The sequence below is a fragment of the Oryza glaberrima genome, chromosome 3, assembly GCF_000147395.1.
Source record: "Oryza glaberrima chromosome 3, OglaRS2, whole genome shotgun sequence".
NCBI lineage: Eukaryota > Viridiplantae > Streptophyta > Magnoliopsida > Poales > Poaceae > Oryza > Oryza glaberrima.
Window position 1 is genome coordinate 5,253,559 of NC_068328.1, and position 121,896 is coordinate 5,375,454.

At 44.3% G+C, this 121,896-nt stretch overlaps 20 protein-coding genes, 2 long non-coding RNA genes and 1 pseudogene across 40 annotated transcripts; 10 read left to right on the plus strand and 13 right to left on the minus strand.

Moving 5' to 3' along the window:
- Positions 1–2,328: 2,328 nt before the first annotated feature.
- LOC127768344 (uncharacterized) lies at positions 2,329–3,791 on the minus strand. 2 transcript variants are annotated; one of them, XM_052293899.1, is made up of 3 exons: positions 3,571–3,791; positions 3,037–3,083; positions 2,329–2,849 (listed from the first exon to the last, which is right to left on the minus strand). In XM_052293899.1, the coding sequence occupies exons 1-3, from the start codon at positions 3,683–3,685 to the stop codon at positions 2,649–2,651; spliced, it is 363 nt and encodes a 120-aa protein (XP_052149859.1). In that variant the 5' UTR covers positions 3,686–3,791; the 3' UTR covers positions 2,329–2,648. The 2 variants fall into 2 exon arrangements, with proteins under 2 accessions (XP_052149859.1, XP_052149858.1); XM_052293898.1 differs by having other exon boundaries at positions 3,037–3,086.
- Positions 3,792–4,267: 476 nt separating this feature from the next.
- LOC127765582 (FAD-linked sulfhydryl oxidase ERV1) lies at positions 4,268–7,434 on the minus strand. Of its 3 annotated transcripts, XM_052290515.1 has the most exons (7): positions 7,050–7,434; positions 6,855–6,935; positions 6,570–6,617; positions 5,575–5,639; positions 4,913–4,990; positions 4,755–4,823; positions 4,495–4,628 (listed from the first exon to the last, which is right to left on the minus strand). In XM_052290515.1, the coding sequence occupies exons 1-6, from the start codon at positions 7,245–7,247 to the stop codon at positions 4,778–4,780; spliced, it is 516 nt and encodes a 171-aa protein (XP_052146475.1). In that variant the 5' UTR covers positions 7,248–7,434; the 3' UTR covers positions 4,495–4,628; positions 4,755–4,777. The 3 variants fall into 3 exon arrangements, with proteins under 3 accessions (XP_052146474.1, XP_052146473.1, XP_052146475.1); XM_052290514.1 differs by lacking the exon at positions 4,755–4,823 and having other exon boundaries at positions 4,268–4,628; positions 6,855–6,932; XM_052290513.1 differs by lacking the exon at positions 4,755–4,823 and having other exon boundaries at positions 4,268–4,628.
- A 5,643-nt stretch (positions 7,435–13,077) lies between these two features.
- On the minus strand, positions 13,078–13,747 carry LOC127765978 (uncharacterized). Its single transcript, XM_052290964.1, has 2 exons — positions 13,576–13,747; positions 13,078–13,471 (listed from the first exon to the last, which is right to left on the minus strand). Exons 1-2 carry the CDS (start codon positions 13,658–13,660, stop codon positions 13,281–13,283), a joined length of 276 nt encoding a protein of 91 aa, XP_052146924.1. The 5' UTR covers positions 13,661–13,747; the 3' UTR covers positions 13,078–13,280.
- A 3,211-nt stretch (positions 13,748–16,958) lies between these two features.
- On the plus strand, positions 16,959–19,839 carry LOC127767821 (CASP-like protein 5A1). The gene is made up of 3 exons (XM_052293272.1): positions 16,959–17,355; positions 18,732–18,864; positions 19,398–19,839. Exons 1-3 carry the CDS (start codon positions 17,135–17,137, stop codon positions 19,587–19,589), a joined length of 546 nt encoding a protein of 181 aa, XP_052149232.1. The 5' UTR covers positions 16,959–17,134; the 3' UTR covers positions 19,590–19,839.
- Positions 19,840–20,619: 780 nt separating this feature from the next.
- Positions 20,620–23,671, minus strand: LOC127767820 (BTB/POZ domain-containing protein SR1IP1). 2 transcript variants are annotated; one of them, XM_052293270.1, is made up of 5 exons: positions 23,420–23,671; positions 23,005–23,074; positions 22,275–22,901; positions 21,610–22,176; positions 20,620–21,516 (listed from the first exon to the last, which is right to left on the minus strand). In XM_052293270.1, the coding sequence occupies exons 1-5, from the start codon at positions 23,470–23,472 to the stop codon at positions 20,953–20,955; spliced, it is 1,881 nt and encodes a 626-aa protein (XP_052149230.1). In that variant the 5' UTR covers positions 23,473–23,671; the 3' UTR covers positions 20,620–20,952. The 2 variants fall into 2 exon arrangements, with proteins under 2 accessions (XP_052149230.1, XP_052149231.1); XM_052293271.1 differs by having other exon boundaries at positions 22,275–22,921; positions 23,420–23,467.
- Positions 23,672–25,007: 1,336 nt separating this feature from the next.
- On the plus strand, positions 25,008–27,114 carry LOC127767964 (probable E3 ubiquitin-protein ligase RHY1A). Its single transcript, XM_052293456.1, has 2 exons — positions 25,008–25,363; positions 26,256–27,114. Exons 1-2 carry the CDS (start codon positions 25,130–25,132, stop codon positions 26,838–26,840), a joined length of 819 nt encoding a protein of 272 aa, XP_052149416.1. The 5' UTR covers positions 25,008–25,129; the 3' UTR covers positions 26,841–27,114.
- A 245-nt stretch (positions 27,115–27,359) lies between these two features.
- LOC127767962 (disease resistance protein RPS5-like) lies at positions 27,360–34,515 on the minus strand. 4 transcript variants are annotated; one of them, XM_052293454.1, is made up of 4 exons: positions 34,248–34,515; positions 32,857–32,943; positions 32,251–32,322; positions 27,360–30,908 (listed from the first exon to the last, which is right to left on the minus strand). In XM_052293454.1, the coding sequence occupies exon 4, from the start codon at positions 30,802–30,804 to the stop codon at positions 27,838–27,840; it is 2,967 nt and encodes a 988-aa protein (XP_052149414.1). In that variant the 5' UTR covers positions 30,805–30,908; positions 32,251–32,322; positions 32,857–32,943; positions 34,248–34,515; the 3' UTR covers positions 27,360–27,837. The 4 variants fall into 4 exon arrangements, with proteins under 4 accessions (XP_052149414.1, XP_052149415.1, XP_052149413.1 ...); XM_052293455.1 differs by lacking the exon at positions 32,251–32,322; XM_052293453.1 differs by having other exon boundaries at positions 32,251–32,943.
- Positions 34,516–37,872: 3,357 nt separating this feature from the next.
- LOC127765160 (disease resistance protein RPS2-like) lies at positions 37,873–40,979 on the plus strand. Its single transcript, XM_052290002.1, has one exon. The coding sequence runs from the start codon at positions 38,097–38,099 to the stop codon at positions 40,821–40,823; it is 2,727 nt and encodes a 908-aa protein (XP_052145962.1). The 5' UTR covers positions 37,873–38,096; the 3' UTR covers positions 40,824–40,979.
- Positions 40,980–41,258: 279 nt separating this feature from the next.
- LOC127765161 (uncharacterized) lies at positions 41,259–43,982 on the minus strand. Of its 2 annotated transcripts, none has more exons than XM_052290004.1 (5): positions 43,691–43,982; positions 43,429–43,588; positions 42,295–42,938; positions 42,008–42,191; positions 41,259–41,502 (listed from the first exon to the last, which is right to left on the minus strand). In XM_052290004.1, exons 2-5 carry the CDS (start codon positions 43,565–43,567, stop codon positions 41,474–41,476), a joined length of 996 nt encoding a protein of 331 aa, XP_052145964.1. In that variant the 5' UTR covers positions 43,568–43,588; positions 43,691–43,982; the 3' UTR covers positions 41,259–41,473. The 2 variants fall into 2 exon arrangements, with proteins under 2 accessions (XP_052145964.1, XP_052145963.1); XM_052290003.1 differs by having other exon boundaries at positions 42,295–42,942; positions 43,691–43,980.
- Positions 43,983–44,458: 476 nt separating this feature from the next.
- Positions 44,459–46,553, minus strand: LOC127765659 (54S ribosomal protein L51, mitochondrial). Of its 2 annotated transcripts, XM_052290599.1 has the most exons (4): positions 46,435–46,553; positions 46,220–46,357; positions 45,532–45,638; positions 44,459–44,835 (listed from the first exon to the last, which is right to left on the minus strand). In XM_052290599.1, the coding sequence occupies exons 2-4, from the start codon at positions 46,297–46,299 to the stop codon at positions 44,663–44,665; spliced, it is 360 nt and encodes a 119-aa protein (XP_052146559.1). In that variant the 5' UTR covers positions 46,300–46,357; positions 46,435–46,553; the 3' UTR covers positions 44,459–44,662. The 2 variants fall into 2 exon arrangements, with proteins under 2 accessions (XP_052146559.1, XP_052146558.1); XM_052290598.1 differs by having other exon boundaries at positions 46,220–46,551.
- A 540-nt stretch (positions 46,554–47,093) lies between these two features.
- Positions 47,094–51,759, minus strand: LOC127768195 (casein kinase II subunit alpha-2-like). Its single transcript, XM_052293733.1, has 10 exons — positions 51,441–51,759; positions 50,460–50,589; positions 49,793–49,987; positions 48,809–48,966; positions 48,287–48,377; positions 48,099–48,164; positions 47,881–47,963; positions 47,713–47,776; positions 47,544–47,612; positions 47,094–47,410 (listed from the first exon to the last, which is right to left on the minus strand). The coding sequence occupies exons 1-10, from the start codon at positions 51,524–51,526 to the stop codon at positions 47,354–47,356; spliced, it is 999 nt and encodes a 332-aa protein (XP_052149693.1). The 5' UTR covers positions 51,527–51,759; the 3' UTR covers positions 47,094–47,353.
- A 4,941-nt stretch (positions 51,760–56,700) lies between these two features.
- Positions 56,701–59,162, plus strand: LOC127767387 (probable protein phosphatase 2C 29). The gene is made up of 3 exons (XM_052292712.1): positions 56,701–57,156; positions 57,257–57,648; positions 57,839–59,162. The coding sequence occupies exons 1-3, from the start codon at positions 56,874–56,876 to the stop codon at positions 58,337–58,339; spliced, it is 1,176 nt and encodes a 391-aa protein (XP_052148672.1). The 5' UTR covers positions 56,701–56,873; the 3' UTR covers positions 58,340–59,162.
- An 84-nt stretch (positions 59,163–59,246) lies between these two features.
- LOC127767388 (uncharacterized) lies at positions 59,247–62,683 on the minus strand. Of its 7 annotated transcripts, none has more exons than XR_008016378.1 (6): positions 62,298–62,683; positions 62,046–62,126; positions 61,315–61,903; positions 60,888–60,963; positions 60,678–60,795; positions 59,247–59,577 (listed from the first exon to the last, which is right to left on the minus strand). It is a non-coding gene; the product is annotated as an uncharacterized LOC127767388 (long non-coding RNA). The 7 variants fall into 7 exon arrangements; XR_008016377.1 differs by having other exon boundaries at positions 59,247–60,187; XR_008016379.1 differs by having other exon boundaries at positions 59,247–60,795; positions 61,315–61,465; positions 61,634–61,903; positions 62,298–62,681.
- Positions 62,684–63,715: 1,032 nt separating this feature from the next.
- On the plus strand, positions 63,716–66,712 carry LOC127765979 (uncharacterized). 3 transcript variants are annotated; one of them, XR_008016191.1, is made up of 5 exons: positions 63,716–64,757; positions 64,884–65,072; positions 65,170–65,247; positions 65,770–65,866; positions 66,396–66,712. It is a non-coding gene; the product is annotated as an uncharacterized LOC127765979 (long non-coding RNA). The 3 variants fall into 3 exon arrangements; XR_008016190.1 differs by having other exon boundaries at positions 63,716–64,087; positions 64,654–65,072; XR_008016189.1 differs by having other exon boundaries at positions 63,716–65,072.
- Positions 66,713–69,119: 2,407 nt separating this feature from the next.
- Positions 69,120–71,910, plus strand: LOC127768057 (uncharacterized). Of its 2 annotated transcripts, none has more exons than XM_052293567.1 (2): positions 69,120–71,330; positions 71,474–71,910. In XM_052293567.1, exons 1-2 carry the CDS (start codon positions 69,305–69,307, stop codon positions 71,569–71,571), a joined length of 2,124 nt encoding a protein of 707 aa, XP_052149527.1. In that variant the 5' UTR covers positions 69,120–69,304; the 3' UTR covers positions 71,572–71,910. The 2 variants fall into 2 exon arrangements, with proteins under 2 accessions (XP_052149527.1, XP_052149529.1); XM_052293569.1 differs by having other exon boundaries at positions 69,120–71,325; positions 71,474–71,552.
- A 2,342-nt stretch (positions 71,911–74,252) lies between these two features.
- LOC127768415 (protein RBL) lies at positions 74,253–78,079 on the minus strand. The gene is made up of 5 exons (XM_052293996.1): positions 77,784–78,079; positions 77,087–77,185; positions 75,499–76,592; positions 75,138–75,411; positions 74,253–74,646 (listed from the first exon to the last, which is right to left on the minus strand). The coding sequence occupies exons 1-5, from the start codon at positions 77,800–77,802 to the stop codon at positions 74,420–74,422; spliced, it is 1,713 nt and encodes a 570-aa protein (XP_052149956.1). The 5' UTR covers positions 77,803–78,079; the 3' UTR covers positions 74,253–74,419.
- A 4,849-nt stretch (positions 78,080–82,928) lies between these two features.
- Positions 82,929–87,414, minus strand: LOC127767686 (metal transporter Nramp2). Its single transcript, XM_052293099.1, has 4 exons — positions 86,741–87,414; positions 85,222–85,358; positions 84,474–85,126; positions 82,929–83,574 (listed from the first exon to the last, which is right to left on the minus strand). Exons 1-4 carry the CDS (start codon positions 87,310–87,312, stop codon positions 83,368–83,370), a joined length of 1,569 nt encoding a protein of 522 aa, XP_052149059.1. The 5' UTR covers positions 87,313–87,414; the 3' UTR covers positions 82,929–83,367.
- An 8,451-nt stretch (positions 87,415–95,865) lies between these two features.
- On the plus strand, positions 95,866–98,248 carry LOC127765665 (putative pentatricopeptide repeat-containing protein At1g02420). Its single transcript, XM_052290607.1, has 2 exons — positions 95,866–97,561; positions 97,655–98,248. Exon 1 carries the CDS (start codon positions 95,883–95,885, stop codon positions 97,482–97,484), a length of 1,602 nt encoding a protein of 533 aa, XP_052146567.1. The 5' UTR covers positions 95,866–95,882; the 3' UTR covers positions 97,485–97,561; positions 97,655–98,248.
- Positions 98,249–98,755: 507 nt separating this feature from the next.
- Positions 98,756–102,118, plus strand: LOC127765670 (putative cyclin-F3-1). Its single transcript, XM_052290611.1, has 8 exons — positions 98,756–99,421; positions 100,012–100,247; positions 100,844–100,919; positions 101,002–101,078; positions 101,224–101,254; positions 101,350–101,502; positions 101,579–101,713; positions 101,811–102,118. The coding sequence occupies exons 1-8, from the start codon at positions 99,011–99,013 to the stop codon at positions 101,889–101,891; spliced, it is 1,200 nt and encodes a 399-aa protein (XP_052146571.1). The 5' UTR covers positions 98,756–99,010; the 3' UTR covers positions 101,892–102,118.
- Positions 102,119–103,626: 1,508 nt separating this feature from the next.
- Positions 103,627–106,220, plus strand: LOC127765669 (putative cyclin-F3-2). The gene is made up of 8 exons (XM_052290610.1): positions 103,627–104,254; positions 104,797–105,018; positions 105,113–105,196; positions 105,277–105,353; positions 105,532–105,562; positions 105,630–105,782; positions 105,860–105,994; positions 106,099–106,220. The coding sequence occupies exons 1-8, from the start codon at positions 103,862–103,864 to the stop codon at positions 106,177–106,179; spliced, it is 1,176 nt and encodes a 391-aa protein (XP_052146570.1). The 5' UTR covers positions 103,627–103,861; the 3' UTR covers positions 106,180–106,220.
- A 589-nt stretch (positions 106,221–106,809) lies between these two features.
- On the minus strand, positions 106,810–111,482 carry LOC127765666 (uncharacterized). The gene is made up of 15 exons (XM_052290608.1): positions 111,170–111,482; positions 110,958–111,055; positions 110,763–110,863; positions 110,551–110,629; positions 110,297–110,357; positions 110,143–110,189; positions 109,959–110,051; positions 109,717–109,807; positions 109,244–109,292; positions 108,225–108,341; positions 108,000–108,147; positions 107,746–107,838; positions 107,604–107,672; positions 107,244–107,286; positions 106,810–107,130 (listed from the first exon to the last, which is right to left on the minus strand). Exons 1-15 carry the CDS (start codon positions 111,225–111,227, stop codon positions 107,030–107,032), a joined length of 1,248 nt encoding a protein of 415 aa, XP_052146568.1. The 5' UTR covers positions 111,228–111,482; the 3' UTR covers positions 106,810–107,029.
- Positions 111,483–112,583: 1,101 nt separating this feature from the next.
- LOC127765668 (MFP1 attachment factor 1-like) lies at positions 112,584–113,665 on the plus strand. Its single transcript, XM_052290609.1, has one exon. The coding sequence runs from the start codon at positions 112,915–112,917 to the stop codon at positions 113,395–113,397; it is 483 nt and encodes a 160-aa protein (XP_052146569.1). The 5' UTR covers positions 112,584–112,914; the 3' UTR covers positions 113,398–113,665.
- Positions 113,666–119,876: 6,211 nt separating this feature from the next.
- On the minus strand, positions 119,877–121,649 carry LOC127769046 (uncharacterized; annotated as a pseudogene).
- Positions 121,650–121,896: the final 247 nt, after the last annotated feature.

Below are 121,896 nucleotides of genomic sequence, written 5' to 3' on the forward strand. Positions count from 1 at the left end.
AGAAATGAGAAAGTGAAAACATAACGGGCTGCTTTGACAGAAGCCGATTTTGACTTCAGTTACAGAACAGCGTTAATTAAAAGCCCGTATCAGAATGTTCAGAGGGTGCTACCCTGATGTTTACAGCAAGTCAATAACCAAGAAAACCTTCCTCTAATTAACTTTAAAAAATGAAAGGAGGGTCTTTTTCAGATCTGATAAGCAGATTATTCAAGAATTCTGTCGAAGGGTAGCAGGTGATAGATCATATATGAGCAGCTGTTTTTTTTTCCCCAAAAGATAAGGGCAAAACACTATGCAAACAGCTTCTGAAGTCTGAACAATCTGTGTACCGCTGAAAGAAACACCACCACCGGTTTTCAGTCTTTCTAATGAAGCTTCAGCATTAGCTAAGGTGTCAGCTGATTGCTGAGTCTTAATTACACCGGCATTAGTCCATCATCACTGACTCAATTGTCTACTAATGATGCTTGTTAGTTTGTAGTAATAGGCCCATCTCTGAAAGCCTGAAAGCAAGTGTCACCTACAGAGCATAATATGGCCACTGAAGGCTTACCTTCAGTTCTTTAATTAATTCAGATGGAGGTTGTCACTGGAGAGGTAATTAAACCTCACTGCCTAGTAGATGAATAAAGGATTAGAAATTAGTGGCAGATTTCTCTGCATAATTGTAAGCATGATGCTTACAAAGATTTGTGTAGAAGTGGGTGCATGTTGTGGTGTGGATTTCTCAGTAGAATGCTGATGGCCTTATTATGGCTTGAGACAGAAGGAACATACATGCCATGGCTCATCATACTGGTAATCAAAGTTGTTGCCAGTGATGCTTGGTGATTAGGTCTCATGTCAATCAAGCTTATCCAAGTTGATGATAATATTTTTATTCTTTTGTATGTAATGTGAATCAAAACGGGGTGTTTTCTAAGATCAGGATTTGCACTAGCGGCCTAGCTAGCAGATGTTCAGAATGTTTCGTTCTGCTTGCTTTTAGTTTAGGATGTTCCCCAGCCTAACAGAGACATGCTTTTGACAAACAAAGTTCGTTTCAAAACAAGTCGTGGTCTCATTAATTTGCTCTTGACAAATTTTAGTACTGAGACGAAACAGTGACATACATATCTCCTAACTAATATTGTTTGTCGTGTGTCGTGTTAATGTCAGCGCGACTAAAGCTTGAAAGGAAATTGTTAGCAAGGGAAACCATCACTATTAGTTTGTTCTGCCTGTCCGAGCTTAAGTTAAAAGCAATATGAAAATCCTAACTAACAGCTCTAAGAAATTGAAACATTACATCAGGTAGGTATAAGCTAACACTTGTTTCTAAACAATATTTCAAGTGATAATCTGGATACACGATTATTTAAGAAAGAAGCTAACCGTGCTTTATTTCTTCCTTTATTCAATGTCGTCAGAATACTACTCAAGTTCGTCAATGGAATTAGAATATATGGAGTCAAATCAAAACTTGACTTGACAAACTAAGTTTTGTTGCAGTTACATCAAATATTGAAATGCAGCTTGAACGTATTGTATTGTCACATGCAACAATTTTCCAAGTAGTTCTCAATGAAAACACCAAAAGACGGTAGAAAGGCACACTTTCTTTTCTGATTAAATCATCGTTCGTAGTGTCTAAGCCAAACAATGAATATAAGAATCGACATGTGATAAATACGATGTCATAAAATACGTAAGGGTATGGTAGATTGGTAGGTTGTCGTGCAAAATTTAATCAGCACGTGTCTGTATAGCGGAACAAAGACAGACATCGTTTCACTTATGTTGATTATAAGCCATAACAGTTATTAGCAACCAAAAAAATGATTTGTGCATGAAACTTTTATATACATGTTGTTAGCAATTTAAAAGAAAACAGTGAAAAAAAATTACGATGAAAAAAATTCCTAAAATTAACTCTAAAATTAATAAAATTTAAATTTAAATGCGGCTTATAAGCTGAAGGGTAAAGTGGCTTTTGTTCAGACAAATCTACAGTAGTCATACTTCTAATCATACTGACCGAAATTTTAACTCTCCTAAAGTCCTAATCTTACCATGAAAAATAACTTAATATTATGCTACGTATTGAAATATCCAGGAACTTTCCATTAACCAATAAAATTTCAGTATTATCTGTTCAGTGACTGGATAGGAGAGCAGAATGATGCGCATGTTTGCACAACCACCTACAATAGTCGTCGCCTAAGGAAGGACCTCTCTACCTTCTGGTGATGACGCACATCAGAAATTGAGGCGTACAAACACAAGTTCAAAGTTCAGAAAAATGGACATCTGCGCTCACTAGGACACAAAAGTTCAGTCCCGGTTGTGAGTTGTGACAACAACATGACGATGTCAGTTACACCTAAAAGTTCACTAAACATATATCCTCAAGGTTTGAGCAAATGAGCAGTTACCTAATCCATCACTAGCAAAGTAAAATAGAAGAGTGAAACATTGCTTCTTATCATGAAATTGATACACAGCACAAAGCATGCAGTACTCAAATGCTCATGGAAACAAAGTTTAAGGCATATGGCACTTTAGCAAATCTGAACAAAATAGCAGAACAAAACATCAGATTCTGGCCATATATATAGTGGTTCTAGAGATACTATCCAGTGCATTGTGAGAATTTCAGTTTTCACCTAGGTGGCAGGAGATTGGGCAGGATGATCAGGAGGCGGCTTCGGTCGCGGCACGTAAGGAAGGAGAGGAGTGCCATGCTCAATTGGACCTGCCCCGATAGTCGCCTTGGAGCTTGGACTTGGATCAACAGGTCGGTAGTCATCGATCCTGACATTTTCCAAGGCCCTTGTCTTTCGGTTAGTAGAAGAAAGTCTTCTTTCCTGAGAAAGATAGATGAAGGAACACGAGTTATGTAGAAGTACAAGTACTGGATTGCCATTATGGAACTGGAGAAAACTTTCCAACTAACTTTAGTATTTCTTATAATAAGAAAATAAAATCAACATCAAGGGAAATATATACAGCTAGTATGTTTTCCATTTTCTGCCAGAAACTGAAAGTGCACACCTGTAATCTCCTGCCGTTTAGCTCAATGCTTCCATAGGTTTGATGATCTGCTATGAATGTAGCAAAAATGTCATCCATTGTCAGTACATTGTTCATTGCCACCACATAATCTAAACAAACAAATGCTAAAACGATGAGCCTACATACAAAGGACTGAAGAAACCAGAACCAGAGGCAGCCAACGAACAGAAGTGGGTACAGCAAAAAACCAAGTACAACTGATGGAAATCCAAACATTCATTCGAAGTGCAGAATGAATCTTACCTACGCCTACGGTACCTAAGAACGTTGGAATGTCAATAGCATCACATCTCATTCACAATCTTTTCAGAGATCCAACATCAAACATGAACCAAGAACGAATGGCAGATATAACCGCTAAAGCTAAAGGTACAGTAGCTATCACTTTTCACTCTAAACCAATCAAGACAAAGTAAAAGAGGACAGGAACCACACGAACCAAGTGAGTGACAGGAGAAAAACACAAAGAGGGCAAGAGACAGAGCAGAGAGAGCCATCGTTTTCTTTGTGTACCTGAGGATGTCGTAGTGCTTCTTCTTGCATCCAAAGCGATCCCTAGCAACATGTTTCCTCCTCCAAGAAATGCAAAGAGTAGCAAAACCAACAGAGGAAGACGCTTCATCTTCATCTCCCCTGCAACACCGTAACTTCAGATGCTTTTGCACCTTCCTCCTCTCGCTGCTTCCTCTTTCAAAAGATAACGAAAGGTCCATGCGTGATGTGATTTCATTTGCATTGATCGTAAGGTGTCAGTACATGATTAAAAAAATTGATGTGATAAGACGGCAGAATTTATGGTCTCGCCAACACCGAGGAGCAGCAGCAGAAAAAATGGCCACCATGCATTCCTCTGTTGCCAGCACCTCGCATTAATTGCCAACCGTGCAACATGTACAGTAGCGCAGGAGTATCATATGTCCAGGTTTTTTGATGCTCAGGGCTTGTTTAGCACAGCTCCAGCTCCATCCCTCCTGGAGCTAGAGCTCAGCCAAACAGAGCCAGCTCCACCAAAACTGAAAATGAAGCTGAATAGAGCTCTCTCACAAAATGAACTAGAGTTGTGGAGCTGGGTTTATGCAACTCCACAACTCCACTCCAGACTCAACTCCTGTAGTTAAATTTAGGAGTTGGAGCTGTACCAAATAGGCCCTCAGAAACTTCAGATACAGGGGACACAGAAATCTGACTGCAAGATTGACAGTACAGGGAGTTGAATCAAAGCATCAGAACGAAGTATATACATCCACAAAAGTGACAACCTCGGCAAAAATCTTCAGAGCTGAAGCTTGTAAATAACAAAATGAAATCACATTTGATACACTAGTATTACAAGGGTATAGGAAGAATGCCGGCACGGCGTTATAATTCTTTTCCCATATGCTCTTCATGCTGCCCATCCAGTGATGGTTTAAACTTTGTCACTGTTCCAGAATTTCTAAACGATCCCTATCTAATGTCATCTATTCGGGATGATGTCGTTGGAGCCTTCTAGGTCACAAGAGCGTTCAGGACAATCCAGCTTACCCCACCGTGCATTTACTCTCTGGCAAGGAAATATAGGTTTTCCAAGGCTGCAAAAGACAACCACAAAACGCTCAGATATTGTGAATAATCTCATCATGGGAGGGCAGGAGGCCATGAGATTCAGCAAAATCATGATGTTGTGAATGAAAACATCTATACTTCAAAACACATACCCCCTTTATGGTAAAAGGGTGCCTTAATTTTCCTCTTTTTGGCTTTGAGACCTTATTTTTGCAGCAACTCTATACGAACAAATTAACAATGCAATACCTTAAGAAAGTTCCTTTCGGAATGGCAAGTCAACAGTTCAAACTTGACAATATGGACTTACCTTCGATTGACCACATTGTGCACGTAGCATAACCACTGAGAGAATTCAGCCTGAGATCCTGCCTGCACAGGATTTGCTCTAAGCAAAAAGAACATAAAGAAGTCAGTTCAATATTGTGCTGAGACAGTTTATTGTTGCTACATTGAGCACAAACATGAAAATTTAAGGGCAGCACAAGAAAAAAACAGAACAACAGCAATTGGCAGCTGGATATAACTGGAACATAATAAACTATGACAGCAAAAACGACATTATAACCATAAAAGTAAATGAAAAATAGCTATAAGAGAAATGAGCTTATAAATGGATTGTTACATCCAATTCCCACATCCCATTATCACCATAGCTTCTGTAAATCATATTCCCAAAAGGTACAGATGGTGTAAATAACTAAAAAGTTTTTAAACGAGTTTGTGGATGCATAGCTTTAGAATATAAAAGATCCAGAAGTACAGTTTCATAATGCAAAAGTACAAAGAATTTATAGTTCCTACATGATGTTATATCTCGCCCTAAAACAATGAATGGATAAAGGTTGATAATGTATTACATACCAACATTTCAACAAAACATAGTCCTGTCACACAGAAACACATCTCGAGGAATCAAACTATCAAAATGGATACTATAATTTATGCTAGTGGTTGGAGAGCATTTCTTACTTTAAAACTTCTTTGAAGTGTTCCGCACATTCTTTGCAAGGATAGAGTCTAGATATTATAGCCATCTGAACATAAAAAGCAGCAGAAATGTGACCTTGCATGAACCAAGTAACCAAGCAAAAGGAATAATGAGATGCAGAAAAATGTAATTCTTCAGGAAATAATAAAATAATTCCTCTTCGTTAAAGCGAGTAAAAAAACAGTGAACGAACTTCCCATTATTCATCATGGATTGAGGCTCAATTTGCAGTTGTTGTGCTGGCCTATGCTTATTTTTTAAGTTTTCATGGAACAATTTGTAAAACTCAGTTATCCAATTTGGTAGACTCATCCATCAAATTTCAACTCAGATGTTTTATATGATGATAATGCATCTGTATGCACCATGATTGAGAAAAAAAAAAAACAGCTAGCCAAACACCCATATATCTAAATGAGGTTCAATCAAATGAGATAGTCGATTCCAAACGAAACCTTAGCAGTAGTCGTAACATACTGCCACCCATTTTCAACGATGCAGAGTACAACATTTATTTGTCAAGCAATGTAGTGGTAATTCATAACTGTGCTAGACCAAAAGCACAAAACACTTTCTAAAAATGTCTAAGCTCAAAGTTAGCGGGGAATGAACCAGGAGAACACCTAGAACAAAGCCTGCATCCTGTAGCAACAAAATCACGAGATTACCATGCTGGAACTTTACTGTGCAGTCTTAAAGTAATCTTGAATATTTCAAGGCACATAAAGAATAAATTAAATACAAGCTATATCTTAAACAGGATCCATTGCAGGAGAATACAAGGCCCCCAAGATAAACATCAAGAAAGTGCCTTTTCTAAGATTCAACAATCCTGTAGTTAGCCGTGACAAATTACGAGTGGGTAGCGACAGCAAGGTCCTCATGTTTCCCCCAAAATCAAAACAAGGGACTTTACCATACTTCCACCCAAACTCTAGGGAGATATCACTAACTGTCTGTCCTGCTTAATGCTTACCAGCTCTCTCGCATCGCGTCTTTGTTGCCTGGTTGGTTCGTCAGGAAACTGAAAGACAATTCACAAATACAAACACGAGTTAACCGTAGTCAATACCAGACTGCGTACTTTCAACAACTTGCAGCCTATTCACAAGTATGTCAATCAATCTAACAAATGAGTCACGGTTCGTTGATGTGCTCTAAATTCACCCCTGATGCTACAGAACTTACTAGTGCGAGGTAAGTACATAAAAAGCTTTCATATGCTCTGTTGTGCTACTCACAGAGGCAAAAGATCGAGCACCTGCGCTGCGATGGTGTGGAGCAGCATCCACGTGGCCCTGCCGACCTCCTCCTTGGTCAGGGGCGCCGCCTTCGAATCCTTCTGCCGCGCATTTCACCCCCACAACAACACAAGTTCAGAAACCCCCTCCGCCACAATACAGCAACGGAGAGATGACGCAATGAAGGCAAAAAAAAAAAAAAACGGAGGGATTACCTTGAGGACCTCCGGTGGCGGCGGCGGCGGCGACGGCGGGGTGGGCGGAGGGGAGAGGGAGAGGGAGAGGAGGGGGCGGAGGCGTGCTTCGTCGGGCGCGGCGTCGGGGGCAATGAGGAGGCGGCGGGAGAAGGCCGCGACGGTGTGGACGACGGGCTCCAGCGGGTTGGAGCCCCACCCCCACGCTGGAGGCGGCATCGCGGCTCGCGTGGAAATCGTACGACGACGGCGACGGCGGCGGCTGCGGATGGGTGAAGCCGTAAGCGAGGTCGACGTCGACAAGGAGGAGAAACTCGAGGGCGTGCGGTGCGGAGGGCGTGACCGCGTGAGAGGGGGGAGACAGCTAGGAAGGGAGGAGGGAGGGGAAGGCGAAAACGGCAAAACCGGTGCGTTTCCAGGAGGAACCAGTTGATGGATTTGGACGGTGGTGTTCCCGTTTCACGTTGGTCCGTGGGCCGCCCGCGGGCCTCGTTTGTGCATGCCGTGTTGCGTCGAAAACGTGCGGTGCGGTTTGGCGGCGATTCCGGCCCCGATAGAAAGTTTCGGTGCGGCCCGGTTTCGACACTTCGGCACAAAACTTCAAAACTACGATATATGAAAGTTAGATGAAATATATCTACTACGAATCTGGATATGCTAAAATATATCTCATACAATCAAAACTTCTTGTACTTTGAAACAAAGAGAGTATTGTAGAGCAGAAATATTATTTGCTAAAATGTGGTCTGGTAGATATTAGCTGACATAGTTTCTCCTCTTTCCAACTTTTACTCCCTAATTTTTTGCGTGCACGTTTTCGGATCTATACTACCTCCGTTTCAAAATATAGCTACGTCTACCATGCATAGTCTCAAGATGAAGTTATTTCTTCACCTATCATCTCCTCTCAATCAATCATAACCATTCTCCAATTGATTTTTTTTTTCACTTTTCTCTTCTCAATCAATCACAACCTTTCTCATTTACACATATTTCAATACCCATACACAACTCAGAATCTTACATTTTAGTATGGATGAAATATTATTTTGCAAAAAAAATCTATATGAAAATTACTTGAATAAAATCATATGAATCTAATTTTCAAGTTTTCTTAGCTAATACTTAATTAATCATGCTTTAACGAGTCACTCTATTTTTTGCACGGGAAAAATAAGTTCTCAACCTCGGCTAACAAACACAGCCTAATTCCACATAACCGTCATTTTTGCTCATTAAGTGCTCGTAGGGTCAAAAGTACAGCCCTGGTACTACACTTCCCTGCGATCAGCTGGACAAGAACCTCTTCGTTGGGGCAACGACAATAATTCTGGGGGACGGGAAAACAACCAGCTTCTAGGACTCGCACTGGCTCGAGAATAAGAGACCCGAGGATATCGCTCCAGCTATCTTGGCGGCCTCCAAACACATAACCAGGACTGTGCACGAGGCTCTTGCCCTTAACACCTGGATTCGGGATATTGACCTACTGCGTACTATAGATGCAGACCATCTATGCTAGTACGTTTGTCTATGAACCATGACACAATGCGTTGGCCCTCTAACCGACCTAAAGGACTTCGTCGTATGGAAGCTGACGGCAATGGAATCTACTCTTCCAGCACGGTGTAGAGGCTACAACTCCTTGGAGCGGCGGGACGATTTACAACCAGACCATTTGGAAGTGTTGAGCTCCACCTAAATGTAAGTTCTTCTTCTGGCTCATTATTTAAAACAGAGTCTAGACGGCGGATAGGCTAAAAGAGGTGGTGGGCCAATCAACATATTTGCCCCCTTTGTCGCAAAGTGCCGGATCTGTCCAGAAGAATCTGGACTGAAATGTTGATTGGCCCACCCTCCCTCGATTGCATGTGTAAAGTTCCAATTGCAAACTGTCCAGAAGAATCTGGGCTGAAATATAACGGTGGACAGGAGCAGATCTCCGATTGCAAGAGTCGGACGGATGTGCGACAGTTGAATAATGGTAGTACAAAATCTCACGCAGGATGAGCTGCTGGTAATTATGGTGCGAACGAAATGCCAAGATTTTTAGGCATGTTGCCTCCACTCCCACCACCATCATTGCCAAAATCAAAGAGGAGGCGCATACTTGGATCACAGTGGGAGCGACAAAAATCACAGAGCTAATCCCTACAGGAGAGTAGTGCCTTATTGTTTAATTTTGCGTGCCCGTTTGTTTTTGTCCCACTCTCTGTAAATACTTTACCATTTTATTCCTGCTCTATCAGTATAAAGGCTTGGTTTAGTTCCCAAAAATGTAACATCAAATATTTGGACACATACATTGAGCATTAAATATAGATAAAAATAAAAACTAATTGCACAGTTTGCATGGGAATCGCGAGACGAATCTTTTAAGCCTAACTAATCCATGATTAGCCATAAAATGCTATAGTAACCCACATGTGCTAATGATAGCTTAATTAGGCTCAAAAGATTCGTCTCGTGGTTTGCAGGCGAGTTATGAAATTAATTTTTTCATTCATTTCCGAGAACCCCTTCCGACATCCGGTCAAACATTCGATGTGACACTTAATTTTTTTTCGCAAACTAAACAGGACCAAAGTGGCGAAACTTTTGCCCTTCATTCAGAAAAAAGTACAGCCCATAGCCGTCGGTCCATGTCTTTTTCACGACTAAGTGAGGAGCACGATGCATCGATCGAGCGGGACATGGTCTGAGATGTTGTCTCTGTAACACGCCACGCATGACGAATGGGTACAATATTGACAATTAATTAGGCCCGACGGTAACGTTCACGCAGGACCAGAAAAAAAAAAACCCCTCCAAAAAATAGCCCGTCCGACGGCCATTACGTGACCGGAACCAGGGGCGCAAAACCGAAAGCGACGCCGCGGCCCCGTCCGTCCACCATCCAACCAACCAACGGCGGATCCGTCGAATCGCCGACGCGCGCGAGACCGCGAACCGCGAGACACCGATACCCAGCAGCAGTGGCACCTGCACGGCTGCACAGCAGCGCAGGCACAGGCGTGCGTATGCATAAGCCGTACGCCCAGGCAACGCGCCAATGGACGAGAGAGACGGTGGCTGTGACTTGCTGTTGGGGCCTCAACATCAGCGATGCATTTCATTCAGTACCAGTCAGGAGGCAGCAGCTGCCGGCCTCGTGACGGCGCCCAGTGCGTACTACGTGACAGGGCCCGGCAGAGGCAGGTCGAGGTTGACGGTGATGAACAGATATTTCGGATGCATGCATGGGTGCAGCCATGCGTTTAAGCCTGCTAATGGGTTGGGTTGAGGTGGGTAAAATGAATTGGTTTTAAGTTTGAGTTGTCTTTGGTTCGATGGAAATGGGCTGAGGAGGCTAATGGGTTGGAGTGGATTGGTCCACATGTGAAAGTGGATTGGATTGGTTTGGTTTTGGGTATAAATTTTTGGGTTCAGATTGGATTCGATCCATGAATTCTAGAATGGGTTCGATCCAGTCTGTATGTTGCGGGCGGGCGGCGGCATTGGCGCAGTCAACGCAGTATCGAAGAAACATACAGACTGGATCGAATCCATCCTAGAATTCATGGATCGAATCCAATCTGAACCCGAAAATTTATACCCAAAACCAATCCAATCCATTTCCACATGTGGACCAATCCGCTCCAACCCATTAGCCTCCTCAGCCCATTTCCATCCAACCAAAGACAACTCAAACTTAAAACCAATCCATTTTACCCACTTCAACCCAATCCATTAGCAGGCTTATCCTCAACTACCTCCAACTTCTAACTTTCCATCACATCACATTCAAAACTTTTCTACACATATAAACTTCTAACTTTTATTTTAAACTTCTAACTTTTTTTCAGGAACTAAACGCAACCGTAGTAAACGTTACACCTTCAGAGAGCTAACAGTGAACACATACCTTCTGTAATAAGCTGCCGACACAGACGAGCATACTCACATATACGCGACATTGGATACCCAACACACACGCAGAGACTTTTGACAACGTATCTGGCCGTTGTCACGTCTCTGTCAACCACGGCAGGACGCAACTCATAGATGCCAATGGTATCACCGAATTTGCACCTCTAATGTTTTGGAATGTTCGAATTGTTTGCGCGCGTCAAAGAACAATTAACAAACCAAGAATCTCAGCTGCTTATGCCCCGAACACACACACACACACACACACGAGGAGAGGACGGTCTTAACGCATCCGGGAATTCAGAATCGACATGGCCTCTCTTTCAAGCTGGTCAGCTAATACCAACCGTCCGAATTAACAAACTCCCACGCAATTGGTAATCAAAGGGGCTTGGTTAAGCTAACTGGCTTTTGTAAACACTTACGCTTACTTTACTGTATTCTCCAGACAAAAGCTTGGCAGACTTTGCTTTACTGTTTTTTTTTCTCATACGAGATGGCTGCAGCAGGAGCAGCCATCCATAGTACTCTAGTATAGTGGTCTCCTATCAATTATTATAGCCTTCAAAAACAAATAAAGCAGATCTAATCATGACGCCGTTTTATTGGAAAAAGGAACGTCTGACAAATGTGCCTAATTAGGCCGCTTAAACGATCATATGGATGAGCTATTGACAACTAGAAGATGAAACCATGGGTGTTGCTACGGAAAATAAATAAACAAAGCAAAATCAATACTAATTGGGTAAATACCTACAGTTTGATAGGCAAGAATAAACATAAACTGTATAAATTAGATTGATTGGTTGAGTTTTCTTATAACGTGGCCTAACATTATACTCCCTCTGTATCAAAATATAAAGGATTTTAGAGGGATGAGATACTTTTTAGTACTGTCTAGATCTTATATTTTGGAGGGATGAGATACTTTTTAGTACGGTCTAGATTTGTGGTACTAGAAAGTACTACGTCACTCAAAAACCTCTTGTATTATAGGACGGATGGAGTAAGAGTAAATGTTATCAATGTGTTGTATTTATATAGAAAGAAAGAACGCCTAAAGTACAACATGCCGCCTTTCATCACAAATTAACTGTAGTTTAACTTGCCACATTTTCAGAATTGAATTTTTAACCCTGATTTGTTTTCCCAAAATTTAGTGTGATTACGAAAGTGCTGTTCAATAATACATAATAGAGTATCAGTTTGACAGCAACTCTTGTGGCTGACAATTTTGAGCCGGGGCAGGGACAACAGTATCCTAGGCTCTAATAGCAGAATCACAGAGCCATCGGAACCTGTCGTTGCCAATGGCCGGATAGGTTTAGTTTTTAGCATTAAAAACCACTGGAGTAGCTAGGAGTGACATCGACTTTTATCAAGAGGAGCTAAAGGCGAAAAGCCAGTCCAACGACCGAAAGCTCAGAGGATTTCTTTTTCTTTTTTAAAAGATGAATACTTACGGCTTAAGTTACTGATTTTAGACGTTAACAAGATATCAGCAGTGATCAGTGCAATTAGTTGAAGTGTGATTCAATCATTCAAGGGAGATATATACTCGTAGGAGAAAAAGGAGGCAATTATTGATGTGTATCTGACAGTATGAAGCATCGCGATTGGAGTGTCCTCAGCAAGCACCGAAAACTACAGAACAAAACACTGTGCTTACATTTACAATAAGGCGATGTTTTTTCTTAAAAAAAAAAAGAGGCGTCAAAACCATTGTAAATCATTGTGTGAGTGGTACTCAGAGAACATAATTTGATTTTCTAGGACAGTATTAAGTGGCTAGCTTTGGTCGGCAGTCAGTTAATAGCCTAATAGTATAACTTGGCATAATCAATTTTAAAGTAGCAACTAGCAAGTGTCCATACGAGATCTTTTAATCCCCAACTCACTTGTTCCAATCTTGATAATCTTTTTCTGAACTGTTGAGTGGCGCCTCTGCAGACTGGAGTCTGAACAAGCACGTTTCAGGATTGAGGTTTAACTGAGTTTCGATCAAATCTTCTTCTTCTCTTTCTTTTAGCAAAAGGAACTAAATTTTAATCCTAACCCAAATGTTTACGGATCAGAGCACCATCAAAAACTAAAACTAGATAGGAAATTCAAGATGAAATTGCAAACAAGAAAGTAGTAATAATCTGAAACAGCTCTGTTCATTCACATACCCCAAGTATCATCTAGGCGGATCGATACAAGAGGAGGAATCGATTACTACATCTCAGAGCCCAGTAGTGAGACGGAGAAAAGAAAAAAAAAGGAAGAAAAAAAAATCAAAGAGAAGTCGCGAAGAGAAGAGGACGAGCTAAGCCACAGCCACAAGCCCACAAGGGAGACCTTCTAGAAGCCCGCGCAGAGGCAGATGCTCTCGGTCCACGGCCGCGGCTGCCGGAACCGGCTGTGCCTCCTCGCCGGCGGCGCCGCCCGCCCCGCCCCCGCCCCCGCCGTGCTGGTGCGGCTCAGCATCTCCCACATCACGCGCACGTCCTCGTACTCGCACGTGCTCACCTCCTGCCTCAGCCTCCACAGCCCTGCGACCGAACAAACCCAAAAAAACATCGCCGGAGTTAGCCCCCACGTACGCCGCCTCCGCCTCCACCGCCCAACCAAAAACCACCCCGTCTCGCCGCCTTACCTGTCTGCCGAACCCCGAATCGGGCGGCGACGCCGAGCCACGCCCTCCTCACCGGAAGCACGACGCGGTCCCACCAGTACCCCATCGCCGGCGATCGATATCCTCCTCCTCCTCCTCGTCGTCGGCGACCACCGCACAGCCTCGCCTCCCCTCGATTGGGGCCTGGTCGTCTCGGCGTCCCGAATTTGTACACGCGGGTTGGGGGGAGAAAAAAAAACCAACCCACTGTAACCACATCCTCACTCACACACTGACGACGCGGGCCCACCCTCGGAAAGCTTCTGCGGGCCCGGGGTGTCAGTGGCAGAGGTAGGTACGGTGGTTGTGGGGAGTTTGTTACGGGGGTGGGCGGCGTGCACGTGCCCGAATGCGGTAGGCGATGGCGCACACGTAGGCGCGGGGATGGGGGTTGCTTGCTGATAAAGTGGGGCCCAGGTGGATTCATGCGCAGTCGTAACTGCTGGGTATGTGGCAGTTGAGTGGTGGTTACGGCGGCGTGGCAGTAGACAGTAGTAGTAGCGTGGAAGTGGACGGAGTTAGGTCACCCGCGCTGGGTTGGGGTGACGCTGCGAAGCTACTGCACCCTGCCATCATGATCTATCCAGGTTTAGTATCCGTGCGGTTATCACAGATATCGTATGCGGTAATCTTTTTAGTTTTTAAAATCATACTATATCTTACGATAATCATCAAAAGAGTGACGGTAACTTCACTCAAAACGGTTTGGTAAACTTAGATCCATCTCTACTGGTTCTAAAGTACAAAACACGGTAATCTTCCCAGTTTTTAAAATTATAGTATATCTTAAGATAATCATCAAACCGTGAGAGTGACGGTAACTTCACCAAAAACGGTTTGGATCCATCTCCATCGGTTCAAAAGTACAAAGCATTTTTTAAAATTTTAAGTACTTATAATAGCAGTGAGCCGTGATTTTTTAATGATGATTCTGAGTTTCTGACTACTCATATTATTCTTGCCGGGTCAGAAATATTTCATCTCTTGTAAAATACAAGCATTATGAAAACTTTAGTACAAATAAATATTAAGATAAGTATTGGTTTAAATGAAAAGTAAGTAGACAAATTAAATGGGAAAGATGACCATCGGTTGAAATGAGAAAACTGATGCTTGTATTATAGTATAAATTATAAATTCTAAAAATATTTATATTCTGTAACAAAGTGGGTAGCAATCAGCCAATCACTACGGCACTAGTCACCTCTCTTGCCGTCTTCTATTTCGCTTTGAGATTCGTGCACAAAGTTCACGTCGCATTTTTAATTATCTGGTGTTAACTCGTAATCAACTGGTGATACGCAAACATCAAGCTGATCGTTGAGCTGAGCAGAGGCAGGGAAACATTTGGTTAAGGCCCGGAAATTCTTGACGTGCGACGAGATGAACGGGGCGGCGCTTGTTGCAGGTGAGCAGTCGCATGCACGGCCATACCTTTATTGCTAAAATGACAACTTGTGCAAATTGCGACTCCCGGATCAGTGTATATAATTCTGAAGAAAAAGCCTACAAATCGTCACGCTGCTTAGGCAAAAAGAAAATAAGAAAAGGAACAGATATCTCGTTAAGCCATATATATAAATCGATGGGACATTTTATACAGGTTGATCTAGACATGATAACAATTACTCCTAACAAACAAGAACGTGAACGTGTTAACGTGAGAGTTGAGAATCGCGTGCGGAACAGTTTTGGTCGTTGAGCTGAAAGGAAGATCGATATATCAATCACGCATTGGAAGAAAACTCCAAACTCAATGGAGGGAACTTGGAAAGGAACAATAAGATTGACCGTATAGAAATGCAAGGGCTAGTTGGTCTATTCTGTCTACTGGCTCCCGTTCCATCCACATGTTTATTTTTTTTTTTCTAGAACTCCATCCACATGCTGGAAACGAAGTTTTCTACGTACTCCTACTTCAAAAAGGGAAAACACATATCCCATATGAGTGGCTAAAGCAGTAGTCAGATCTACCAACAAGTCTCGGAACGTGAGATTAGACTGACTTTACCCGTTGAGTTCGTTAATTAGATGGTTTTATGGGTACTGGTTAGTTGGTGCAGTTCACCAAGCCTATATCTGCATGTGTTTAGTTGCAGAGTACTAGTAATACCAGAACATCACCCCATATACATGTGTGGTTCCTGGAGCCTCAGAGAAAGCAAGCCGAAGATGCAAGTTGGACCTTTCAGATTTCGTGCTGGTCTCTCCAGACCGGGCACATTTCTTACTGTCAAGTTGGCTCTACAAACAAAACAGTGCCATATGGCCAATTGTAACCGGACACCCCTGCCCTCTTGTATTCTATTTTTATACATATAAGGTCATGTTCTTTTCTCCAACAAACGTTGGATTAAGATTAAGATTTTTATGGCACGCTTTTTAAACTGCTAAACAATGTGTTTTATGCGAAAACTTTCTATATGAAAGTTGCTCTAAAATATCATATTAATCTATTTTTTAAGTTTGTGATAATTAAAACTCAATCAATCATAAGTTAATACCACCTTGTTTTACGTAAAAAACTTTATCTTGATCTCCATCTTTATCTTCAGCAGATTCAAACATTACCTAAGTCCGCTACCACATACAAACAGTATGTATGACCGTAATAGTATGAGTCTTAAAAAACATAGACCGGTTGGACTCACTGTAGGCCTGTAGCCTGACCATCGGTCACGCGCGCTCGTGACCACCGTGAGGCCAACCGCCGCCCCCTGGCTGGACCACTCCACCGCACCCACTCGCGATTCATCGGGGTATATTTAAATATTCATCACTTTTAGACGTTTTAACTATGGTCAAAGTTAAAATACTTTAAATTTAACTATTTATATAAAAAATAGTAATATTTACAACACCAGTATAGTTTCATTAAATCTATAATTGAACAAATTTTTATAATATATTTATATTAGGTTAAAAATATTATTATTATTTTCTATAAAATCAGTCAGTAGCTTGATTTTGACTAAAGTCAAAACATCTTATAACCTTGAATGGAGAGAGTAACATTTAATAAAATATGTCTATGTTACGTGAGTTTTGGCAAATTGTTAAACAACGCATCTAAAAAATTCACCACTCCATTACTACTCATTTCTATGCCATGAACGGTAAACAGTGCATTAACCAGGGCAAACCTGCGCGGGTACGTTTTTGCAGTAGCGGTACGACGAGGGGAAAATCCCACTGACAGGTGGGTCCAGGCGAATCAGAAAGCGCTGCCCGGTCGGTGGAGGCGAGCTGGGCCCACGCCGCAGTGGCGGCGTGGCTCCCCCGAAACTACCGCTCCGCTTTTTGCCCGGCCAAAAGGAGAGCAATAAAATAAAATAAAAAAGGAAAAGAAAAAGAAAAAAAAAACACGCTCTCTCTCCCTCGAGGGCCGCGGCCTCGATCGCACGCACGCACTAGCCGCACGCGTTTGGCTGCTTGCTGCGGTTGCTCGCACTCCTCCACCTCCAAGGCTCCAACAAGAACAAGAACAAATCCAAGTGAGGCCCTCGCCCACCCACCGACTCCGCGGCCAAATTCCGGCGAGATGTTCGCGAGCAGGCCGGCGGTGCACCCGGTGGAGGCGCCGCCGCCGCCGCCGCCGGCGGATCCGGCGGAGCAGCCGAGGGGGGTGCTGATGAAGGACCTGCCCGGGATGCCCGGGACGGCGGGGGGGCTGGGGCTCCGCCTCGCGCAGTTCGCCTTCGCCGCCGTCGCCCTCGCCGTCATGGCGTCCACCAACGACTTCCCTTCCGTCACATCGTTCTGGTGCGTGCCGCGCGTGCCCCCCTCTCCCCTCCCCCGTCTCTGTTTCTCTTTCCGCTTTATCCGCTCCACGTCAGTATTGAGGTTTCCTCTTTTAGGATTTGAGGTTTTGAATTGTTGCTTTAGAAAGGGGGGATATAGTTGTATGTGGTGGTGTGTGAAGGCCACACGTTTTTGCCTTATTGATGATATCTGAATGAACAGAGACAAATATTTCTGAAACTGGATATTGTAGATTATTAGCTCAGCGATGAGATACTAAATGGCTTGGCTGACTGTGGTGCCCTGTGCAAACCTGTGCTATATAATCGTCCAATTTTCTTTCTGTTGTATGGAGTAGTTCACTAGTTTATGCTTGTTTGCTTAACTCCAATGTAAAGATGGTCATTATCTTTAGAGTGCAAACTTTTGAACTTGAATATATATGCATCATTTGCCGATGATGAAGCATATACGTGATGCTAAAAAAATGTGCTATATTATCACCAAGTCAGCCGCCATCAATTGTTTGAAGGTTTGTTAATACATAAGCACGGGCTCTTATCATCACAAATTTGTTTTTAGCTAATTAGATGTGCAACCATACTATCCCATTTCAAATACTCCCTTCCTTTGTATACCACATTTATATTTTGTACTTTCTGAAATTTGGATAGGGGTACAATAGCTCATACCATTATCAGAAAGAATGACACATATATCCCAAGAACAATATCGTTTTCATCCATAGTTCTGAGCTCTTCTTTAGCAAGTTGCAACACAAAAATTCAATTTGGCAAACACTTGGGGACAAGCAGCCTCACTTAGCATCTTCCTCGGTAGAATAAAAATAGTATTGTTGTGCTGCATTACCTCATATCTTCAGAGATATCCTGCTTCAAATTTGGTGGCCATCTTTATAATGTGCTAGTATTGTGTGTGTCTACTATTAGTACTGGTTTTGAGCCTACATGTAAACCTGTCATCAATTCAAGAGACACACGCATATGCTAATAAACAACAAGGACAGAGACAAGATGCTGATTCGAAGAGACTGTTGATTAGTAGGAACAGTGTATTCTGTGCAACTATAGTAATTAAAAGAGCCATATATATTGTGTTCAGTATGACTATTAATTAAAGCCTATTAATGGCTGCGTAGGGTATACATACTTTCTGATATTCCCTAATTTAATACCTAAACCTTCTTCTTGTTATGTAGGTTTATCCACTCATATTACTCCTATGTTAATTATATGACCATGTTTGCCCTTGTTTCTTTGGGTGGTGGGGGCATATGCTCTTTACAAATGTTTGGTCTTTCTTTTAGTCAACCTCAGTTCTATTATACTCAGTTTAATTGCATGAATAACAGACTAATGAATTACCGTTTTGGCCAGCTTTCTTGTTGCGGCAGCCATTTTGCAATGTCTCTGGAGCTTTTCACTAGCAATTGTGGACATATATGCACTGCTTGTTAAGCGTTGCTTACGAAATCGCCGGGCTGTTTGTCTATTTGCAATTGGAGATGGGGTGAGTGCAAGCTGTCTGTTATCCTCTTTCTACTGCTTGTGAAATCCATTCAGTCAGTATACCTTCATTTATTTTCTGTAAGTAATGGATATGTGTTGTTGATAAATTCATTACAAGTCCTTCTAGCAGTCAACTTGTTCATGATAACACTAGCATACTATACTCCCTTTGGTCACTAGAAAAGAGTGCCCTTTGCGGCTGATTCCAAAAGTTCAAGAATACAAGTCGTTTTGGTTAAACGAGTCTCCTACCTGCTATACCTTCAATTAAAGTCCTACATGCATGCACATGCGCTTTTACTACAAACCAAGAGAAGTTGAGAGGCAACAACGGAAAAAAACATGGAGAGAGAATGATGCATAAACGGGTTGATGGACCTTAATAGGGGTACAGGCACCTGAAATTTCTCTCCTTGGTTCTGTGCATAGTGCTGAAAACTACTTTTATTCTTGACTGGAGAGAGTACTTTACTGTGACTATTCATTCTTCTGCAACTATAGGGTGCATTGTCATTGACTTTGGTTTTTTTGCAGATCACAGCAGCACTGACCTTCAGTGCCGCATGTGCGTCATCCGGCATCACCGTGTTGATTGATAATGATCTAGACCTATGCTCGGAAAATCACTGCGCAAGTTTTGAAAGTGCGACAGCAATGGCGTTTCTTAGCTGGTTTGCTCTTTCGCCATCCTTTCTATTGAATTTCTGGTCAATGGCTTCTGGATGAATGAAAACCAAAGAGGAGGTTAGAGCTTGATTTTTGAATGTATCATGTGCCCAATTCACCAATTGTGGTTAGTGAGAATTGGATAGCGTGACGCAGCTAATTGTATTAGAGTTGAAAGCTGATGTGCGGTCTTGGGATCATATGTTTCTAGTATAACTCTGTAAAAAAAGAATAGGGGATGGCCTGTTTTGCAAGTGTTCAATGTGGAACTCAGTAAAAGTCTCTTAAGCAAGGTGCTTTCCGTATAAGACTTCCAGCTGGTTGAGTTTTTGTGTGCCATCATTTATGCATACAACGTGTTGATTGTGCTGATGAATCATACAGCCACAGCACCACTACATAACAAGGGTTGTGCCTAATTTCCATGGTACATTTCAGTTGAAAGTCGTTCTGAAAGAACCACTGAAATTGGTGGAGAACCTTCTATCGTCGGCTGACATTCTTGTGTGCAATACCCATCCATGGCTACTGGCCAAGAGTTCTGCACTCACCAGGGCCAACTGTGGTGCCGTAATCTACCACACTGACCCATCCGTAGATGGCACTCTTCTTTTTTCCCATTGAATGTTCTTTCGTAGTAGTACCTTTCAATTGTTCCCTCGGTTTCTTAGTTGTTTTTTTCCTTAATATGTTTGTACTATATGCAATGGACAAAAGCCATGTCAGATAAGTTCTAGATGTCAGTTATCACTTGTTAGGAGCTGGAGATGAGATGCACTCCTAGCCATGAAAACATCATCGTTATCGTCCGGGGAGAGACAGGATAATACCGAGATTTCATTCGCGTCGTTACCTGGACTTGGCTGGCACATCTCATCTTCTTAGAATGTAAAAATAAAACTTTTTTTTTTGGAATTTGTAATACTGTTTATGAGATTCACTTTGGTCCATCCAAAAGTACCTCGAGATACCGGTACCTCACAGTACCAAATTGTTTTTATCATTAGATCTAGCTGGGCAGGAAAGACATTATTAGATCTAATGATCGAAAACGATTTGATATCTCGAGGTACCGGTACATCGAGATAGATTGGAGCAAATCTCACTGTTTATACTTCAGTGACATATACTTTACACTGAGAACGACTTCGATCAAATCAATTACTCATCTGTAGACTACACCAGCTTTGTACTAGGACTATACCAAAACCTTACATTGAAATGAGTTCAAAATTTGTGTTGTAAGTTGTAACACAAATGATACATTTACAAGGTTACATACTAAAATACTACACACCTGAAATAGTACTACCTCCATACTATCATACTTATTTATGTTCATTGCTACATAGCGATCATGAAAAATCAAAAGCACCATGAAGACACCAGTCATGCATGATCACTTTGATCAAGGTCTGGTTGGTCAAGAAATGGAGTGCCTCCGATCCTTGGGCGGCTTCGTCCGCACCCTGCCGCCGCCGAGCACGTCCGATCGCAAGAACGGGTTGAGCCTCCCGAGCTTCTTGGACATGCTGTTCATGAATCCGCCGCTGCTTCCGCCGCCGCCGCCGCCCGGCTTCTTCGGCAGCGGCGGCCTACCGGACGGCGGGACTCCTCCTGCGGAGAACGCCACGGATGGGTCTCTCAGGCGCATCTTCATCCGGAGCAGCTCCATCCTGAGCTCGTCGTTCTCGCGCTGCAGCCGGGACACCTCGTCGGGAACGCCCGGCCGGTGCCGGCCGTTGAAGCTCGGCGTCGGCCTGTACGACAGCGCCGGCGACTCGCCGCCGGCGTACGACGGCGCGGCGCTCGGCGGCTGCGATGGCGCGCGGAGGCGCCGCTGCTCGTGGTACAGCACCTGCACCACCGTCTGCACCGGCAGGCGGTCGTTCTGCGCCGCGTGCGCGCACGCCTCGCGCGACAGCTTCTGGCAGTCCATCGCCCTGCACACCTTCTTCCTCTCGCCCTCGGCCAGACTCGGATGCGCCTATCGAATCAATCCACATAAGCATTTAGTGGAGCGATTAACGAAGGATTCAACCATTTTTTTTAGTGATCGATGTTAATGGTAGCTTCTAACCTTCAAGTAGATGTCAATGGCGCGGTACATGCCGTCCTCGTTGAACCTGGCGCGCTCCGGGATGAGCTCGGCGAGGGCGGTGAACTTGTCAACGGACAGGTTCTCGTCGGAGGCGATCTCGGCGAGGTAGCTCTCCATGAGCCTGCCGACCTGGGCGACGTCGCTGTGCGGCGGCGACGCCGCCGAGCTGAAGTCGTCGTCGGTGGTGTAGTCCAGCCGTGGCGGCGGATCCGTGGTGTAGTCCAGGTCGAGGTAGCCGGCCAGGATCCTCTGCACGGCGTCGATGTCGTAGGCCGTTGTGGCGGCGGCGGCGTCGGGCGAGGAGGACGGGATGAGGAGGTCGTCGAGCACGGCCTGGCCGAGCTGCGCCGCCATCCGCTTCTCGAGGTCGAGCCGGCACGCCAGCGTCGTGTCGAGGTGGATCGCGGCGCGGAGCAGCATCGACAGGAAGCTCACCGACATGGTGTTCCTCTCCCTCGGCAGCAGGCTCACGATCGTCTCGAGCACCACCCGCTTCTCGTGCTCCTGCCTCGCGCCCATCTTCTTCCTGTCCCTCCCGTGCATGTCCTGCACCACGAACCACGCGCCATGGTCAGATGATGATCCAAGAAACGAAACGACCGATCGCGACCATTGCCGAAGACGCGCAGAGCTCAGAAACTAACCAGCCGTCGAAGAGATTTCTGGGCGTAGAGCATGATGAGTGTCCCCATGGCGATGCCCTTGAAGCCCCTCGCCTTCATCGCGATCATGACGCGCTGGAACGTGTCGATCCGCAGCGCCGTCAGCTCGTCGGCGCACCAGTCGTCGACCTCCCTCGACGCCGCGGCGCCCACGCCATTGTAGCCGCCGCCGCCGCCGCCGCCGGGGGTGCCCAGCGACATGCTGAACTGGCCGTCGCCGCCGCAGACGATGGACGCGACGGCGTCGATGCACCTGGCGACGAGCCGCGCCTTCTCCTCCGACGCCGGGAGGAGCTCCTCGGCCTTGCGGAGCACGGCGACCGCGCCCTCGAGGCTCGCCAGCGCCACCTCCTCCAGGTAGGCCTCCGTCCTGCCGACCAGGTTGCCCGGCCTGCACTCCTCGGTCATCTCGAGGTGCTCGCCGGCGCAACGCAGCATGGCGACGTTGTCCACGGTGATCTCGAAGTTGGCGCCGTAGCAGAACTTGACGACGAGCTCGAACGACTTGGAGCCGCCGGGCATGCCGGCGATCTCCAGGTGCGTCGCCTTGTTGCCGCCGACTCCTGACACGTGCTTCTTGATGTAGCCGCACCTGGATGCCAATGGAAGCTGCAGTAACAATTAAACACCTGTCAAAAACTCAGTTTTTCTTTGCTAGAACACGCAGTGAAAACTGAAAAAAAAAAAACAAATTTGGGTTGATGAAAATCACCTTGTGCAGGTTGAAGGCGGCATCGTCGACTTTGATGGTAATATCGCTTGGGAGTTCTTGCGAAAGTATCCTGTAGCAATGAAGTGAAATTTTTGTTCAGACCTGTGTTCTTGCATAGTTCGGTTACAGTGTTGTGATTTGTGACTCCGAACTAAAAGCAGGATGCTACCAAGCTGTACTGTGTGTTGATTTAGGGAAGTTTTTGTGCTGCTCACTTTGAAGCAGCACTATCACTTCTAATTGAAAAACAAAACAGTCTCCAACTAAATGAAGAGCAATTGAAACTTTTTTTTGACAAAATTACAGTTCATATCAGATAGAAACACCATGCAAATTAAACATGCAACAACCACAAGAGGAACAGATGAACTCGTAGCAGGAAGGTGAGGAGGAGGACGAAGGGCGGCAAACGTACCAGTCGCTGGTTCGCTTCATCGCAGGCGAGACGAACCGAGCCTCAGCCTGCATCCCTGACCTTCTCTCTCTCTCTCTCTCCTCCTCTCGCACGCAGAAGTCACAATTTTCACACAAAATATTCTCTTTATCTTGGCCCAAACGCGCGTCGCCGTCGGAGGAAATCACGGGGAGTGCAGTGAGTGACGCAGGTGCGGCACCCTCCGGGTTGAGCCGCGGTTGCCATTGGACCCGCGTGGTGGCTGGACGCCACACAATGGCAATTCGTACGGCGGCTTGTGGATGGAATCGGTCCCGAATGGCTTGTGCTTGCTGCTGCCCCACTTGCCCTTTTTCCGCTGTTCTTTTCTCTGTCAGACTCAAAATTGTCTTCGGGGAGAGGGAGACGGGCGGGCGGGCGCGCGCTGCGCCTTGGAGCCATGGGCCTGGACGAGGTGGGCCGCGTCTTAGGAGATAAGGGGTGCGGCCCACTGGGAGATCGGTTTCCTGATGGAATAAGTTCACTTTGAGACCCTTAACTAGTGACCGAATCTGATTCTTATCCTCGAACCGCAATACCGGATATCTCGATCCCCTCGGTGCAATCTGATTCGTATCTCGCCGCATCAACTGAGGTGGAAGCGGAGATATCCAGTATTACGGTTCGAGGAAACAAATCAGATTCGGTCCTAGTTAAGAGAGTCAAAATGAATTTATTCCTTTCCTACCGGGTGAAATTTCCGGTGACCTACTGACCTCCGGTCCGGTCCGGTCACGGTTGCTGAGTTGCCGGTTACGGCGCCGTTGGGTTGAAGTAAACCTTCCCGGTTTGTTTGATTTGTTCCGTGGAGAAGCTGGCTGATTGTCGTGGTTTGTAATAATTGAATTAAGATTGTTGAATCGTAATATTTTCCTGATAACTAAAAAGTCATCTTTTTACAAGGAGCAAGGAGCCAAGGAAACACACACAAAAAAAAAGTAATAAATAAAACATATATTTTGATCATGTACTCTAATTCTTATTTTGAAAATAGTTGTCTCTTAAGACCTGTTCACTTTAATGCTATTTTCAGCCATATCATTTTTTTTGGCAAAATTGCTAAAAAAATATCTATGTTTAGTTTGTTGCCAAAATTGATAAATACATAAAAATCATACTAAAATTTTGACAATATCGCTATCTTGCCATGCTAAAATTTTAGCATTGCCAAAACTTAGTAAGGTTTATTTTGACTACAATCTGAATAGGTCCTTAAAAATGCTAATAATGGCATGTCCACCTGTGTACAATGATAAAAGAAAATAATAGGAGAAAAATATTGTGTTTGTTCATTTCTTTCTTATATTCAGGAGCATACGACAGGATTGTGTTTTCTACTCAGGCCTTAATTAATCTGCGTGTCCTAAATAACCAGAGTATATGAATGGATAATGTCCCTAATATTTTTTTTACTAGCACTTGCAATATGTGCTGATAAAAAAAAATAGAACGTGTCAATCATAGTATTAGCATACTGTACATGGCTGCCTGTCATTTTGACGTAGGTCCAATACAGGAGCATAAAATAGAAAGAAAACAATTAAATTAAGCGCGAAAAAGGAAGGGACGAAGAAAAAGGGGAGGAAGAAGAGCAAAGCGGAGACGACCAACCAAATCCTTGTCCCGTCCGTTCGGTCGCCGCGTCGAGGAGGCAGGGAGCTCGCGGCCTCGCACCACTGCCGCCACCCCGCCATGACGAGCGCCTCCGAGCTCTTCACCGCCCGCCGCGCCCGCGCCGCCCGCCTCTCCGACCCCGATCCGGACCCGGATCCGCCCGTGGACGCGCTCCGTGACCCGCACGGCCTCGCCGATCGCCGCGGCCGGCGCCGGGGCTGCCGCCCGCGCCGCCAGCTCGACGCCGCCGGGGACGTCCGCCAGCACCTGCACACCGGGGCCCCGCCCTCCCGCCGCCGCGCTTCGTACACCGTGAGAAGCACATCCCCCCGCCTCATCCTCTCTAGATCTTTTTTGTTCATTTTTTTTATTATTTTTGTGTGGATGTGATTAGATCGAAATGATTTAGCTCATACTGATAAAAATTTGGGAGGATTAGGGCTCCGAATTTGGCTTGCGCAATCCCGATTGGGGTTTGGATGCTTTAGATTAGGTTATCCTCGCCTAGTTTATGGTGAAATGGGGACAATTGTTAGTGTGGCTAGCCTATTCTCTTCCATTTTTTTTTCTGTTACTGCATCAATTGTCACGTTGAGTACTAATCAATATCGTCCTGGCAAGTACTAGTACTTGCACAAAAGACTGAAACCAAACCCGATCATGCTGTTGGTCTGTTCAACTGAGGTGTTCTTCTGCTATGCACTTGTAGATCATTACGGTCCCCAAAGGGGCAGTGATAATATCGTGCAGTGTATCTCGAGATTTCGTTGCATCCTGTAAAGGCTTGATTTTTGTTATAAACATTAAGTTGAAGGAGACCCTTATCTTCATTTCCATAGAAAATATAACATATCAAAATGGTGTGATGGTGCCTCATCTTTCTTCACTCACTCCTGAAAATTGAAATGGCTAGGATGTATGTTTAGAATATTAGCTACGCTTATTAGAATGTCAATACTCAGACCTGTGCATTTAGTATTCCATTGCCTTTTCTTCTTCTTCTTTTTGTTCCAGTTCCACTTGAAATTCTTATTATGAATTGTTATGGATGAACATTAAATTATGACCTAGGATGCATAGTGGAATTTATAACTGTACAGCATTCTGATCTATTTATTTCAACTAAGAAAACGTAAATTTAGATTGATGTTTGTTGTTTCTGGTGAATCAAATGAGGATATTCGGTCTCTTCTGTTGTCTACAGGATCGTGTCTTATCATACATAGACAATAGCAACATTGGGGACTCTGGAACTAGGAGGAACCGACTGGATAGGCTGATGTTCAGAACAAATGAGCGGCTTCCTGGTGCTGTACTGCAAGCACAAGCACGTGTTCTAGAGAGACTGAGAGGCATTTCTATTGGTTCATCTGTGTCAAGGCCATCTATCACATTGGATGAATTTTCAGCTACTGATGTGTTTAGAATCATTGACTTCGGGAACAGGGATGCTCCATATGAAGCAAATAGGTCCAGCTCATCATTGGCCCATCCAAGTAGCGAGTCAGATGAAGAAAGGTCACCCATTGACACCAGTTCCTTAAAAAGATCACGTGGGCTGAGCAAGGCGGCCTTCCTTCGGCTACAGATAGAGATTTTTGAGGCAAGCAAAGATGACAACAGGGAGGCATCACCAGAATGCTCGATTTGCCTTGATGGATTCTATGACGGAGATGAGCTCATAAAGCTACGTTGTGGGCACAGGTTTCACTCGAATTGCCTGGAGCCATGGGTACGGAAATGTGCTGATTGCCCATATTGTCGAACAAACATACAGTCACGATCCTGACTACCTTAGTTCTGCATTGGCAGTTTGGCACTCTCATTAGAACTGTAATTAACAGTAAGATGTATTGTTGTAATTCAGTGTTATGTGCATGCCTGTTACCCGGAGTTGGTATGACATCACTCTATTGAATTTCATTGTTGCCACTGGAGTTGTGCTGCAAAAGGATTGAGAATTGTGTGCAATGACTGATAGTATATGGTAGTACATTTTTTTTTTCCTTTTTGTAAATCCGATGAGAAACTGACATACATAACCAATGTTGTTTCGGTTGATATGAGTATGGCGTAGGTATGAACTGCTGAGATGCTTCGAAATCCTTGAATAGTCTGGTGTGGATTGTGTCGTCAAGGCAGTATCATGATCTTTATATATGGGAAATTTTCATCTATACCATCATCAGGATTGCAGGTAACAGCAAAACATGCATCAGTGTAGCGAGTTCTCAATGGTCTTTGGGAGTTGGGAGGTAGAGGTATTTATGTTATTTGAAGGTATTATACTTTTACACACCTTCTGATTAACACTACAAGTTATATATACATCCTCATATTTTCCTTTTTCTTTGATATTTTCCTTTTTCTTTGTGAAGAACAATAATCTAGTTATTCTTCTTCTTGTAGTTTTCTTTTCTTTTCTTTTCTTAGAATATTAGTCTAGATTTTGTGTGAATTCTTTTGTGAAGCGTAACGTTCTTAGGTATTTTTCTTCTTGTAGTTTTCTTTCCTTTCCTTGAGTATTGGTGTTCAATTTTGTGTGAATGCTTGCAGCTGTTCTGCTATGGCACCATTCTTTCCCATTGGATTTCTGCTACCTAATTCTTTTTTTGTGCTGCTATTCCCCAGGATACCGACTTGTTTAATGTTTATGAATCGAGAATACTCCTACGTCTTTTAGAGTTTTGACATCCATTGCGATCCATTGTGTAATTTGTACATCATCTGTAAATATACTGTACTCCAGTCAATACCATGTTCTTTGGATGGCAATATTTCTTTTGTCAGGAATGGTTCTTGAAGTAAGGGAAGAGTGCATCCTTGATGCCATCCTCCTCCCACTCCAGCTGCTGCCACCACTCGTCGCTGCCCTGGATCTCCCGTAGCTTCAGCGGCCGCACGCCGTCGAGCCGCCGGAGAGCGTAACATTGGCCGACCTCGAGGATCTCCAGGGCCGGGAAGCTGATCGCCGGGACGCCCCGGCACAAGCACGCAAGGCTCCGCATCCCGTGCACCGCCAGAGTCTTCAGGCAAGGGAACGTCGTTGGCGTCCTCCGGTCCTCCGCCGCGGTGTCGCCGCCGCCGTCGACGATCGCCTCCATGTCGTGGCAGTAGTGTAGCTCCAGATGCTCCAGCGCCGGGAGGTGCAACACCCAGTTGGCGTTCTTGAGCTGGAAGCAGTTGAGGATGTTGATCCGCCGGAGCGCCGGGAGGACATGGGCGGCCGCCGTCGTGTGCCGGAATCGGATCGTCTCGAGGTGACGGACGCTCAGGAGACGGAGCCTGTCCAGCTTCGGTAGGCGGAAAGATCGACGCAGCTCGTCGTCGGAGTCGCTGCCGCTGCCGCTGCCGGCGTCGATGACAATGTCCTTGACGCCGGTGCAGCTCCGGATGGCGAGGTGCTGCAGTCTTTCCAGCATGTCAAGGCCTCCTAGCGTGTCCGATAGCGTGGAAGGGAGCAGGGTGAGCGACGCCGGCCCGGCCATGTCCTTCAGGCACAGCCGCCTCGTTGAGACGTTGGTGAAGCCGGAGAGCTTCCGGAGTGCGGCGACGCTGCTGACATTGATGCCGAGGAACTTGATGGACGCGTTCCTCGCTTCAAGCTCATCGAGGCTCGCCTCGTATGCGGTGGCGGCATCGTCGTCGTCGTCACCGTCGTCGGCGTTCAGCCTCCACCGGGTGTACCTGCTGGCGAAGACGTCGAGGATCTTCAGCTTCTGGAGGCCCAGGATGACGTTCCTTGGTATGCTGTCGAGCATGTTCGTGTCGCTCAGGAGCAGGTGTTCGAGCTGCGTGAGGTGCAGCAGCTCAGGCGGCAGAGCGCCGATGAAGGTGCCGGACACGTTGAGGTATCTGAGGCCGACGAGCGAGCCGATCTCGCCGGGCAGCGCCATGACGATGGTGTCGGAGAGATCCAGGTACGTGAGCGCCGGCACGCACCGGAGGAAGCTCCCGGGTATGGCGCGCAGCGACGTGTTCATCTGCAGCATCAGCGCCCTGACGCCGCGGCGGGCGGGGAGCCGCGCCGGGAGCTCCTCGATGAGGTTTCTCATCAGCGAGACGCGCTCCGTCGACGCGCCCGCCGCCGCCGGCGAGGTGCGCCACTGCTCGTTCAGCTTCGACGCGGTCTTGATGCCGACGCCGGCGCGCACCAGCCACCTGTTCCTCGTGGCGCCGCAGTCGGAGGCGATCCAGATGGCCATGTCGCGTATCATGTCGTGCATCCTGACGCCCCGCGTGTCGCCGACGACGTCGCCGCCGGACTCCAGAAGGCGGACGTCCTTCAGAGCGGCGATGATCCGCGCGCCCGTCTCGACGTCGTCGTCGATGCTGCCGGAGCCGGCGATGAGGCCGAGCCCGAGCCAGCACTCGACGAGCTTCTCCCTCTCGATCGAGTAATCCTCAGGCCAGAGGCAGCACGTCAGGAAGCACTCCTGCATCGTGGTGGTCGGGAGGTAGTCGTAGCTGACCTTGAGCACGCGCAGCATGCCGGCGTTCTCCTCCTCCATGCCGGTGATCTCGTGCAGGTGCGCGTCCCTCAGCTTGTCAATGGCGTGTCGCCACAGCTCCGGGTCGGTCTTGGTGGACAGAGCCTTGCCGATGGTGATGAGCGCGAGCGGCAGGCCGCGGCACTCGCCGGCAACCTCCCTGGCGAGCCCGGCGATCGCCGGGTGGGACGTGACGGCCGCGGCCGTGGCGTTCATCTCGAAGAGCGTCCACGCGTCGTCCGGCTTCAGGCACTCCACGTTGAGAACCCGATCGGCCTTCATGTTGCCGCAGACGATCTCCGACCTCGTCGTCAGCACGACCTTCCGCGGCAGCTCGTCGCCGGCGCCGCCGTCTGGATAAGGAACGCCGATGAGCTTCAGATCGAAGCATTCCCACAGGTCGTCTAGTAGCATCAAGAAGCTTGTGTTCTTGAGGTGCTCGGCGATCGGCAGAGCACGTTGCTCCAAGTCGGCGTCCGAGTGTTCGTCGGGGAGGCTCGCCAATGGCAAGCCAAGTTTCTTCGCGACGTCGTCCTGGAGCCGATCGATTCTGCATTCCTTCGAGGCTACTGCCCAGACGACGTGGTCGAACACCTTGCTGCTCGCCGGCGGCTGCCGCGCGGTGGGAAGGAAGCTGTTGTTGATGGCGCGGAGGAGGGTGGTCTTCCCCACCCCTCCCATGCCGCAGACGCCGATGACTCCCACGGCGTCGTCGGCGATGTAGCCGAGCGCCTCCTTGAGGTAATCCTCCGTCCCGACGGCGGCCGCCGCGGGCGTCGGCGCCGACTGGTGCGTCGTGGCGGCGAAGCTGCCGACCCCGCGCCGCGCGGCGCAGATCGCGCCACGCTCCTGCACGAGCTGCTGCGCCTGCCGGAGCGCGCGCGACGCGCGCTTGCCGATGCGGTAGCGCGCGACGAGGCGGAGGCGTGGCATGGACAGCGCGGCGTAGTCCGCCGCGACGGCGTTCCCTTGCTTCTCGGCGACGCGGGCGCGCCCCAGCCAGTTCGCCGCCTCCTCGGTGCACCCCAGGCGGCGCAGCCGGTCGGCGGCGCCACCGTCTTCGCCGTCGTCGACGCCCACGACGCGGGCGTCCACGATAGCGCCGTGCAAGCTGCTACGCTGCGCGGCGAGCTGGCCGACGGTCTCCTCCAGGCGGCGGACGTTCCTCGCCACGTCGAGCATGTCGTCGAGTTCGCTCCACAGGTGGATCGCGCAGCAGGTGGACGTGCTGTCGGCGACTTGTTGGTCGGCCGGAGCGTCCATGTCGCTGTCGCCGCCGGCAATGGCGTCTGATCGTGGCCGAGTAGTCAGGTGAGCGGCGATGGCAGTGTCGAATGCTTCCGTGGACGGACTAGATCAAATTTGTGCTAGACATATATAATGGATATATGAATTATGTTCGTATAAAGATAAACTTTGTGAATTTGAGAGGATATTGAACACGTGCTAGCAGTTGGATTGACCCAGTCACCCAGCTACTCCCTCCGTTTTTTAATAGATGATGCCGTTGACTTTTTCTCACATGTTTGACCATTCGTCTTATTCAAAAAATTTACGTAATTATAATTTATTTTGTTATGAGTTGTTTTATTACTAATAGTACTTTAAGTGTGATTTATATCTTATACATTTGCATAAATTTTTTAAATAAGACGAATAGTCAAACATGTGAGAAAAAGTCAACAGCACCATCTATTAAAAAACGGAGGTAGTAGTATTTATAGCAAATCCAAAGAAAAAGGGCAAAGACGAACTCACCTACAGAACAGTGTATGCAACTAAGCATGGCGTGTGAGTTGTGACAGTGACTGACAGGAACAGCTTAATGGTAATGTGCCTTTGACTAATCAGGTACGACCTGAATAAACAAAGTCAACCATATTCACTGTGTGACGCGCCGATTTATAGGTGCATTATGAAAGCTGACCATATGTTATATATAGTAGGAAAAAGATGAATACCATATCTTCACTAAAATATGCTATGTAGCTTCCAGCTTCTTTTAGCAAGGAAGATGGGGTGTTGGGGATTTGATTGGTTAGTCAAAGTCATTTTCATAGCCTTAAGTCGTATGCTTATTCACAATTTTTTTTCTGGATTTATATATAAAGTTTGGACTTCAAATTTTATCCGATACTTTATGCATACTGTATCAATGTTGTCAAATGTTGGACAACATTGCTGACATACTGTTTGATAAGTGGAGATGTCCATAGTATAATGTCGTGAAACATGTAACTTCTCCTTTACCTTGATGACGGCAAAAAAAAAAAAAGTGGAGATGTCCAACTGAGCAAGGGCCTAAGTGCCGAACTGACACAAATCAGAGGAGGTGTTCAACAGTGATCAGAACTTTAGAAGAGGGTTGTATGATGTCAAAATGACAAACTTGCCGTCTAAAGAATCAAAAGATGGGACAAAGCTTGGCTGTTGGCTCTACCCTGGACAGTTGGCTGAACTGTTTACTGTTCTCCATTGTATGTTAATGGTCTGGCTATGAATTCTAAACTAATTCATCAGAAGACATGAAACATTTTCAGGCCATTTTCTATTCTTTTTGCGATTGAGTTAGCTTCAGTAGTCCACATTTTTTACTCAGTAAAATCAGCAGTCAATACTAAGGGTGGTAGTGCACTACAGCACTAGAACTACAGAAAGTAAAATGAAGTAGATACGGCTGTGTACTGAGAACAGAAGGGAAATACATACCGGCCAGTTTCTTCTAAAGACAGTGCCAGAACACATTTTTCTGAAGACAGCACCAGAACATATTCCGGATCCCTAAGGAACAACAACCTTGTCAACTGCTTTTGCCCACTTCGGTACACAAAGCACAACCTAACACTGAGTCTTAGACTTGTTCTTGTTGATTACATCGCTTCTGCTATGGAAAAGGACAAAAAAAACAGTAGGGAGAGATAAAAATAAGACATGAAGAAAATGGCCTTGTGCTGCTTGTTTGTTGGATGGTTTGGAAGGAAAGAAATGTGCTTGTGTTTCAGAACCAGCGGCGCTCAGCCGGTTTCCTGTTTGGTTCAATCAAAGAGGAAGTGGCGATTTGGAAGGAAGCCGGGGTTTTCAGAAATATAGGAGAGTAGTCCCTCAGTGTAATCTTTTCTTTTGGGAGGTTGCTCCTGTGAAAACTTCCATTACTTCGACAACTTCTTGTTGAAGTTAAAACTTTGTATATTTGTACATATTCTTCAATCTTAAGTAAATTTAGTTGGCCTATCTTGGTCGGCCCGGCAAAAAATAGGGCATGAAGATCAATATGTTGAGCATATGGTACTGAACAAAAAAGTCCTAAGCCCCTACCTCAAGGAATCTTCTGAAACACTGAAATCGAACTTCTCTTGAACTTGGCTGCTGGATGCTTCTGTTCACTCTTCAAGTCCAGTCATTCTGGAAAAAAAATAAAAGGATTGATCAATGAATTATTCAAAGTGTGCTATATTACATATGGGTGTGAACATGGGATCTATCTATTACTTGACTCTAAAGAAGATATATGAGCAAACTGGGTTCCCATTATGACTGCTGACTTAACCTGGACTTTTCAAGTGAAGCTTCTCCATCTTTTACTAGATTTAATCTATCAAGAATAAATAAAATAGGTCCTAGAATCAATTTAACATAAGAATACATGAATTAGAACTTCTCAAAGTGCGAGAAACGGATCCTTGGAGTTTCTTTACTATCCTTAGGAGTTAGGAGGCATTCAAAGGTAAGGTGTATTTTAGTGTTAATCATGAGGTATAAAAAATTAACTCTAGGGTGAATCTCTACCTCTTGATAACTCCCAAGGACCATTGAAGAAATCATTATGCGAACGTTAAGGTTAGATCAGAAAATGATCCTAACTGTTGTGAAACTAGAGAGCCCTACTGCTTTATGAACAACTTTTTGAATCCTTGCATAATGATAAAGCTACCTTTGTTCATACATGTGATCTTCATAGCGTTAAGCAATTATCATGGATGATGAAGCAAAAATATGTACTACATGAAACTACATTTTGGACTCGCAAACATTGTATTATAGCATTATTAGTTAAAAAGCACCGGTGCTCACTGCTGATTTTGATTTTGAGACATGTTGTTGCCAGTACTCGCACAAAGAAGCTGGTTAATTATGCAAGGCAAGCAGTACTCCATGTCCATGGCATGTTAAGTACGATTTGGCACTAGATAATTGAGAAAATCTAAGGAAAGATACCAGCATAGGCACTAGCTCTTGCTGATAATCTCTTGTCACCAAGTTAATCAGCTAAGCACCAACAAAAACCAAAAGAAAATGTCTCATCTATAATTACTGCAGTATGAACTCTCTAAACATGGAATTCTTAAGATACAGTGTGTGAACTGAGAAGCACAGATATCTCCAAGCAACAAAGCAACATGTTCAAATCCAAGCTCATGTTCTGGCACTATAGTAGAATGGAAAGTACTTGCAAATTACTGAGGTCAAAGAGCCCATTTTTGGTGCAACTTTGAATTGACCACCTCCAACTATAATAACTCTATGTGAATAATGTGACTAGTTTTTTTTCCGTCCTCATCTCCACCGGAACAGCTAAAATCCGTTTTAAAGGTACAGAAAACATAGAACGTGATACCTAAAAAATACTGTAGATGACGAGCGGCATCACCATGACTACCCCTGCAACGAAATGCAGCCATCTAAGAAGGGGAAGAGGGAGGATTTACCGTCGGTGACGCCTGCGCCCCGGGAGGTAGATAAGATGCCGAAGCCCTAGCGGCTGCAGACGCGGATCGTACGGCCGCGGAGGTCGGTGCCTTCGCCCATGGAGTGCAGGAGACGGGGGGTTAGGGTTCGGAGGGGATTTGAGTTGAAGGAGAAGTTCGTCTGGAGCCATTGGAGGAAGGATCCGAGCTCGCCGGCGCCGGAGATGACGGCGGCAGCCACGGTGTTCGACGAAATGCGCGGCTGATGTTGAGGGAGCTTGAGATTTTTGCAATAAGACCCCTGATCGTCGATCAGGACCGCTACCAATGGTAATAACGGTCGTTGCTTTTCAGATCGACGTTTTAAGAACTATTTTTTTCCAAAAAACTTTAGGGATTAGGGTTAGTAAAAACTGTTGAATTTTGAGTTTCTGACAGAAGACGAAATGGGATTGGATCTATAAACTAGAATAATCATCGTAATATTCTTTGTGCAATTTATAAAATTCGGTTCAAAATAAAAATGACAATAATTATATATGGCATTAAGTGAAAAGATGAGTCTAGCTCTAGTTTAATATGAAACTTTGATAAATACAGACGGTCCAAAGTGAAGTTTCTCATGATTTTATTACTTGTGGCATTAGAGGAAGTTTAATAGTATAGCCAACTACTAGCTCCAAATCATATATAGCCAATGTAATCATACAATAGTTGCTTATTATACTATTAATACCTGGTCCCATCTGTCATACACATATTACGTTTTGGAGTCCGTACTGCAACTGGCTACAAATTTATAGCCCGCTGCTCCTCTCTCTCTCCATTTATCTCTTTAAAATATGTTTATAGCTGGCTTATATTGTACATGCTCTTACTTGCTCCCTTGGTGCTGTATATGTGGATACTTTTGTCATGAAACTGCATCAGCTCACACTATATGAGCTTCTCTTTATCAACTTCTGTATTATGATTGGGTACAAAATAATTTGCCTGTCTCCATACTTGTTGAATTGCACAAAATATGAATAGCTAAAACATTTTCAATGTGAATGATCTATCAGGCTCTACATTTTGTGAGCCAACAGGTGACTGAAATGCTACAATTCATTACCATGATTGCCAATAAATGCTTGATTTTTTTTTTAATTTGATAGCCTTTACTCTCCTTATGATCAATTTTTTACATTTCGGGTTACTCTAACTGTTAACCCATACCTTAATTTGCCTAATAAATTAAGTATTGTACATGGCTTCGTTTTCCTTCTCAAGTTGTTGTTTTGCTACAATTTGGATTGTAAATTAAGCTGAAATTATGAGAACCTAATCTACAAAGTTTGCAAGTACCCAGGTAATTAAACGAACAGTTCACCAAGCTGTAGTTCAGATAATATGCAGTTCGAATAATATGCATTGAAATAAAGTATCAGTTTCTTGTTAAAGGTATAAAATGTTGAGAATATAGGCATATAATGATTTAATATATTCCATAAATAAATCATAACATTACAGATGTATACTAGCATTAACGCATCATTAGATCTACACATGTAAACTAAGCAGTAAAACATGAACATATTAAATATACGCAACATGTCGAACACGTACCGAGGTGGCGGAAAGACCGGTTACTCGGCAGAAACTACTCGCGGTTGCGAGCGTCGACGAATGCGTGCAGCACGCGAGCGGAGAGGAAGGCGAGCCGTTGCGGACGAACAGGGAGCAGTCGCGCGAAGCGCTTCCCAAAAACCTTATTGCCGCCTTCACCCGGTGCAGGACGTCGAAGGCAGAGGTTCCGGAGACCTGCTCTCCCGATCGCTGGTGCACGCTAGCGAGCGGGATGGAGTAGTCTACGAGCGACGGCACAACACAGAGGAGGAGGCAAACCCTAGATTGATTTCGCGTGTGTTGCGTGAAGGCGGCGGCACGGTTTAAATAGAGATAGGTCGCTTGATCAGGGCGCCCGCACGATCTCCACTCTGCGTAACCGAGTCGGATAAGTCGCGCGTAACTTATCCGGACTCCACGGGCGCCCGCACGATCTCCACTCTGCGTAACCGAGCCGCTTGATCAGGGCGTCCGCACAATCTCCACTCTGCGTAACCGAGCCGGATAAGTCGCGCGTAACTTATCCGGACTCCACGGGCGCCCGCACGATCTCCACTCTACGTAATCGAGCCGGATAAGTCGCGCGTAACTTATCCGGACTCCACACCGTTTTCACGCACCGGATTTTTCGGAATGTTTCCAACAACAAAACAAATCCGAATTTTCCTGCAGCAAAACAAAATTGCAAAAGGAGACTGCATATGCGCAAGGGTGAGGAGCCAATTTTGCGGGCGGACCATTCAACGCGTACGTCGTGCACGCGCGCCGCCTGCCCTGCTAGACCAGGCCAACGAGCGCACGCGTGTGGTCCCCCTCTTCTCTCCACCACACATGCTTAAAGTGGCTAGGAGGGCATCCTCCCTTTTAAGGAGGCCCCTCTCCTAGAATAAGCAAGGTGGTACTAAACTCTATATGCATGCCATCTCATGAGGTGAGCTTTTGTGATTTTCCAAAGAATTAATCTTCGAATGGGCCTTAGCCCATCTATTAATTCTAACATAAAATATACGGAAGAATCTCCTCTGACATAAAGTTAGATGGACATGTAAAGTTAAAAAGATTTGGGTCCGGGGCCCAAACATTTGTTAAGAAGAAATTGTGAGTGTTAGGGATTGAATATTGGACCATCAAGTGCACATTGAAACCATACACCATTTGCACTGCACTATCAAGTGCATCTCCACATATCATTATATTACAAAGCAAACCATTTATCTTTTGTAGTTCTATTTTTTTTGTGAAGTATATTATTGTCGATGGAATTTTGGGTGCATAACTCATGTTTCCCTGTGTGCATGCATAGGTGATTTACAGTTTTTGCTTACATTCTTACGTAACTATTTACATGGAATTGCCTGTTCGGGCCCATGTTAGAAAAAACACAGTAATGCATGTAATGCATATGCCAAGCTTAGGATTGTGAAATGCATGAGCAACACAAGAATTTGGCCTTGGATTGGATGAAAACCCAGAAATGTTTTAAATGTTATATTTGTATGACAGAGAAAGATTGACATTACCCTGAATCCTGGATCTTTGGAACGAAATTTCCTACAAAAATATATAAATTCGTAGCAATTTTTCAAAGGAATGGGTAAGGTGAATCCAACAGTCCAGTTCCTCTGCAATTCCCCGGTTCTTCTTTTGGTTCATTAGAAAAATGTTGGCCCGGTTCATTAGAAAAATGACAATCACTATCCTCCAATACAGTACAGATAGGAACTTTTTTTAAAAAAAAGAAGGAAATTCCAAGGTAAGAACAGGCCTGACTTGAGTACTCAGTTTTCCACGCTAGTAAACAGTAAACTGTAAACTATAGTTTTCCACCCAGATAGTAGCTACTAAGAGAAGGAAAACCAAAACCAACCACCGCCTGCACTATAATATGATGTTGACCCACTGATGGTGATGCTCGTTTACCTGCTAATTTGTTTCTTTTAAGTTAGTGATTGTCATTCTATAACACTCATCTCTATTATACTATCTGCTAATCTGCTATATCCAAAGTCTCCGTTGTCCTCAAGTCCACCCTCGGCGGGCTTCATGCAAGCTGCAAGCATTGGCATCTCAATTTCACCCAAAAAAAGAAAAAAAAAAGGAAAAAAAGCAGAGAAGTTAGCCTGGCAAGTGACAAGCTGGAAAAAGAGCAATCAATTTCAGTTGAATTCCGTTACCGAAGTGTTTAAACTTGCTGAAAGTTTAGCTTGCATGGTCAGTAGTTGGTCGCTGGACTGGAGCAACTAGACCAAAATAAGCTAAGCCATGGCGGAGCTGGTGCCGCAGGTCGTCGGCGCCGTGAGCCGCAGCATCGCCGGCCGCCTGCTCGCCGACATCGACCTCGCCAGCAGCGTCGGCACGAACGTCGAGGACGTCACCGACGCGCTCACACGGCTGACGTCGATACGGGCCGACCTCGAGGCCTCCATGGGGAGGCTGCCGCAGCGGCGGCGGCCGGAGGAGGTCACGGACTGGCTGTCGCGGGTGGACGGCGCCGAGAAGCGGGTGGCCAAGCTCCGGCGAGAGTACCAGCGCCGGTGTTGCTCCTGCGGCGGCGGCGGCGCCTTCTCGCTCAACCTGTTCGCGAGCTACGCCATTAGCCGGCGCGCGTGCCACGAGCGCCACCGTCTCGCCGCGCTGCTCGGGGAGTGCGACAGGGTGAGGAGCCTCGCCGCCGGGGCGCCCCGGCCGTCGTCCGGCGCCATGGTCGTGCCGTCCACGGTGGTCGGCATGGAGGGCTACCTCGAGGAGGCCCTGGCGTGCCTCGACGACCGCGACGCCGGTGTCGTGGCCATCTGCGGCATGGCCGGCGTCGGCAAGAGCACGCTGCTGCGACGCATCAACAACGTGTTCGTCCAGGACCCCGACAGGAGGCACGAGTTCGACTACGTCATATGGCTCGACGCGCCGGGCGACTGCGCCGCCGTGGGCAAGATGCAGGACGCCATGGCTCACCGGCTCGGCCTGTGCGCACTCCCGGACGGCGGCGCGCCAGACCACCGTGCGCGTCCGATCTTTGAAGTCCTCAGGGACTCGAGCTTCTTGCTGCTGCTCGACGGCGTAACCAAGCCTGTCGACTTGGTGGACATCGGCGTCCCGCACCTCGTGCACGACGATCGCCGGAGGCAGAAGGTCGCCATGACCACCCGAACAAGGGGAGTCTGCGGCAGGATGAGCTCGTCGCGAAGGATTGACATGCAATGCTTGGACAGTGACCATTCATGGCGTCTGTTCAGAGAGATCGCCCGCGACGAGACGATCAACGCCGACCCGAGGATACCGGACTTGGCGAAGGAGGTCGCCGGGAGGTGCGGCGGCTTGCCGCTTGCGCTCACCGCCATCGGCGGCGCCATGAGGTGCAGGAGGCAGCCAGAGGAGTGGGTGAGCACGGTGACCGCGCTCAGGAACTTGGAGCTCGCCAAGATCCCCGGGATGGACGCCGGCGAGAAGCCAGGCGCCATGCTGCGATCGCTGCAAGAGAGCTACGGCGACCTGCGCCATCCCGTGCTCCAGAAGTGCTTCCTCGCCACGTCCCTGTGGCCCGAGGGCCACGCCATTGACAAGGGCGAGCTCGTCGAGTGCTGGATCGGCCTCGGGCTGGTGGGCGAGTCGCTGCCGATGGACGAGGCCGTGCGCACGGGGCTCGCCGTCGTCAACGAGCTCGAGGAGGCCAACCTGCTGCTGCCCGGCGACGCCACGGGCGAGGTGAAGCTGCACGGCGTCGTGAGGGGCGCGGCGCTGTGGATCGCCCGTGACCTCGGCAAGGCGCCGAACAGGTGGGTGGTGTGCACCGGCGGCGTCTCCCTCCGGTCGAGGCAGAAGCTAGTGGAGTTCTTCGAGCGCGCGCGCGACGCGGAGCGGGTGTCCGCCATGCGCAGCTCGGTCGAGCGGCTGCGGGCAATGCCGCCGCCGTCGTCCCCGTGCCGGAGCCTCTCCGTCCTCATGCTGCAGCACAACGCGGCGCTGCGTGACATCCCCGGCGGCTTCCTGCTCGGCGTGCCGGCGCTCGCGTACCTGGACGCCTCCTTCACCGGCGTCCGCGAGGTCGCCCCGGAGATCGGCACGCTCGCGTCGCTGCGTTACCTGAACCTGTCGTCGACGCCGCTGGAGTCCGTGCCGCCGGAGCTGGGGAGGCTGCGGCAGCTCAGGCACCTGCTGCTGCGGCACACGGCGCGCCTCTCGGCGTTCCCCGCCGGCGTGCTGCGTGGGCTGCCGAGCCTGGACGTCCTCGACGTGTGCCCGAGCAGGTACACCGAGTGGTGCGGCGCGGGAGGAGGAGGAGGAGGAGCGAGCCTGGACGAGCTGAGGTCGAGCTCGGCGTTCGTCCGGTCCCTCGGGATCGCCGTCGCGACGCTCGCCGGCCTACGCGCGCTGCGCGGCCTCGACAACGTGCGCACACGGCGGCTGACCGTGACGCGGGTGGCGGCGACCGCGCCGTCCGTCGCGCTGCGCCCCTCCATGCTGGGCCTGCTCGAGGCCCTGCACGAGCTCACCGTCGCCAAGTGCTCCGGCCTGCAGGAGCTGGAGGTTGTCGCCGGCGAGGAGGACAACGCATGGTGGCGCCTTCCGGAGCTCAGGAAGCTCGAGATCGATGAGCTGCACGAGCTGGTGGCCGTGCGGTGGACGCGGACGGACGTCGGGGCGTTCTTGCCGGCGCTCCGGTGGGTGAAGATCTCACACTGCAACAGGCTAAGGAACGTGAGCTGGGCGGTGCAGCTGCCATGCCTGGAGCAGCTGGAGCTTCGCCATTGCTCGGAGATGGTTCACGTCGTAGACATTGACGGCGACGACGAGGAGCAGCGGCGAGAGCACCCGGAGACGCGCACGTTCCGCTGCCTCAGGAGGCTGCTGCTGGTGGAGCTTCCGTCGATGGGCAGCATTGGTGGTGGTGCAGCGCTGAGCTTCCCTCGGTTGGAGACCCTGGAGATCGCCGGCTGCGACAGCCTCGGAGAGCTACCTGTTGAGCTGCAAAAAAAGTTGAAGGAGATTTGAGATTATGTTAGCCAAGCTGTGAATCTGAACATTGTTCCTAGCATCTTAAAGCTTAAGAAAGAAAGATTCACTCAAGAAGATTAGTTTTTCATATAACACGCGAACAGTGCAGAAGTTTCAAACATCGCAATACATTTAGCTACCCCTTATATCTCCTTTAATTAATAGCCTAACAAACGTAATGCCAGAGGCATCAAAATTCTAATTCTAGAGCCCAAACAAAAAGGATAGCCCGGGCTAGCTTCTGATTGTGTGGCAATTGTTCTAGCATCTTACACATTTCACTTCAGAACCTATTCTCATGGAACCAGCTATGAATGAGGGGTTCAGAAGATATATTTCACAAAGGAAATTCCACCACTCTTCCAACTTTCCAAAGCGGGCCCTACACGGTGTTGCATATGTCAACAGGCCATGGTGAGGATCAAGATCTTGAGGTGCATCATGCAGGCAGCACACTGCATTTCCGATGACATCCTGATGCAGCACACTTCTGTACAGTCAATGCGATAAGCTGCTCCAGTCTGATCATTCTTCATGCCTCAGGTGCCTGTTCAACACCAGTTATATGAGCTATGCAGGCAAAAATGGTAGAACCTCGCAAGCTGCTGTGGTGAGGCTTCTATGGAAATCATGAGCCCATCAAAAGGTCACCAAATTTTCTTGAATACACACATGACTGCAAGGTAGAGTAAACCGTAAGGTATAATAGCAAATGAAAAACTGTAGAAGGCTGTAACAGAAAACTGAGAAAATCGGCTAGTCAAGAGACTCCAGGATTGTTAGTGCCAATTAAAAGTTACAACGGTGTGTACACTAAAAAAACAAAATGTTAGACCTAACATGCCAGTATAGGACAGTTGCACCAACCGGCGAATGCATGAGCAACAGAAAAATATAAAAAGAAAACAATATGGCAGCATTGTATCATAATTTATTCAGGCAACATTTTGGATGAGTGCAATAAGACTATCACAACATTAAATATATTTAGTAAACCATGCTTTAAATATTGAATAATAAACCAATCCATAGTACCTCAGTGGTTCAGTAACTAGAACAAGATGTCAATTGACAGGCTAACTGGTCATTCAAAGACCACAACTGGCAATACTAGGCTTTGTTTTCTGTTTGCTCGTCCAATGAAAATGAAATAACAAACATGTAACAATTAACAAACTTACATATTAAGAGGGCAGCAACCGCTAACACAATTAATTGAACAGGACGCCCATATCGAATTCGATATCGCGACCTCTGCAGTCGTCTATGCAGGGCTCCAAGACAACCATAAAGTTTCTTATTGTATGTACTCTCATCACAAGTACTTACACAACTCTTGCTTCTTTCAAAGCATCTATCCGATCCCTACAGAAGGAAAGGCCCTACAGCATTAGAGAACTAGAATGTATTCAAATGAAAGCATTGTTGGACAATGAATATTTGCACTCCTCAAGGATGCCATCTGTACCTGACCCATCTGAGAACTGAGAGGGATTGTCTCTTCCACATCTTGTTGATCAACAGCGGCCCATTTCACAGATCCACCTTTTTTCTTCGTTCTAGGCTTAGATTGCAAGGCACTCGTCAGTGCACATGTTTTCACTATCTTCAGCAAAGGTTCTTGGTGCTTGTCATCATATGGTAGGTCAGCAGAACTCTCGCTCTCATTTGGACATAACATAGTCCATGACCCGATATCAGCATGGGCACTAGCAGCCCTTCTGTGCCCACGATGCGTTTCTTCCTTTACTCTTGCTGAACTCAACTCAGCGGAGCCAGAATCCTTGGAGCTGTCAGCATACATATCCTTTTTAACCATTGCTGCATTGTTGCCCACATCAATATCACCAACAGATGGAATTGTAACTACTTTGTCTCGCTGTTGAAAAGAGCTTGCAGATAGGAAGGTAGCAAGATCATTCCGTTCATCCTCATCCAAATCAATCCAGCTTAGGGCACCCCTTCCCTCTGCAACATTGGATTCTTTCAAATTGTTCTCAACCTCAAGTATGCGACAACCGATTGCCGCAACAAAGTCATCATGCCGTGCTTTTGTGTCCTTTCCAGCTGAGAAAACCTTGTCGTTTGATCTAATTGCCCGCTCCAATTCATCTAGCTAGAAACAAAACACAACTATTAGACTCTTTTGCCATCAATTTTCAATATAAAATCCCTGAAATTGAAATTAACACATATGGGACAAATTGGCTTCTCATATTCACATAGATCAGATAGGAGGGGAACTACATTCCACTTAGGGCTCAAAGCACCTTAAATGACATGATCTACATAAATGCAGGTTTTGTATAATAAAAAAAAATGTTCTCATTTACCACAATTCGTAATTGGTAAAAACCATGATTTTCAAGAAGCAAACATCAGTGGCTCATAACAACAAACAAATCATACCACGTTACGTGTCTTCCTGCTCTAAGCAATGAACTATGTTTCTAGGTATCCTAATAATTTAGAAAATTAGGGGCAAAAGGCATTCGTCAACCACAGATCACCACGATACAGAAGAGCAATTACCGCCGATCGTGCCATGGCTAGACGCTAGTATACAGCAGAGAAATGGATGTCGAGAGAGCAACCAATTCACCTGCCACTTGGCGGTGCCGAGCGCAGTGTGCAGCTCGCGGCGGAGCTCGCCGGCAGGGAGCCCTCCTCCACCCACGGCAGCAGCAGCCGCCGCCGCCGCCGCCGCCTCCGAATCGCCCCCACTCCTGTCCTGCACCCATATCCTGTACACCGACTCCATGCTACAGAGACACACCGAGAATCACCATCAGATCCATACGAACGCGACGAACCCCCAAACCGAAAAAAAAAAAAACAAAACGGGGGAGGAGACGGCAACGCACCGGTCGGCGGATCCCTGCACCTCCTCGGCGGCGGGGAAGAAGGGGTCCTTCTCCCAGCGGTCGAACGACGTCGCCATTGCGAGCGAGAAGGGGGAGACGAGGGCAACGGAAAGTCGGAAATGGCCGAGACGAGACTCCCTCGCGTTTTTTCTCGTGGTGGCCAGGGCGCGGGACGCTGCCTATTATTAACTGGCGAACTGGCAAAGAAGAGGGGATTTCACTGCCGGTTTCTCTGAAAACGGCAAAACGCTTACGCTTTTTCCTCTGAAAAACGGCGAAGCAGCAAATCCCACCAGGAATTGATCTGCGCGTTACTACACGGGAAAGCTCCTCGTTTCGTTGAATTTTATTGGCAACATTTAGGCAAAGGTGCGTGGTTGGAGACTGCTGTTGCCTTGTTGGCTTATTGCTTAGTGCTCGCCGTGTCGTTTTATCTCGTGCTGTAGCATTTATCCGTTATTTATTAAGCAAGGGCTGTGTTTTTTTTTTGCTTAGCTTGTCATACAGCAGGTCAGCAATTGCTGATCCATGGATATCTTCCAAGTTCGACATTTGCATCACGATGAGCATATGCTGTCTCTGTATTGTGTAGATTTGTAGCTGATGACAGCTTAGGGCTATCTATGGTTTTCCCTGGTAAACCAACAGATTGAAGATAATTTGATTGTTACAAGGCAGTGCCTTCTATATCAAACGAATTGCTGGTTCGGATGAGTGAAGGCATTAGATGGAAGACAGATTCCCTGACTAGGATTTGACAGGCGGACGACAACAAGGAACACCCAAGTTTGCATGTTATTATCAGATACCGGACGAAACAAAAAGACAAAGTTGAACTGTAATCACTAAAAAAAGGTGAGTCGAATAGCTGCACTGACTAATTCTTGACACGCATATGAAAACAGTTCTGCAATCACGACATCAAAGAACATCAGCAGCTTGTCTGAGAACCCAACTGGTCAACTCACATGATCACATCTTCAGTTCTGTCGTCCATGTTCCCTGAACACTGGGGCGCTTTGTTACGTGTCTGGTTCTCAGCTTCACCACTTTCCTGCCCAGAGAATTCCTTAGCCTGGTAGCTTGCAATAGTATGTCCTCGGGCGCTAAATTTCGGACACAAACAACTCGCTCATTATGATTTTCTGCACAAGAAGAATGTTGATTAGAAAACTGAATGTCATAAGCTTCGTTTTTCTCAAAAACGAATTTGTTGTAGCCATGTAAACACAACCATGAAGAAACATTAATAATGGAACAAGAAAAACAGTATGGCTGTTTGGTTCAAAGAATACCCTCATTCCTAGAGTCTTATCAGATCCTACATGATCCTGTTTGGTTATTAGAACGGGAACATGTGACCAATAAAAATTTGTTTGGTTATTGCAATGGGATTAACCTCATTCTTTGGATTGAAACAATCCAAAGGTGGATGAGATTATGAAAACTCATGGAATGCAGTCATCCACAAGGGCACCCATTCATCCAAGATGGGTGTGCTAATTGTGGTCAAAATGCATTCCTCAAATTACAGGCCTCTTAACAAGGTTCCTTCGGAGAAAAATCACATAGTACAACCATAATAATGTGTTTAAACCAATGACCCAATGTCCGGTCATCAATTCACAGATAAGACAGCGGCCTACTGATGTTTTGCATCTTGTCAAACAGGCAAGACTTTGGATAGACAACTACTCCTATAGTATGGCATTTTACTCAGAATGGACTCAAAGATGTAATTCAGTACCAGAAAGTGATATCCTTATCAGTAACAGCAATAAGGCTCCTATAGAGTTCCTGGTAATTTTACAATGGTTGGAAAACAAGGGAGAAGATCTTACTGTAAATGCCCTTCAGGTTAGGATGCTGTCCACGGACTAACTCTGTCACCACCTCTAAGTGGGGGTTCTTTTCCTTAAAAGCTGGAAGATGTGCCTCCATAAAAGCCCTGCAATTCCAAAAATCATTTTCATGAAGGAGCAACCAAATTAAAATATCTAATTGTTCAGACATCAACTTCCAACAACACAAGTATTGGCAAAATGACAACTTCCAAATGTGTAAGCTGGGAAATCATACAAGTAATACTTGAATTATAGCATATTGATATACACAAAGAGAGGATATAATGTGAAAATTACTGTCCAGAAAAAAACAAGTTCTCGAATGTCGGCCATGATCCTAATGTGGCAACGAGCAGCTTATAATTGGCTCTAATTGTGACCAAACTGCCTAATGTCTAGCTCTGATTTCTCTCATGTCTCGGTATGATAAATGCACATCAATTTAACTTGCAACAATTGAACATTTTCCCACCAGGGCAATATGTATGTATAGCCCTTCGTTATGCTTTATCCACAAAGAATTGAACGAAAGTGCAAACCTATCTCCGACGCACAGCAAAGACTACTCGGGGTAATCGAAGACAAAAAGAACAGTTCCCGGATCTAAATCAATTCCCGGCAACAAAGGAAACCCGGACCAGATCATCTAGGAGGCCCGTAGTATCATCACGGATGAGAGCTATACCTGATCCCCCTGCTGCTCCCTCCCCAATCGCAGTAGTTCACCACGAGCTTCTGCAGCTGCCAAACGCCCCTCAGCGCCATCCCTGCCGCCGCCGCCGGGGTCGATCCAAACCGGGAGCTACACGGGGACTCCGCTTCGCTGCACGCGGAAATTCGGAGACCCCGGACGAGGAAGACGAGGATGCAAGCGGACGAAGCCAATCGATCAGTCCTTACCTTGCTCGCCGCCGGCGCGCGAGTTGGGGGAGGAGACGGCGAACGGAGGAGGAGACGACGGTAGGAGGGGATACGCTTCGTTGCTAGGGTTTAGCCCAGCGGGAGATGCAAAGAGTGGAGCTGGGCCTCGGTAGGCCGGGCTAAGACCAGGCCCATTTTATCCACTAGCCTAGGGCTTTGGGCTTTGGGCCATGGGCTGTACAGATATAATGTATCCTAACGATTCTGTACAATTATTTAGAGAAAATCCAAAAAAATCATTGACAAGCACTTGTTCCAAGGAATGTCACCAACGAGTACGAGTTCTATGAAATAGTAGTAGTATCATTTTAGAAGTGACTTTGTCCAAAAAAAAAATATCATCATCAATAGAGTTCCGTTAGTAGTTCTCCCTTAGATGCTATAGATTATAGAATAAATAGTGTATTTAACGATGCGGGATGGAAAGAACCTTAACGGTGATGTCATTTCTGAGACAAAATTGCTTATATGATGGCATATTATGAAACTTGCATTTGTCAATGACATTTCTTAGATTTTGGTGTTTATTATCAATAGTATTTCTTGGATTTTCCCTGTTTTTAAGTGGACGATTCCGTGCTGTCGCTTGAAGTTTTCCCGAAATGAACTGGCTGGTACTGTGCATACCAGTCATGAGCGCATGGAATGATGCAAATAAACATTATCTCTGAATCTTTTTTGAAAAGAGATTATCTCTGATAATCTGATTTATAGACTCGGCACTTTATGCTGTGTTTCAAAATTTAAGGATGTTAGGCACCGCTCAGCAGCAAGCGGACCTAAGGCGCAACATGCTACAACTTTTGCGTTGCCTCAGTAGAATAGAATAAAACAAAGGAGCAAATCTGCAACAGATTTCCAGTGCAATCCAACAGCAGCAGATGGCGTTCCGTTCATGTTACGTTCTCATTCTGCAGTCTTCTGCTGCCCTCACTTGTTCAAAGTAGGGATGCGCCTGCAGGGGAGACAAAAAGCAGCATATGTTACAGACTTGCGATCCAGGGTCCAGGCCAACAAACTGTTTGCAATACATATGCTCGACCAACAGCAAGTTAAGCCTGTGAATGAATAGCTTGACAGGAACCAACCATAGCTTCACGAGCTGTCAGCCTGTCATGGTGGTCGAAGCGAAGAAGTTTATCAAGAAAATCAATAGCCTGCACAAAGATTGGTGCGACGTTTAGTCCTGTACTCCTGATAGAGGGAAATGGGATATGGAAAAGAAAAATCATAGGACGAGAAGGAAATGCATATAACCTCTGGAGAGACAAGATGCCTATTTTCTGGATTTATAAACTTAGACCAAGGTTTCCTGGTATGCCTGTGTGTAGAGCAACAACAAATGTATCAAGTAATTTTTTTTTTACTAATCCAAAATGTGATATGAAGTGAAAGCATCAGAACAAATATTCTACGAGGTAATACCTCCCAATCAGAGCCTCAAGCTGGGGATCAAGTGCAATCCTGTATTTATTCAGGTAAGCATTAAGCTGGTCTGTACCTAGAACCTGCTCAGGTATAGCTCATCAATATGCTAATGCCTGCAATATTTTCAGGCAGAAAGCAGAGCAGACATATACAGATACAAGTGCAAATGCTCAGCATAAACACATGCGCATGCGTCTATGTGAACTGTAGCAAACCTTGGCTATTTTGACAAGCTGGTCATGGTTATCGTGGCCATAGAAGAATGGTTCCTTGCGAAATATCTGCATCAAAAACAGTAAATAAAGCATAACAGTTGCTATCTTTCTATACGCAAGTAATTTACAGAAGTAAGGCCATGGCAATTTTGATAGGTTATTTTATAATCATAGGAGGGCAAACACACCATTCCAGCAAACATACAGCCAAGGCTCCACATGTCTAAAGAGTAGTCATAACTTTGGAAGTCAACCAGCAATTCAGGCCCTTTGAAGTATCTGGATAAAGAAAATAAGTTTGCAGATAAAACTATCCACATTTTCAAATATAAGAAAACTTATAGTCTTCTAAAACCAATAAATTTGCTATAACACTGGTAACAGAGGATGGATTCTGCTTATCCATAAAATTAGCAAATTCAAAATAATTATTTTGCTAACAAATATTATGCAGAATCAAGGTAACAAGCGATGGCATAAGGCTATGTCACTTCAGATATTTTTTATTGAAATAACAAACGATAATCCATAAATATGAATATGAAACTAATAGGAAGCTAAACTAGTCCCAAGCACTCTATAAATAATGTTCTATAATGGAAATTTAGATATCTTCTTGAGGTTAATAGGATGGGGTAAACATTTAAATAAACAGAACACCATCAATTGACGGAGCTACAGAATCATGAAGGCATATTTTATGAACTTGCCTTGAGGCAACCCGAACATTGTACTCTTTCTCTGGAAAATAAAACTCAGCAAGTCCCCAATCAATTAAGCGAAGCTTGCGGAGTTCATGGTCAATCATAACATTGTGAGGCTTGACATCGCGGTGCATAATTCCTTGAGAATGACAGTAATCCAATGCCTGGAAGGTAAGCAGGACAGCATTTAGAAAAAAGATAACAGGAGATTAGAAATAAGTCCTGGCTACTAAATCGACGAACACCGAACAAGCCCAACTGAATAACGGAAGCCATAGAAGGGAGATTATTGAAACTAGTAACTAAATAAGAATATAATAGAATGTTCTGTAATTACCACATATCCTTTTTGTTATCAGTACATTCACATAAACAATTAGGTAGACTTTCTATGTTACCGTCTGACATGAAAGAAACAAACTTTATAAGTGGACCATATATGCAAGACTAATCAAGCAGAACATAAAGTTGCAACATTTGTTTCAGCCTCTAATTCAAACTACTGTAGGCCATAGCATTAATACTAAGTATGCTGGAGAGTCAAGTTAATCAATTTATAGATTAATGCATACAGTTCTATAAGACATTCAACATTGCAATAAACAACGATTGCATCATAGTCACTATCTACCAGGCATAGCCTTTCCATAATGCCATCGTGAAATATGTTAAGCTAATGCCACTTGGAACAACCACAACCCACAACTCCACAAGCACAATTCAAGAGCTTGTTATTAAGTCCATATATAGCCAATGGTCACCATCTGAAGGGGTATGTACATACAGATATTTCAAACTATCATTGTTAGACTAAAGCACAAAAACTGATTTGTAAGCGTGAACTTATTGTAGCACAATGGATTTGGGCAAAGTTTAGCTTAATATGGTGTGATAGGAACAATCAGACCCAAGTATTGACAACTATATTCATCACAAGAGCTGAAATTTCCAACACTTCTACTAATGACTAAATTAAAACAGAAGCGCTACCTTAAGAAGTTCATAAATGTAGAATCGAATATCATAGTCTGTCAATGTTGGATACAGAACTTTGAAATCTGTGCTGTTTACATATTCAAATATCAAACTTGGAGTTTTTGATTGTTGATCTCTGACAATATTGTGAAGTTTGACAATATTTGGACCACCACAGAGGTTCTGAAGAATTTTTATTTCCCTCTTTATCTGCAAAAGAATTAAACTGCTCATATATAATAGCACAGAGAATTCTAATAAGCACATGAGCAAACAGAGAACAGTTCGGAAGAAAAGATATGAGGTTAAATATCCAACAAATGAGCAAAAGTGAGATCGCTCATTGTAGTGGAAAGGAGCACAAAGACTAAATAATAAAAACTGCAGTTAATAATAATCTAACTTCTTAAGTACCACCATCCATACAATCTAGTAACTGGATTCAATGAAGTAACTGAATTCAAAAGTACCAACAGCCATAAAATCTGAAAATGGCACAAATGGACTTGAACAGAATTAGGATGTTAAAATTTAGCTGATTTAACCAAGGAACAAGTCAGCGTTTAGAGAAGTAGGCAATGCAGGTTTGATCCATCAAACTGTTCCAAGTATTGAGTGTGTCGCGAGGAATAATTTAAGCAGAACATCCATATATGTTAATTTTCAAAGAAAACAAGGATACCTTCTTTTTCTTAACAGGCTTGAGAATTTTAATGATGCAGCGCTCATCATTTGTCACATTAATTCCTTCGAAGACTTCACTGTATTTCCCTCTGCCTACCTTTCGCACAACCTCGTAATCATCCTGCTCACTGAATGGAGAAGAACAATCCATTGGTAACAGAGCATAACTAAAAGAAAATAAATAGTTTGATTTTTTTTTACTTCACATTCCCCCAAGTTGTCAATTAAAACAGTCAAATAGATATTAGCAAGGTAGAAGAACATTTTTTAATCATGATAACAATATATGGTCATGTAAATGCTGTCTATTATCCAGTTAGGCATATTGGTTGGTGCAAATCTAGTTTATTTCACCAAAACCTCCTCTGGCCATACATTGAGATAAAATGGTTTCCCTCAATGAATATATTTGTGAGTGATTTTAGTAGTGTAGAATGTAGTTCCCTCAATGCATACACAGCTCACATGATAAATCTAGTCAGATGACCCACCAAAAAAAAAGGCCATCAATAGTATTGAAGAACAGTGCCCATTTGTCCAACTAATATATATATACCTCCCCAACTACAATTAGGAAAACTTTAGCAACTAATCCTTCCTGTCAAACTTCAAACTATCACCGAGATGAAAGGAATTGTATGATCATAGCTTGGTAACAAAGGTTTCGAAATATACAGTATCAAAAACAGAAGGTCCAACTCTAAATTGGCAACACGATGATGACCAGACCCAATAGCCACATCGAGCGATACCACTGCCGAACAACACACCGATCGACAACAGCTAGTTCGCAGCTCGCACAGTCTCCGCAGTTCAATCGTACGATCTATCCCCAACCCTCCAGCAACACACACACACAGTCACAGATGCAATCATCTCGCATCGCTACGTTATTCTAGGCGACGACGACACGAGTGGGGGGGGGGGTCAATCACACGGTAGCACGGCGAGGCGTAGGGGGGAAGGAATCAGTTCTTACCCCCATTCGACGGCGAGGGCCTCGTAGTCCCAGTACTCCCTGGGGCGGTGCACGTTCACGTCGGCGTAGACGCGGGCCGTCGACATGGCCGCCGCCGCCGCTACCGACGCCACCGAGCGGGCGCGGGGGAGGGACCCCGCGTGCGCCCCCGCCGCCGCGAGCGCCGCGACGGCGCCTGTGGCGAGGGAGCCGACGGTGGCGAGGAGGGAGGGGAGTATGGCGCTCGTGGTGGCGGTGGCGGTGGCCGGCGCGCGCGGCGAGGCCCGATCGGATTTTTTTTTTCCTTCTTCTGGGTGGGGTCGGGTGCTCTGGTCGGGTCGGAACGCGACGGGGTCGCTATATCATATCAGGTCACGGCGAGGGGGGCGGGTTGTTTTGGCGGCTTCCCGCTGAAAAAGGGGGTGTGCGCCATCGCGCAGCACGCCGGTTTCTGAACAAGAGATGCGTGCACAGCTCCTGCAGCAGCGAGTTGTCTGTTTTTTTTTCCGGAACACGTAAAAGGATTGTAGGTTATTTCTGATTGCAGTAATTGGAACCAGGTTTTAGCTAACCGGTTGAAAACTACGAAACTTCAAGGTTTCGAGATTGGATGAAAGTAGATTCCGGGTAGACTTTGAATGGTGTTGAAGAATTTAAATTTAAATTTTAACGAAAGATGTCGTATAGCTAAGATCGGAATCCAGCACTTATGACGCTTCTCTCTTGTGGCCCGATATTCTAGTAATGGGATAACTCTCGCTTTGATCAAGTGCAACGTTTGCGACGTGGCTACCAACCAGAACAAGTCCAGAACGCCGTGCAATCGCTACACCACAAATGATGTCGTACCAACCGTAACGTGCGGTTGATGATCCCTACAATGCAAACGAGAGAACACTACAGGAACAAAATAAAATGCAATCTAAATATTGCGAATAGGGGATAACTCTCACTTTGATCGAGTGCAACGTTTGCGACGTGGCTATCAACCAGAACAAGTCCAGAACGCTGTGAAATCGCTACACCATAAATGATGTCGTACCAACTGTAACGTGCGGTTGATGATCCCTACAATGCAAACGAGAAAACACTGTAAGAACAAAATAAGATGCAATCTAAATATTGCGAATAGGGGATTAAACACAAAGGAATAGTTACGATTGAAGTGGTAGATCTAATCGACCCGGAAAATCAACACACCAATTATTGGGGGCTCTAAATTTATAGTCGCCGACTAATCAAGCGAGGACAAGAGACAAGTGAATGACACTTGGCAAAATTCAACTTAACAAAACTCAATTGTTCTAGAGGGTGTACATAGACATTTATAGAAGAAAATAGATCAAAGGTTTAGTGCTAATTCGTGGAGGTGGGCCTAGTGTATTACAAGGTCCAAGTACCAAGTTCGGTTTCAGCAACAACACTGCTTTGTTTTGACAATTCCCGTTTACTCGGAATGAATTTGTATATGAAACCGGATGCGTTTGAAAGGTGACGAGCTTTCCATCAAGTCTAACATCACCCGAATCGGAGTTGGCATAAAGACACTAGGTCCATTTGAAGTCAATGCTGTCTCTGGAGGTCAAACTGGATTCCAAAACTCATTGGAGATGTATATTGTAGATCCTCCATTCATCCGATGTATTCTTGGGCAATGTTTTATATTTCTCATGTTTGGTTGTATACATATACTTGATCTCAACCTATTGGCAAAATCCTTTAGGTGTGTTTAGATAATAGAAAATGAAGGGTAGGATTGGGATTGAGAAATTGATGAAGGGTTATAATTAAATAGAAGAAGGAGAATGAATGGTTAGGATTTAAAGATGTATTTTGGTGGGTGGGAAATTACTTTATTATCCCATTAGCCAAACACTACCTTATACTTTAGACCGGAGGTAGTATTCAAAAGTTGTTTATGGTAATTGGCTGCAACTCTTTTATATACTCTTTATAAAACAAAAGCATCTTTGAATTTGCCGTTACCAAAATCTTCATCATTTTTTTTGAACGGAAAAATCTTCATCATTGAATCCTCAATGTATTGCTACTGAACAATGTAACGCATTTTCATTTTGCCAACAAAATGGAAAGATAATGAGTCTGTGTACCGTCACGTCATTAATTGTGGGCCTCCATCAGTTTTTGGGCTTAAGGCCTTAACACCTGGACCACTCGACGCAACCCAGCTGGAGGCCCAGTACAGTGCCAGCGCCGAAAAGGAAAAAGTATACTTCCATGCCCTCGACTATCGTCCGAGTACGATTCATATCCTCTAACCATAAAACCGGCTATATCGACTCCTTAACTATCAAAACTGGTGCAAACAATATCTCTCAGTGATTTTGGAGGTTATTTTGGCTGATGTGGCGCCTACGTGGTGGTCTTGACCAAGTCTTTGTCGTACGTGACGCTTACGTGGCATTAGAATAAAATAAAAACAAAAATAAAACAAATATATGGGACCCATATGTCATTCGCAAGGAAAAAAAGGTATTGTGGGACCCACATATCATCCTCTCTCTCCTTCTCTTCTTCCTCCCCCTCTCTCTCCCTCCGGCCTCTCTTCTCGGGACGACGACGGTAGGGAGCGGCGGCGGCGGTGGTGTCAGTGGGGACGGTGGCGGCTCCTCCCCGAAGCATGAAGCACGCCGTCCTCCTCCTCCTCCTCCTCCTCTCCTCCCCATCACCACAGCCACCGCTCCCCACCGCCACCACCGCTGCCACTCCGCACCGCCGCCTCCGTCGCTCCCCACCGCCGCCGTCGCCGCTCCCCACCGCCTCTTCCCCCACCGTCACCGCTGCTGCTTCTAACCGCCGCCACTCCCCACCACCACAACCGTCGCTCCCCACCGCCACAGCCGCCGCCGCCGCTCCCCACCGCCACAGCCGCCGCCGCCTCTCCCCATCGCCGTCGTCCCGAGAAGAGAGAGGCCGGAGGGAGAGAGAGGGGGAGGGAGGATGACATGTGGGTCCCACAATTTTTTTTTGCGAATGACATATGGGTCCCACATATTTTTTTATTTTTATTCTAATGCCACTTGAGTGTCACGTAGGACAAAGACTTGGTTAAGACCGCCACGTAGGCGTCACGTCAGCCAAAACCACCGAGAAATATTGTTTGCATGGTTTTGACAGTTGGAGGAGTCGATATACTCGGTGTTATGGTTGGAGGACACGAATCATACTCGGGCGATAATTGAGAGAGTCAAAGTATACTTTTTCCCGCCGAAAAACACCTTACGTGAGTTTGGATTTCCTTTCTCGGCTGGGCCAAATTCTCTTGGGCCTGAGGATTGGACCAGACTCTAGAGGGCCTAACAGAAATGGCCGTACACTAATAGTCTAATTCCAACACTGGTAAAAACTCTCTAATGGTCAAAACCGATCCAGCAACTGTCCTATCCCTCTCAAAGAAACAGCAATTATAGCATATATATAATCGCGTAAGAGCAAGGATAATAGTAGAAGCTCACTATCTATTATTAGCCTATTTTATAGCCAACACATATAATAGATTAGCTATAAGGTTGGCTATAATTTTCTTCTCCTATCTCTATCTCTCACTTATACATTTATTATTTTTATTTTGGAGCTTGTGTTAAGCTAGCTCTTGCATAAGAGCCAACACCTTTAATTTTTTTGTTACCTCTCTCCTGCACATAAGCTTATAGTAAGCTTATAGCTCACTATTATACTTGCTGTAATAAAGGTTTGTTTCCAAAAATCGTTCATACCGCGGCATCCCTCTTTTTGCTCGTTTTCACAACATGCGCACACTGCAAACTGCGAAAGCAAAGGAAAACGCGTGATCGTAAGCAAATCGTTCTCCCGTTCCGTGCTACTCGTACTAGAGTCTAGTCTAGATACGTTGGTCAACCAGGTCCAGATATGCCCTTCCCGATACCAACCCCAGCTGATCCCGTACAAGTCGCACGTTCACTCGGATCTGCTTCCGCCGGTTCAGAGTTCGCCCTCTCCCCTTCGCGCTCCCGCGGAAGAAAACGGCGGTATCATCTTTTCGAAAATGGATCGGTCATAAACTGATCATAGTTACTTCCTCCATTTTATATTATAAGATTTTTTAGTATTGTCCATATTTATATATATATATATATATATGTTAATGAATCTAGATATATATGTGTGCCTAGGTTCGTTAACATCCATATGAATGTGGACAATGATAGAAAGTCTTATAACCTAAAACGGAGGTAGTACATATTATAAGTCATTTTAATTTTTTAGAGCAATTCTACGGTTGAGGAGATACCATAAGATATAAAAATTTAGTGTAAAATTTGGTACCTCATAGTATAAAAGAAAAGGTGGTACCTCGTGTAGCTCCTTAAGGACCGTAAAATTGTTTTTTTAAGGTTGTAATAAGTTTATAGAAATATATAGCAATATTTTCAATACAAAACAAAGAAACTATCAACATATATTCAATATGTTAGATTTAATGGAATCAATTTAGTGTTATAAATATTACTATATTTTTCTATAAATTTGGTTAAACTTTTTGAAGTTCAACTCTAAAAAATTCAAAACGATTTATAATGTAAACAAATGAAATAATGTATTTTTTCAATATCAATAGCAATATAGTTGCGAAGTGAGCGTAACTCAACTGGTTAGTTTCCTCGTGGTGGAACCAAGATATACTGGCGGCTCAGTTTTTTGAAGGTGCTTATAGGGTCCCGGGTAAGATATGTGTATGTGTTTATATGGGTGAGTGCACACGCATTATAAATGTCTGTGTTTGTATTGTATTTCTCAATAAAAAATTAGCAATATACTCCCTCTGTTTCAAAATATTTGACACCGTTGACTTTTTAATATATGTTTGACCGTTCGTCTTATTAAAAAAATTATGAAATATGTAAAACTTTATGTGTACATGAAAGTATATTTAACAATGAATCAAATGATATGAAAAGAATAAATAATTACTTAATTTCTTTTTGAATAAGACGAATGGTCAAACACGTATTAAAAAATCAACGGTGTCAAATATTTTAAAATGGAGGGAGTAGTAATGTGAAAGGACTTCAATTTATGCAGGTCCAGAATTATATAAACGGCAGAAAAATGATTTCAACCTATATTCCATTTCCACCTATACGGCGCTCCTAGCTTTGGGTAGCTAACAAACGCGTCTCCCCTACCGTTAGTCCCGCGTCTCCTCCCCCGCGCCCCCGCGTCGTGCCGTGCTCCCGCGGCTAACCTTTAGGCTTTAGCCTAGCCCGACCGACCGGTAAACACGCGCCCCACCACATCGCCCCTCGCCCCGCCTATACACACGCCACCACCACCACGCGCGACGGACACGCTCCCCCTCACTTTCACTCCACCACACACACTTCGCGGTTCGCACGACGAACAAACGGGCAGAAAAACCCTGCCACGACGACCCACGACTGAGCCGAGCGTACGCACGCACCCACGTACGCCATGGGGGCGCTGCGGCGGTGGCTGCCGTGCTGCTGCTGCTGTCACGGCGGCGGAGGAGGTGGTGGTGGTGGGAGCGTGGGGGATGGGCTGGTGTGGGACGTGGCCCTGAAGGCGCACGCGTCGGGGGACTACTCCGTGGCCGTGGCGCAGGCGAACGAGGCGCTGGAAGACCAGGCGCAGGTGTTCGTCTCCCCGGCGGCGACGCTCGTCGGCGTGTACGACGGCCACGGCGGCCCCGAGGCGGCGCGGTTCGTCAACAAGCGCCTCTTCTCCCTCATCCAAGGTCTCGATCACTGATTCACTTCCTCATCCATCCTGATCAAACGCGCAGTACGAGTAAATTAGCAATAAAGAGAGATGTATCGATCGATTTCGTCGTGCAGAGTTCGCGGCGCAGAGCGGCGGCATCTCGGCGGAGGTGCTCGAGAAGGCGTTCGGCGAGACGGAGGAGGAGTTCGTGGTGTCGGTGCAGAGGTCGTGGCCGTCGCAGCCGAGGATCCTGTCCGTCGGCTCGTGCTGCCTCGTCGGCGCCATCGAGGACGGCACGCTCTACGTCGCCAACCTCGGCGACTCCCGCGCCGTGCTCGGCCGCCGCGCTGCCGCCGGCGCCGCCCACGGCCGCAAGGGCAAGAACAGGGTGGTTCCCGAGCGCCTCTCCAGGGACCACAACGTCGCCGACGAGGACGTCCGCCGCGAGCTCAAAGAGCTACACCCCGACGACTCCCACATCGTCCTCAACACCCATGGCGTCTGGCGCATCAAAGGAATCATCCAGGTAATATAATCAACCAAACATTTTTTTTTAACGATTCGCACATGACGGTGCGAAATTCTATTGATATAGCAGAAGAAAAATTACGAGATTATAACCCAGAAAGATCATAACCACTGATCAACCAAACATCGAATCATCGATTCTTTCTTTCTTTCTCGCAAGATCAAGCTGCTGATCGATGCATATGCAGGTGTCGAGGTCGATCGGCGACGTGTACCTGAAGAAGCCGGAGATATGCAAGAGCAATCCGATGCTGCAGCAGACGATCTGCCCGTTCCCGCTGCGGCGGCCGGTGATGAGCGCGGTGCCGACGATCAAGACGAGGAAGCTGAGGCCAGGGGACCAGTTCGTGATCTTCGCGTCGGACGGGCTGTGGGAGCAGCTCACCGACGAGGCGGCGGTGGCGATCGTGGCCGGGAGCCCGAGACGGGGCGTGGCGATGAGGCTGGTCAGGGCGGCGCAGCTGGAGGCGGCGAGGAAGAAGGACGTGAAGTACGAGAGGATCAGGACGATCGAGAAGGGGCAGAGGAGGCACTTCCACGACGACATCACCGTCGTCGTGCTCTTCCTCGACAAGTGCCGCGGCAAGGCCGGCCGCGGCGACGAGATCGACGGCACCGACGGCCCCGTCGACGTCTTCTCCCTCAGCCCCGACGACCGGGAGGACCCGACCAGGCCAGTGCTCCGTTGATCGACGGCGGCCGGAGCTTCAATTCCAGCCGCCGCCGGTGGTGTGTGTACGTACATACGACTGTCCTTGGTTCTTTAATTTGCTCCCCAAATCGAGGTTTGCATTTGGCGCGAAATTGGCCGTTTCAGCCAGAAAGGTTTGGTTTTTTAAGTTGCCAGTTGCCACGCAGGTCTGGTGTTCATCACCCTCAAATCGTTTTCTGGTTCAAAGCTTCAAAATTCAATTTGTTTTGGTTGGTTTTCTAGAAATAATGCTGCAACCACTTCATCCGAGAGAACTACGTGTAATTTAGTTGTGAAGAGTAGACAGTAGTAGTACTGTAGTAGTGTCGTGTCTTGTAAATTCTAAACAGAACAAGTTGCTCAAGCTTCTCCATTGGAGAGAGGCATCCAAATTTGTTACTCCATCTGTTCTGTTAGTGTTCTTGAATGCAGCCAAGCCAACCAAAGCAGACATTGGGTCTCACAATTCACAAAATTCAGATCGAGAAGCTCAACGAAGTCCACTGTGCATGCATGCATCACCATCATCACTCATCAGCGGCAAAACATGAGTCATATAGTCTTGCTGAAATTTTGCATGAAATTTTGAGGATAAGAGGGCAGCCACAATCTTGGATCGGTTCAACCAACACTTGTGAGCTGTGACTTCACCGGTCAACATGGGTGCTGTCCTCTCTTCCAAACTGCATTTATTTGTAGAGATGAAAAAGATATTTGTCAAGCAAGTGCTTTGAAGATTTCTTGGTAGTGGGTTGGATAGTTTCCAAGTTAGCTGAGCCGTGAAAGCGAAAGCAAATTTCCAGTTCTGCAATTGCGGTTGCTGATCCATTCAACGAAGAACCATAGTCTACCGGGTTCAAACGCAAGTCAAAAGTACACTAGTGCTATAACGCGTAGGACTGTCCAAATGGCATTTTTTTCTTTTTAATCTGAATAGGAATGGAATCCTTATTATACAAAAAACAGTGAACACGAATGATTCGGGAATTCCTACTGCTTTTCAATCCTGAAGTTTCTGAAGAATCTGATACAGAGGTGGTGGCGTAGTTTTTAGCTGTAGCTTGACCAAATGACCATGTGTTTTGAGTCCTGAGTCCAGGTCTCTCATTCTGGTTTTTGGCTCTTGACTTCTGAATCACTTCATTGCAGGTCATCGCAGGTGGTTAGAAACTTTACTACTAGCATAATTGCATTTGCTTATGATCAGCTTGACTTTGACTCCAGCTACAAGGCGACCTGACAAAACCAATGGGGCGTGTCAGTTTGTTGTTTCCATGTGACTTGTTCTTGCAAGTCATTTTTTTTCCCTCTCGACAACAGTTACCGGGAGACAATCATGCATTAAATTGCTAGTTGTTGGTACCGGTTTACGCCAAAATCGCACCATCACGAGTTTAGCCTGAAAATATCAGAATAACTAGCCGGTACCCCCGCGCTTCGCTGCGGTGAGCTAGGAAGATTGCGCATGTTCCAGTAATAAGACTATAATTAAAATCTTGATATAATCAGGTCTTGTTGAATGGCATGTATTAAAGAATGATAAAAATATATAGTGAACGGTTAATATTTACACGGATAAATGAGCTAGTGTGTCGGTTGGACATCACATAGCACTATTGCTTATATTGGCAGCACTGCAATAAACATACTACATGAGGTAGATATGGATAAAACAATGGTTATTGTTTGGATGGTTGTGTAGCATTTCCTTCCCCAAGTTACATGATGTAAACAACTACCTGCTTGAAGAGCTTTCTTCTTTCAGGACAAATGGAAGGCATAAATTTTTCCAAGCTTTATCCCTATCTAGAGCGAACTGCTTTCATCCTGTCGCAAAGTTGAACGTCTATTAATTGAAATTGTAGAAGTCATTGTGGTTGCCTTTCTTCGAAGAGTTTCAACCTGAATATATGTTGATCGCTTTGCTACATGGGTGCTATATGCACTAATGCATCATAAAAATAAACTGATAACCACCAATTTAATACTTTGATTCCCCCATGAATCAATGGAAACAAATGTTATCTGTCCATGTGACCAGCACTAAGAAAAAACACAAACTCTATAGTTACCTGCTGGTGCCATTTAATTTCCATGGTACATTGGGAAATAATTTGTTCAATAAGTTTGACATTATTTGATTTAACATAAACACTAAAAGCCTAGCACAAGAACACTATCATCCATCACCAGCACTAAGATAAAATCAAAACATTTACTGATGCTGAAGACCTCTAAAATCATGCACTTAATTTGGAACTGAAATGCTGCTTAAACAGGTATTTTACAATTGTTTTTATGAGCAGGTATAATTAAAGAAATAAAAAATGGCATACCATGCATTACTCTCTATTAATGCTCTGATCAGGGTGCACAAAGCCACAAAAAGCTGGGGTTTCCACCAACTATATTTGGCAAGTGCAATACCAGGATATGAAGATAATAACGTTTAGCCTGAAAAAGATATTAGAACATATCCCTTGTTTAAGAACATATACTAATTATCAATCTGATAAGAAAGCAATGAGAAGAACATTTAGTTTTACCTGTCCTCTATTTACGAATTACTCAATTATTCTATGCTTGTCTTTGGTAATGATTATTGATGGATTATAAACCAACCTGCCAAAAGTGGAAATAGGAAAGGAAACAAACCATCTTGAGTGAGTATACAAAAAGCAAGAGCAGCAGAATGAGGCTATAGAAACTGTTAAGATATAAAGGCTACAGTTTTGCTATCCAAGATTCTAATTAGGACATGCTTCCAAAAGGTTTCCCTAAAAAAAGTGCTCCCAAAAGCTTCACCGTTTAACTTGAAATTGGTCAGAACACCTGCGCTCAAAGTTTCTACTTTTAATGCAGATGAAGCCCATAGCAGGGAAGAGATCCCCATTTAAAAAAAGGATATGAAAGAGAAAGAGGAGCAGACAGCAAATTGTAACTGAAAGAAGCTCATCACAGCAACTGAATTACCTCCAAAGACCTCCAATAAGTAAGGAGTAGGAGTTCGGCATTCAAATTAGCATACCAAGATGGCATCTTTAATACAAATTGGCATGGAAATCCGCTTGTCTAACTGCAAGAACAATGGATGAACATATAGGAAACACGCCAAGCTGAGATCCTGCCAGATTACAGTACCACATTGTTTAACCAAGCTACCATTGCAAATCCCTTCTCAGCAGCAAACAAATAGACAGAGAGAACTGCAGCAAAAGAAGTACATGCAGAACATAATTTTAATAGTATAAGCTGTGAATTTGCTGATTTGCAATAACTACAAAGAATCAACCTGCTCCTGGCAATGCACCTCAACAGCTACCCACCGTCGAACAGAGCACCGCTTTTGCTCCCTCTGAGCTTCAGTGAAAAAACAAATTTGCAGATCATAAAATTGTGTGGTATTGGCCTATTGAGGGCTTCCTATCGTTCCCAACATCATTGAGTGGCTCCATCTTACGTACTCTCACCAACAAAACAGAACCACCACCACCAGTAAATGCATGAAAGCATGAGACAGTGGGCCATGGCCAGGGAGACAACGTGGGCACATCAAGATCAGCTGGTCATGGTTAGCATTGAACAAAATTAGAGAACATAATCTCCCAACCATGGTAGGACACAGGGAATGCGGTGGAAACAAATGTTGTATAACAACACAATGAACGAATAATTACTTTACTGAAGGAAAAGTAAAAGCATACCTAGCCTGGTGGAGAAGGAAATCAAAGCGGCTAGCCGGACCATAGTGTGGCAGCGGATTGAGAAATGTCACACATCTCATCCTGCCATTTCGTCAAGCATAACAAAATTATACTTAAATTTAACATCCCTGAAATACATAAAAGCTTAGGTCCTTAAAAGCAATGCAAGGAACAGGGAATCGAACCAAAAGCTAAGCACAAAAGGCACAGAAGAGGAAAGAGGGAAAATAAGAGGTGCAGACGTCGTCGTACCTGCGGAAGAGGAGGCAACGATTGGGGATCCACTGAGCCGATAGGAGGCGAGGTCACCGCTGGCGCTGAAGATGGAAGGGTTCGCGAGAGGGCGAGAGAGGGTACCGCCGGGAAGCAACCCATCGACGGGGAGGCCACTCGCCGTCGGCTCGAAAAAGAGGAGCGGGAAGAAAGAAAGGAAGACCACAACGACGGCGGAGGCGGCGGCGGCGGCGCGTGCCCGTGTACGGGACGAAGGAATCACTCCGCAAGAAGGCGGCAGCGGCGGCGACGGCCAGGCCTCACTCCGCAAGATTTGGGGATTTTGGGGAGGGAGGAGCCGAGGATGTCGAGATGGTGCCAGCCGCGTCAATTGGTTCGCCTAGGGAAGCGAGGATGGAGGGGATCGGGGAAGCCATGTGGGACGGAGCGATGCGCGTGCGAGGTGTGGATGGTTGGATCAAACCAACGCGCGGACATCAGACGGTGCATGCATGGCAAGGGACTGTAGTTCTGTAGCACATTTTCCTAGACTGTGGTTCATCGAATCACTGCTGGTAGTGGGGTCAAAAAACAAAGGATTTAATATGATATGATAGGGGGAACACCATCTAAATAGTTACGAAAATTTTTCAATAATTTTGACAACATTCTTACTACATACTACTCTAAACTTAACTCACACATTAAGAAATAAAAAAGACAAACCCATGTACGAGAAACACCCAAGGGTCTTCGGCTAGCTCCAAAGTTGGTGGACTAGATGACCTAAGTTTGAAACCTCATCATTTCTAATTATTTGATATTAGGTTATTCCCTAATATTCACGTCTTTTTTTTCAAACTCAATGTATAAATAGATATTATTTGGTATTAAGTTATTCCCTAATATTCACGTCCTTTTTTTTTAAACTCAATGTATAAATAGATATTACATTACTATTTGTATCTGATTTTTTTCTTCTCAAAGTGTAGATGGAGAGGGATTAGAATCCATTCCCAATAATATGTATAAATCGTGACATCCATTTTAAGAGATATTTTGCAAACAGAGAACTCCAAACTCTGGAAAACTAGAACTTCCGAACATCAGAACCTCAAATTACAACTTCAAACTGCAAGAACTTTTGACTGAGTTTTTTAAATCTAACAGAGAGCTAAATATTTTTGAAAAATCGGACATTCCGATGCTCTTAGAACTTCCGATCTAAGTTGGTTAGTTTACGGTAGATTTGAAAGTGAATTTTGAGTGAATTGTAAATACCAGTTAATATTTAGCAGAGTGAATTGCAGTTTGAGCCACCTTTTCTATCCTATAATTCACCAACTCACTTTTACACCTATGTTACCCATTCATCAAATCCAACGCTCTGTATTTATCGAATCCAACGGCTCCGATCGCCCCACGCACACTCACGCAGACGCCGCCGATGCCCCAGTGGCCCCACCCTGCGCAGATCGTTGCCGCGCCGCCCTCCGCCGTCATCGCCTCTCTCACTCACCGCACCTTCGTCGTCGTCGCATCGCTCCCGCGCCGCCCCTCTGTGATTCCTCCCCTCCGCGCGGCCCTCTCCCGCTCTCCGCGTCACCCCTCCCCGCTCGAGCCCATACCGCCGCCAGTTCATCGTCGCACGCCGCATCACTCGGATCAATGTCGCCGTCGCACGCCTTCATCTGCACATCGCCCAGATCGGCACTCGCCCTCACCGCATACGCTCGTCCTCGGACAGATGGGCACCACCGCCGTCGCCGTCGCGCTCATTCCTCCCCGTCCAACCCGCGGGCCTCGCCACAGCCAACCCCGCCCACGAGGTAAAACAGCAATGCTTACCCTTGGTACTTTCTTTGATCAGTTTTGCACTCCATCAATATTCCTGTATCATATAGTCTTTATTGTACCTAGAATCAGCAATGCTTACCCTTTCCACTTTCTTTGTCCAATGTAATCTCCTTTGGCAAGTTTTTGATGTAAGGTATTGTCCTGCATTTTGTTTCATTTTTTCAGTTCTCTGACAGGCTATGTTGGGTTTGGTTTTGAAACTCTATACAGTCACTCGCTTTAACTAAATAGAGAAATTACTGATGCCTAAATCAATTGAGAGTTTCTGGAGTTGTTAAGGAGTACATCCAGGAGAAGAAATTGGAGATCAGTGATTCTTAATTATGCAATTCAATTCCATTGATTAATGAAAAGACTAAAGTGAAACACTCCATCTAAGCACAGGTTGATGGGTGCAAATGCACTTAACTGTTAGTAATTTAGGACATTATCTCATTCCTTTTTTGAGACATTGCACAAATCTGAAAAACTGTAACTATATCTTGGTGTTAAACTTGTTAATATCATCTGGGACTTTGAAATGTGTGGGATATGCTAGAGCATCATACTTTGTTTCTAAGGGAACAATAATGAGTGAACTGAAACAATGAGTGAAGGATGCCTCAAGCATTCAAAGTCCCAGACGGTGCAAAGAAAGTGCTGGTATACTCTCTAATCTTCTCTTGTAAATTTCACTCTTGCTTTCTCTGTGCACTGAGCATCCCTCTTGAATTTCATTTTTTTCTGAGGTTCCCAATAATTTTGTTGATTTGCCTGTTTCATTATCAGATTGAAAACTAACAAACCGATACTAGATTGTGATGATTGTTGGACGGTAGACTGTTATGAGCACTACAAACTGATATGATTGTTGCAACTGCCGCTGAGAGGGGCTGATTCAAGAGATAACTTGAGCTCTGATGAAACAGCTTGGAAGCTGGAATATGCACATGAATATTGGATCATGTTAACCAGGAGGTATATAGTGACGTTATAATTTTCATCATTGTAGGTGACATATCTATGTTTAGCTATAAGATTTCTTAGTTAAAGGTCATCAAAATAAATGGTGCAGATCCTGCCACTAAACAATGGTTAGAGGTTGCTGGTGAACTTGCATGCCATTCTTCAGTGATGCGGTTGAAGTTACTTGGTGAGTTAAATTCTGAACCATTCTTATGGTTGACAACCATGCACATTTAAGAATTCAGTCACTAGGTGCGTGTGATAATCCTTTGTGTCATCTAGGGGGGGGGGGGGTACTATTTCCCTGTATTAAATATGTAACATGAGGACTTAATATTCATCTCTTTGTTTGCCTTGTGCCTTAATCCGATTCATCATAATTGTATTTTGTTTTGATAGGGGAAGTATTTCTTCCACTGTTTTGCACATATATACCACATATTGCAGGTCCTTCTGTTTTGGAATCAGGGAAGTAGGAGGGTGGAGCAAATCTTTTTTGAAGCAATGTTGTATCAACACCTTGTTATTTTGTTTGCTTTATGCTCATATGAGATTTCTTAAGCCAATCGGCATGCTCCTTCCGAACATACTTTGAATATGACATTGTTCAACTGTTTCACAAATTGATGGAAATGAACTAAATTGTTTTCTAATTCTTAAATTTTACAGTAAGCTGTTACCTATTGACAATATTCCCCTATGCTTTTAGGAATATGAGCAATTGGTTAGCGGTTAAGAACTACTTATTCATAGTCAGAAGATAATGTCCTACATAAGATGATCAGAAGATGTGCCTTTTTTGAAGTGTAAGAGAATGTTCTGCTCTGCAGTCCCTTTCACTCTTTATAGCTTCTGTTTTGTTAAATACTAACATTCAAATTTACTTTAAATTTGAGTCCCTGGTTTAGCTGCAACCATATATTGTAAGACCATACTGCCAAGGTTAGCAATTGCTTGTATTTTTCTTCTGCAAATAACTTGAAATATCAGCAAGTAATTGACCCATTACATACCCAAACCTGATGATAGTTCCGGATGAAGTAGTAATAGCTATACCAAATAAATTATTATTGTTTATTCTATTTATGTCATGGCTTCTGTATTCCGTCCATGTACTTTTGTATTTTGTAAAACATGCAGCCAATCACTCATGATAATTTGATATAGGCAATAATTTCATCTTGCCATTCATATAATTCTGCCCGACTAGAGTGTCTGTAGCTCCCCCCCCCCCCCTCCCTTTCTTTTTGCTTCTTTTGCAGAGGCTATTGTGGTAGTAATTATGTTAATTGCTTGATTGAGTAAAGATGACACTTTTCATGGTTTCTTATTCAGCACAGTTAGTCGTACACTCTTATTGGCTTAAGAGGGAATGGCAATGGACAGAAATTGCAGGAAGGAGTCCAGCTAGAGTATAGGAAAGATGTGGAGGAAGCAACAAAACAAATTGTCTAGCTGAAAGAATCAACATTAAGTATGCCTCTGTAGATTACAAGCCTGTGGTCCTTATTGACCATTGCATACAGTTGAATTAACGGACTGCATTATATGCCGCGTCTGGTAACTATATTGATGACAGACAATTATTGCGATTATATCGACATATATAATTCTGTATTTATCTGTCATTCCTTTTTTGACGTGAAATTTAAATCTACCTTATTCTATATTTGATTGCCAAAACGTACATTATATTTTGTATTGGTTGTTTAATTTGCATTGCAAAAATATTGCCATAACGTTAGCACATGTATATTTGCCACTGAAAGAAGATGTCCGCATGCATCGAGAGTATGGAGAGTATGAGTAATGGATAGGATTTGAAGCAAAACTGACTGGTGCTTGGATCTCCCAAATCTGAAAACTTAATTATCCACTTTTGCTTGTAAATATATATCCTATCTTATATTGATTGGATTGTCCAGATATCTAGCCCAATCTGCTAGGTTGGTACCTATCCGCAATATTAGATTATGAAAAATATATGTCACAATGTTGTTTTAAAGTTGTATTTGAATTTATTATAAGTAAATTATTAGAGTCTTTGGAACGAAGGTCAACAAATTGGGTGTAAGGCCAACATATAAATATCCCTGATAAATCTGTGCCTGAATAAAGTTGAGTGAGTTATGAATAAGGTCTTCGAGTTGTTTGACTCCAAACTTTATACAATTTAATAAATTTATGAGTATATGAAATTATTTTTAAGCCAAATATACACAAATCATTTATCATGCTCACAAATACATGCATATCTTTGTTTGGATATTCGGTTTTTAAAATATTTTAAATTTATATTGTAAAAATATATATCTTGTTTTGGTTGTTTGATTTGCATTAATAACGAAATTTAGCCGTTGCGTTAGCACGGACATATTACTAGTATTGATCAAGTTTTACTTGAACTATTATTTGCCCAACCTTTACACTTTTCATTAGCTAATTTTGTCTTTATTATAATTTGGATCACCCCATACCACTTCTTCAGCACATCAATTATCTCGAGCACAACAACTCCGGTACGCCCGCGAACTCCACCTATGTGTAGGCAGCATGCTATACCTTTGCCTGAAGAGAGACTAGACATGGTTAGAGGAGAAAGTTAGGTTGGTTTAAAGTGTAATAAACGTGAAGTTAACTAGTCCAAAGCATATATATATATATATATATATAAAGTGTAATTTAAAGTGAAACTTTAACAATAAAAACGAGAAACTGCAATTCACTCTGTGTCAGGCGCTCTTATTACGCCCTATCTTAACTGCAAACCGTGCATGCATGTGCGAATTGCAATCGATTTGCCGGCTTAATTTGAGATCCCCAAGATCATCCTTCTTCTCGGCAGGTGGTGTATAAGCTGTGTGTGTGTCACGGCCACATGGGAACTCACAATATAGTATCCATGGCGGCTCTTGCCATTGGCCTCCTAAGCAGTTTGTTCTGCTCGAGTAACTTGCCCACAGGATAGTTTAATCAGCTTGCCATGTACTATCTGAATTCCTGCTAGTACAGTAGCTTGGGCCTAAAGTTCATCTTTTTTGGGGCCTCTTTTTCGAATTTCTTTCCCCTTTTTTTTCCTCCGTAGGGCAGCCTGCAACATGGATGCAGGATGCAGAATTAAAACATTTAAACTGTACTCCTCACTTGAAGGACCACAAATTGCTTTTGCTAATTGCAATGTATCACTCTTCACTTTGTGAGTGGGAATGGCACTTTCAGAAAGACAGAGAAAAAGATTGGTTTGCAGAAACATAAATCAGAGTTTCAGACTTCAGCAGGTTAATTCAGAAAATAAAAAGGATTAGTCTTGACTGCTGGATAATTTTCAGTTTAACATTTTAGCATCATAGAGTCGAAAATTCGTGTGAGCTACTTACTATAATGCAGGGACTTCGTTGAAAGCTGAAGCTAGCAATGGTAGCTAGCTTCTAAGCTAATTAATTAGCCAAAACTAGTTTAATTAGCAGAGTGAAATCTGACGGATAGGTTTGTTTAGTGTTTTGCCGGGTAGAAAGGCTTCAGGTTGGATTAAATTAGGCTGTTTGTTGGGGGATTAACACTTAACAGCCGCAACTTTAGACCTTAGACACGCCACCCGGCGAATTATCAGCGCTAATGACATGCCATTAGCGTTTGCAGAGCGTGGTTAAGTGCATGCATGGACACAATTATCCAGCGAAAGCAACTGATGCCAAATCTTTGTCGACGCACGCCTAGCCCTAGTTCATGCCACTGATAATCAACCTTCTGTCAATTAAGTTACACAATATTGTATAAGAACCAGACAAGCAGAGGAAGCAGGTAGTACTGATTACTGAATCCTGAACTGATGACAGAGTGACTTGTCTGATTCAGAGAGATTCTGCTGTTAATTAGGATCTCTGACACTGTTGCCATCTGCTGAAACATTCCCAAAAATTTTAGCTACCTTGTACTGAATGAACTGGAGTATGTGTTTCTGTAATTCTGTCTTTACATGCAGGTTATAAGTACAGTTTCAGGTTAACTTCGAGCATCAGTAACGGGAAGAGAAGAGAAAAGCAAATTTGTTCAGGCTGCTGAACATATATAAAAGGACACTCTAGCTCTGCACTTTCATGAAAAGAAGTTAAGAACATCATATATATAATCCTTTGCCTAATTGACTAATTATATATCAGCATAACACCTGTCCCACTACTTGTACAAAACCCTACTCTTCTCTTCTACCTCTTGCACAAGCACAAGAACACAAGAACTCGGAAATGGAGCTGAACACCAGAAGCTTGCAGCAATCTGGTAGCAGCAAGAGCAAGGGCAAGATCATGGCGAAGATCGTCGAGGAGGATGAAGAGGGGGAGGAGGAGGAGGAAGAAGAAGAAGATAGCCTTAGCTCAGGTTGTCACTGCTTCTTGTGCGCCATCAAGGAGCCTGATGCTCGCCTCCGCCGCGCCAGCCTCGCCGCGTTCTTCCGGGAGTTGCCGTACTGTGAGGATGACGATGCCGGCGCCGGCGCCGGCGCCGGCGTTGATGGCGGACGGTCATGTGGTGAGGTGGTCGGCGCGGTGTGGAGGGCGGCCATGGCGGCGCCCGACGACCCGGAGCTCCCGTCGCTCGGCGCGATCCGGTGCATGTCGCTGCTCCTCGCTCGCGCGCTCGCCGACGTGGAGTGGCGCCGCCGTGGCCGGAACGTGTACGTGCCGTACTACGCCGCACACGTCATTGGCTCGTACACCATCCGCTCCTCCGCGCACGCCGAGCTGGCCGTCGCGGCCGGCGCCGTGCGGCCGCTGCTTGCCTTCCTCGGCGGCGCCATGACGTGGGTCGAGCAGCGCGCGGCGGCGCGTGCCCTGGGCCACCTCGCCAGCTACGACGCCACGTTCCCGACCGTGGCACGGCACGCCACCGAGGCGGTGCCGCTCGCCGTGCGCGCCGCGTCCACCTGCGTCGGCAACGTCTACGCGAGCTTCGTCGCGCTGGCGCCGAGCAAGCGGCCGAAGTACCAGCGCGATCTCTTGACGCGCGGGCTCGACGGCGGCGGCGGCGGCGTGGTCGCCGACGGCGAGGAACGGAAGGCGGAGGAGTGGGCGAGCCAGCTCCAGTGCTGGTCACTCTACTTCCTGAGCTGCCTCGCCTCCAGGGACGTGTCATCTCATGCCACGATATGCCATGACCCCGTCTTCTTGCGCGAGCTCTGCCAGATGTGGGGCGGCCTCGCCAACGGCGACTCGCCGGCCGGCGTCGGGCTGCTCCGCCTTCTCTGCAGGAGCGCAGCCGGACGCGCCGCCATCGCCGCATGCCGCGACGCGCTCTCCGGCCTCTGCGACCTCGCGCGGTCGTCCGACGACTGGCAGTACATGGCCATCGACTGCTTGCTCCTCCTCCTCGACGACCGTGAGACACGGCACGCAGTCGCCGACGCCACGGCGGCGCGCCTCGTCGACCTGGCCGAGCTCCGGCACCTCGGCCCAAGGCGACGGCTCGGCAATGCAATAACAGCTGCACTGCTTCTTGACGACGGCGACGACGACGGCGACATTGTCCATGGCCGTGAGCTCGGCATGGAAGCAAAGGAGGCGATCGCCAGATTGAGAGAAGTGCAGGTAGAGAGGAAAGGGAGAGAAGACGCCATGTCTAGGGATGAGCTGCTCAAGAGAAGGATCATGGCGAAGGAGAAGAAGAGGCAAGGCAACGACATGTTCTGGCACGGCGAGGTGGAGAAGGCGATCGAGCTGTACACCGAGGCGCTGGAGCTGTGCCCGCTGAGCAGGCGGCGTGAGCGGCTGGTGCTGCACAGCAACCGCGCCCAGTGCCGGCTCGCGCGGCGCGACGCCGACGCGGCGGTGGGCGACGCGACGCGCGCGCTGTCGCTCGCGCGGCCCGCAGCGAACGCGCACGCCAGGAGCCTGTGGCGCCGCGCGCAGGCGTACGACATGAAGGGCATGGCCAGGGAGAGCCTCCTGGACTGCCTGGCCTTCGCCGGCGCGTGGCTCAACCGGAAGGACGGGACGGCGGCGGCCGCGGCGGCGGCGTCGCGCGGCGGGAACCCGAAGCTGCCGTACTGCGTCGCGCGGATGATCAGTAAGCAGATGGGCTTGACAGGTCTCTTCTCCGCCGTGGCGACGAACAGTAGCACCACCAAGGTAGATAGAGATGATCGCATGCTGCATTACAGCGACGGCGACGGCGACGGCGGCGACAGCGACGACGAGGAAGACGACGACGACGACGATCGTGATGAAAGCGAGGAGGAGGAATTTGCTGAGAAAGGAATGAAGCTTTGTAGGTCAGGTAGTAGTAATTAATTAACCTCTCGAGCTTAATTTACCTATGCAACTACTGCATGTACATGTGTTATGCACGGTTAATCTTGATTCTGATCCAAATTGGTTAATTATCACCGATGATCAAAGTGGCTAATCTTGTTTGACCAGGTAAGGGTTTACCAATCATCACGGACGAGGCTTGGAGGAGATTAGCACGGGGGAAGAAGGCAACGAACCGAGTGTTGTCTCATGATCATCGATTCTAGCTTGATCCATTGAAGAAAGACAAGTAGACAGAGACAGATAGCTACAGTTCATTGATCATTGGTCGGGATGAATGATCATGATTCAGCAATTCGATCAGGGCTTAATCGCAGACTTGTTGTCATTAGCTAGAGCTGATGTGATGGGGGTAGTGGTTTAATTTGATGTTGACGCTGGCTTAGCTATACTTTCCAGCTAGCCTTGCATTTGTAGTTTCACTCACGTGACCAAATGATGTTCCCATTGATAATACTTCCGTAGCTGTGCTAGATCTCTGTTATTTCTTGCAAGTTAGAAGTTGTCAATGTGAGAATGGCCGATCGCCCTATCGAATTGGTGAAAGCAGCTAAGCTACTTGATTCATAGAAATATCCTATTATTAGGTTTTTCATAACTTGAGGAAATGTTTCAGTTGAGAATTTCTGAAGAAATTATTAGCTTCCTGCCAAATTAATTAATCTGATCAATGTCAGCATTAATAAAACAATAATTAATTATAGGAAAAACATCGGTAGTGTGGTTATATGATTTCATTCATCAAATTTTAAGCATAGTGTTAATGAATATTACGCACACGTTAATGCGCTAGCTCTCAATAGAACTTTTGTGAGCCTAAGGATTTACCAATGATCTTTTTTTTAGTGTGTGTTAGTGGCTAAGGATTTGCCAATTATCTTTGCATTTTTAGCGTGTTTGGAGGGTGTACTCGTAGACAGCATTGTATGTACGCATCCGTCTTTTATGTAATCGGAAAAAAAACAACAACTCATTGAAATACTAGGGTATCATTTTTGTCCTCTTAACCCGTTTGAACTTTTACTTAAACATCTAAAAGAGACCAAACCTCAATTCCAATAAATTATATCTTCTAGCAAGACATTCACCGAGGATTAATCTTAACCAGAGAACCTGCTTAAAATTGGCAAATGAAACAACCACTAACACATTGAACTGTTGAACTCTAACAAAGTTCAACAGTTTGTTAAAAGCACATCTACATATGTGTAATATTTATGAGTAAGATTTAAATCTTAGTGGCTGGAGCCATATTCCATCCTTAGATGCCTCCTCCATCATACTACCTCCGTCCCAAAATAATTGTATTTCTAGGATTCAAAATTCATCCCAAAATAATTGTAATTCTAGAATACTAATTGCCCCATCAATCATCTCTCATTTAAATTTCTCCCTATTTTACCCTCAACCATCTTCCTACTCTCACATAAACACCATTTAATGAGGAGCACAATAGTCTTTCTTCTCAAACCTTAATATATGCTAAACAACATAGAATTACAATTATTTTGGAACGAAGGTAGTAAAACATTTCTTTTGCGATCACATGGCAGATGTGCACGTATACGTACTACTATACATGCAACACCACACTCACACACCCACGAATATGCACCCTAACATATACTCAAAGAGACGAAAATCAACGAACATTCCTAATCTCAATAAATTCCTGTTGAAAGCACAATTACACATGCGCAATATTTGTGGGCACTTCATTTGTAAAGTACTTCACTCATGAGTCATAAGTACTCACTCCCTCCCGGTATTCAAAATTTATCCAAAAAGCTTGTTAGTTTAGAGTATATTTTGTCACATCAATCACCTCCAATTTATAATTTTCTCTATTCTACTCTCAACTATCAACTATATACACACCATTTGATGGAGGATATTATAGTCATTTTTTCTAAACTTTAATTTTTGCTAAATAACCTAGAACGATAACTCTATTGGAACGGAGGGAGTAAGCATTAAGGTCTATTCTGACTCTGATTTATTTTTCACATTCCTACGAAATTTGAACTCCTATCTGAAAATCCAGTGAAGTTCCAGACGTGGGCATGAACAGAAGGATCGGATGGGATGAGATGAACAGTACATCATGATTAGAGGATTGAGGGAGTGGCGCGACGTACAGAAGGCGACAAGGACGCATGATTAGCCAAGTGCCGAGCATGTCCTGACCCAATAATCGACTGAAGAATGTGGCGGCCGTACAGGCAAATTGAGCGTATCGCCAAATATAAATCCCGTGCAAAAGCTGAGCCGTGATGATTTGATTCGATCGGCAGGTGGTTACTGGGTACTAAGCCAGGACTAAAAGCGGTTAGTGCATACTAAGACGGTACTACTAAAAGTGATTATTTTTGTACTAAAAAGTGCTTTAAGCGCGCACATGACGAGCAAATGCTAGTGGCCCGTGGCCGCTTTCCGGATATAGCAACCTGGGAGCCCAACTTTTCAGTACAGAATTTACATTTCTTAGCTTAGCCTCCTGTAGAACAGTAGAAGCATGCGAATAGATTATAGTGAAAAATTCTGGAAATAATTGGTCGGTATCACCTTTTTATCATTGGTTCTTTTGTAAAATTGTATTTGCAGCTTTGATACTAATAATTCATCAATACATCAACGTAAGTCATTGATCCTCCAATAACATAAGCGCCGGCACCTGGCAACAGTGATGACAGCAACAGGCATAGGAAAAAATAAAATATCTGTAAAGTCATGTACATAACCACAAGACGCATGTGCGCAGTGATCTTGAAACTTCACTGTAACAACGATCTACTGTTATCTGAAACCTTATCGATCAGAACAATCTAAAGGGTGAAAGGAAAGTGAAGAAATAAACAGGCCTAAATATTAAATGCAACACAGATGATTAATCTCAACATAGATCCACCCACTTCCATTTAACGATTTCATTTTGCCTCAGCGCACCACATAGTTCCTCAATCGTTTCTAATGCATACTACACAGAGATATTCCCTCTGTTCTCAACAGGGGCTCCACGAACTAAAGTAGTTAAAATTATCAATGATGGACAGGTCAGATCTCATCGTCTTCGGTGGCTTCATCATCAACAGCAGAGCTGTTCCCGTTAGCAGGCTCCAATTGCTTGCCATTGGACCCTGGGGACTTGCCGTTGGACTTATTCTTTGTTGTTGGTTTTTTGCCCTTCTCGGCTTGCTGCAGCTCGAGGCCCTTAGCCGACAGCCTCCGCCTCCTCTTTGAGTTCGCGGCTTCAGCTGGTTCTTCAGCAGTAGAATTATCCACTGCCAGAGAAATAAAACTAAGAATGATGCCCATGTTTCAGAGAAAATAGCAGTATAATTGACGGTGGAATTATCTTGAATGAATACTTGAAACAAGATCCTCTTTCTGCCTAGAAATACATTGTCATTTATTGCCAATACTTTCAACTTATTCTAGTTTGCAACTTTGCATATGATGACCTGTAGTTTTCTTTGAATAACATGGTTTCCCAACTGTGCATTTATATTATACATATATATGAAATGAGTAAACTGCTACAATTTTGTTCAATTAAACTAAGGACCAGGTTCAATTTATATCTCACCATAATGACTGCACTACAGTGTTCCCTTGTGTGAAGAAATTGTGCAATTCTTTAGATCAATACAAAATGTACCACACTGCTAGTAGATTTCAATTGAAAAACAAATAAAAGTGATACTATCATACTACATATTATTGCATAATAATAAGAACTGAAATGAAATACTACCGTAGTCTAGCACTTTACCTTCCATTGGACTAGATGCTGGAGGAATCGCTTGTCCATTCTGTACAGCATCCAATGAGGATGGGGAATCAGAATGATTGCTGTCCTCCAACTTCGATGAACTTCCAAGGCATTTGTCGGGCTGCTCATCGGGAGTGTCTGGGATAGGAATAGCTGCCAAGTAGATGAGCTCCATCGTTGTGCTACTGCTATCATCCAAATCACTGAACGTTGAGTTTTTATCATATGTCTCAATATCGACATACTCATCCTCGTTTACCAGTTGTTCTTCAGCCTATACAGAAAGATTTAGATAAAACACATTTTTATGGCACGAGTAACAGCTAAAAGTCTTAAAGACAGGTAAAGAATTGTCATTCACCTTTTCTACATATGCATTTAAGTCAAACTCATCCTCTCGTTCAACATACTCTTCGTTTTCTTCTAATTCTACAAAATCAGGAGCAAATGCACTCCAATTCTCTACATGTTCCTTGGCCCAAATGTATGCTAAGCCTGCTACAGACACTGAAACAATTGTAGGATCTACTGGATGCCAAGCAATATCAATAAGAGCTTCCTTTGGACCTTCAAGGATTTTTACAAGACGTCCTGATCGGTTCCATATGCACAATCTGTGCTCTCCTTTGCTTGCTGAAGCACCAACAATCCACTCACTATCACCACTAAAGCATGGTGCCTTCCACGGTATCTTTGCGATAGCATCCAAAAGTTCACAAGAAATAGCTAGGCAGCTTGCACCATTTGCTTTTAGCTTCTCGTAGTGACTCTCATAGCTAATGTTGTTACTGCTTATTTTTTCTATCTCCTCTCCAGAACCTTTAACAGGCAGAAGATTATCATAGACTCTAATCACCCGATCATTAGAGTTTGTGAGTAGATATCGGCCATCCCTGCTGAAAACAATATCCTTAACTACTGTTCCACCTGGGATGGGAATCACAGCATGTACCTTGATGCTTTTTGAATCTATAATTAATATCTCTCCCTTGGAATTGCCCACATATATCAGATCCCCATACTTGTCAAATGTTGCAGCAGTTGGTGTAAAAGGTGGAGAACCATCAGAAAATTTATTGCGAGTATTAGGAGCAGGGAGGTTACCATTATCAGACAGAAAAGCTGGGAGAACTGTAGTACTTCCAGTGTTTAAATCAACAAGAATAGGTGCAGACGAGAGAGGGCATGCCAAACAAATAGATGGGGTAGATGGACCACCAGGATGAAGACGGACACTTAACGGAGTCTGCTGAAGAGTAATGCGGGCAATTTTTTTCTCATTTACCACATGCCAAAGTGTCAATGACTTGTCAGTAGCAGAGGCGAGCAAATGGTGACCATATTTAGACCAGGCCACACTTGTTATAGGTGCAGTACAATCTTTATCATGCAGTTCTCTTGCAATCCCCCTTGTTTCAAAGTCCCAGATAACACAGGTACCATTTGCACATCCAGCTGAAAAAAAAAATCAACTGACATAAATTGTTGGATAAATTTGCTTTCAGGGTTCAAGTACAAAGCAGCAGTCCACCAAAATTTATGGCACTCCACATGAATGATGTTTTTACATCTGTGTATAGATATATCACAAGGCCTTACAGGTGTGCACAGGTTAGTCTTAGAAAAGAACAAAAGGATGCATTAAAGTAAACAGATCCCTTATCATATCATCATGTTATACTTATATGTGGCAATGCCAAGATAAATAGAGATGCGGTGACAACACAAAAGAAGAAAAGGAACTACTTCAGGCTACAAGAAATGGCTTTGGTTACTGTTAAGTGTTAACAGCTAAAGAAACTTCAAACAGATTAAAACTAACATTAATCGTGCAGGCATGCTTCACAAGCGCACAGTGTAAAATAAACAGTCTGTGTGAAATAAGAAGATAATTACATATGAGCACAATTTAAGTGTACTGTTACAGGAATATAAAATGGGATAATTACCAGCAAGGAGAGTTCCTCTGCGGTTGAATGCTATGCATTTCATACTCCCATACTGCAAGAACTCCTCAATCGTCTCAGGGAAATCCCCCTGCAAAGGATCTAAACCAACATAACATAGCAGAGGTCAGTATATTGCTGCAAAATTCACTGTAGTTTTATCATAAAAAAACACAAGACAATGCTCATTGACTCTTAGCACAACATCCGTAATTGCAAAAGAACCAGTTATCTGAACAGAAAATTTCAGAATTTGATGCACGTAGAAAATGCAGCGCCACTAGTAAAGGCACCAGTGCATTCCCAAATTTAACCAATAGGCCAATACTGCAAATCTTCTCAAATCCTACTCCTAGATAAGCAAAACAATCGAAAATCTGAGCCTAAATCTTGAATACCACTTCATTTCAATGCATCCAGGAGACAGAAACCAGCAAAAGCGTTCACTATAGCACAAATACACGCTAATGTTACCCACAAGTCCCAAAATCACCAAAAGAGGGGGGAAACTAGGGCCAAACAGCGCAGCCCTAATTCGCGCAAATCCGCCCTAAAAACCTAAAATCCCACCCAAATCGGCGGAAGTACCGCACAAATCCCCCAAACTCTCGACCTACCCACCCCCGAATCGCTCCAATCACCGCGTCCCCGACCCATCCCGCCGCCCCCACGCAGAATGCGAGAGAGAGACGAAACTCACCGACTATAGGGACGTTCATCGCGGCGGCGCCACCCCCTCAGCCTCGCCTCGCCGCGCCGCTGTCCCCAGGCGGAGGCAACCGGCGAACCGCCCCCAAGAAAACACCAGGTGGCGAGAGCGCGCGCCGCGCCGGACGGACCAGGGCGAGGGCTAGGGCGGAGGAGGCCGCCCCGCTGCTGCTCCGCTACACAAAGCCCTAGGAAGGGAAAAACCTCTCTCTCTCTCTCGGCGGAAGAGTGAGGAGGGGAAGGAGGGGATATGCGTTTGGAGCACGAGTCCGAAACCGGCGCGCGCTGGGCCGAGGCGAGGCGCGCGCGGGGCAGGGGAAGGGAGGAATTCGCCCTGTTCTATTCTGATTCTGATTATTCAGATTTTATTTCGATATTGGTTACGGTGTAACATCCCGGCCCAGGGCTTAATAAAATTAATATAATACTCATATTAACAAGTTGTAACTTTTTTTTCCGAAAGCTGATGTCTAAAGAACTCCAGGGTTAAGCGTGCTTGGCCTAGAGCATATGTAGGCGGACCGAACGTTGTGTCTGTGGCCAAGAGGGGCACCTGAGGACAAGGGATGGGTGACCGACCGGTTTCACGGGCAGAGCAATTTGGGACGGGTGACCGACTGAGAAATTCTTCCCGGGTGGGTGCACACGAGTGAGGACAAGTGATGGGTGACCGACTAGGAATTCAAGCAATTTGGGATGGGTGACCGATCGAAAACTCCAGGGTTAAGCGTGCTTGGCCTGGAGCAATTTGGGACGGGTGACCAACCGAGAAATTCTTCCCGGGTGGGTGCACACGAGTGAGTGTAAGTTCAAGTGCCTTAATTTGGTTTCGGTGATTAATGACAAATCTAATTATATGAGACTAACGTTTTTATGAGTCTTTTTTTGACTAGTCTTATTTGGATATGAAAGTAAAAATGATGGGAGGTATGTATTAAACTTCACATATTCTAACTTGGTCTCTCTTGTGGATCCAAAATATAGTGTGAGCTCCCTCATTGATCTTGATTGATTATGTGTATATACATTCCTTCATATCCATATGTATGCACATCTTGAGGGGGAGCTTATTCTATATTTTGTTCATTATAAGATCTCTACCTTGATTTGGAATTATCTTTCATCTCATCTCTTTGTATTGTTTATATCGGATTATTATCTATCACAAAAGAGAGAAAAGATTGAAAGATCTTGGATTAAACAATTTATGTAATTGTTACTTTGGTGATAGATGATAAACCGATGTTTATGGGATTAACCTCTCTTTTCTATAAGTTTTCAACAAGGTTATTTCCCGACAATGAGATGTGGTAGATATGCATTCTTTGGTGATGGACCTTAATCATGACAAGGATGAAATTCATGGAGATAAAGCGATATGTATCACTTCTTATCTCCTACTTTTTGATAGGTTCATATATATGATTTCCATGTTATTGTTATATAAGTGTGAGATTAATGTTTACTTAGTCTCCTTTACATTGAGAACATGGAGATCATGAAGGTATGTGTTTTTTTTTATCTTCATCATTACTACATATGCCTTCTCTATGTGTATAGGATAAACCCCCATTGGTTCTTCTTTACTTATGCATACACTTGTCTCTCTTGTATATTTCTTTGTATGCATATACTTAGGGGGAGCAAATCCTATACATTTATTGTGCATGTTTTAGATCCATGTTGTTCACCTATTATTTATATCGGATCTTTACACTTGAGCTTGCATACGAGTATATGACACTTGTGATGTTAATGAATACTCAACAAACATATACATATCTTTCATATGTAACCGGTTGGTCATCAAGTGAAGGATGACAACCGATTTGTTGAGACTAATGTTCTCCTTTGAGATGTGAAAAGAAATAGGTCCCACTATGATGAGGCTAATGGATGACACCATGGGTTAATGGTCACCAAGCCAAGGACATCGCCATGTTGGCAAGAATGAAATCAAGCTTGTGATGAGAAGAAAGTCTTGACAAATGATGGTAAATACCTTGGTATAAACATGGTTGAATCAAATGGTCACAAGTGTTGATCTCGACTCAAGCTTGACCCCAAGATGGATAGCGCAAGGCAAAGGTATAATGTAGCTAATAATGTTTTCTTAGTCTTTTCCCAGTCTTGGTGTTTAGTGTAGACCGGATTTGCTAGATAGGCGCCGTACTATCAAGAGGGGTCTATGAAGCGAGCTTGTGGATGATCTTTTGCCATATTAGTTCATATGCATGTATGTGTATTTGGTGGGCTTGTCTAGCCAAGTGTGGTGAGTTTTCTCAAGTCCTAAACAAAGAGAGATGTGGGCAAATCCTATAGGTTTGGGTAGCCTCATGTGGTTATGTCCGGTGGAGTATCCTTTGGAGTGTGAGCCCTTTCTCCCTGAGAAAAGTTATGTTTCTTGGATGGATTGTTCATGGGTTGGATAGCCCTTTGAATAAGCTTTCCATAAAGTACAAGAACGCCAAATTCCGAGACCCGAGTCAAGAGATATCGTCGTTTTACTAACGGTCGGTTGAGCTGAAAAGTGACTTGCGGTCTGACCGTGGGCCTTAGGCCGGTCGGACCGGGCCTGTTAGCCGGTCTGACCGGCGTGGTAAGGCCGGTCTGACCGGCCCCACTGGTCTGTTGCACTGGTTTCGTTTTTGGTGGCGATACAGAGCCGCCAGAGCCATCAGTCAGACCGAGCCGATAGCGGTCTGACCGAGCCGTGGACGGTCTGACTGGCCACTATACTGCGGTCAAACCGGCCAGGTTGAGTGGGCTCAATGATTGCCCTGTAACGGCTAGTTTTCCAGCCGTTACAAAGTAGTCCGGTCTGACCGGCCTCACAACGGCGGTCTGACCGGTAGAGCACAAAGTTGGGGATTTCGGTTCCAACGGCTAGTTTTGGTGGTTGGGGGTATATATACCCACTCCCCAGCAGTAAGGGTAAGGTTTTGGCACTCCATTGCATTATCTTGAACCCTTGCAAGAGCTCTCACACCCTTGTGCACTTAGTTTATATAGTGAGGTGTTAGAGAGTGAGTTAAGCCAATCCAAGTGCATTGCTTCATTGTTATAGCTAGTATGGCACTTGATCATCCTCGGCAAGCATCCTAGACTTGTTACTCTTGAAGGTTGCCGTCTCCTAGACGGCTTGTGTAGGTGTTGCCCGGTGACCTCTCCGAGGAGATTGTGGAGGAGGTTAAGCGTGCTTGGCCTGGAGCAATTTGTGATGGGTGACCCTGATGTCCAAAGAACTTCAGGGTTAAGCGTGCTTTGTCCGTGGCCAAGAGGGGGACCTGATGTCCAAAGAACTCCAGGGTTAAGCGTGCTTGGCCTGGAGCAATTTGGGATGAGTGACTGACCGGGAAATTCTTCCCGGGTGCACACGAGTGAGGACAAAGTGTGCACTGGAGCAATTTGGGATGGGTCCAGGGTTAAGCGTGCTTGGCCTGGAGCAATTTGGGATGGGTGACCCTGATGTCCAAAGTACTCCAGGGTTAAGCGTGCTTTGTCCGTGGCCAAGAGGGGGACCTAATGTCCAAAGAACTCCAGAGTTAAGTGTGCTTGGCCTGGAGCAATTTGGGATGGTGACCAACCGAAAAATTCTTCCCGGGTGTACACGAGTGAGGACAAAGTGTGCACTGGAGCAATCTGGGATGGGTGACCAACCGAAAAATTCTTCCCGGGTGCACACGAGTGAGGACAAAGTGTGCACTAGTGAAGACAAAGTGTGCACTGGAGCAATTTGGGATGGGTGACCGACCAGGAAATTCTTCCTGGGTGCACACGAGTGAGGACAAAGTGTGCACTGGAGCAATTTGGGATGGGTGACCGACCAGGAAATTCTTCCTGGGTGCACACGAGTGAGGACAAAGTGTGCACTGGAGCAATTTGGGATGGGTGACCAACCAGGAAATTCTTCCCGGGTGCACACGAGTGAGGACAAAGTGTGCACTGGAGCAATTTGGGATGGGTGACCGACCGGGAAATTCTTCCTGGGTGCACATGAGTGAGGACAAAATGTGCAGAAAAGACTTGTGTTGCCCTGTGAGGGCAGTCTATGACCTATGAAAGCTGTCATATGTAAGCGGGCCCACCCTGGGAGAGGCGGGACATTATTATCATGTTTTTTAAACTACTAATTCCTCTGTTTCAGATTATAAGTACACTAGTATTTTCATTTACACTTCAAATCATCAGATTAAAAAAAAATAAAAACTACTAGTTGGCTCCTATTGTTCAAGTGTAAGATGTGGCCAAGATTCATGGTCGAATGCTTTCTTAATGAAGACTGCCATCCTCATTCTTGTTTGATGGGGGTTTATCCCCGAGAGGGAGAGTGAGGGTTTATTCCCGAGAGGGAGAGTGACCACTACGTAGGTTTTTATTCATCAAGAATTGGAATCCCTCCTTGACTACTTCCTCCGTTTTATAATGTAAGTCTTTCTAACATTACACATATTTATATAAATGTTAATGAATTTAAACACATGAAACAAAACAGAGGGAGTATGTTATTTCACCGTCTTTACCGACCACCAATAAGACCTTTATTTTATATAAAAAAGTTCATTATTCAAAATTAATTACTTTGGAGGGATCCAAAGTACAATATTTTAAACGAAAAGACTAGAAATTTTTTTCACCTAGTACCCCTGTTTAATTTAGATTTATGTTAAACCCGGCACGGTCCTATCCTGGATAAATAGTGACCGTTAGATCATGATGAGCGGCCCAGATCGAAGAGGATAATCTACGGCAGCATTTTTACATAAAAGACCCTTTGTTATCATCTACTCCTCGATTAGGTCGGACGGGAGAGAGAAAGAAAAGAGTCAAAGACCCTAGCGAGGAGCCGGAGCTCCGGCGATTGACAGCGGTTGCGCCGTCGTCGCCATGGCCGCAGAGTTCCCGAAGGATGTGAGGCGAGGCGGCACGCCGGCAGCGGTAACGAGAGGACGGGTGGAGCCTGACGGCAGGGCTGCCTCTGCATCTGGCTGCCTAATGAGACGATCTGAAGGAAGACGACGGCCATGGCGACATCTCCTGAAGATAACCTCGGTGGGACGACAGGGTCATTTGCCTAGTTCAAAAGGATACTGATACTGAACCAATCAACCAATGATCATGACAAACCAGGAAGAAATTCAGCAAGTGCAACAAGGATTCCTGACTGTTCAGAAGTTCCAAGTGTCAACAGCAATTCTGCAGATCATCATCATCCAAAAAATGAGAGAGGTAACAAAGCTATCTACTGCTGCTTATAACCTCAAACACATGAATGCCACTGGTTTATCCCAACCCTAAGTGGAGAAGCCCAACCAATTCGCTAATGCACTTATACAACAGCAGAGGAATATACAGTGTAGTTCATCGGTAGGCTTCTTCCTGGAGCTAATAGAAATAGACTTTTTTACTATGCTTCTTCCTGGAGCTAATACAAGCAGGCAGTAGTACAAGTTTTTACATGGGGGAGCATCTTTCTTCTAATATGATCTGCTTCACCATGGTAGAAACTAACAGTTCTGAAGGCCGATAAGGGAATTGTCCTGCCCTTTTTTTGTTCAAAAAACTTCTGAAGGCGCTCATGTGCTCTTTGTCATTGCTGAGCGGAGGCGAGAATACAGTGAGGTATTTCGCACGATAAGATAGACGATGAATGCAAGGTAAACTGCCAATACAGCGCACAAGCTTGACCGAACCAATGCTCCCCGGACTTCAGTGGCATAGAAGGACAGTATAAGATACCCATTGATGAGCATCAAGAATACTGTAACAATCCAGCTAATCACCTAAGTATAAGCAAAGATAAAGTTAACAGCCTACCCTTGCAAAAACATATATATTCAGGTTTTCTTTTCTCGTCTGAATACAGATATGCTGTTAAACAACCAAAGCCGACCAAATAAATCTACAGTTGATTAAGAGGTTGGTGAATGGTGAACTATATACTGAAAAAAAGTTTATATAGATGTAAGAAGGTAGGATAGCATAGACAAACATATATGAGATGGATTTCAGCTTCAAGGCTAACAGCTTAATGGAATAAAACATTGAAGAATCATGTTCATGCATATCAATTTAATCACCTACAGAAACAATGATCTGAAACTAAGGAACTGTTGTCGATGATTATGAAAAGAGTAAATTTTACAAAACTACATGTTTTGTGGTCCAAGTTGCAGAAAACCACACGCACTATGACACTTGACACTTGAGTACATATATTTTGGTTGTGTAGTTTCATAAAACTACACTATCGATGTATAGATTCTCCCGCGAGATGATGTGACTGTTTCACTTAGGACGAGGACATGGCATCCTATTACCAGCCATCGCACGAAATTAATATGATGCCACGTCCTCATACTAGATGAAACAACCACGTCATATCACGGGTGAATCCATTCATCGATAGTGTGGTTTTGTGAAACTAAACTACCAAAATATATGTACTTAAGTGCCAAGTGTCAAAATGTGTGTGGTTTTCTGCAACTTGAACCATAAAACATGTAGTTTTGTGAAATTTACTCTTATGAAAATGAAAACCTTTTATTCGTTCAGTTTCATCAGATGACAAAAACTTAATAATAAGATCACATGACCTAAAACAGCAAATGGAGTTCAATACTAGTTAAATTATCTGCCAACATGAGACATATGATAAAGAAATATCAAAGGGAAAACTTACTTTTGTGATAGGACCAACCACAAATGATCCCATGACTTGCTCCTTTGAGACGAGTGTGATGAGAGGAATCAGTGCAAATGGTATCTGTATGGATTGAAGAACATTGAGTGCCTCATTCAGAATGTCCATTGTAGGATCCTCCGTGTCAAAAAATAAAGCCACAATCATAGTTGGAATAATTGCAAAGCTTCGAGTAATCATTGCTCTTAACCACTTCTTCAACCGAAGATTAAGGAAGCCTCCCATAACAAATTGGCCTGCATATGTGCCAGTAATAGTGCTACTCTGTCCAGATGCTAACAGCCCAATAGCCCAGATATACAGTATAGGAAAGAATGCAGTCCCATATTTCTGCTGTAAGTACTGTCCAGCATTCTCAAGACCTATGCCATCAGCTTGTTCAGATCCATAAAATCCTTTCGCAAAAACTGTTGTGACACAGATGTTAATAAAGAACGAGACAATGAGGGCAAGAATGGACTCAATGTTGTAATAGAACACTGCTTCTTGAACACGGGATTTCTTGTTTGTGTCAATCTTCCTTGACTGCACTAGTGCTGAGTGCAAGAAGACATTGTGGGGCATGATTATGCAGCCCACAATTCCAACTGCTTGTTTGATTGTCCTTGAACTCAACTTTGGAACCACCAAACCTAGATAAAGAAAAGAAAAGAGAGAGAATAAACTCTTCGACTTCTCAAGGCTGCAAGATAAGCAAAAGTATTTGCAAACAAGTCAGCTTGAATACCAATCAGAAGCTCCTTGCCACTTGGCTTTGTTTCACCAAACATAATTGCAAATGATACTGCCATGACTGCAATCAGGACTCCGAAAAATGCTTCCAATTTTCTCACTCCATAGTTCTCCAGGAATAAAAAGATGAAGCTGGCATCAATAACACGTCATGTAAGCCAAACAAATGTCAATTTTATTGGACAGTTCCCAATCATATAACAAAACAGACAATTTGTCAGCACATAAACAAAGTAAAGGCTAAGTCAAAATAGAGAATCATTGAATAACACTACAGCAGAAACAGACAGGAAAATGTTGTCTCTTTATTAGTCATCCCGATTTTTAATATGATTTGTTCCTTTCATCGTTACTAGCTTCATACCCAAACATCCCTATCTAGTAGTCAATAAAATTCAAAACTAGGGGCCTAACCAGGGAAGACGATAAGCACTAAGTAGAAGTGTATGGACAATACATAAGGACATGCCCTTAGATTAATCAACAATCCCAGGTCTCTTAACTGAATATAAATTAGAAGTATTAAACCAAACAATAAACGTGCATTATCGTCTGACCGAGCGACTCCCAGGACATCTGGGACCATTACAGTTTATAAGCATTCTGCGACCACCAAACATGGCTTTGATGACAAAACCAACAGAAAAACGTCTCCAAGAAAAGAGCAAGCGGCAACAAAAATAATTACTACAACGCAACATAATACCGTCAGCAAGTAGCACGGAATTGATCGAAAAGAAGCAGAGGAAAAACTGGAGTTTCGTCTAAATTTTAGCTCCCAAGAAGGAATTCTGAAGATGAATGCAAAGGTAGCCATCATCACACTAACCAAAATAATAATAATAACTGGGGGAACAAACAATGGAAGTGAATAGTCCCACTCAAAATGGATTCGCCACAAGGGCACCTCACCAAAAAGACACGAACTTTATTTACTCACCTAACGATTGGCGGGACCAAAGAAAGGAAGGGAAGCGATCGAAGGACAGGAGGAGGAAAGGGAAAGAATGGAAGCGAGGTTTCTGCTCTCTCCTGAGATGCCATCGGGAAGAGTCCAACACGAGAACGAACAAACAATACTCGCTGTGTCAATCGAGAGACCAACAGGATCGACGAAAACACATCGAATTACAGTCTTTTAGTTCAAAAACGGGAAAAGAACAAGGGCAGCGATGAAGAGCAAACAGAGCGTCCAATTTAACCAATAAGAAAGCAACGAACTCTCCTATCCAAGAAAGGAACTCCTTGCCAGTCAAGAAAAAAAAACCGACGAACTTACTCGCAAATTCTACTCGCCGCAGGTAAGAAAGGAAATCCTAATCAGTTAAACGATATCGATGTCATACTCGCAAATTCTACTCGCCGCGGCTCCAAACCAAAACATGAACCAAGCAAACTCGGGGCTGTATACTATGATCAGCAATAAACTGAAAAAGGAAATCTAGGAATTTTCTGTGAACAAGACCAACGGGGTAAGGACAAAAAGGAAAGCCTCGTTCGTTCCCAACACCCACCAATCGAACGCGGTGATGACGACGCCGCCCCAGAGCGGGACGGTGCCAGCGGAGAGGATCTTGATGGCAATCGCGCTGCCAATCACCTCCTGGATGTCCGCGCCGACGAGCGCGAGCTCGGTCATGGCCCAGAGCGCGCGCGTGGCCCAGGGCGGGTACTCCTCCCTGCAGAGCTCGGCGAGGTGCTTCCCCGTGGCGACCCCGAGCCGCGCGGAGAGCAGCTGCACCAGGGCGCCCATGACCGTCGCCCACAGCAGCAGCCACAGCAGCTGGTACCCCGCCGCGGCGCCGGCCTGCAGGTCGCCCTCCAGGTTCCCCGGGTCGAGGAACGCGATGCACATGAGGAACCCGGGCCCCGTGAACCGCCACAGCTTGCGCCACGAGAAGGCCGGGCGCATGGCGTCGCCGCCGCCGCCGCCGCCGTCCTCCGAGTCGGAGTCCGAGACGGCGATGGAGACCTTGTCGTCGGAGTCGTACGCGCGCTCGTCGTACTCGTCGTGGGCGGTGGCGGTGGCGGTGGCGGCGCCGCCCCCCACGGGGAGGAGGCTCTCGGCGAGGTCGCGCGACGCCATGGTGGGGGGGAGTGCGGCGACGGCGAGGTGGGCGAGCGAGTGGGAAGAAATGGATGGGTCAGGACTCAGGAGGGAGGTTAGGATGGGAAGTTGTGCTCTCTGGACTCTAGGAGTGGTTGTTTTTCTAAGATAATTTTATACTCGGTTTTTTATATTTATCTTAAGCAAATTTCTTTAGATTTGGTTAAATTTATAGAAAAAAATAGTACTCTATCCGTTCCAAAATATAAAAACAACCGAATGGGACATTATCTAGGATGTGGATTTTTATTCCTTGAGAAAATATCCCCTCGTTGTTTGCATGTCATTTAAATAGTTATAAAAAAATTGACAACATATATTAATACGAAATATATCACTCTCCAAACATGTAAGACCAAATTCAACTTCTACAAGTTACAACAAAAATAAAAAATTAAACTGAAAATAGTTATCGCACATTCGCAGCTATATTTGTTATTTTATTACAACTTGTAGAAGTTGAATCTAAGCTTGCATATTTGTAGACTGATATATTTCATATTAATCTATGTTGCTAATTTGTTCATATTTTTTATGACTATTTAGGTGGCATGCACGAAACAAGGGTATCCCATTTCCTAGTAGTCTGTCCAGATTCGTGGTAATAAAAAATATCACATCTAGTTCTTGGTTATTATATTTTGGGACGGATAAAGTAATATTTATAACACCAAATTAGTTTTATTAAATTTAAAATTGAATATATTTTGATATATGTTTGTGTTTATATTTGAAATGTAAAATATTTTTCTATAAACCTGATAAAACTTTAAAAAAATTGACTAAGAAAAAAGTTAAATGACTTATAATATGATGCAAAGGGAGTACTTTTTTAACCGCAACTAATAACATTTAACATATTAGAACTAAGGGACGAGCCATAAAAAAATTAGGGATAAAACATGGGATCTGATGGTTATCTACGCAAACTACACTCGCGAGCTTGGTGCACGTGGTGAGAGGAGAGGATGAAAGGAGCACGACTTCGCTTTTAAGCTAGTAGAGAAACATCCAAAATCTAGTAAAAAAAAAAGAAAACACTAGCCAAGTTTTTGATAGAAAGATATGTTTTTCAAAATCAAGAAATTAAAAATATAGCATTTGCAAATATTTAAATGTAACTAGGCAAAGTATTTATATTGTATTAAAATATGGTACCAGGTGCTTTTTAAAGATTTTATTTTTAGATGCATACACCGTCCGTTTCATAAAAAATGAACCAGTGCTAGAGCAAGTATGACTGCATGAGTAATCGAGTACTACTGTCTATATTTAAATTCTGTCGTCAGATTGTACTTGGTATACGGAAGCATTCTAATTAAACAATACTAGCCCTTTTGTGTTGACATTGGACTATAAATTGGGCTATTATCCCATTGGATAATATCTTGGGTACACTTCCTATATCTTTGAAAGTTCTTGAGAGCTCAGACTCGTTCAGAAAAATCTGATCCGTTAATGCTTGTTTGCATCGGTTGTTTTTCATTACCTTTTTTTTTCTCACTTTTTCTGTTCTATTTTCGCGGTGATGCATCGGTTGTTGACAACGTCAAAAGCAGCAAATTTATGATCGCTTGATCAGCGGGAGGACGATCCCTCTCGCGTAGCATTTTCGCCCATGATCTAACGAATTTTGGCGGCTCTATTAATTGCTAGTCGAGGTAGATGATTCTACGAAGATAGTGATGGATTCGTATAATCGTATTACTTGATAGTAGTAAAAATTTTAGATACCCATGTACTGATGTACATATTGGATGGTAGCAAATAGTGCTTTAGCGCCGTATCGTTTTCACCGTGGATAATTTGGGGGCAAAGGTAGATCGTTAAACCCTTTATTCTAGTTAATTATCAGGACAAGGACTCGATGAGCAAATTGTCTTTGGGAGTTCGCTTTTCCTTGCCAAGAACAAAAGTGAGTGTAGAATAGATCGAATTTCAGAGTGTAGAATAGATCGGTCGAGAACGCAAGACCTCTCCTTTTTCCGCACCTTTTTCTCTCGCTTTAATCGTGCGTTCCACCGGGCATCAACAGACAGCACCACTCGGCTGACGAATCCACGTCGCTGACTCACTGTGTGTCTACGTTCATCAGCTGTCCATATTTTTTAATAATGTGAAAGGGCTTATTTAGAAATAATAATCTCTCTGTTTCAAGTTATATGACGTTTTGACTTTGGTCAAAATCAAGCTGTTTTAAGTTTAACCAAGTTTATAGAAAAAATTAGTAACATTTTCAACTCAAGAAAAATTTATTATAAAAATATATTCAGTTATTGATTTGATAAAACTAATTTAGTATTACAAATATTACTATATTTGTATATAAACTTAGTTAAACTTGAAACAGTTTGCCTAAAACGGAGGGAGTAGTTAACTAGCATAGTAGTCCGCGATATTGCGCGGCTAGCATTGTTATATTTTTTCCTCATACAATAGCTTAAATATTTTCATACGTTATTATTAAAATATATTAAAAATAGCAACACAATTTTGAATTTTGTATTGTATCGATAGTTATTAATTATTTTCGAATTTTGAATTTTACTCATTTCTATATTGTATGTATCGTATCTCTATAAGTTTTCTAGACTCTTCTCTCAATTTTGCTTGCTTTCTAAATTTAAATTTTAGTTATTTATAAATTGTATTTCTATATGTACTATAAATTATACTTTTAATTCCGACTTTCAATTAGTTCTAAATTTAGAGTTAACTTAAAAATTAATTTTGAATATTTAAATTTTGATTTTTCTTTGAATTAATAGTCCATTCCATGGGACTCTTGGATTTCGGACGGTGCACAGTTGCAAACTATAAGTGCCATGCGAGTGAACACGAGCAGTGGCGCAACTACCGGGGGTGCCGGAGGGGGCCAGCACCCTCCCCCCGTGGCTGCTAGTAGTATATTACAGGGTTAGATAATTAGACATCATCCACTGTTAGGCCATTAGCACGTTAGATTATAGTCAGACTCTTAGTACTTAGTCTTATGATTTTCATCTTTTCAAAGTAAAATAGAAAATGCTTATTTATGAGACTATTTGGTAGTTTACATTGAAAAAATTTAGCAACAAGGACTAGTTCCAAGCTTCCAATGATATTATTAAAGATCTGAATTCAAGTTTTTTAGGCAAAACATATGGTGCCTTGTTATATTGAACATTTGAACCTCTTTTTTTTAAAACATAACATATGATAGTTTTATAATCTAGCTTAAAAAAAGCTATATTTATATACACATTGGTTATTGTCAGTAGTGACTATTTAGCTTATTTACTATCTATATTGGTTAATCGGTTTTATGACTTTCTCCCCACGCCCTCCTAACCTTAAATCTTAGCTTCGCCACTGAACGCGAGAGTACCGACCTTGTGTGTCTCGCATAACGTGTGACGCCTCCTGGCCGTGTCGAAGCCTCTTCAGCCGAGACGTACGGCTCGTCTGTTGCAGATCCCGTGCAAAAACTGAACACGGCGGCGTCGCCCGTCGCATCGGCCATGGTCCCTGGACAGCGACGACGGCGTCGCGCGTGGCGCGTCCCGTCGCCACGACGCCCGCTCGTGCGAGGGAGAGTGGAAGCCGCGCGCGCCGTGGTTGTGGGCTCCTCGCCCGTAACGCGAGAGCGCTAGCGAGCGTGGGCATCACAGTACACTGGTGGAGAAAAGATCTGTAGTCCCGATTGGTAATCCTTTTTAGTTCCGGTTTTCTAACCGGGACTACGAATCCGGGACTAAAGATCATAATATTTAGTCCCGGTTCAAATAATCGGGACTAAAAATATGGTCCCGGTTGTTGTTATCAACCAGGACTAAAAAGTTTTGTTTTTTTTTTCTTTTCCTTTCATCCGGTTGGCCTTTTTCCTTTTGTATTGTTCTTTAGCTTTCGCTCGTGGATCGAATGAATAAAATCAACAACAAAGTCTAAATCATAGATCGAATGAATAAAATCAATAAAATAAAACATCCATATTCTTTACACTTGTTCAGATCTATAACATCTTTAGAACAATAAGCATTCATCACAGAGAACAGAGAGAGCATTCATCACAGAGAATAGAGAAAGAAAAAAGAAAGTTCACATCTACAACATCTCCAGCATTTATCAGATAGCACAGAGAAAAGAAAAAAAAAGTTCTCCGCCTGCCGCCGCCGCCTGACCGGCGCCGGCCGCCGCCCTCCCGACGCAGCCGGCTGCCGCCCTCTCGACCGGCGCCGGCCGCCGCCACCTCGACCGGCGCCAGCCGCCCCCATCTCGCCGCCCCGCGCCCGACGCAGCCGGCCGCCGCCCCTCTCGACCGGCGCCGGCCGCCGCCTCCCGCCCGACGCAGCCGGCCGCCGCCGCCCTCGATGCAGCCCGCCGCCGCCTCCATCTCGTCGCCTCGCGTCGGGCCGCCGCGGAGGCCTCCATCCCGTCGCCCCGTCCGGGGCCGCCGCGGCCGGCCTCCATCCCGCCGCCCCGCTGGAGGGGAAGGGAGGGGAGGAGAGGGGAGGAGGAGATGGGGTGAGAGAAGAAGGAAGAGAAGGACGGGAGGAAAGGAGGAGAGAAGAAGATAAGATGGAGAGGATGGCTGGATGGGAGAGGAGAGGATAAGGATGGAATTAATAGGAGACTTTCATGCGCGCGCATGGATAGAGGCTTTGTTTTACCGGTTGTTTAACAACCGGGACTAAAAATTCTAACTTCCGGGACTAAAGATCAAATATGCCCACTGTAGCCACCAACCAGGACTAAAGATGATTTTTAGTGGAACCGAGACTATTGTGGATTTTGGTCGGCCGACCAAAGATGGTTTCTCCACCAGTGGTAGCAAAGCCACAACACTGCAATGCCACTTGTACGTCCGGTTCCAATTTCTGTGTTTAGTTCACGTTAAAATTGAAAGTTTGGTTGAAATTAGAATGATGTGACAGAAAAGTTGAAAGTTTATATGTGTGAAAAGTTTTTATATGATGAAAAAGTTAAAAGTTTGGAACTCGACCTTAATAGCCGGTTGATTCTCGCATGTACTAGTACACAGTACACCAGTACTACTGTACCACTAGCACTACTGATCGCGCTAATTTTTCGCTTAAACAAACGGGAATCAGAGGAGCGCGACAGGCGACAGCCGCCGGGGACAATCAGGGTAGTACTCCGTATCTCTCATCCGGTAATTCTTCTCACTGCGTGAGACGAACGTCGCGATCAGATCACGGCAAATTGCGCTGGTTTATATCACCAGAAGATGAAGATGGTACTCCAATCCTGCAACTGCCAGGTGCCAAATTGAAGGTGCGCGTCACGGTTGGTAGTAGCGTGCTGCCGTTCCGCACTTCATCACAGGGCTTCGGTTAGATCCTCCGTATTTGGAATTTTCAGATGATCTCCCGGCCTGTGCATCGCTGATTCGCTGTTAGCGTGATAAGATCGCGACTAAGCCGGCCGGAGTAGACTTTTTCTGGAGTACTAGCGAGCTTGGCCTTTTAATTTCTTCAGTTCGGTGGACTGTATTATGACGTGGTGGATACGTGGCGATACCAGTCTCCTGTGGGGCCCAGCTGGCAGCCTCCGTAGCGGAATGGGAAGGACGCGCCACGCCGGCGAGGCAGCGTCCTCGCCGCTGGCCTTGGCCTGTCTAGTGGCCGTTATCTGATCCGATCTCCTAAGTAAAAAAAAAAAAAGCTAACCCACTATTCCCTTTATAAAAAAATGCGCTGACTTAGAAGGAAATATGATCCTATCCTAATACAACGAATCTAGATATGATGGGTCACATTTTTTGTTAGGTTGTTTTTTTTTTTTGACGGATAGAGTGCTTTTAGTAGATGGCGCTGTTAAACTGTCCAAACGAATGCTGCTTTGTTGTTGCACGGGCTCGTGATTCGTGAATGCCAAATCACTTGAAGACGGCTGGTCATGTGTAGACCGATCGTACACCCATGTGAGGTAGTAGTGAGTATGACCACACGGTCCACGGGAATACGGGATCGTGATGCGGCTGATCTGGAGTTGCTGGACTATGTAATACAGATATCTGGAATTTCAGCGTGCGCTACTGTACATGTGTTCGCTGTCTGGCTCTGGGCACGCAGGTTTAGGACGATTGGCGGATTGGGAGATACCAATCATGTATAGGCTAGTACCATCGCTGTGTAATTAGTTGTGATTACTCGTTGTTAAGGACTGGAGTTCATGCTGATATATATGAGAGTTACCCATATTCTCGGGATGGGAATAATTTATTTTGTGGGATATGACTAGCAGAAATAGCTAAGCAAAAGATACTCTCCTTGCGGGCACGGCAGTTCCAGCTGACAGAGTTCAATTGGGAAGTGTTAATGTGGTCACCCTGGGTCACCATCAATTGTAATTATAACTAATCACCTATGCAGATTAACACTGACGTACAATTGCTTATCTATTGTATTAGAAAAAAAAACAGTGTCATGATTAACATTTGATTAAACTAGCTATACTCCTCCGTTCTAAAATATAAGCATTCTTAATTAGCAATAAAACTGAACAAGTGTTTATTTTAACCATTGCTAGTTATGCAACTAGACCATCACAATTATAAATACTTATATTTGGGAATTGAGCTAGTATATCTGTACCCCGGTCAAAAAACCAATCCCACCTATGAATCTGAACACATATCTAGAAATTCGTTTTTTTAGGATGGAGTAGTATGTGCCTTTCAATGTCTGGTTGAGCGGGTGATGTGATGTCTAATTGAACTGGGTGATACATGCCTATCTAAGCACTAGACTTTAAGGGCCACTTTCAATTGGAGAAAAAATAGAAGAAAAACAAAAAAATTAAAATCCTACACTATTCATGCTCTTGTTTAGTAGGAACGAGGAAAGGAAAAACACATGAAATTGAACTTTCATGTTCCTAGGAATCTAAAGGAAAAACGTGGAAAATTTAACATCCACTCTAAGCTCATGTTTTTCTATCTCGCGTAGGTTCGATGTAAATCTATTAGCTCATGGCCATTTTTCTATTCAATTAGTGTATGTTAGATGTGTATAAGTAAATAACCAACCCAATTTATTCTAATAATTGAAATCCATTCCTTTTTTTTTCCTAATCAAATACTCATTCCTAAATAATTCTTGTGTTTTTTAATTCTTTGTATTGCATATATATTCCTATCCTATTTCTTTGTTTTTTCTGTTACCATGTTTTTTCGTTCATGCGATTTAATAGGGACTTGAGAGTATCACAAACACAGTAAGTGGGCTAGTGGCTTCCGTTTCAACCGCGATAGGGGAGTCGGCCTGAAAGTCCATACCGCATGATGGATACCTGCAGCTGCTAATGTGGACACTGCAACCAAATTGGAACACGTTGTTGTATCGAAGCTTTTTCTCTAGAGAACATCATCTGTTTATCTGCACTAGTACGATCCTATTCCCTTCTACTACATGCTCACTAATGTCAGTAACCACACACACCAACGGAATTGGCTGCTCAGTTTGGAATCACTCGACAGACAGGACACACAGACATCGGAATCCGGACGCTATCCTTCTCGTCTTCTCGTTAATTTTTCCGGCAGCAACGGAAGACTGTTCGTGTGGGAGCTTTCCCCCTTGGCTGCTGCTAGCGTCCACAAAATGAGTTCAGCTCCATGCGCGACGCCCATGCTGCGCGCGCAGCCGCGAATCCGCGATGCATCTGCACGACGCACCGGCGGCCGAAGCCCTGGACCCGTTGACGAGACGCACGCACCCGCAGCCGCGCGATGCATCTGCAGGTAGGGGTGCAAGTGGGTCACCCGCGAACTCACTTATAGATTGAAATAAACGAGTTCCCAGGTTAGTTTTAGCCTATAAGCGTTTTATCGGTAGCCACTTGCACCCTTATCTGCAGGACGCCCAGCTCCCTTTTGCCGCCGCTGTGTCCTTAACCTTTAATCCCCTGTCGCCACCGGTCAGCTCTGTTGACCGGGTGAGAAAGAGTAAAGAGTGTGTGTGTGTATATATATATATATATATATATATATATATATATATATATATATATATATATATATAGAGAGAGAGAGAGAGAGAGAGGATATTTTTAATCTTTTTCAATAACTAGGATGACACGTGGACGTCACGCTAACAAATAATACTCTCGGTACTACCTCCATCCTAAAGTATAGCAGCCTAAAATTGGATAGGATGCATCCTAGTCCAATGAATATGGATAAGTGGTTGTCCAGATTTGTTGTACTAAAATATGTACCATCTAGTACTAAATAGTTATATTTTGGGACGGAAGGAGTATTGCGCAACAAAACTAGATTGCACTCATATTAAGGGACTCAAAGTGGACTTATTCCACGCTGTGGCCGCAGCGAGACTGGAAAGAGGCCGTGCAAAATCTGGACCAGAAAAGCCCGCAGATGTCATGGGCCATATGCGATCCTGCAATGGGCCATCGCCCGGTCGAGCCGGCCCGCTCCAGCCGCAGCGCGTTTCCCCTTTGGCCAACGCCGTTCGCGGCGGCGCCAACGACGCCCAAAACCCTTTGCAGTTTGCAGCCGGCGAAGCGCCGCCGCCATCGGAAAAAAAATGCCGCCCAAGCCAGAGCGGCGGCTGTTCCAGTACGTGAGCAAGCCGCGCAGGCCGGCGCGGGAGCCTGCGCCGGCGCCCGAGGTCTTCGGCGGCGGCGGCGGCGGCGAAGAGGTGGTCGCGTCCGACGCGGATGCCGACGCCGTGTACCGGATGGTCACGGCGGCGCCCACGCCGTCGGCGATGGAGTCCGCGCTGTCCGCGTCGGGCGTCGCGATCTCCGCGCCGCTCCTCGACCTCGTGCTGCGGAGGTTCCGGTTCGCGCACGGGGACCCGCTCCGCGCGCTGTCGCTCCTCTCCCTCGCGCTCGACCGCCACGGCGTCGCCCCGTCCCCCTTCGCGCTCGACACCGCGCTCTACGTTCTCGGCCGGGCGCGCCGGTTCGCGCACATGTGGGACCTGCTGCGATCCTCCCGCCGCCTCGTCCCGGACGCCGTCACGCCGCGCACCGCCATGGTCGTCCTCGGCCGCGTCGCCAAGGTCTGCTCCGTCCGCGAGACCGTCGACTCCTTCCGCCGCCTCTCGCGGATGTTGAGGGGCCGCGGGGACGACCAGGAGGGCCAACTCTTCAACGCGCTGCTCCGCACGCTGTGCCAGGAGAAGAGCATGTCCGACGCGCGCAACGTCTACCACGCGCTCAAGTACGAGTTCAAGGTGAACCGCCAGACATTCAACATCCTGCTCTCCGGGTGGAAGTCAGCCGAGGACGCGGAGGCGTTCGTCGCCGAGATGCGGGAGCTTGGCGTGGAGCCAGACCTGGTGACTTACAACAGTTTGATTGATTGTCACTGCAAGAACCGGGGCGTGGAGAATGCCTACAAGCTGCTCGACGAAATGCGGGAGAAGGACATTTCTCCCGATGTGATCACTTACACGAGCTTGATCGGCGGGCTGGGGTTGATTGGCCAGCCAGACAAGGCAAAGCACTTGCTGAAGGAGATGCATGAGCTTGGATGCTACCCCGATGTACCTGCATACAACACGGCGATACGGAACTTTGTGATAGCAAAGAGGCTTGGTGATGCGTTTGCATTGATGGAAGAAATGGCCTCGAAGGGACTCATGCCAAATGCCACAACCTATAACCTTTTCTTCCGTTGCTATTATTGGGCATACGACATTGGCAGTGCTTGGCAGTTGTATGAGCGGATGCGTTCTGAAGGATGCTTCCCGAACACCCAGTCTTGCATGTTTATTGTGAGGTTATGTCATAGGCATGGGAGGGTTGCACAAGCACTAGAGCTGTGGAGTGATATGGTCAATAATGGGTTTGGGTCATTCACCTTGGTGTCTGATGTGTTGTTTGATCTGTTATGTGATGAAGGGAAGCTGGATGAGGCTGAGAGGTGCTTCCATCAAATGATTGAGTTAGGGCAGAAGCCGAGCAATGTTGCATTTAGAAGGATAAAGATACTCATGCAGCTTGCCAACCGTGAAGAATCTATTGCTAGATTAACTGCTCAAATGGCACAGTTTGGACGGTTGGCGCCTGAGGATTGCCGAAGAGTTGATCATACCTTGCAGAGCACACATCAAAGTAGTGATAGAACTGACACTGACACTATAGTGAAACACAGCAACACATTTGAATCACGACGATGATAAATTGGGGAAGATAACTTGGTTGGACAGGGAAATAACTGAAAAAGAGAGTTCTGTACTTCGATATGTTGTTCAAGGTATACCTTCATGGTTTCTATTGATTATTGTTCACTGTATTTGTTGGCCACTTTGATTTCATAAGTTCTTATGACTAATGACTTTTATAACAGGTATGAAGTTCTGCATGTGATCTATAGATGGCCAACCATATTATTTTCAATATCAATAGAATATGTTTCTGCAAGTTCTACTGTGGAAGACCATTCTAGCATTGCCTTCTGTGCTGAGAGAAATGCTATTCCAGCATCATTGTTATCTGCAAGCTGAATGCCTGGATGTAAAATCACAACTACTGCTGTGTAGAGACACTTCAACATTTTTGTAACCTGTGGTGTTTGTGTGAATGACCATAGAGAAGTCATGCCTGACTCTTCCCCAGCTGGTTTATCCTCTGAGTCTCTGATAGAGAATATATATTGAAGCATGATTGCGAGATTCATCTTAGGCAAGAGGGACGAAATACAAACTGTAATAGAAGTTTCGCATGACAAGTACAAAGACACATACTATAGGAGTACAATCTGAAGTACATTCATGTGTTTGAGCTGCCAATGTCAATGTGGTATCCCTGCTTCCTCAAAAACGCACAGTGCGCGCCCAGGACAACAGTTTGACGGCTCCAACACTGCGTTATTTAGGTGGTCTTGCCATAAATCATGTTATCTCTTTACTTTACTAAGGTCTCCTTTGACATAGCCTCGGATCTAAGATTATTTTAAGCTGTATATTGCTAACTCATATCTAAATATGTGATTTGATTATGTTGATAACATTTGAATAAATTATTTTGTTTCTATTTTGTATGAAATTTAAATTTTAAACCACTATAATTTAACATACAAACGTTAAATTTATCGTAAATATGAGATCTGAAACTGTGCCAAACATAGCGTAAGCACTAAGCAAGCTTGAGAATACATGTATTGAACCGAATCACGCAATTTTTTTTCTAATTTGTATATGCCCCAAAGTTCGGCCTTATTCGTTCATTACTCGAGTAGGGCTGTGTTTAGATCCAAACTTTGGATCAAACTTCCAACTTTTTCCATCGCATCAACCTGTCATACACACACAACTTTTCAGTCTCATCGTACCAATTTCAACTCAAACTTCTAACTTTGACGTACTCCATATTGGATATTTGGATTTATGCCGTTTTTGGCTTTGCCAACAAATTCCCGCCTATGGACGGCCATTCAAATGGCCAAACCTCGTCAGGACCCTCCTAAACCCAAACCAAGCCAAAGCGCAACACCGAGAGACGAAGGCGAGCGCTGCGCTGCGCGGCAGCGTGAGCCGCAGGCGTCGCCGATGGAGAGCAAGGCAATCAACGCGACGCACGCGCCGCCGCCGCCGCCGCCTATTAATAGGGCGGCATCGAAGGCGGCAACGCCAAGCGAGGTTGAATTCCCCACCGACTCCAAAGCGAATAGCAGAATAACCGTCTCCACCCCACGCCGCCGCGGATGACGAAGCCGAGGACGAGGTCGGTGGCCAGGATGGAGGCCGCGGCGGCGGCTGCGGCGGAGGAGGAGGCGGGGAATCCCGACGGCGTGGAGGGCGCGGCCGTCGCCGCCGTTGCGCCCGAAGCCGCCGCCGAAGGTCCGAGTGAGCCGAACGCAGGTGAAGCTTCGAGGGAGCCGGACGCGGGTCAAGCTTCGAGGGAGCCGGGCGCCGCTGGACCTTCGAGGGAGCCGGACGTTGCTGGACCATCGAGGGAGCCGGACGCCGCTGGACCTTCAAGGGAGCCGGGCGCCGCTGGAGGTTCGAGGGAGCCGGGTGCGGCCGGAGGTTCGAGGCAGCCGGTCCCCGACGCGGCGCAGTTGGCGGTGGTGCCGTACGTTGAGGACATCGACCGGTACCTCCGGTCTCTCGAGGTGAGGGTTTCCCGATCACCTCCCTCTCCGAGTCGCAGATTGCGTGTGGAAGCTTGAATTGATTCAGGAGGCAAATCTAGCTAGTGCTATGAACCTAGTGGTACGATCGAATCGAATTGGATCGTGAATGTGTGGGTGGAAACTGATATAATTGGGGGAATTTTTTTGGGGGCAGGATCACGCGTGGATTCTGGAATTTAGGCGACTGGGATGATTTGTGGATTCTCTGAAATTGGTTAGTTGGCGTGAATTCTCCAGTGTCTTCGTCATGGTTATTGGATCCTGTCCCGCTTTAGTCGTTGATGATGATGGCTATGGTCCTGTGGAAATGGCGAAATGTTTGGATATGATTCAGCTCAGTGAGTTTTCCACCCAGAGGACTAGTTTTTATCAACTTTCACTATCATGAATTTAGTCTGATAAACTAGATGATTATCTGAAGCTAGTTCCCTTTTTAGGTTTGCTTACCGACTTGCCGTCTTGATTATCTGAAGCTACTCACTTTACCCATGAGGCCATGAGTAGTATGCAATTATATCTTGAAATGTGGCTTTTGTTGTTCCTTTGTCTCAAATTTGTGGGGTTTTTAGGCTGAGCAAACAAGGAGGCCGATGATTAACTATGTTCAGGAGATACAAGGAGGCATCATCAGTATGGATGTGAGGGGGATCCTAGTGGACTGGATGGCAGACGTGGCTTATGTGTTCAATCTTCAGGAAGAGACACTTCACCATGCGGTTTCATATGTTGACCGCTTCCTTTCAAAAATTGCCTTTCCTGGGGACAAGCTGAAACTGCTTGGTACCACTGCACTGTTTGTTGCTTCGTAAGGGACTAACCTGTTGTGTGCTTTATATATTGTTTACTTATCGAAACCTAACCATCTAAACTACTTTCGGCTCATTTTACACCCCCAAACTATTGAAAATAGTTCACTTGACTCCCTAACGGTATTTCTCACTTTTGTTTCTCTGCATATAAATCGTATCCTGCACTGAAATTTGATAGGATTGATAGATGCATTACAATTTAATTATCGTCATATTTTATAAATTGTTTTTGTCACTGCTTACATAGTTGGAACTTGGAAGCATATAAGAATGATTGTAAGTTTGAAACATCCAGAATTTATAGTTCCAGCAAACAGTAATGGTTTTTTTAAAAAAAATATGTTGGAACTTTGATTATGGTGTCATCTACGTCTCTAAAAAAAACAGCTTAAAATACGATTTGTGTAAAGAGAAAAAAAAGAAATGCTTTAACCAGTAAATTGAAGCATTTTAATAGTTTAGAGGTAAAATGAGCCAAAAAATACTTTAGTGGGTCAAGCAATCCAATGAAATAGCTCAAGGGAGTAAAATGATTTTTTTTATTCTTATCTTTGAACATGTCTCCCTGACTAGAATGATTTGAGTGTTGCAGGAAGTATGAAGAAATTCACCCTCCTCATGTAAGGAACTTCAGTGCCGTTACTGTTAACACTTACACCACGCAGCAGGTAGCGTAAATGCTGCTGAAAACTTTCTATTTCTTAGAACTGTGAGTGGTAGAGATGCATCTGTAGTTTGCATACACTGCAGGTGTCTAAGATGGAGTTGGACATACTGAGATTTCTGAACTTTGATGTGGGGAGTCCCACTGTAATAACTTTTCTACGGTATGTGCCTTATTTTAAACCTTCCTAATTAGGAATTTAGGATAGGATCGCAGATGATTTTCTTCAACAGTACCATGGCTACTCATTTCTGATTTACTGAAATTCCAAGCCTACTGTCTAATACATGTCTGACTATCTGCTGTAGGAAATTCTTAACTTCTTGTTGTGGAGGCAATGTAAGCACACTTTTGGAGCCTGCATTTGTTTCTCTCTCCCTCTGCCTCTCTCTGTCTCTCTCTCTCTCTAATCTGTTCCCCCTATCAAACTGCAGAATTCAAGTAACAGAAAACTGGAGCTGATGTGTAACTATCTTGCGGAATTGAGCTTGTTAGACGATTACTACATAAGGTTTCTTCCATCGATTGTTGCTGCTGCCTGCCTGTTTGTTGGCAAGTTCACACTCAACCCGAACACTCGTCCTTGGGTAAGAAGACATCATCTTCTGCTGAACCTACATGCCGATTTATGTTCATCTAACATTAGCGCCCATTATTCTCCAGAACTTGTCGGTTCAACGCAACACAGGCTACAAGGTCTCTGATATCGAAGATTGTATTCATGCCATACATGATTTGCAAGCGGGCAGAAAGTGGTCGAACCTCAAAGCCGTCAGAATCAAGTATAAGGACGACGAGGCAAGGGCTGCTTCTTCCATTTCCTTTTTGGTGGTTTTACATGCATTGATGCATATTCTAACTATGTTTTGTTCACGTTTGTTTGAGCATTGTACAGTTTGGGTCCGTGTCGACAATTACTCCACCAGAAAACATCAAGGTGTGTTTTCTCAAGGATCTCAAGTACGCGAACAGCTGAAGTACCCTTGCAGCATCTTTGCAAATCTGCAGGGCGGTGTGGAAAAATACATGGTTAGTAGAATATACATGTGCGTCTTTGATCTTCCGATGCTCTTTTTGGTAAATCGGCAGCATCTCCGCTTCAGTCGCATTGACGATATCTGAAATTGTATTTTCCTATCATGTGCACATGAATCGTTTCTGTACAGAGGTTTGGACTTTGGACAAAAGATTCATAGTAAAAAAATATATACTACACCATACCATATGTCAAGCTTGGTATAACACCGGAATGGCAGTATCATAGTTGCATCTTCATTTCAGATGAAGACATGGAGTTCCTCTGGGGTGAGCAATCACACCAGACTTCAACTCAAGCAGAATATGATGGAACTACCTATAGAAAACCCAACTTTTATATCTGCAAGCTGAACGCCTAAATTGCAAAATCACCACGTTTGCTGAGTTGTGTTTGAGCGATGATCAAAGAGAAGTCACTCTTGACTCTTCCCCAGCTAGTTTATCTAATGACGAAAAATATATATCCAAGCTTGACTGCCAGGTTCATCTTAAGCAAGAGCCAAGAGGGGTAGAATTTGTATTCATATTGACAGCAAAAATATGGATGTGCATTTTTTTTTTATGTAAATGATTAAAACCCAGCCTCTACATCTAAACCTAATATACGCAGCCAATTTGGATCTGCATATGGTTGAAATATTCTGTTTAAAAAAGTAAATTATCCATGTTATCCAAATTTAAATTCTAATTCAATAAGTAAACACACAAATTTGTAGGATATTTCACGAGTTGTATTATTCTTTTAGAAAAAAAAGCATGAATTTATATGCTTTTCTTAAAATAAATTATTCACCGAATACATATCTACTTTATTTAGGTGGTTTTGCCATAAGTCATGGGTATTATTAAGCCAAATTGGGGCTACGTTTATTGAACTGAAGGAAGCATTTTTTAAAATCTGTATTTGGTACTCCCTCCGTTTCACAATGTAAGTCATTCTAGCATTTCTCACATTCAAATTGATGTCAATGAATCTAGACATATATATAATGAATCTAGACATATATATCTATCTAGATTTATTAACATCAATATGAATATGAGAAATGCTAGAATGACTTACATTGTGAAACAGATGAAGTAGTACAAAGTTTGGTTTATGTTCGTGTACTGAATTACTGGAGTACCCCATATTTGATTAGGGATTAGCTATACATTTGTCATCAGATCTTAACTAAAAAAATTGATATATGTAAATATAGTATAATCACGATGTGACTATAGTATAATGTGTATGTAACTTTCAAAAATCCCTAGGTGTCATACTCTATAGACAGTCCCTACTAATTATGTGAAAATGGAGGTAATGGTACTAAATCCCCTCATATGTGTGTGGGTTGTGATTTTTTCCTACCTCCCTTACATGAATTTTAAAAGCAAATCGAACGGTTTAAAATTATATTGCGGTTAGATGCAAGTTACATGATGTAACAATATAATTACGCTATGATTATATTATATTTACATCGGTCAAAGTTTTAGAAAATAAACTATAAATATATAGCAAAATCGATTTGATTATGCTCTTCTTTTCTTGTCCTTTTTTCCGTTTTTGGCTTTGCCAAGAAATTCCCGCTTATGCACAGCCATTTAGCCCATTTCAAATGGCCAACCAAACCGTCGTCTCAACGAGACAATAACCCCCCTCCTTGTCTGTTGACCAGTTGACCCCTCCTAAAACCCCAGAGAGAAACCAAAGCCGAAGCGGCGAAGCGCAACGCGAAGGCGGAGCCGACGCCGATGGAGAGCAAGGCGATCAACGCCGCCCGCGCGGTTGCGCCGCCGCCGCCTATTAATAGGGTGGGATCGAAGGCGGCAACGCCAAGCTCCCCCACCACGCGAGGTTGGATTCCCCACCGACTCCGAAGCGAATAACGGAATAACCGTCTCGACCCCTCGCCGCCGCGGATGGCGAGGCCGAGGACGAGGTCGGTGGCCAGGATGGAGGCCACGGCGGCGGCTGCGGCGGCGGCGGCGGAGGAGGAGGCGGGGAATCCCGACCGCGCGGAGGGCGCGGCCGTCGTCGCCGTTGCTCCGGAAGCCGCTGCCGAAGGTCCGAACGAGCCGAACGCAGGTGAAGCTTCGAGGGAGCCGGACGCGGGTCAAGCTTCGAGGGAGCCGGACGTCGCTGGACCTTCGAGGCAGCCGGGCGCCGCTGGACCATCGAGGGAGCCGGGCGCCGCTGGAGGTCCGAGGCAGCCGGGTGCGGCCGGAGGTCCGTGGCAGCTGGTCCCCAATGCGGCAGGGCCGGCGGTTGCGCCGTACGTTGAGGACATCGACCGATACCTCCGGTCTCTCGAGGTGAGGGGGTTTCCTGATCGCCTCTCCTACTCCTAGTCGCAGCTTGCGTGTGGAAGCTTGAACTGATTCAGGAGGCAAATCTAGTGCTATGGACCTAGTGGTATGATTGGGATCGAAAATTCGAAATGGATTGTGGGCTCTGTAGACTGAATTGATATAGTTTTAGGGATTTTTCTGGGGGCAGGATCATACTAGAATTTAGGGATGATTTGTGGATTTTTCTGATTTTGGTTAGTTGCATGAATTGTCCAGTGTCTTAGTCATGCTCTCGTGGATATTGGATTCTGTCCCGCTTTAGTTGCTGTTGTCTAGGGAAATGGCGAAATGTTTGGATGCTGTACAATTCTGCACTGTGAGTCATCCAGAGGGATTGTTTTAGTCTGACAAACTAGATTATATGCTTACGAGTTGCTGTCTTGATTATCTGAAGCTAATCGCTTCACCCATGATCAGTATGCAATTACACACTGGAATGTTTTGTTTCGGTGAAATTGGTGGCTTTTGTTGTTCCTTTGTTTGTCTCAAATTTGCAAGATTTTTAGGCTGAGGAATCAAGGAGGCCGATAGTTAACTATGATCAGGAGATACAAGGAGGCCACATCAATATGAGGGGAAAGCTTGTGAACTGGATGGCGGAACTGGTTTATGGGTTCAATCTTTGGGATAACATACTTTACCTTGCGGTTTCATATGTTGACCGCTTCCTTTCAAGAAATGTCGTTAACAGGGAAAGGCTGCAACTTCTTGGTACCTCTGCATTGTTCGTTGCTTCATAAGGGACCAACCTGTTGAGCTTTTATATATTGTTTGTTTATCTCTCTGATCTTTGAACATGCCCCTGATTGGAATGATATTGAGTGTTGCAGTAAGTATGAAGACCGTTGCCATCCTAGTGCAAGATTCTTCAGTTCGATTACTGCTGACACTTACACCACACAGCAGGTAGTGTAAATCCTGAACTTTCTATATTTCATTAGTGCTGTAAGTGATAGAGATACATTTGTAATTTGTACACACTGCAGGTGGTGGCGATGGAAGCGAACATACTGAGTTTTCTGAACTTTCAGATGGGGAGTCCCACTGTAATAACTTTCCTACGGTATGTGCCCCATTCTAAACTTTCCTAATTAACATAGGATCTCAGATGGATTTCTTCAGTTTGTAATATGGTTACGTGTTCAATGTCGTCAACTGTATCATGATTCATGACTACTGATTTTCTGATTTACTGAACTTCCAATCCTACCGTCTAATACCTGTCTGACCGTCTGTTGCAGGAGATTCTTATTTTCTTGTCGTGGAAGCAATGTAAGGACACTTTTGGAGCACCCCCGCATTTGTTTCTCTCTAATCTGTTCCTCCCATCAAACTGCAGAGACCAATAAACATAAGACTGGAATTGATGTGTATCTATCTTGCGGAATTGAGCTTGTTAGACGATTACAACATAAGGTTTCTTCCATCGATTGTTGCTGCTGCCTGCCTGTTTGTTGGCAAGTTCACACTCAACCCGAACACTCGTCCTTGGGTAAGAAGACATCAACTTCTGCTGAACCTGCGTGAACACTTCATATTCATCTAACTTTACCGTCCATTATTCTCCAGAACCTGTCGGTTCAACGCATCACAGGCTACAAGGTCTCTGATATCGAAGATTGTATTCGTTCCATACATGATTTGCAAGCGGGCAGAAAGTGGTCGAACCTTAGAGCCATCAGAAGCAAGTACGAGGACGACGCGGTAAGGCCTGATTCTTCCATTTCCTTTTTTCTTTTGGTGGTTTTACTGTACATTCATATTCTAATTATGTTTTGTTCACATTTGTTTGTTCGGGCATAGTACAGTTCGAGCGCGTGTCGACCATTCCTTCACCAAATACAATCAAGCCGTCTTTCCTCAGGGATCTCAAGTATGTGAACGGCTGAAGTGCCCTTGCAGCATCCTTGCAACCTGCAGGGTAGTGTGGAAAAATACATGGTTAGTAGAATATACATGTGCATATTTTTTGAACGATCTACATGTGCATATTTGATCTTCCTTGCTATCCTCTTTTTGGTAAATAGCCATCACGTCCGCTTCGATCGCATTGACAGTGTCTGCATTAGTATTTGGTATCATATGCTTCTGAAGCATTTCTGTACATAGGTTTGAACTACCATGGTTACCGATGGTATGTGAATGTGATAGTCAATGCCTTCTCAGCTGAGTTTCCAGGCATATCCTAACGCATTGAACATTTACCCACCATTTCTTAGAATATATTGTGCATAACGCAAGCACTGGTGAATGATGACTGATGAGTTTCTTTACAAAGTTGAAATGGAGGTAGCAATATTGCACACGTCATCCATCAGCGAGGTAAGGTATGCAGAAAATTAGCTTACAGTGAGCCCATTGGAAGAGTCACTTAGCATACCACATTAAGTAACCCACGGTGCATTCATGGTACAATAAGCAATGGCATTCAATATGATCTATAATCCAAAACACAACCCCAGATACACCATCGCACTGTTGATGCTTGATGAAAATCGTTAGTTCAATAAAAAAAATCGTTAGTTCAATAAAAAAAAATTGTCATATGTTTGTACATTTTTACATCAGTAAATTTTACGCTAAAAAATTACACTGTCCATATCTCAAGCTTGCTATAACATAGACTAATGATATCAATCTGAGGGGAAGCTTACAAGGAGGTAATAAAAGAGAGGAACTACATATTGGTCCGCAGACCTTATTTGGAATTGAATAAAAATATGAATTATGAAAGGACTATCATAATATGATCTCCTCTTGCACACTGACATTGAGAGTTTTATTGGGGAGCACAATGCTGTTAACTACAACCACTTCATCTTCAACATCAACGGCTTCACCTGCATTTAGAAATAGAGATAATGTGTCAACTCAATCGTAGGAACTAACCCACACGCACAAAGCATATTATCACAAGATTCTTGTGGGAGGCCATGTGCAGACTGGGTCTTACCAAGAATTGTGATACCGAGTTTGGCGTTATGGTCACCTTCACCCTGAATGAAAAATAGAACTTTCATTAAATGAGCCTAAAGATGCATTTCACTGGGTTGAGCAATCACGCCAGACTTGAAATTAAGCAAACTAAATACGTGCAGAAGTATTTTCTGAGAAAAATGTATAAATCTTGTAGATGGAACTACAGAAAACCCAAATTTATATGCTAAAAATGTTAGGGAACAAAATTAGACAGCAAAGGAATTTGCATTAAAGCATTACGATATTCTTCTTGCCTCTTGAATTGGATATGATGAACTATTCCAAAACACTTGGAATGCAAAACATTTAAAATGAGCAACGATATAATACTTGCCTGTACACGTGACCATTTTCCTACGGTTGACTTCCACCCCACAATTGAGTGTATAACAACTGCATTCTCCTGCCACCAAAGAAACTGCATGAGATACATGTTAGCGAGATTAGGTTTATCATATGGTACGTAGAAAACTAACCATAATTTCAACATCATCCAGAATAATGCAATGAATAAGCCTGGCTCCAGCTCCAATACGTGCATTTGCTGATATCGAGACATTAGGACCGATCTGTTAATGGAGCATTACTAAACTGGGTTAGCTTTAGCGAAAATTCATATTAGAAGACAATGTCCCTCATCATTTCATAAAACTAAAACTAATCAAACAGAGAAGTATATGAGATAGCAGGATGAAACACAATCTAATCAAAATAGAGAACCAGACTCCACCTTTGCTGTTGGATGAACCTTTGCAGATGGATGAATGTACACATCACCTATAATAGTGGCACTCCTTTTGCCATCTCCTGAGGCTAAAAGATGAGGAGAGGTATGGCGGAACTGAGAAAGATATAGGCCAGAGCATCTCAAAGACATCCTATGCATAGGTGCAGTCTCTCATTATTACTTAACAATTCCAAAGTTAGAAAGAGTGCAGTTAGGAACAACTATTACCCTGGGGTCTTGATCTGTTCCCAAAAGTCGAGAGTCTGGTATGTGTAAAGTTCCTTCTTTCCTGCTAGAGGGGATAAAATATCTTGATCTAACCTAACATAGTCTGCTGGAAGTGCTCTGTTGACAATTACAACAAGATGGTCAGTATTGCAACAAATAAATGGCAGCTCTATTGTACTTAGTCTAACAAGTCCTGAATGGCAAAAATTATAACCAGGGATGACTAGTGCCAACAGTAACTATACATTACAAATAAAGTGGAGGCTATGATTCTGGTTTCCACAATCCACATTGTGTTGCTACACATAGCCGCTTAATTAAGTTAACACTAACAAAAAATATATATATCTTCTACAAAACCAGCAAGGCGTAAGCTAGGTTTAGTCTACTCATCCCCTCGTTTCTCTCTGTTGCATGCTTTGATGGCTGTTAAACTGGATTAAAACAGAATGTAAGTGTTCTAGGCAGTGCACTGTTCCTCCTGGGATATATAGAAGGGATAAGGGAAGAATACAGCTTCACAAAAGTGTGATAGTTCATGGTACCAAACCAACTTTACTAAAGTTATCCAAAAAAAAAAAAAACACTGGAGATGCCACAAATGACAAGCAAAAGCCAACAGGAAAAATACATGTTGAGTACTTGATTATTGAGTTGTACGTACAATAATACAAGACATAAAACTTTGATACGACCAAATTCCAGTGGCAGCTTTCATTAGTGTGCTGTTACATTTAATATTCAGAAGTCAAAAGTGTTGATTCCTCATTCCTGGATAGTACATATATCTAACGAGAAATTAATCTACTAGAGATCATTGATATCATAAGTTATAAAGGAAATATAATATTTCCCTAGGTTTCTCAGTTTGTTTTCAACTTCCTGGTGATGCACTTATAGATTACAGTGTGCTTATTCTTTGCAATGCATCTAAAACTTTTCCATAACTGAGAAAAACTTAATTTGAAATAGTGTTAAATATGCAGGACAATGAATAGAAGAATACATCATACACGTACTTTGTTGCCGAGTGAAGAGCTTCAAAACTAGAGACACGGCGCAGGTTAGCTGAAATTTAGCATTGGAAAGGAATAAGTTTTATGTTGTGAATAAGAAGAACCAATACTGGACAAAAAAGGAGCAATGCAGAAATGTTAACTGAATTGAGGGAATGTAGTTTCTCCCATTTAAGGAAAGGAGGATCCAAGGTACAGTTACTAGCATAATTATTAGCATAGTTTTTATGAACCTAAGTTTCCAATTGACTTGCATTATAGTGAACAGGACATTTCACACCTGATCCAAATAATAATTGTTTCTAATGATTATTATGTTCTTATATGAAAAAATTTAAAACACCAGAGAACTTAGATGTTATAAGCTGAGTATACCAGAAAGTTTCCATGCAACGTGATTGAATAATTGTGGGCTACTTTTTGAATCATAACATCAGTTTACAAGGCAAAAGTCAAGATATAGCTGAACATATTACCTCTGTCTTTCTTCTGTTTTAAGACATCCTCGATGGCATTAAAGATATTGGGTGTAAATATATAGACCCCACAATTTATGAGATCACTCACCTACACATAAAGAGCATTGTTAATAACGAATTAGAGAACCATCAAAATGCTAAAGTGCTGATGCAATTCAAAACCAAAAAGCACAAGCATCATCCGAAGAGGAGAAATAGAATAGCAAGGAAAACAAGGCATGATCAGAACTTGTACTTACAAAAGTCTCTGGCTTTTCTGTGTAGTGTAACAGTTCATTTGTTTCAGGGTCAGCTACGAGCTCACCAAATTGGTTTGCAGACTCTGCGGAGACCTGACAAAAATTGTAAGCAGGTAACGTTATGTATGAAAATATCAGGACTTTAGAAACACAGACAGAAGGTTCTGTTGTAGTGTCCTCGCACCTTATTGACTAATAAAGTACCCATTCCACCATACTTTTTGTGGGCCTCTACAATGATTAGATGGTGATAACAATTAGTGATCAGAATCTAACATAAACAAACACAGCTGAGAGACACAATGAACTATCCCAAGTTCAGTAACTTAGCAACCTACCGAGCATGTCTGGCAGGGGGAAGCTCGAGCATACATCACAGTTCAACAAAACAATGTGCGACTGCAAAACCAAAAGGAGAGTTGTTTTAGAAGATAAAACTTCCTGTAATCCAACCCAACGCTTTGCATATCACCCAAATTAGCCAACACTAGTCAAACAGCCCAGTGTGAAGAAACCCACTACAATTAATCCCAGCAAGTTCATGTTAATTGAATTCCGAAATTCAAGCTGATAATCGGGAACACGAGCAGACCGGACTGTCCTCCATGATGTAATCCCTGAAGCTGTAGAGCCCTCCAGCTGATCCATGGGGCTTATCCTCCCTCAGGTACCTAGAAATTGTCACAGCAAAGCCATCAATGCCACTGTTATGACACCCAACAAACCCCCAAATGCTCCTGAATTGAACCATCTTATCCCATGGCAAGTCGAGGGGGGGGGGGGGGGGGGGGGCAGGAGGCTAACCTGACGGGGACCCTGAGCTCGTTGGAGATCGAGGAGACGTAGAGCGCGAACTCCCGCTCCTCGTAGAACCCGACGAGGTATATCTGCGCCAGGTTGGGGATCTGCAGCAGCGGGGATCCCAGATGCTTAGAATTTTTGCTTTTCTTTCTTTTCTCACACAAGAAGAGAAATCAATGGGAGTTAAATCTGCCATACGCGGCGGCAGGCGGAGATTGGGTGGTGCACCATGGGCTGGCCGGCGAGCGGGAACAGCGGCTTCGGCACGTTCAGCGACAGCGGCCGGAACCTCGTCCCTTGCCAAAAAAAAAAAAAAAAACCACGCCGTGTGTGTCAGATGGTAACACGAGTACCCACCGCGGCGCTGGCCGGCGGCGGCGGAGGATGGACGCGCGCGGATCTGCCTTTACCTTTGGTCGGCCCGCCGACCATGATGACGGCGACGACGCGCTGCTCGGAGGCAGCCATGGCTATCTGCTGCCCGTCCGTCCGCGCGCCGGCGGCGAAAGTGGAAGGGAGCGTGGAGCCGCGCTGAGGCAGGGGGAGGGAGGCGGTGGCGAGTGGTGAGATTTGCGGCGAGGCGAGGCGGAGGGCGATGGGAGCGTAGACTCGAGCGCGCGGGGTGCTTTTTTTCTTTTTGAGAGGAGAGAAGACGGCGGCGCGGGCCGGGGCAGCGACCGACGTCACCGACCCAGCGAGCGAGCGATCGTGGCTGCGCGTCGTTGGAGATGGCGATGCGATGGGGTTGGACACTTGGACTCGACCGAGCCGGAGGGCTGACCCCCGGCCTTGTGTGGATGGATGGATCGGCGCGCAGCCGGTGGGCTCGCGCGCCACCGTTCGATGCGAATATTCTTCGATCCGATCCAGCATATGTATGCGGCCCCAAACCTTAGAGCAGGTAAATAGCATGCTATTAGCCAGCTATAAACATATTTTAATGAGATAAATGATAAGAGAGAAGAGCAGCGGGCTGTGTGTATGACAGGTGGGACCATATATTAATAGTATAATAAATAATTATTGTATGAATTGGCTATTAGATTGGCTATAGATGAATTGAAGCTAGTAGTGGGTTGTACCATTAGACTTGCTCTTACGGACTACTCCCTTCGTCCCAAAAAGAATCAACATAGAAGGAAATCTTACTCATCCTTTCATCCTTATAAAGGAGAGGATTAAATTTTAGATACTCGTGGCACGCTTTTCAAGCTGTTAAACGATGTGTTTTATGCGTAAACTTTCTATATAAAAGTTGCTCTAAAATATCATATTAATCCATTTTCAAGTTTGTAATAATTAAAACTCAATTAATCACACGTTATTACTATCTCGTTTTACGTGAAACACTTAATTTTTATCTTCATCTTCATCTTTAGGAGATTCAAACACCACCTACATACCACCTTTTAAAAATTTCATTCTTATTCATCATCTGGTTCCACATGTTAGTTTTCTCTCTCGATCAAATACTTATCGAATGGGTAAGGAGACTAACTCGGGTGGTAAATGAGAATAAAAACTTAGAAGAGTGATATAGTATATTTTAGGAGGATGGTAAATACTAGTACATTCTTTCGTATTTCTACGTGCTGAATCCGGTGCTGCTTTGGCCGTTTACTCGTTTAGTACTCGTGCCACCATTGGAAAGCGCTAAACTGCACCCAAAAAAAATCGTATCTTCAGTTACACTCTCTTAAAAAACAATCATATCTTTACACGTCAGTAGTGCTCCCAGGCATTCAATTACTACCCGGATCTATCCAGATCGCCTACCATTCCCACACCCTGAATCGAACGTTAAAATTTCAAAATCCCAAACGAATCAAAGGAGGAAACGCATCAATGTGCCCCCCCAAAAACGGAAGCATTCAACCGCACCTCGTCATCGCCGTTATAAGTAGAGCCACCAACCGACGATCTCCCCATCTCATCTCATCTCCTCTCCACAATCTTCGGCTTCGCTTGAAGCCACCGCAATCTCCCCAACTTCCGAACAAAAAAAAAAAAAAACAAAACAAAAAAATCATCAATTACAGCGACGCTCCACCGCCTCTCCTCCGCTTTTAATCCCCTCGCCGCGAACGGATCGGGCGGCGGCGGGGGCTAGGGTTTCGCGTTTCGAGGTTTTCCTTCTAGAAGCTTCCGCGGGCGGATGGCCACCGACGAGCTCCACTCCGCCGGCGCGCCAGCGGGCGTGGCGGCGGCGGAGGAGGGGGAGGGGGAGGCGGCGCAGGGGTTCTCGTTCAGCATCTGGCCGCCGACGCAGCGGACGCGGGACGCGGTGGTGCGGCGGCTGGTGGACACCCTGGGCGGGGACACCATCCTCTGCAAGCGCTACGGCGCGGTGCCGGCCGCCGACGCCGAGCCGGCCGCGCGGGGCATCGAGGCCGAGGCCTTCGACGCCGCGGCGGCCAGCGGCGAGGCCGCGGCGACGGCGTCCGTGGAGGAGGGCATCAAGGCGCTGCAGCTCTACTCCAAGGAGGTCAGCCGCCGCCTCCTCGACTTCGTCAAGTCCCGCTCCGCCGCCGCCAAGGCCACCGCCGCCGCCGCCGCCGCCGCCGCGGCGCCGTCCGAGGGAGAAGCCCCCGCTGCTCCTTCCGAGAGCGAGGTGGTGGATCCGCAGCCCGCGGAATGAGCGGCTCTCAGTTCGTTACAATCTCATTGCCTGAGAAGATGACTTGCATCTAAGAGTTCGTTTGGAGAAATGTGGCTTTGGTCTGGGAACGGATGTAGGTTTCTTGCTCTGATTATCCGTGCAGTTTGTTCTTTGATGAGTAGCTCCTGGCTCTCTTTGTTCTTAGTATTTTACCTGTTTGCTTCCCAGTTGTACTATCTCGTAGCAAGATTATGTTCCGTTTATTATGATAATGATCAAGATTTGAACCAATGTTTCTGCCTCTTAAGATTTACAGTTCAATACAACATCGAGTTCTCTGTATTACATTCTGTTAATGACCTGAGATCGAATTGGTTTGCATTAACCAAACTAAGAGGATATCCCTACTTTGATGAACTCTGACCATTGGTTATAGCCCACGCCCGGAGCAAGAACATACAAGTTACTGAAAGATATGGCCAGCGCCAGCGAAAAGATTGTGTGGCCTTCAGTCTTTGTATATGATTAACATTTAGCAATATCTCACTGTTGCATAGCTAGTTACTAGCTGGTAGCTTGTAGATTATGGATCAGTCAGGCATTCGAAGATTCTCTCTGAAAAGCATGCACGGAATTATCTGTCGGATTAACAATGCTTTTGATTTGTTAGCTCTTGCTATTGCCTGTGGGTGCCTTTTATTTCACCTTTTCCCACATTTAATCTTTCACTTAATATGGGACCTGTCCTTTAAATATACTCATATCATTGTTTAAGTATACTTCTCTTTCGCTTTTGCTTTTGTTCGAGGAGAAATATTGCAACTACAGGTTTTTAGGAGGACCAGAAATTTTGTAGTTCACTATACGGTCTATGCTTCATCATATTAAACATAATTTTCTTCTGATGATCTTGCTCCCCAACCAAGCTCTCACATGAAACGATGTTGTTTAGTCAATATGAATTAATGTTTAATTAGTTTCAAGATGGAGACACCAGATCTTCCATGATTGGATGGAGATCATACCCCACAGCATGCTCCACAACAGAAGAGGGTCCCCTTGCTAAACAAAGTAAGAACTTTTTCTTTACACCTGTCGATGTTTGCATTTGGGGGCACTTAACTGCCTGGAAATGCCATAGTATCATTTTTGTCTTCAATAGCTGATGATACATGTTGCTTGTACCTTCCGCTATATGATCTTATATGACCTAACCCTGCAAAACCGCAAATTTTGTACTGGATTTTGTAGATTGCACATATGCAACCTTGTGAAATTTTGGCTTCAGAATTTCTCATCTAGTTATGCTCCAGAGTTCAGATAATATTAGTGTCAACCTTGAGAATTCCCACCATCTGTTGGCCCTTTGGGTTGTACTTTTCACAGAAAGTGCAGCATTGGAATAATCTTTCATCCCAGCATTGGAGTTTCTGCTCCTTGCCGTTTGCTTGGTTGCTTTAGCACATAAGTGGCGTTTGTTGTACCAAGTGTTGTGATGGCTACAGTTTGCAGACTTCCTCAAACAAATTACTAGCTTAGTATCCCTCATCGTTTGCCTGTTTAAATATTGATCTCGACTTGCGTTGTGACGGCTTTTCTTTTGTTTGGTAAGACATCCTGATGGTTCATATGCTTTGCTTAACATAATATATGCAGATAAATGAAAATTCAGTTTCCAGGTATCTGCCAAATGCCAATGCTTCGAACATTATCTGTTCCTTTTCTTTTTGTCAACCTGAAGTTGATGGTGCCGACTGCCGACTAGCTTGTTCACCGGACTATTGTTATGGATTATTTGATCCTTTCTTTAAAACTATGATTTTCTAAAAGCTTTCTTCTACTCTATTGTTTAAACCACGAGATGCCAGGCGATGATAAACGAAAATCATCCGCCTTTTATGAGTTTGCAATTGTGCGGTCTTGCTGTGAAAGAATAAAGGACCAAAACAAAATTATTTCTGTTGATTCACATTATTTTTCAGTTAAATGCGTTCATCAATTACCCATTAATATGGATCACGTGCCATAGTCATTTGCTGTAATTTACTCATGTCCCCTAGGAGAGACTGATAACTATATTAAACCTTATGATCGTTCAGAAATGAACCTGTTTCAGGTGTAGTTTTCACTGATCACCTGTTGGTTGCTTCCATGATATCACACAGTTTTCTAATCTGACTGGTAATATGGCGAGATATTTTTTTTTGTGTGTCATGTTCTTTTATCAGATGTGTCTTCGCTGTACAGAAATAGAATATAATTTTCATGTTCTTTTTCCAACTTGCTAATCTGGATTGTGGGAGAAAATTTCAGATTCATGTGAGACAATGTGATTGTGGGTGCATCTTTTTCTTTCTAGGGTATTTGAGACAATTCAACATTTACGTGTGATTATACATTTGTTAAGATCTCCAAAATCAGATTTTGATCTTTCAGTGATTTTTGAACATTTGCCACATGTATAGCAGTATATGACGATTCGAATTTCAAATCATCAAGTGTACTTTATTGATGTGAAAACAGGAGAAGTATGGGATCAGAGAATTAAGCATATATATTTACTGTACTTCCACTGTTATACTGTACTCAATCGTTTTTGTTTTTCTGATGATTGAATTTCAACATTGGTTCTGATCTTTTTTACAGAAGCTAGGAGGGGAACAACCGTGTTGACAACGACGGAAGGGAGCCAACAAGCGCTGGGTTGATTGTGAGGGTTGGTAAGTTCCTTTGTAGGGTAGAGAAATATATGGATTTGCTGATTTGCAAAAAGAATAACAGTGTTGCTACTCCCAACGGTGACTGGGTCATGTGAATGGGATAAAATAGAAGGAAAAATCTGTTTGGCAGCAGGTATACAGGAATAGCTAACTTTTATGGTTTATAAGAAAAAAAATTAAACTTCTGATAGCATATATGACTTCTAATGTGAACAAAATATTGACTTGTAATGTAAGTCAAACATTAGATGGTGGTGGATGGCTTGGTTGTTTGCTCGCTGATTGCAACGTTGTACATTTGGAGTTGCATGTTTCGAAAGACTCATGTGGCTATGAAATTAACAGTATTATAACTTAATCATTCTCTTTTTAATATCCCGTTTTGGTTGCCAACACATACGTCCTGATTGTTTAATACTTCCTCCATACTCATAAAGGAAGTCGTTTAGGACAATGTTTAAGTCAAACCTTGGGAATATAAATCACGAATAACTCTTAAGTTGTTGAGTTTAAAAATGTAAAAATTATATAAATAGATTTGTCTTAAAAAATACTTTCATAAAAGTATACATATATCACTTTTCAATAAATATTTTTATAGAAAAAAAAGTCAAAGTTATGTTTTGGAGACCGTGTCGCTGTCCAAAATGACTTCCTTTACGAGTATGGAGGGAGTATGCATTACTGAATACTACCGTAGCGTTAGCGTCAGCATTGGTTTCTAGGATCAACTGTCAGTTGCTATTTGTATGTCCTATGAGTCAATCCATATTTATTGTTGTCCTGTTATGGTTCTGGTATGTTTAGTTCACGCCAAAATTAGAAGTTTGGTTGAAATTGAAACGATGCGACGGAAAAGTTAGAAGTTTGTGTGTAGGAAAGTTTTGATGTGATGAAAAAGTTGGAAGTTTGAAGAAAAATTTTGAAAGTAAAGTCGGCTAAACCCTAAACCCTAAACCTTAAACCCTTAAAATTTTGGCGGAAATGTACTACTGATGTGCACATGACCAGGTCGACTGTACATTGTAGATGAGATCATTTTGTGAAAAATTAAAACCATGTCATTACGTTAGTGTCTGAGTTGTGAATTTACTAATGAAAACATCCAAGCTGAATGAAGGCTGTGTTTAGATCCAAAGTTTGGATCCAAACTTCAGTCCTTTGCCATCACATCAACCTGTCATACACACACAACTTTTCAGTCACATCATCTTCAATTTCAACCAAAATTTAAACTTTGCGCTGAACTAAACACAGTCGAAGTTGGTTTTGCTGTGGCTGTGATTACTGCATTTAGGAGGTCCACGGTATTTTAATTTTAAAACTCCCTCGCTGATTTTGTTTCATTTCATTTAGGAGCACTGCATTTGCCGTCTTTAAAGGTCATTCCGACTAGCATTGGTCATTTAGAATATTTTATTTTATTTTATAATATAGTTATTTATTTTATAAACAAATGCATTTGCAGGATGGTGGCGAGCTAAGGAAACAATTTTTGCTACATCTATTGATGTATGAGCAAAATGAGTGCGGAAATAACATTCCTAGTGGCGCACGAGAATTTCTTTAGTGTATCGCAAATGCTAAACATTAGGATAGTTTTTTACGTATGGGGTGTATTATAACAAATGCTTTATTTTGTGCCAGCAACAAATAATAAAATAACTCTATACTTCTTTAACATATTTTTATGCGTATATTGCCCTTTTATATTGTATACTTAAGTGATTATATCTTGTATAGTTTTAATGTGCCCACGTAATATCATAGTACTGCACTTTACATGAAATATATTTAATGTACGATATGAATTTAATTAAAGTACAAATGCACAAATCATATAAAATATTTTTTGGTAACATGAAATTTAAAAAATAATTAAAGACAAATAGAATTACACCGTAGCGTTTAGCACGGATATATTACTAGTGTGTTTAGGTTAAACCATCAGACCTTATTTAGTCACTATCAGACCTTATTTTAATGAGTAAGCCTAGCAGTTAAACTGAATGGTAACCAGTATGTATGTATGATCATCGTGGATTTATGTCATACTACTGCATGGCCAAAGGTTTGGTTTGGTTGGCATGCTTTTTATTGGTTGGCAACATATCCTATGCACACAGGCCCTCACGTGTACACACGTGCACACCAACTAAAAAATGTCACCAAAAAATCTAGAAAAAATCATACACATACTTTCAATTGTATTACACCTAGGGTTAAAATCTTAATGTCAAATTCATTATATTTTAGCCGTAACAAAAAAAACAAAAAATCTGACAGTTTTAAGGTTACAATTTTGTCAGAATTTTATCTTTTTTGTTATTCTCTATGTAGAATGAATTTGAAGATGCGACTTTACACGTAGATGTAATACTATTGAAAGTACATGTATGAATTTTTCTAGAATTTTTTGTGATAATTTTTAGTTGGTGTACACGGTGTGTACATGCGAGGGCCTGTGTGCATAGGATACGCTCCCTTATTGGTTTCTGTACGGCTGCAAGAAGTTCCGCTAACTACTACATGGGCTTGAGCCCATGGAGACCAAAGCCCTCCGCTCCGCCACACGCTATGTCTGAAAGTTGCAGGAATGAAAAAAAAAAACGGTCCCATTCGAGGCGATGCATTGAGAAGCTCCCCATGACACATCCATCCGTCGTACAAATCACACAACACCACAAATCAAAGAGCTTGAATAACAAATCCCACATCCATTTACTGCACAAATCACACAGCACCACAAATCAAAGAGCTTGAATAACAAATCCCACATCCATTCACCGCACAAATCACACAACACCACAAATCAAGAAATTGAATCAAAGAAATTAAATAAAAAATCACACGTCCGGCGCCATACCGAAAATTGGATTAATTAAATATTATGTATTATAAATTTTAAAAAATATATTTTTTGTTTTTTTAAAAATAACTTTTTTAAAGAAATTGCATCATTTAACCGTTTGAAAAATATGCTAAGGGAAAATGAGAAAGTTGAAGAATAGAACAGGGCCTAAGATGTCGTTTACTTGTGATAACACCATGAATAAGAAAATGGTTTTCTTATTACTAATGCACGGTAAAGTTGTTGTTGTTTTTTTTAAGTAAAGGATTTATTAAACTAGGAACATAATACATGGCTTATTTTACAATTTAAAGAACTGAAATGAGCATTCAGAGAAGAAGCATGACAATCTCTCGAAGGATAGGCAATGTGAGAGATGTTTTGGCAGTTATAGATAGGCTTTATTAGAGCATCAGCTTTAGCTTCTTTAGCTAGCTTGTCAGCAATTATGTTTATTTCTCTGGATATCCAGAAAACCTTCAGAAGATGATTTGGAATTGTTGTCGTGATTTGGCTCCATAATGGCCGAAGACTCCAATGGCCAGGTTGCTCACTGAAATTCCTTGTCTTCACCTCGTCTGCAATTGTAGCGCTGTCTGTAAGGAAATTAGTACCTGCAAAATTCAAAAAGAAGGCAATTTCCAAAGCCAGTTGCAAAGCAATCAATTCGGCTTGCAAGGGAGATTGAGCTGAGTTAGTGGAAGCCTTGATAAAAAGAGCATTATGGGTGCAAGGGAAATGAAAGAAAATTCCAATTCCAGTAACATGATCCTCCCATGAAGCATCTACGTAACATCTATTGCCTTGAGGAATTCGATCCATCTTTCTGGTAATGCTCTCTTGCTCCTGTTGAAAAAAAAAACGTGAATATTAGGGAAGGAGTAGGACCTAATATCAAATAATTAGAAGGAGTGAGACTTTGAACCTAGGTCGTCTAGCCCACTACCTTATGGAGCTAGCCGGAAGACTCCTGGGTGTTTCTCCTCTTGCTCCTGTTGTTGGTCCTGCGAGTAATTGTAAGCTGAAAAGATTGTGTAAGTGTTTATCATCGCCTATGCTGCAAAGGAAACTTGAGTAGGCTCTTTAACAATGTTCTTGAATTTTAGGTCATTTCTTGCCTTCCAGATCTGCCACATAATATTTAAAATTCTGTTCAAGGTGGCTTGATTAGGACCATTGTTAGCAATAAAGGCAATAATGTGAGACATAGAAACATTGTTAGAGAATTGATCCGTATGTATATTAATTTCAGAGATAAGCCAAGTCGGTTTACTGAAGGGACAAGCAAAAAAAACAGATGGGAGTCACATTCAGGGAGACCACATCTATGACAATTTGCAGAAATATCACTTACCCTATGATTCAGTCTTAGAAAAGTTGGTAGAGCTCCTCTCAGAAGCCTCCAAGCAAAGGTTTTGATTTTTGGAGGGATGAACTTGTCATTTCAGATCTGATTAAGGATTGTATTTGTTTGATCATTTACCTGTGTGCAGGACTGCATTTCCCTTTTATATATTTCTTTGTATGCACTTTTGGTGTTACATATCCCATTTAGAGTGAATTTCCAACATAGCATGTCCTCCTCGTTATTCTGGATGATGGGACCTGCAAGATTTTATTGACTGCACGATACTCAAATAAGTTGTTTCGCTTCTGATTATCCCAAGTTTTTCATGTAGTCCACAAGTTAGCAACTATGGCCGGCATTAGGTTATGAACAAAATCTAATTTAATGTAACCATGAATATCCCCATCAAGATTACACCAAGGTTGACTCCAAATAGAGATCTTACCTTCAGCCAGTTGCCAGGTGACATACTTTTTTAGAGTTTTCCTAAGTTTGAGAATAGAGCTCCAGAAGACAGATTTTGCAGTGTTGATTGAAGCATTCCAAAAGGAAGTATTAGGGAAGTATTTACCTTTCAATACCTGGCTAACTTGTTCCTCAGGATTTGCTACAATTCTCCATGCAGAGTTTAAAATTAGACTTTTGTTTACCATCTGTATGTTTCGTATTCCCAGCCTTCTTCTTGTCTAGACTTACAAATGTCACTCCAGGATTTTAGACAAAGTTGTTGTTGTTGTTTCCCTATATAAATACACCCGCAAGGTCGAGGAAAATGCAGATGAAAAAGTGGGGAAAAGGAAAGAAAAAAAAGATGGTCAGCGATGAGAGGCGAGAAATTAAGGGGTGAAGGCCGGTGAGAAGCGATGGGTCTCCACCGGGCATCCCTCTCGCCATATCCGCCGGCGGCGAGCGGATCCGGTGGTGGAGAGAGCTTGTGGCGCTAGCAGGATCCAGTCGAGCTCAAGGAGAAGGAGAAGAGACGGTGACCCCTCCTAGCGATAGCGAGAAGCGGGCCTGACTCGCGAGGTGCGTTTTCTCGATCCGGCTTTTGATGCACGCATAGATGCAACTCATGCAAGCAAGCAAATCGCCGGCGCTCAGGCAGGGCCTCTTATCTCTGGCTCGGTTGAGCTAAGTAAGCGGCTACCAATCCAAACAGAAACCAAACCAATCCAAACAGAGGCATACAGACATGTATTAGTAGTAGTGGTACTGGTAGTAGTACCACTCATGCAGCACAACAAGAGCAAGTGCAGTGATGTTCATACAGTACAACAACTAGCTAATTTAAGCAGCTTCTAACATGGTTGTGCTGCAACACATATAGCATGCAACACTAGTCCAAAGAAACAGAGAAGATACATGCCTCCATGAGGCCAGAGAAGATACAACGACGTTCCTTCAAAGCTTTCCAATTAAAAAAACTTCAAATTGTTTCCTACATATCAACATAAGAATGCAATGATCGTCTGAAAAATACAATGATAGTCTAATAAGTCAATTTCTGATCAATTTGTCTTACATACATCCCCGAATCTAGTATCCTGTCACAGAATCTCTCCAATCTAGTTTCCTGACGATTTATCTGCGTTTTTGTTCGAAAGCTGCAAAAAAGAAAT

Bases quoted from the DNA above. Each gene is read 5' to 3' on its own strand.
- LOC127768195 (XM_052293733.1), bottom strand. From the start codon at position 51,526: ATGTCGACGGCCCGCGTCTACGCCGACGTGAACGTGCACCGCCCCAGG. The intron at 50,590-51,440 runs GTAAGAACTGAT...TTCTCCATTCAG, and splicing joins GCCCTCGCCGTCGAATGGGG to TGAGCAGGATGATTACGAGG. The intron at 47,411-47,543 runs GTTGGTTCCTGT...TCTCCCCTGCAG, and splicing joins TGACAGCTCGTGAAGCTATG to GCGCATCCCTACTTTGAACA.
- LOC127765669 (XM_052290610.1), top strand. From the start codon at position 103,862: ATGGCGAGGCCGAGGACGAGGTCGGTGGCCAGGATGGAGGCCACGGCG. The intron at 105,354-105,531 runs GTATGTGCCCCA...CGTCTGTTGCAG, and splicing joins ACTGTAATAACTTTCCTACG to GAGATTCTTATTTTCTTGTC. The intron at 105,995-106,098 runs GTAAGGCCTGAT...GGCATAGTACAG, and splicing joins GCAAGTACGAGGACGACGCG to TTCGAGCGCGTGTCGACCAT.
- LOC127768415 (XM_052293996.1), bottom strand. The intron at 76,593-77,086 runs GTAATTATCCCA...TTTTTTTTTCAG, and splicing joins CAGAGGAACTCTCCTTGCTG to CTGGATGTGCAAATGGTACC. The intron at 75,412-75,498 runs GTGAATGACAAT...CTTTCTGTATAG, and splicing joins TAAATGCATATGTAGAAAAG to GCTGAAGAACAACTGGTAAA.
- LOC127768344 (XM_052293898.1), bottom strand. From the start codon at position 3,685: ATGAAGATGAAGCGTCTTCCTCTGTTGGTTTTGCTACTCTTTGCATTT. The intron at 3,087-3,570 runs GTACACAAAGAA...CTACATTCATAG, and splicing joins AAGCACTACGACATCCTCAG to CAGATCATCAAACCTATGGA. The intron at 2,850-3,036 runs GTGTGCACTTTC...TATCTTTCTCAG, and splicing joins TAAACGGCAGGAGATTACAG to GAAAGAAGACTTTCTTCTAC.
- LOC127767962 (XM_052293455.1), bottom strand. From the start codon at position 30,804: ATGGACGCTCCGGCCGACCAACAAGTCGCCGACAGCACGTCCACCTGC.
- LOC127767686 (XM_052293099.1), bottom strand. From the start codon at position 87,312: ATGGCGTCGCGCGACCTCGCCGAGAGCCTCCTCCCCGTGGGGGGCGGC. The intron at 85,359-86,740 runs GTGGGTGTTGGG...TATTGATGCCAG, and splicing joins GTCATCACCGCGTTCGATTG to CTTCATCTTTTTATTCCTGG. The intron at 83,575-84,473 runs GTAAGTTTTCCC...GCTTATACTTAG, and splicing joins TGGTTGGTCCTATCACAAAA to GTGATTAGCTGGATTGTTAC.
- LOC127765582 (XM_052290513.1), bottom strand. From the start codon at position 7,247: ATGCCGCCTCCAGCGTGGGGGTGGGGCTCCAACCCGCTGGAGCCCGTC. The intron at 6,618-6,854 runs GTGCTCGATCTT...ATTGTCTTTCAG, and splicing joins TCCACACCATCGCAGCGCAG to TTTCCTGACGAACCAACCAG. The intron at 5,640-6,569 runs GTAAGCATTAAG...TTTTATGTTCAG, and splicing joins GACGCGATGCGAGAGAGCTG to ATGGCTATAATATCTAGACT.
- LOC127765978 (XM_052290964.1), bottom strand. From the start codon at position 13,660: ATGGGGTACTGGTGGGACCGCGTCGTGCTTCCGGTGAGGAGGGCGTGG. The intron at 13,472-13,575 runs GTAAGGCGGCGA...GTTCGGTCGCAG, and splicing joins ATTCGGGGTTCGGCAGACAG to GGCTGTGGAGGCTGAGGCAG.
- LOC127765665 (XM_052290607.1), top strand. From the start codon at position 95,883: ATGCCGCCCAAGCCAGAGCGGCGGCTGTTCCAGTACGTGAGCAAGCCG.
- LOC127765670 (XM_052290611.1), top strand. From the start codon at position 99,011: ATGACGAAGCCGAGGACGAGGTCGGTGGCCAGGATGGAGGCCGCGGCG. The intron at 100,248-100,843 runs GTAAGGGACTAA...TGAGTGTTGCAG, and splicing joins ACTGCACTGTTTGTTGCTTC to GAAGTATGAAGAAATTCACC. The intron at 101,255-101,349 runs GTAAGCACACTT...ATCAAACTGCAG, and splicing joins CTTCTTGTTGTGGAGGCAAT to AATTCAAGTAACAGAAAACT.
- LOC127768057 (XM_052293567.1), top strand. From the start codon at position 69,305: ATGGAGCTGAACACCAGAAGCTTGCAGCAATCTGGTAGCAGCAAGAGC. The intron at 71,331-71,473 runs GTAGTAGTAATT...TTGTTTGACCAG, and splicing joins AATGAAGCTTTGTAGGTCAG to GTAAGGGTTTACCAATCATC.
- LOC127765160 (XM_052290002.1), top strand. From the start codon at position 38,097: ATGGCGGAGCTGGTGCCGCAGGTCGTCGGCGCCGTGAGCCGCAGCATC.
- LOC127767387 (XM_052292712.1), top strand. From the start codon at position 56,874: ATGGGGGCGCTGCGGCGGTGGCTGCCGTGCTGCTGCTGCTGTCACGGC. The intron at 57,157-57,256 runs GTCTCGATCACT...TTCGTCGTGCAG, and splicing joins CCTCTTCTCCCTCATCCAAG to AGTTCGCGGCGCAGAGCGGC. The intron at 57,649-57,838 runs GTAATATAATCA...ATGCATATGCAG, and splicing joins GCATCAAAGGAATCATCCAG to GTGTCGAGGTCGATCGGCGA.
- LOC127767820 (XM_052293270.1), bottom strand. From the start codon at position 23,472: ATGCAGGCTGAGGCTCGGTTCGTCTCGCCTGCGATGAAGCGAACCAGC. The intron at 22,902-23,004 runs GTGATTTTCATC...TTGTTACTGCAG, and splicing joins CCGCCTTCAACCTGCACAAG to CTTCCATTGGCATCCAGGTG. The intron at 22,177-22,274 runs GTTAGTTTCTGA...TTCGTGGTGCAG, and splicing joins AGAAATCTCTTCGACGGCTG to GACATGCACGGGAGGGACAG.
- LOC127767964 (XM_052293456.1), top strand. From the start codon at position 25,130: ATGACGAGCGCCTCCGAGCTCTTCACCGCCCGCCGCGCCCGCGCCGCC. The intron at 25,364-26,255 runs GTGAGAAGCACA...TGTTGTCTACAG, and splicing joins GCCGCCGCGCTTCGTACACC to GATCGTGTCTTATCATACAT.
- LOC127765161 (XM_052290003.1), bottom strand. From the start codon at position 43,767: ATGGCGACGTCGTTCGACCGCTGGGAGAAGGACCCCTTCTTCCCCGCC. The intron at 43,589-43,690 runs GTGCGTTGCCGT...GTGTCTCTGTAG, and splicing joins GTGCAGGGATCCGCCGACCG to CATGGAGTCGGTGTACAGGA. The intron at 42,192-42,294 runs GTACAGATGGCA...TTCCTTCTGTAG, and splicing joins TCAGTTCTCAGATGGGTCAG to GGATCGGATAGATGCTTTGA.
- LOC127765668 (XM_052290609.1), top strand. From the start codon at position 112,915: ATGGCCACCGACGAGCTCCACTCCGCCGGCGCGCCAGCGGGCGTGGCG.
- LOC127765666 (XM_052290608.1), bottom strand. From the start codon at position 111,227: ATGGCTGCCTCCGAGCAGCGCGTCGTCGCCGTCATCATGGTCGGCGGG. The intron at 110,190-110,296 runs GTAGGTTGCTAA...TAATCATTGTAG, and splicing joins CCCCCTGCCAGACATGCTCG to AGGCCCACAAAAAGTATGGT. The intron at 110,052-110,142 runs GTGCGAGGACAC...AATTTTTGTCAG, and splicing joins GTACTTTATTAGTCAATAAG to GTCTCCGCAGAGTCTGCAAA.
- LOC127765659 (XM_052290599.1), bottom strand. From the start codon at position 46,299: ATGGCGCTGAGGGGCGTTTGGCAGCTGCAGAAGCTCGTGGTGAACTAC. The intron at 45,639-46,219 runs GTATAGCTCTCA...TTGGAATTGCAG, and splicing joins GGGAGCAGCAGGGGGATCAG to GGCTTTTATGGAGGCACATC. The intron at 44,836-45,531 runs GTAAGATCTTCT...CTTCTTGTGCAG, and splicing joins TAACCTGAAGGGCATTTACA to AAAATCATAATGAGCGAGTT.
- LOC127767821 (XM_052293272.1), top strand. From the start codon at position 17,135: ATGTTCGCGAGCAGGCCGGCGGTGCACCCGGTGGAGGCGCCGCCGCCG. The intron at 17,356-18,731 runs GTGCGTGCCGCG...CGTTTTGGCCAG, and splicing joins CCTTCCGTCACATCGTTCTG to CTTTCTTGTTGCGGCAGCCA. The intron at 18,865-19,397 runs GTGAGTGCAAGC...GTTTTTTTGCAG, and splicing joins TATTTGCAATTGGAGATGGG to ATCACAGCAGCACTGACCTT.